The 102,455-nt window shown below is 51.6% G+C and overlaps 7 protein-coding genes across 33 annotated transcripts; 3 read left to right on the forward strand and 4 right to left on the reverse strand.

Moving 5' to 3' along the window:
• The first annotated feature begins 5,004 nt into the window (after positions 1-5,004).
• Positions 5,005-10,334, forward strand: ERFL (ETS repressor factor like). The gene is made up of 5 exons (XM_070222979.1): positions 5,005-5,078; positions 7,927-8,161; positions 8,526-8,721; positions 8,841-8,958; positions 9,351-10,334. Exons 1-5 carry the CDS (start codon positions 5,012-5,014, stop codon positions 9,797-9,799), a joined length of 1,065 nt encoding a protein of 354 aa, XP_070079080.1. The 5' UTR covers positions 5,005-5,011; the 3' UTR covers positions 9,800-10,334.
• A 246-nt stretch (positions 10,335-10,580) lies between these two features.
• ARHGEF1 (Rho guanine nucleotide exchange factor 1) lies at positions 10,581-29,706 on the reverse strand. 23 transcript variants are annotated; one of them, XM_023651391.2, is made up of 31 exons: positions 25,679-25,827; positions 24,949-24,991; positions 24,779-24,862; positions 24,169-24,282; positions 22,136-22,234; positions 21,854-21,896; positions 21,411-21,657; positions 20,964-20,993; positions 20,564-20,663; positions 20,320-20,416; positions 20,199-20,234; positions 19,821-19,958; positions 18,895-19,000; positions 18,341-18,352; positions 17,610-17,777; positions 17,160-17,305; positions 15,538-15,684; positions 15,136-15,218; positions 14,801-14,926; positions 14,579-14,693; positions 14,367-14,467; positions 14,052-14,129; positions 13,734-13,809; positions 13,478-13,645; positions 12,782-12,869; positions 12,558-12,644; positions 12,151-12,218; positions 11,977-12,063; positions 11,398-11,561; positions 11,217-11,319; positions 10,581-11,066 (listed from the first exon to the last, which is right to left on the reverse strand). In XM_023651391.2, the coding sequence occupies exons 1-30, from the start codon at positions 25,714-25,716 to the stop codon at positions 11,236-11,238; spliced, it is 2,973 nt and encodes a 990-aa protein (XP_023507159.2). In that variant the 5' UTR covers positions 25,717-25,827; the 3' UTR covers positions 10,581-11,066; positions 11,217-11,235. The 23 variants fall into 23 exon arrangements, with proteins under 23 accessions (XP_023507159.2, XP_023507158.2, XP_070079069.1 ...); XM_023651390.2 differs by having other exon boundaries at positions 10,581-10,929; positions 25,679-25,826; XM_070222968.1 differs by lacking the exons at positions 18,341-18,352; positions 25,679-25,827 and adding an exon at positions 29,606-29,706 and having other exon boundaries at positions 10,581-10,929.
• On the forward strand, positions 28,587-30,694 carry LOC111775429 (uncharacterized). 3 transcript variants are annotated; one of them, XR_011421863.1, is made up of 4 exons: positions 28,587-28,875; positions 28,975-29,076; positions 29,188-29,334; positions 29,451-30,694. XR_011421863.1 is itself a non-coding variant. In XM_070222978.1 (2 exons), the coding sequence occupies exon 2, from the start codon at positions 29,451-29,453 to the stop codon at positions 30,666-30,668; it is 1,218 nt and encodes a 405-aa protein (XP_070079079.1). In that variant the 5' UTR covers positions 29,204-29,334; the 3' UTR covers positions 30,669-30,694. The 3 variants fall into 3 exon arrangements, 1 of the variants encoding a protein (XP_070079079.1); XR_011421864.1 differs by having other exon boundaries at positions 29,903-30,694; XM_070222978.1 differs by lacking the exons at positions 28,587-28,875; positions 28,975-29,076 and having other exon boundaries at positions 29,204-29,334.
• Positions 30,695-30,926: 232 nt separating this feature from the next.
• On the reverse strand, positions 30,927-34,684 carry CD79A (CD79a molecule). Its single transcript, XM_001916779.5, has 5 exons — positions 34,356-34,684; positions 32,447-32,752; positions 32,076-32,194; positions 31,510-31,578; positions 30,927-31,378 (listed from the first exon to the last, which is right to left on the reverse strand). The coding sequence occupies exons 1-5, from the start codon at positions 34,432-34,434 to the stop codon at positions 31,265-31,267; spliced, it is 687 nt and encodes a 228-aa protein (XP_001916814.2). The 5' UTR covers positions 34,435-34,684; the 3' UTR covers positions 30,927-31,264.
• A 3,353-nt stretch (positions 34,685-38,037) lies between these two features.
• On the reverse strand, positions 38,038-46,772 carry RPS19 (ribosomal protein S19). Its single transcript, XM_001501566.6, has 6 exons — positions 46,193-46,772; positions 45,667-45,737; positions 45,278-45,378; positions 39,529-39,712; positions 38,954-39,008; positions 38,038-38,102 (listed from the first exon to the last, which is right to left on the reverse strand). The coding sequence occupies exons 2-6, from the start codon at positions 45,735-45,737 to the stop codon at positions 38,076-38,078; spliced, it is 438 nt and encodes a 145-aa protein (XP_001501616.1). The 5' UTR covers positions 46,193-46,772; the 3' UTR covers positions 38,038-38,075.
• Positions 46,773-51,914: 5,142 nt separating this feature from the next.
• DMRTC2 (DMRT like family C2) lies at positions 51,915-57,387 on the reverse strand. Of its 2 annotated transcripts, none has more exons than XM_001499585.6 (9): positions 57,207-57,387; positions 55,935-56,162; positions 55,695-55,852; positions 55,336-55,412; positions 54,884-55,064; positions 54,602-54,728; positions 53,772-53,832; positions 53,441-53,615; positions 51,915-52,486 (listed from the first exon to the last, which is right to left on the reverse strand). In XM_001499585.6, the coding sequence occupies exons 2-9, from the start codon at positions 56,156-56,158 to the stop codon at positions 52,374-52,376; spliced, it is 1,116 nt and encodes a 371-aa protein (XP_001499635.3). In that variant the 5' UTR covers positions 56,159-56,162; positions 57,207-57,387; the 3' UTR covers positions 51,915-52,373. The 2 variants fall into 2 exon arrangements, with proteins under 2 accessions (XP_001499635.3, XP_005596351.2); XM_005596294.4 differs by having other exon boundaries at positions 56,679-57,305.
• Positions 57,388-57,443: 56 nt separating this feature from the next.
• Positions 57,444-62,776, forward strand: LYPD4 (LY6/PLAUR domain containing 4). Of its 2 annotated transcripts, none has more exons than XM_005596296.4 (6): positions 57,444-58,474; positions 58,565-58,699; positions 60,937-61,123; positions 61,318-61,461; positions 61,909-62,235; positions 62,506-62,776. In XM_005596296.4, exons 3-6 carry the CDS (start codon positions 61,057-61,059, stop codon positions 62,706-62,708), a joined length of 741 nt encoding a protein of 246 aa, XP_005596353.1. In that variant the 5' UTR covers positions 57,444-58,474; positions 58,565-58,699; positions 60,937-61,056; the 3' UTR covers positions 62,709-62,776. The 2 variants fall into 2 exon arrangements, with proteins under 2 accessions (XP_005596353.1, XP_005596352.1); XM_005596295.4 differs by having other exon boundaries at positions 57,470-58,474; positions 58,603-58,699.
• The last annotated feature ends 39,679 nt before the right edge of the window (positions 62,777-102,455 follow it).

The raw sequence follows: 102,455 nt of genomic DNA on the forward strand, positions 1-102,455 counted from the left end.
GTGCACCCAGATGGGACAGGGTGTGTGTGGTGTGTGAAGTGTGTCCACTGGTGGGTGTCCAGAGAGAGAGTGTACATGGGGGTCCACTGTGTGTCTCTGCTGTGTGCAGATGTGTCCCTACACGGGTGTGTGGCATAGGGAGGGGTGTATCCCTAGGTTGTGTCTGAATGTGTGGGCACAAGTGGTGCTGACAGTGTCAGGTTGGACGTGTGTGTGTCTGGTTGTGATGTGTGTGCATGTTGGTGTGTGTGTGAGTGTGGGGGCGGTGGCGGGAGAAGGGTCTTGGACCGCGTCTCTCTCCTCTTTAGACAGAGCCCTGGAGAAGATATGAAATTTAAAAAAAAAATCAATTTTCATTCCACTTGTGCAGATTGTGTTAAGGGGAGGTGGGGGGCTGGGTGAGGGATGAAGGGGCTGGGGGGGGGGGTGGTGTGAGGCCTGAGGCGGCTCCCGAGGCGGCCGGCGCAGCTTAGAGAAATCAAAACAACTGGTTAAACCCCAGCCCAGGGAGCCAGGGTGATGGGGGGTGAGGAGACAGGTGGAGAGACTTGGAGAGACAGAGAGGGACAGAGACAGAGAGAGACAGATGCCAGAGACACAGACAAGAAACAGAGACCCTCAGAGATGGAGATATTTGGAGATAGAGGCAGACAGGGAGATGGAGCAATGAAGATCCTGAGTGAGGGAGAGAGACAGTGACAGCCAGAGGGCCCGAGAGAGGCCGGGACCCATCTGTAATGAGACAGCAGCCGGAGTGGCCTGAGACATGCGTACACACGCACGCAGAGACAAGCTCGAGAAGCCCACTGAGGGGTGGATGGACAGCCAGACAGCTGTACAGATGGTGGCAGGAGCTGTGGGGCCCTGGAGTGGGGTTACCTCTGAGTGCCCACTCCTACCTGGACCCAGCCCCTCACCCAGCTGGCCTATGAGTCTGAGTGTGCCGCTGTGTGGGCTGGTCCGTGTGTGTGTGTGTGTGGCCATGTGCGTTTGCGGTCTGGCGGTGGCTGTCTGTGTTGGTGTGGTGTGTGTATCTCTGTCTCCAGGCATGATGGAGCACGTGTGCACACAGGGTCTCTGGTGCTTGTCTGTGTGACTGTGTGCTTTTGTGCCACTTGTGTATGACTAGCTTGACTGTGTTGGTGTGTGTGTCTGGGTGCCTGGGTGTGTCTCTGTTTCTGTGTGGCATTGTGTCACTGTGTGCTTGTAGTTATGTGTGTCTGTACTTGGTTGTAAGCCTCAGTGTGTGATTATGTGTCTGTGTGAGTGTGTGTCTGTCTATAATCTGTGATGGTGTGTCTTTGTGTGGGGGACTGAACTGGTGCGTGTTGTGTGTGTGTATCTGTGTACAATTGTATGTTTATGTTTCTGTGTGATGATGTGTGGGTGACAAAGTGTGACTATTTTGACATGTGTGTCTGTGTGTTGTGTGTGACCTGGTAGTATGTGTGCCTGGGTTGCTGTGTAGGTCTATGTGATGCACGTTGTATGTGACAGTGTGGTGTGTGTCCCTTTGTTGACGTGTGTCTGTGTGATGTGTTGTGTGTGACAGTGTGGTGTATGTCCCTTTGCTGATGTGTGTCTGTGTGATGTGTTGTGTGTGACTGTGTGGTGTGTGTCCCTATGTTGATGTGTGTCTGTGTGATGTACTGTGTGTGACAGTGTGGTGTATGTCCCTTTGCTGATGTGTGTCTGTGTGATGTATTGTGTGTGACAGTGTGGTGTGTGTCCCTTTGCTGATGTGTGTCTGTGTGATGTATTGTGTGTGACAGTGTGGTGTATGTCCCTTTGCTGATGTGTGTCTGTGTGATGTGTTGTGTGTGACAGTGTGGTGTGTGTGCCTGGGTTGGTGTGTGGGTCTGTGTAACTGCTTAGCAAGGAGAGGAAGGAGGCAGCCTCTCGCCTGCCCAGCCTCTCTCCACACTGCTGCGCGCACATGCACACACGCACACACATTCTGTGCCATGGCTGCGGGCGGTGGAGATGGGGGGCGGGGGGGGGGGTGGAGGAAGCAAAATAAAATTAAAAATTAAAGCTTGCCTGGAGTCCCCATCCGCACCGCATGGGCCAGCAGGGAGGGGTGGGGGTTGCGGCAGCTCCCCCTCTGCAGCCACTGGGGCTGGGGCCGGCTGTCTGTCTGTCCAGCCGACCTACCAGGCCCCTGCCCGGCCCTGCAGCCCCAGCCCCCGCAGGCCCCGCTCCCTCCTTCTGGTCGATCAGCGATCAATGGGGCCAGGGGGGCGCCAGGGGCAGGGCAAGATCAAAGGGGCCCCAAGAGGCGGACACTGGGACGGAAACAGAGACTTGGAGACGGAGATGTGGAGACAGAGACAGAGATGAGGAGACAGAGACAGACGTGGAGAGAGGGATGTGGGGAGACACGGAGATCCAGAGACATAAAAACAGAGCAATGTGGAGACACGGAGACGTGGGGACCCAGAGACAGAGAGACATGGGGACCCAGAGATGCGGCGCAGTGGACCCGGACAGTCAAGGCAGGAATGCAGGGAAGGGGACCAAACAGGAGGGGCGGGGACCCAGTCCCTGGAGGCCTGCCAGGACAGAGGCAGGGGACAGAGACAGTAGAAGTGGCAGGCAGAGACTGCGAGATGGCAGAGACATGTGAGAGATGGCGGGGGGAGCGTGGGAGCAGGGCCCGGAGCGCCGATCCCACGGCTCCTCGTTATAACGTGTCCGGAGGAGGCGGCGGGGAGTTGAAAGCGTCGGGAAGAGAAATCAAAACCAACACGGAAATGAGAGGGGCCAAGGCGGGGGGGTGAGGGGAGGAGGGAGGGGGAACCCAGAGAGGCAGAGAGAGCCGGGGAGGTGGGAGAGGTGTGGGGAGAGGTGTGCGGAGAGGGGGTGATAGAGGGCTGGGGAGAGAGATGGGGAGACAGGAGGGAGATGAAGAGAGAGACTGAGACGGGGCGGGCTTGGGGCAGAGAGACAGAGATGGGAGAGAGAGAGACCCAGAGAGGAGGAAAAGAGACAGATGGTGGAGAGACAGAGCGAGAGACTGAGAGATGGAAGAACTGGGGAGATAGGGAGAGAGAGGAGAAGGGATGGGGGTACAGGGAGAGACAGGATAAAAGATGGGGGCGGCTGTGGATGACAAACAGGAAAAGAGACTGAGTGATGGAGGGAGAGACACAGAGAGAGAGCTGGGGAGAGAGCCGGGTGGGGACAGATCGGGAGAGAGACTGCCTAGGTTGAGGAGAGACAAGGAAAGAAAAGAGAGAAAAATGGAAAAAAGATAGTGGGAGGAGACCGAGAAGAGAAAAGAGAGACCGAGTGAGGAGAGAGACAGAGATAAAGAGGGAGAGAGCCGGGGAGGGAGATAGAGAAAGTTGGGGAGATGGGGTGAGAGAGACGGAGATGGAGCCGGGTGTGGGAATAAGGTGACCCCGGATAGGGGAGACCCTGGGGGCAGCTGAGGTGGTGGAGGGGCCCAGGTGCTGGAGGGGAGCATGTGGGAGAGACTAGACACTCGTGGTAGGGGTTGGGGTGGGGGTGTGTGTGTGTGGGAGACTGGACAAGTCTGAGGGGAAATGGGCTATCTGACAAGTCTTGTCTGGTGTCCAAGGGGTGAGCTGGGGTTTGTGGGGGCACAGAGTGGGTTTCTGAGGCGTGTGGGATGTTTGGGGAGCAGGGGGGTGGGTGTCGGAGAGGAATGGTGGTGTGTTTAAGAGTATGTGAGGGGGTGGGGTATCTGAGGGTGGTGTGTCTAAAGGAGGGAGTCTGAGGAGAGTGCTCTCTCAGAGAGGTTGGGTCTGAAGGCATGGAGTGGTGGGGGGCTGAGGTATCGAGGGGAGGGGTGTCCGAGGGTGGGGTGTCAGGGTGCGTGTCTGAGAGGAGCAGATGTTGGAGGGCGGTATCTGGGGTGGTGGGCTATCTGACGGGGAGGGGCTGTCAGAAAGGGGAATGGTTCTGAGAGACGGGGATGAGGAGGGGATGGGGTATCTTAGGGGGATGAGGTATCTGAGGGAGAAGAGGGGTGTCTGAGGGAGTGGGGGTCTGAAAGGGAGGACCTGTCTGAGAGGGGAGGCAATCCAAGGGGGAAGAGGTGTCTGAGGGGGCCTCTCTGAAGGCGGAGGCGTATCTAAGGGGGAAGGGTGTCTGAGGGGGGCTGTATGAGAGGGGAGGCAGATTTAAGGGGGAAGGGGTGACTGAGGGGGGCTGTCTGAGAGGGGAGGCAAATCTAAGGGAGCAGGGGTGTCTGAGGGGTGAGGCATCTCCAAGGGGGAAGGGGTGTCTAAGGGGGCTACCTGGGGAGGGGAGGCAGATCTAAGAGGGAAGGGGGGTCTGCGGGGTGAGCAGCAGGCTTAGGAGGGGGCGTCTGGGAGCACTCATGCAGGGCGCTGGGGGCTGCTCGGCAGGGTGAGGGGGGAGGGCAGGGGCTGGGTGTGGGGCGGGCGCCCAGTTCTGGCTCACTCCGGGCCCACAGATGCAAGTAGGGGGCTGCGCGGGAGCTGGACGAGCCAGCGGGGGTCAGCTGGGCAGACCGGTGGTGCGGGCGAGGTTCAGAGTGAGATATACCCGGGGCAGCCAGAGAGAGAGTCAGGAGACCCAGAGAGGCAGAGACGGACTGAGAGGTCAGGCGTGAGCTGAGGGACGAGGGACGGAGAGACAGCAGTGCGGGGCAGAGAGAGCCGGCAAGCGTGAGTGAGTGAGTGAGTGAGTGGCGAGGAGCGAGGCAGGAGGCTGGGAGTGCCTGGTAGTGATCGAGGCACAGAGTAAGGGGGAGGCTTCGGGAGGAGAGGCTGGGAGGGAAGATGGGGGCACAGGGCTGGGAGTGGGACGGGAAAGATGGGGACTAATGGGCAGAGGGGTGCCTGTGGGAGGAGGCGGGGTGTGGGGGGAGAGGGTGGCGGGCATCAGGCCTGGCGGGGCCTGGGCAGAGTGGGGAGGCCCCAGGCAGCGCCCAACCTGGCTGACCCCTGTCTGTCTCTCCCGCCTGCCCCATCCTGTCCCCGTGTGTCTGTCCCGGCCTCTCTGCAGGGCTGGCTCCACCATGGACTGTAGCTGCGTCTCCGACCTTCTCTTCGCCCCGCCCGCCCTGCCGGCTCTCTGGACCCCTGGTAACTGGCCTGACCTCCCCCTACCCCAGCCCTCGGGCCTCCCCAGGGAGCCGGCCCCTCCTCTGCAGCTCTCACTTTCCCCCTTCCATCTCCCTGGCTCTGCCAGAGTCCCCCCGAATACAACCCCTTAGTGAAAAACTTGGCTAAGAACTTCATAGCCAGACGTCCCTGCCACGTGCCTGCTGGGACAGGGGGTCTTTTGGGGATGGTGGTGAGGTATTGAGGTCGGAGAGGGACAAGGATCCAGGGCCTGAGGTCCTGGGGTCTCTGCCGCCTACATCTCAGCCTGCTCCCACCCAGGACCTGCAGGCAGAGAAGCAGGGGGACTGGAGACAGACACGCACTAATGGAGCAGGGATGGGGACCGAGGGGGCACTAGGCCAGGGGCTGGTGGACAGATGGACAGAAGGGACTACCCAGGCAGGGAGATGTGGAGACATAGCCCAGCCAGCTGGAGCCCTTGGAGAGAGGACGGCTTGCTTGGAAGTGGATGCTCAGAGCTGGGGATGTGGACAGTAAGAATGGCTTGGACGTGCATTTGACACACACACATGGGCTGTGTGTGTGTGCATGTACTGAGACTCTATGCCTGGTTATTTGGGGTCTTGGAGTGTGTCCCTGTGTCACACTTCAGTGTTTCTGCAAGAAAGGGTCACATTGGGAGAGTGTGTCTGTGCAGCATCTGTCTGTCCTTCTGTGAGCCGGTGTGCCTGCTTGGACACGCACAGCTAAGGCAACCTTAGTGTCTCTGGGCTGGCGTGTTGTGTTTCTCTGGGATGTCGTGCATGTCTACATGTTAGGACTGGGGGGGTGTCTGCCAGCTCATGGAGTATGCGCCTGCCTCAGTAGGGTGAAGAGCCTTCACCTGTTCCTTACGGGTCTGTTGTGTGGTGTGGCATTCCGGATGGCTGTCTTGGTGCATTTCGGGCTGTGTGGGTGGGTGTCCCCCACGTCTCTGTGTTGGGGGCTGTCTGTATTGGTGTGTGTATGTGGTGGGGGAGTTCTCGCATCTGTGTGGCACTGAGAGTGACTGAGTGTTGGGGGCTGTCATGACGTGTCTGCGTGCTGAGCTTGCGGACCCTCTCTCTAGTGTGTGTGTCTCAGCAGGTACAACACATGTGAGGACATGCATGTGAGGACAGGTGGTGTTTCTGGTTTGGGTTCTGTTTGCATATGTGTGCCCAGTTGCACACTGTCATGTTTGGGGTTGTGTGGATGTGTCTGTGATACAGTTGCTTCCCCACTAGGACGTGTTCTGGGTGTGGAATGGGCCAGAGCCCGCGTGTTGATGGAGTCCTGTCATCCGAGGGAGAATCGAGTTAAGAGAAAAATTCTCCCTTCAAGGAAGAAACTGCCAGGCCTTCTCCACCCTGCAGGAAGGGAGGCATTAGCAGCCACTTTTATACACCAGACAGCCTGGACGGCACCCTGCTCCTCCTTGCCTCCGACCCCTGAAATTCTAAGAAGCCAGAGAGGGCAAGGAACTGCCCTGGGACCACACAGCAAGTGGATATGGGGACCCGATCTCCCAGCTCAGCACTGTCCCCCTCTCCAACCTCCTTCCCTTTCTTGTAGGCTAATTCTCCTTCTGTTTCAAGCCTGGGTCTGGGGTCTCTGAGGAGGGGGAAGGGCATACAGGAGTGAGCACAGAAGTGGGACCCTGGGCCTGGGGCCTTCTGGATGGGAGGCGAGGTTGAGGGGTGGGCAAGACCCTCCCATTTCCACCCAGCTCCTGGGCACATTTGGACAGTGGGGCGCAGGATGCCCATGAGTGTGCCATGTGTAATGCGGAGTCAGCTGCAAGTGTTACAGAGTGTGGCTGCCTGTGTGTGGGGGTTTGGGAGGCTGTCCTACTGTCACGGTGTCACTCTGTGTGTACCTGTCAGGTTGACAAGTGTGTCTTGATGCTGCACTCATTGTCTCCACCACACTGTTATTTGGGCCTTTGGGGTCCTGTGTGTCTCTTGTCATGATTGTGTTGTTAGTGGGTCCCAGTTCCGAGGGGCCTGAGATGTGTAATTTTGTGTGTTGGATGGGTGTGCAATGCTGGGTGTCTGGCATGTCCGCCTTGGTGGCACAGTGTGTGGTGTGTTGTGTCCCAGCAGGAGTGTGCACTCTGGTGCATCTGTGTTCCATGGTGTAGCTGGGTGTCCCTCCAGGGTGAGTGGACGTCTGTGTGACATGTGTGCTGTGGGCATCTGCAGACACACACTGCTCTCGGACCGACATAGCATGGATGCAGGGAGGGGACATGGGGACGTGAAAGGCGTATACATAGACAGGTGCAGAGACACAGGCGCACACAAGCCATCTGGATGTACCAGGGTGGGTCATCTGGGGGCTTCGGGGAGAGATGGAGCAGGGGGCCGGAGACAGCAGGAGACAAGGGCATTGCAGAGTGTGGGAGAGACGAAAGACCTTCCAGAGCAGGGCTGGGGTTGGGGCACAGTGGGGAGGGCTAATGCTCTGCAGGGGGTACCCTTCCCTGCAGGCTGCCTGCTCCCAGCTCCTCCCCACGGGTCAAGGATGCAGGAAACTGGTCCCTCCCACGCTCTACCCCAGGACGCTGAACCTGGGAGAGTTAGTAGGGGATCAGGGTGGAAGGGCCAAAGCAGGGTCCCCGGATGACTGAGTTCTCTCTCACTATTTGGACAATTTGGGGACTAGAAACCTAGTGGGGTACAAATAGTGGGAATAGGGTCCCTAAAGATGCCTGAGGCTGGGCGGCTGCTCATCAGAGACCAGGAGTTGGGGGAGGGCTGGATGCCTCCTGGTTCGAGTCCAAGCAGGACCAAAGCCCTGGACTTGGCGTCCTGACCTGTGGCCACTCCCCTGCTCCTGTCCCCAGGGTTTGCCTTCCCAGATTGGGCCTACAAGCCGGAGTCGTCCCCTGGCTCAAGGCAGATCCAGCTGTGGCACTTTATCCTGGAGCTGCTGCAGAAGGAAGAGTACCAGGGTGTCATCGCCTGGCAGGGGGACTACGGGGAATTTGTCATCAAGGACCCCGACGAGGTGGCTCGGCTCTGGGGCATCCGCAAATGCAAGCCTCACATGAATTATGACAAGCTGAGCCGGGCCCTGCGGTGAGGACCTGGGGGCCTAGACTCCCACTTCGCCCCTTCTCCCCTCACTGTCCCTCTGGGCCCCACTCCCTGGGGGCTCCCCCTCAACTCCCTGGGGCAGGATCCCATTGGATCCCAACACACAGGGCAGGGGTAGCCCTGTAATTACTTGAGGGTGGAAAGAAGGCAAGGAGGAAGGATGGGAGGCAGGGCTTTGGGGCCACACAGGCTAGGATCCCAACCCTGGCCTCCCCTGAGACCTTGGGCAAGGGACTTCTTTGAGCCTCGGTTTCCCCAAATTGTTGTGCTCTGTGCACTGTGCCTGGCACAGAGCATGTGTTAGGGGCCCTCCCCACCATCGCCCCCCATTGTCCTCTCCCCGCAGCTACTACTACAACAAGCGGATTCTCCACAAGACGAAAGGGAAGAGGTTCACCTACAAGTTCAACTTCAGCAAAGTCGTGCTTGTCAATTACCCACTGTTGGACGTGGCGGCAGCCACCACGGGCTCCCCACTCTTGCTGACCCCTGGTCCTTTTGGGGGAGGCCCTGGGCCAGATGCTCCTCCCCTCACCCCTGAGGTGAGTTAGGACAGAGGTCCCAGAACGGAGGTGTTTGGTGCCCCCCCCCGCAAGCCGTGAGCCCCTGGGGAGGGGGCAGCCAGTCTGAGCGGCGCTGCCTCCCTCACCTCCTTCTCCAGACCCTGCAGACCCTGTTCTCTGCCCCACGCCTGGGAGAGCCGGGGGCCCGGGCGCCCCTGTTCACCCCTGAGACAGACAAGCTGCGTCTGGACAGCCCTTTCCCGTTCCTGGGCTCTGGTAAGGGCCTGGGGTCCAGGGGTGCCAGCGGGGGGATGCTGCAGGTGTTTGAGGAAAGAGGATGAGCAAAGACAGGGAGGAGAGACAGGATGCAGGAAGGAGGGTGCTCATGTGTGTATGTGTGTGTGTGTACACACATGTATGTATGTGTTTAAAAGCCAGAGAAAGCAGGGAGGAGGGAACTGGAAAGGGGGACAGGCTGGGAGAAGGGCTCTCAGGGGCGCTAAAGGAAAGGGGAGATGAGTGGGGGAGGTGGAAGAGATGGGGGAAGCCACGTGTGGCAGAGAATGGGGTGGAACATGGCAGGGAGGTGGCACCCTTTACTAATGCCCAGGCAGGCCCCCGACGGTGGAGGGGTGGCACAGCCTGACCCACCCCCTGTGCCCCCCCAGGTGCCACCGGCTACTCCAAGCCCCCTGGCCTGCTGGGGCCTTATGGCCGCGCCTTCCCAGAGTACCCCTGGAACTTTAACCCATACCTCACAGGCCCCTTCCCCAAGCTGCCCCCCTCTCTCTACCCGCCGCACTTCTATCCCAACCCTCTGGCCAGTTCCTTGGGCCACCTGCCCTCAGCAGGGGCAGCGGGAGGTCCCACAGCCCAGCCCCTACTGGCTGCGACAGGGGAAGGCCTGGGCCCTGAGCGCCCCTCGGGCCTGGCAGCAGCCCCCCGCCTGGCACTGCCAGGGGCTGGGGGTCCAGAGGCCACGCTGGGTGGGAAGGAGGACAGCGACTCGGAGCTGGAGATCACCGACGTCAGTGGCTGCAGCTCTGACAGCGAGGGCGATGAGGGCCCCCCTGTCCCCACCAAGGCCAAGGTGGGCAAAGGTGGGGTCGGCAGCTGAGCTGGCATGGGGTGATGGATTCTGCCGAGGTGGGGACCAGGGCGGCTGCCTGTGCAGCCTCTTCCATCTTCTGGTCTGCCCTCTGTGTCCGGCCCAAGGCCAGGGACCAGCCCTCAGCCCCTCCCAGGGCTGGGCACATCACTGCCCGTCTCCTTCTTCCCCAACCCAAAAATGAGGGTCTCACCTCCCTCTCCGGAGGCAGGAGGGAACGTGATGGCCTCCAGCCTCCTCCCCAGGCTCCAGTTTGAGGGGGGTCCCTGCCTGGCCCCACTCCTGAAGTGCAATACGGCGCCCAGCCTCCCCTGCCCACCTGCCCCCTGTGCTGTGACCTGCGTGTTTGTGCAGCCGTGACCCCCCTGTGCCGGTCCCAGTCCTGACACCCTCCCCACACAGGCCCCCTGGGGACAGGGAGCTCAGAGCAATAACCCCGCCCCCAGCCCCCACCCAGGAGGGCCCCCCCTCCCCACAAGCTCCCCATGACCCCCAACAGCCACTTCCAGAGAGTTTACTACAAAAATAAAAGAATGGAAAGGAGCGTGAGACGTGGGGCGCCCAGCGTCGTGGGTGATCCTGGGGCTTGGGGGTGGGAGCTGGGGGGGAGGGCGGGCAGTGTGTGCTGGGTGCCTGGGAAGTAACTGTTAAAACACAGGAATGAATGAACAGACAAAGAGACGCAAGAGGCAACGTGGTGGGACAGACCCAGGAAGGTGATGCCAGACAGTCACGAAGGGTTCCAGACGCCACTCTAAGGCCCCACTCTGCCCTCACAAACACAGACGTCTTCTTAGATAATATATATTAAAAAATAAACCTCCAATTCAGGGTATAAAAACAGAGCAAAGGCACTTGGGGGTGGGGGGTGGCCCCCCCAGGCAATACTGAGATGGCCCGGGAAATGGGGGTCACCGTGGTGCCCCCTTGGAATGAAGCCCTGAGTCCCCCAAGTAGAAGGCAGGAGGGAGAGAAGGCCGAGGCCAACGCGAGGTTGGGGGGGCGCTGATCCCAGTGGGGGCCCCCCAGGCGTGGCCCCGGACGCCCGGCTCCCTCTCCTCAGGCCCTTGGGGTTGGAGATGCTGCGGCAGCTGTGCGGTAGGGGGTGGCCCTCCCGTCCTCTCCTTCTTGCAAAAGGCCTGGGGGGACATAGGAGAAGAAGGGAGACAAGGAGAGAGAGATGGGGAGAGGGAGGTGGAGATGGAGAGAAACGGAAAGAGGGGCGAGAAAGGGAAGCTGTGAAAGAGAGAGCACAAAAGAGCCAGGGAAATAGGAACTGAGAGACAGGAGGTGGAGTGGGGAGATTCAGAATGACAAAGATGGAGGAAGAAAAATGGATAGGGCTGTGGAGAGGGGAGCCCCTGAGGTGCCCATTCTGGTCCCTCCTCTCTAGGCAGTGCTCAAGGGCCCCTCGGTTCCCACTCACCTGCCTGAGGCAGGGATCCTCAGGTACAGCCAGGCTGGGGGACAGTGTTCTCCCCGAGCTGAGACAGGAGGACTCGTAGGCGACAAAATTCCTCCTCCACCTCCTGGTTGGGGGTCATCAATGAGAGGGGTCCCTCCACTGAGTCGGCCCCTTCCTTCCCTCACCCTGCCCAGGGCACCACCTCCAGCTGTTTAATGGTCTCCTCCAGGCTGAGTAGCTCCTCCCGAATTTCCTGGGTCTGCGCTGGGCTCAGGGGGCCACCCCCTGGGACCCCATCCCCTGCACGGGGAGGCCCCGCCCCGCTGTCTTCCTCCATGGGAAACAGGAGCTGCTTCAGGGACAGCACTGGCCAGGGGCAAGGGGACAGAGTCAGAAGTGGGGCCCAGGCTGGGATGGGAGATTCAGAGGGGGACAGGTGAGGGCTGCGAAAGAGGCCAGGGGCCTGCGGGTGGGAGGGGAGGGTGGGTACCGGGCGAGGCTGGGTTAGCCAGGCCTGCAAATGGGTCTGGGGGATGCACAAGGGGATGCAGAGGTGAGGTTGGGTCTAGGGTTGGGGAGGGGTGGGAGTGCACTGAGGATGGAGATGGGTCCAGGGAGAGGCTGAACTGAAGGTCAAGGAAGGGACAGAGGCTGCAGAAGGAAGAGAGACTTGGGGCCACCGGGGACGGTGGTGCATTTGTTTCTGGTGGCAGAGCGTGAGGCAAACTGGAAAGCAACATTTGGGCAGGTGGTGGCCCTGGAGGGGGCAGGGCTGGGCTACCTTTCCCAAGGGCCTTGGCAGCGAGCTGGCCCTCAGGGCCGAGTCTGCTGAAGGGCAGCAGGGCGCTGAGGAGTCTCTCCATTCGGCCTGGGTGGGGGAGCAGGGAGGGTGCTCAGATCCTGCTGGGCTTCCTGGGGACACCTCCGCCCCCACTGGGCACCCCTCCAGGCTCACCATCAGCCGGGGGCATCTCACGGCCACAGTTGCCGTTCTCGGAGCTGCTGAGCAGGGGTTCACGGGTGCTGGGGAGAGGAAGAGCTGGGTGACATCACAGCCTTGGCCCCAGCGGGCAGCAGGGGCAAGGAGACAGAGAGCTGGAGGTGTGGAGGCAGAGAGGTCCGGAGACAGAGACAGAGGTTGAGGCTGGGAGAGAGGCAGACAGACAGGCCTGGACAGGAGCCAGATGGGCAGTGGTGGGACAACACGTGTGCGCCCATACATGACCGAGCGTGCATGCGTGCGCACGCAGACACACACACACACACACACACACACGGAGACAGGGCTAGAACTCGGGTTCTGGGGATACACATGCTTCCCCCGGCCCCTCAGCCGTCCAGTTCCCTCCCTGGCCCCCTCACCTGATTGGGCTGGGCCGGGGTTTGTGACGGGAAGCAGGGGCAGGGACCTTGAGGGATCCGGCGGTTTCAGTGATAAGGTTACACCAGCTGGGGAGACAGGGCAGCCCCTGGGCAGTCAGAGCCCCCAGACCCTGTGCCCGGGCCTCCCACCTCCACCCTGTCCCCACAGACTCAGGGGCCTGGGCTGCTTCCTCTACCCGCGTTCCAAACCCTGAACCCCTCACTTCTTCCGTTCCGACACCGTCTGCGCCACCAGCTCATATATCTGAGCCTCCTGGTCCCAGGTAAAGATGACATAGAAGGCTTTGTGATCTGCAGTGGGAGAGAGAGGTGGGGCTCAGAGCCAGGGTCTCCCCACTGGGCACCCTCCCTGAGCACTGGCTGGAGGCTGGGGAAGCCCCAGTAATGGTGGTGCCCTCAGGGCTCCCATGACTCAATTCGCCCCTCCTGTGCCCTCCTCCCGAGCCTCTCTGTCTCATGCGACAAGTTCCCCAGCTGGCTCTACCCACAAAACCCCTCGAGCCACTCCCACCACCATGGCCGTGGTGCAGCTTCTTGGCAGCATGCTTGCAAATCCCTCCTTACTGGGCTCCCAGCTTCCACTCCTCCTCCCCAACCATCCCCAAGCATCAGCCAGGGTGTCTTTTCAAAGGACTGATTAGAGCTGGCTGCTCCTCTGTGCAAAAACCTGGGGCAGTTTCCCATTGCACTTAATAAAACCGACAACCCAGCCCGGCCCCCCGGCCCTACCCGGCTCTGGGGCCTTGCTCTCACAGCCTCGGCCTCAGCCCTGCCAAGCTTTCCCGCTCCTCAACCTCTGCAGCGGCCTCCCCTGTGCCAGAACGTGCGTTCCCGGCTCTTAGAAGGTCCTGCTCCCCACTCCCCAGGCAGCTCTCACTGGGGCCAGGGCCAGGCCTCACCAGTGGCCACCTCACGGGTCATGGCGGAGGTGAGCCGCAGCACCGGCCGCAGCATGGTCTTGCCGTCGGGTGTGGGCGTCAGCGTCCGGCTGTGCGACTTGAGCAGCAGCCGCTCGTCCTGGCGCTGGAGCAGCAGCAGCAGGTCATCCAGCAGCAGCACATGGACCTCTGTAGGGGGCAAGGCCCGTGCTCAGCACTCCCCACCTGAGCCCCCTGCCCCCTGCTTTGGCCCCCACTCAACCGCCCTGATGCTCACCCACGGCCTTGTCCTTTGTCACCCGCCACGTCAGTGGGCCCTCATGGATCAACCTCTTCTTGGTGATGTCCAGGTTCTGGAGGCAAGAAGGAGTGATGGCAGGTGCAGGCAAGGGCGGGGCAGGGCAGGGTGGGGATGACTGTGGGGCCAGGTACTGCAGTCAGGGGTCAGGATGGGCGCCTCACTGGGAATGGGGAGGGGGTCAGAGCTGAGGGGACACTCTCCTTCCCTGGGCATGTTATCAGAGAATCCCCTGGGAAAGCAGGGCCAGAGCGGGTGAGGGGAGAGGAGAGGTTCGGAGAGGAGAAGGGGGGCCACCTTGAACTCGCTCAGCATGGGGTCGCTGCTCTGCCGCAGGTGGGACAAGTCCAGGCGCCGCTGATAATCCTTGAGCCGCTGGAACAGGAAGAGAGTGTCAGGGGACAAGCCAAGGGCTGGGGCTGACCTACAGTGACACTGCAGGTGACAAGCTAAGGGCCGGGTCAGACCTCCGATGACTCTGAGAGGGAGGAGCTGAGGGCCAGGCCACTCCCTGGACGGGCAGTGACACTGAGGCGGACAAGCTCAGGGCCAGGCTGACCCCTGCACACACATGCCCCACTGCCCTGGGCCCCAGGCCACACCCAGGCTCACCAGCAGGTCCTCCATGTCGCGCACAGCTTGGTTGACATGGTGCAGAATTTCCCGGCAGCACTCAGCTGCCAGCTCCACTTTCTCCCGTTCCGCGGGCTCTTCTGCGGGGGAGACCAGCCCTGGTGAACCCCAACCCTGGAAGCTCCTGGTCCTGCGGCCACGGTTAGAGCAGGAGAGCTGGGCCCAGCAGGGTGACCCGGGCCCAGCAGTACCTGTGTTCTGCCCGATGCTCTGCAGGAGCAGGGGATACTTGGTCAGACGCTGCATCTCCGTGGGGATCATGTCCTTCAGCTGCAGGCGGCGGCACCGTGGGCGGCTCTCGGCCTCCTGAGGGGACAGTGGTGCTGAGGTGGCCCAGGCTTGGGCTTGCCTTGGGGATCGGGACACCAGCCCCCTCCCCCCTGGGACCCCGGGGCCCAGACCCCCCGCCTCACCTGCACGAAGGCAGAGAACCGAGGCTCCTTGCGCTGTTTAGCTTTGAGCTGCTCTAAGGCAAACGACTGGCGGCTGCAGAAGCGGGAGGAGATTTTCTGGAACCAGGAGCCCTCAGCACCATCAAACTACAGCGAGATGCAGGCCAGGGAGGGTGTCTCAGGTGGGATTGGGAAGAGTGGGGCTTTGGGGATGGCAGCCTAGACGGGAGGACAGGGCTAGGGACCCAGACCCCTGGGTGTTGAGCGGGGAAAGGCCTGAGACCTGGCCTCCTGGGGTCTGGATTCCGGCTCCCTGGCTGGGAGGAGGGGATGAGGACAGGGCTGGGCACCCTCACCCGGGCCAGCAGTACGTCTCCGATCTCCTCAATGACGGGGCCACTGTCCTGCCTCCGCTTCATCAGGCAATCGAGGAACAGGGCTGTGGGAGCGGTGAGGAAAGGGGAGATCTGTCAGGGCAGGGAAGACTGCAGAACTGATGAGGAGCTGGCGGGGGTCGGGCTGCAGGGGTGTCTGAGTCTGATCCTTGGGGCCAGTGGACCCCAAGTTCCCCCGCCATGTGCTTGCTGAGGTGCCCGAAAGAATATGCGCTCTGGGGGCCCAAGGTGGGGTTGTCCTCAGTGTGAGAACAGAGGCTGCCCGTGCTAGGTGCTCAAGGAGAACGTGCTAAGCTCCAGGTCTAGTCGCGGAGGCTGCGAAGGAGGGAGCTGGCAGTGGGGTGTGCTCGGCCCTGCACTCACAATGCACCTCGATGAGCTCGTCCAGGCTGGGGAAGATGTTCTGTAGCTCCTCCACGGGGAAGAAGCCCCCGTCCACCATGGGCTGGTAGAAGAGGTCATGCAGCACCCGGAGCATGCGCACATGGGCTGCCTCTGTCACCAGCAGCTCTGCGGGGCCACCAAGTGGGAAGCATGGTTGGGGAGGGTGCAAACGGTATGCGGGGGCAGTCTCAGAGGCAGGCTGGGGAACGAGGAAGGGGATGACTCTCTGGGTGGAGTCATTTGCCCTCAAATAGCCACTGAGGATTCCTTGACCCACTGCCTTTCCCTTTGAGCTGTGGCAGCCAGCCAGGGTGACCGATGATCCCAGCTTGCCCAGCGCTGGCACTGATAGATTTCCCAGGACACGGGATTTGCAGTGCCAAAACTGGGAGAGTCCTGCGCAAACCAGGACGAGTTGGTTGCCCCACCACCAGCAGGCCTGTAGCTGTGGTTATGTCTTTATGTCTAACCTCCTGGCAAGTTTCTCAGCCTCGGTTTCTGGCACAATGATTCCCTCTACACACAAGCTGATACGCTCAGATCCAGGGGGCTCCAGAGGGTGCAGGCCTGAGTTCCATGGGCCCCAGAAGTCCCTGGAGACTAAATGCGTGATTTTGTGTGTTATGCCTATTTTTATGGTGAGAGAAATTGCTATGCTCTCCAGTGTGCTAGCCACTACCACACACGGCTCTTCAAATTTTACTCAGTTAAAATGAAATGAAATACAAAATTCATTCCTCAGTTCTACTCGCCACATTTCAAGTGCTCAACAGCTTTTATGTGGCTGGTGGTTACCATGATGGAGAACGCAGATACTGCACATTTCCATCATTCCAGAAAGTTCTCTCAGATAGCACTGCTTATATTTTGATCTTATCCATAGAAGGCCCCGTGACCCAAAACATATTCACCTACTGCCCTGAAAATTCAGAATGAGTATCCTTATTATTAAGTAATCTGTAAATAAACTTCCAAACAAGCTTCTAGAAAAGTGTTCTACTTTTGCCAAACCTCCTCTCCACACACACAATTCAAAATCACAGAAAAGAATCAAGATGGAAACGATACTCCCATCATCTCTCTGCCCAGAAGCAAGCACTGCTAATATATTGATTATCTTCCCAAACATTTCCCTGGGGAATCCATCTTTCCCCACAGCAGTGAAGATCATGGTAACAGCGGAGTTGCATTCGAATGCTCTTACTCGGTGCCCAACACTGTGCGAAACCCTTCACACCAATCATCTCCTCTTCATGACAGTCTTTTGCAGCGGGAACCATTATTGCCCACGTTTCACAGATAAAGAAACAAAAGCTGTGCTGGAAATGCAATGCTATATACCATTTCCGGTTCTCAACATCAGCACTGCCCTGTACTACTCAAAATTCTCTGGAAATGTCACTTTGTCGGCAGCATTCCCGTTCCATCCAGGGGCTGTTCTGCGATTTCATAACAAATGGCCCTCTATCCGAAACGGGCTGTCTGCAGGTTCTGCCTGTTGTAAATGACACCCAGACGGACATCTGCCTGCATGTGTCTCTGTCTTTGCCAGAGCTGGATGGGGTCCTTCGCCACAGTGGGCTGGAGGGGGTGGCACTCACCGCTGATGACCTCCTGCCGCTTCACCTGGCTCTTGGGCAGGCTGTGCAGGGTGTCTGGAAGGATGAGCTCCCGCCAGCCCGGGGGCTCTTCTGGTTCCAGCTCCAGTCCTGACCGCCCTGGCTCCCCCTCATCTCCCGGCTCAGGGCTGTGGGACAGAGGCCTTGTTAGGACCCCAGCTTGGGGAGTCCCAGGGAGGAGCCGTCAACTCCTTAGTGTCCAACCCCCTCTGTGGCCTTGGCATTCGATGACCCCAGGTGGTTCATGCTGCAGACCAGCCCCAAATTTCTAGAAAGAAGCATCCCATCCCTCTGCTGTGACCACGGTAGAACCTCAGTGACCTCAGCATCCGATCCCCAGTTCTCTGTGACTCTGGCAACAACCCCCACCCCACTGCCATCCTCCCTGACTCTCCAGGCTGCCTCAGCAGATAGGGGGGAGGAGTGACGTACGTGGCTCGTCGGGCAGGGCCAAGCACGGCCGTGGCAGAGCTGGGGTCCATGTCCACGTCACTCCGGGAGCGGCCCCCACCCCGGCCCTTAGCCCCGAGGCTGCCCCGGGAAGGCCGGCGGCGGTCACTCACCCGCAGGCTCTCCGAGCGCCCCAGACGCCCCGGTAGCCTGGACCCCGAGGCCAATGACAGAGTCAGGCAGAGACCAGGACAGAGACAGACAGAGACCAAGACAGGGACAGAGATGGGGAGAGACCAGGACAGAGACAGACAGGGAGAGACCAGGACAGGGACAGAGACAGGGAGAGACCAGGACAGGAAGAGACAGGGACAGACCAGGACAGGGACAGACCAGGGCAGGGATAGGGGAGACCAGGACAGGGATCAAACATGCAACAGAAGAGAGAGTGTCAGAAGGAGCAGTGGGATTTAGGGGTGCTAGGGCAGGGGGGGTGGTCAGGGGGGATATTGAAATTTGGTTGGGGAGGGGAGGGGAACCCAGTATGAGCACAGGACTGACCCCTCCCTTCCCTGAGGCAGGGGGATGAGGCAGAGCCAGGAGTTGAGGCGGGGGAAGGGGATTCAATACTTAGCTCTTCAGCTGGGAGGGTGACGTCCCCACCCACCCCTTGCAGGGGTGAAGGGGAGGGGGTGGCCCATGGGGAGAGGGGAGGGGCTGGGAGAAATGGGGGAGGGGCTAGCCCTCCCCCCACCCAGGGCCCAGGCACCCACCTCTTCCACTTTCTGGGGAGAGAGGGGCACAGGGTCAGAGGTGGACCCCGAGGGAACCCAACTCACCTCCCCCTCACCCGCCAAAGGGTCCCCAAAGCAGCGGCACAAGGACAGGCAGGGGGCAGAGCCTGCCCCCCAACTGTGAGGGGGACAGGGCCCCCGGGCATGGCACAGAGCACAGAGGGGTGGGGGATGGAGGGCAGGGGCACCAGGAGGCAGGAGCAAGGCAGCTGGGCTGGAGGCTTAAAAGAGAAGGGGGGAACGGACGCAAAAGTGAAGGGGTGCAGGGAGAGCGGCTGGGAGGAAGTGGGGGTGAAGACAGGTGAAGAGGATGGGAGAGGAGGAGAAAGGGAGGAAGAAGGAGTGAAAGGGAAGGAGATGAGAAAAAAAGTGGAAGAAGGAAAAAGAAAGGAGAGAAGAAGGAGGAGCAGGGCAGAGTGGAGATGGCTCAGAGGCAGGCAGGAGCAAATGGCAGCGCGACCCCCAACAACCATCCCCCACCCAGGAAGCCCGTTCTCACGCCCAGCTCCCCCGCTGCACCCGGCCCCGGGTACCTCTCTGTATCAGCACCCTCCTCGGTGCTCTCTGGGGGCGCTGGGAGCTCCAGGCTGGCGGGGCCCTGAGAGGGTGGGTCCCCCAGCTCCAGTGGGCCATCAACACCTATGGGGACAGCAGAGAAGAGCTAGGCTGGCTGACGGCCCCTCCGGCGCCAAGACCCACACTCTGGGGGCCTCGGTTTCCTCCACAGTGGAATGGGGTTTGGGTGGCTAAATTCATCCTGTGCCTGGCAGACACGAAATGGCTGCTCTGTCCTTCAGTGGAGGACGGACAAGACGGAAAGGCCTCTGAGGACATGGCTGCAGGGGGCTGGGGCCAGGTGGGTGCAGATGTCCCAGAGTAGGGGAGGAGACTGGATGCTCTGCTCGACACCCCCACATCCATTTATTCTCCAGACCCTCAAGTGGGACTTCTGGCAAGAGGATATACCTCATTTAGAGATGAGGAGACTGAGGCTCAGAGAGCAGAGTGACTTCCAAGATATTACACAAGTAAGCCGCCAAGCCAGGCTTTGAATCCAGGCCTGGCCAAGTAGTTGTCTGAGATCCAAGGTGCTGAGGCCACAAGGAGTGTGAGAAATGAAGTTAACGGGGCTGGTGGGTTCACTATCTAAAGGGGCTGATTGGCAATGGACTCAGAGAGGGTTCTGGGAAATGAAGCTGTGGGGGCTGATGGGAAATGCAGTCTAAGAAGGTGAGACACACATCACCAGAACAGAGGTCAGAGCCTGAGAGGGAAGCCAAGGAAAGGGTAAACTGAGGGAAGGGGGTGGTTACTAACACCACTGGTGATCAGGAGCAGGGAGGGGTAGATTTGGAGAACCAAGGGGCCATTCACTGGCACCCGGTCGATATCTGAGGGGCTGGCAGCACCAGTGCCCTGCGCCAGGTCTTCATGGAGGCCTGGCTCAGAAAACTCTCACCTGATTCCCGGTTGGGGCTATCCCCGGACAGAGGGTGCACAGAAACTCCAGGGGTATCTTGCCCAGGAGCCCCGACATTCCGGTCCCGGGAGGGCGCCCCCAGGCCTCCCTTCCGCTCTGTAAGGCCTAGCTTCTCAACTGGGGAGACAGCGAGAAAGAAAGCAGGAAATGAGACTCCAGCGACTCTAATACACAAGGGCCTAGGGGATCAAGATGCTGTACTCCAGCCCTGTCCGCCCATTACCCAGGAGACCCCCTGCCCCCAAGACCCAGAAGTGCCAGCCCCCAGCCCAGCCTCCTCCTCCCTCAGACCCAGGAGGTCCCCTTCCCTTCCCACTCCGGTTGCCAGCATGGAAGCTCTGGCTTCAGGATCATTACCGTTAGTCTCGTTTTTGAGGTGTCGCATGTCTGGGACTGAAATGAGAGATGTGACTGTGAGCTGGGGGTGGTGGGGGGTGACATGGGGAAGCTGGGGTATGGCCAAGGCCAGGCACCTCACCCTGGGGCTCAACTCGGTTCCAGCGGGCGGCATCTAGGAAGCTGCTCAGTCCTTTCTTGGTCTTGGTAGGCTCGTCTGACCGCTTGTTCCCCATCACCTGCAGGAGGTGGGGGGAGAGAAGGGGGGGCTGGGCATTTCTGAGATGCCAACAAAGTAGAATCCGACCCCAGGGGCACAGAGTCCCGAGACTCCCCAGGGGGTCTCTGGGGAAGAAAGGGCCAGGTTTGGGCGCTCAGGTAAGCACCTTTTTTCGGAAGAAATTCCTCCCTGACTTCTTGTCCCCGCTCTTGGTCCGCACTCCAAGGTGGCGCATGTATAGGCTGATGGCGCTGACGACAGCGGCACTGTGGGGAGGGAACGGTGAGGGCCCCAACACACACACAGACATGCACACTCCCACGGATGCACACACTGCTGCCCCCACAGCCTTCCCCTCCGGCCTTGTTTCCCACCCCAACCCTACAACCACTTCCTGCTGAGTGTCTGAGCACAGGGGAGAGGGTTCCAGAGGACAGGGCCAGGGCTGTTGCTCAATGCCCAGGCCCCCAGGCCCCAAGGCCCCCAGCCCCCCAACCCCCCAGCCTCTCCGCCCTTAAGCCTAGGAGACTAAACACCTCTCCCACTGGCCTCTCTGCTTCCATCACCTCTTTTCCTCATCCGTAGAGATGGTGTGTCTGTAAAGAGATGAAAGAAGTTTGTGACAACTTTGCTAAGCCTGGGGTCGCTGTCCCCCCAGCACAAATGTCTAGCTTGCTGTCCCCTTTGAAACTGGGACAGGGAGAGAGAAGAGGCAGAGCGGGGACAGCCGAAACAACGGGGAATGAGGATCACGGAAGGGAGGAGACCCTCTCAGCGAGGCTGACGGGGCCTAAGTGCCAGGCTTGAACACAAGACCACAGACAAGACCAGGAAACTGGGAGGGAACCCCAAAGCTGGGAAGGAAAGATGCAAACCAGATGAACTAAAATGCCAGGCAGACCCAGAAGTCAGAGGATGAGCCCAAAAGCTAGGAAATGAAGCCTGACGCTGCCGAGGGAGCCTAGAAATGGAATGGGGCAGCAGAGGGCGCCCCGGCGGCCCGCCCCACTCACTGTATCTCCTCCAGGTGGTTCAGCAGCTGCTCCGCCACATGCCGCTCCCGTGCCTCGAAGCTGGCACGGTCCCGCCCAACCCAGGCCTCCAGCTGGGACAGCTCCTGCTCGGAGGGCGTCATGCCCATGAGCCGCTTGGAGCGGAAGTCCTCCAGCTGACGGCTGACGGCCTCCTGCTGGCTCTGCACCACCTCCTGCACAAACTGCCGCTGGACGTCCTCAGACAAGAGGTCAGGCCTTGTGCGGTCTGCAGGGACAAGGTCAGAGGCTGGGGGTCAGTTCCCTGGAGGCTGGCTCCCCACCTACCCTTGGATTCCAACAGGAAGGAATCTCTGTTGTCCACGACAGCGTGGGAGTGTGGCCTCCCTCCCGGGGGCTCCTGGGAGGCCTGGCTCCTGCTAGAGACCTTTCCCTCATCCTAATGTCCCATCTCCTCTCCTTACCAAGTTCAAAGGAGACGGTGGGAGGGACGACCACCCGCAGAACCTGCTCAGGAGAGAGAATGGAGTGAAGGAGGGGACTCCGGAGTGGTGGGATCCAGCCTGGTGGGAATGATGGTCTGAGGGGAGGGTGCGGTGGAGGCATGGCCAGGCTGGCTGAGCACAGGGTCTCCCCAGGCCAGCGCCCTTCACGCTGCGCTCAGTGGCGCAGGGGTTGGGAGGCTCAGGGTGGCTCTCCAGAGCCAAGGGGAGGGGGGACTGGGACTCCTCGAAGGTGTCTCTCACCGCGGTCTTGTCCAGGAAGCTGTGGTAGAAGTCGATGAAGGCCTTCTTGGCCTCCTTGGGGCCCAGCGAGCCCAGCATGTCCGCGTGCAGGCAGCAGAGCTGGGGAGACAGAGCGTGACCTGTCTCCCTCCCACCCCACTCCCCCTTGGAAAGCGCCAGGGCTCAAATGCCACCTTCCCTGGGAAATGCTCCCTGATCTCCATCATCCCCTGCCCAGGGCCACCATGAGCATTTGCTAGTTTTCTATCCTGTGAAATGGTTCTCTGTGGTTCTCTCTCCTCCCTTCTGCTCCTACTCCCACCACCACTGCCAGCTACACTAAGACGGCTAGGCGTATACTAGACCCTGTTCTAAACCCCTTACACGCATTACCCTGCTCAATCACAGAGACTGTGATTAAACACAGACCCATTTTACAGATGAGAAAACTGAGCTCAAGAAGCTTGCTCAAGGTCACACAGCTAGTAACTGACAAAGTTGGGATTGGCATCCAGGCAACCTGTCTCCACTATACTCCATTGCCTAGAAATACCGTGTACAACTTGAGGGTTCACGTGTGTGTGTGAAGTTGATTCATCTGAGTTGCAGACAGGGCCCAGGGCACAGTGGGGGCTGGGGAAATAAACAGGTGGGTAAGTGGGGCTCACTCATTCACTCATCAAGTATTCCCTGAGGTTGCCTGCATGTCAGCCCTGTGCTGGCTGATGCTGGCAATGCAGTGGGAACCCCAACCTGTCCTGGCTCCTGGGGCGCTCTTGTCAGGTAAGGTCTTGGTGTGCTAAGGTCTCGCTTCAGTGAGGGTTGGACTCCTTCTCCACTCTAAACACTTTCAACAAATCTATGTCTGCCCTACCCCGTAAAGGAAAACTCCATGAGGCCAACAGGATGTAGCCCAGGGGACCACAGCTATCTCTTGGCCACCCCCCAGCCGATGAGGTGAGGGAGCAGCATGAGGACAAATCTCAAAAGGCCAGAGGTTATCTGAGTCACCGCAGCCAAGCCCCTGGCCCTCAGTTTCCACATCTGTAAAAGGACATGGCAGTCAGCACCATGGCTGAGTTCCAGGAGCTCTGAGTTCTAGAAACTCCCAGGCTCAGGAGGGGGACCCCCCCCCCCCGCCAGAGGGCCAAAGCATCAACGCACCACGTGAGGGGCAGCCTCTTTTCTGGAGAGAGGGCAATTTCCTGATTTCCTGCCAGTTTCTCTGAAGCTTTGGTGTCAATGTGCCCTTCTTTCTGCATCCCCTAGGCGTCCCTCCCTGGCATTTCCATCGGTCTCCTTGTCTTCCAGAGGGCTCTGCTACGCATTTCCAGTATAGTGCCGTGCCCTCAGCTAACCCCAACTTGTGGCGTGTGCTGGGCTGTACTGAGTCTTCTTGGTACAGGACCCTTGTCCACAGAGCCCTCTCCAGCCAGCGCTGTGGCTTCTTCCTTCCTAAAACACCTGCTGGATTCTCTAGACTCGGCAGGTGTGTCCAATGGCACAGCTCCGCATCGACACACCCCAGGGATTTTCTGCCTGATACGAGTTTTCTGGATCATCGATTACATTTTCTCTGCCTTGTGGGCTGCTTGTGACGGTTTCTTGTTTCTGGACCAGGGCCTGCCATGCCACCTAGACCCAGGAAGGCTAGTGGCTTTCTCCCAAGCACCAGCCCTAAATGAGTAACTGGGAGCACCTCACAAGACCGCGTAAAGGAGGATTCGATTTCCAAAGTCCATGGGAAAGGGTGCTGTCATTGATGGGTGACACTGCCACAGGCACGGAAAGGGGGTGGGGTCATGGTTTCTGTCAGGCTGCTGGATTTTCTGTTGCTCTCTGCATGACCCTGACATGTGTACTCTCCCTCACTGCTGAGATTTATATGGGGCACCTGCAATCTTGTCTAGACCACATGGCAGGCTTTCGGGTTATTTCCAGATCTTGCACTGTGCATTCTGACCTCCCGGCTCATCTTCAGTGGTCTCACTCACTGAACACTGTGGACTGTCCCAGCCCCAGCCCTCCCTGTGCCTACCCAGCCCTGCCCTCACCAGGGGTCCCGGGTCGAACTGCAGGGCCACGTGCTGCAGGAGGGCCATGAGGTGGACTGGGCGCCGCTTCACCTGCTCCAGGCTCTGGAACTGGCTGTTTTGTTCCTCTGTGTTCTGGGGGTGAGGACGGGGGTGGGGGGTGAGACAGTGGGGAACAGAGGAAGGGCCTTGGGCTTGACCTTCCCCATCCAAGCTGGGAGGAGGGGGAGATGATGGTGTCTATGCTGTAATGGTGGCGGTCTGGGCAGATGTTGGGGACAGTGGATGAGATTTAATGTTATAATGCTAGGTGATGAGAACAGACATTAGAAGAGAGGGAATGGGGGTCTGTGCTGTAATTTGGGGGGCAGCGATAAAAATGGGGGTTCTAGTAAAAATGGTGGGAGTCTGCTGTAATGGTGGGCAGCAAGAATGGGGTGGGGGAATGAGGAAGGAGGTTGCAGGAAGATGAGAGAGAGAAAGAGATGGGCAGGGAGAGGAGGCAGGGGGACAGCACCTGAGGATGGAGATCTGGACCTAAGGCAGGAAAGGACACTGAGGAGGGGACTTAAGGGGCTGGGGCCCCAGGAGCCTGGGACAGAAGCTCTCCTACCCGCCCCATCCCCCTCACCGTCTCCAGCTCATTCTCAAAATCCTCATCCTCAGCCCCGATGATGCTGACGGGCACTGGGCCAGGCCGGGGGGGCCCTGGGGCCTGTGGGAGGGATGGATGGCTTCAGTCCCCAGAGCTCCCCACCTCACAGTCCACCAGTCCCCTCACCCCTCGGCCTCTCCACTCACCGCCCCTCGGGCGACGTCCTCGGCCTCCATGGGCTCTGCAGGGCTGGGGGAAGAGGAGGGGCTGCGGTTAGGGGAGTGGGAGGAGGAGGCAGAGGGCGGTTACTCACAGATTCCTGGCCCAGGTGTGAAGGTGAGTAAACAGCCTCCCCCACCCAGGCCTCCACAGCTCAATGGGGCCTCTGTGCGGCGACAAAGAGCCCTTCAGAGGCCAGCCAGGGCGGGAACCCAAGGACAGGGAGCCGTGTTGGGGGGGAGCTGGAGGCCCAGGAGCCTGGGTCCACAAGAGAGCTGTGGCCATGAAAGCCTGCAATTTTGGGTCTCTAAGCAGGAGAGGGCTGGGGGCTCAGACTTTTGGGTCTGAGGGAGGAGGGGGCTGTGGGTGGGGTCGTGGGGAGACAGGGCCTGGAGGCAAGCAGAGTTGGGAATGTTACAGGGGATGTAGGAGCGAGATAAGTGGGGTGTAGGGGGCTCTCCTCTGATCTGTGACAGGCTTGGGGCAGGATGTTGCTTCTGAACCCACCAGCCCCACTTCCTGTGACAGGAAATCACAATGGCAAATCCCCCACCCCCCCAACTCTCTCCACATAAGAAAACAAAACTCCGAACCCTCCTCCCTCAGGGACCAAGAGTCGGAGAACCCAGAAGTTCTTTCCCTCAGAGACCCGGTATCTTTCCTGGCTTCCAGGCCCGGAAAACAAGGGATGGTCCTCACCCTACATCTGGTCCTCACCGTCTGTCCGTCTGTCCTTTCAGTGCTCCTCTCCTCATCTGGCTGTCCTGGGCTGTCTCGCCACTGAATCTGTTTTATGTCTTTGCCTCTTTTCTCCCTGTTTCCTCATTTTTCTCTCTCCCTTCCTTCAGACCTGTCTCATTCTCCCCACCGTCTCTGCTTCCCCTCCCCCCCCCTCAGCTGCTACACTCCAGCTCTGCTTCTCTTGCTCCGTCCTTCCCCTCTGTCTCTCTTCTGTCTTTGCCTCTGTCTGCCCACATCTGATTTCTGTGGCGCTGTCCTGCACCTCTCTAAGTCGCTATCTCATGTGCTGTCTCTCATTTCTCTCTCTCTCCCATTTCTTGCTGTCTCTCCCATCTTCTCTCCTTTAGGGTCTCACTTCTCCCCGTATCTTCCCACTGTCATCTTCTGTGTTCTGACTAATGCCACAAGAGCCCGTATCAGGCAGAAGGGAACTGTAGAAAGAGGGGTGGAGGGCCGGCCCAGTGGCGTGGTGGTTAAGTTTGTGCACTCTGCTTCGGTGGCCCAGGGTTCACCAGTTCAGATCCTGGGTGAGGACCTACACACAGCTTATCAAGCCATGCTGTGGCAGTGTCCGACATACAAAATAGAGGAAGATTGGTAAAGATATTAGCTCAGGGACAATCTTCCTCAAGCAAAAAGAGGAAGATAGGCAATAGATATTAGCTCAGGGACAATCTTTCTCAAGCAAAAAGAGGAAGATGAGCAACAGATGTTAGCTTAGGGACACTCTTCCTCACCAAAAAAAAAAAAAAAAGAAGAAGAAGAAACCGGTGGGATAGATTAGCCAGGGGAGAGGGGGCTGTCCCCATAGCTCAAAGCTATTTATAACCCTAGTCGCCTGAGACCCACCCTTCCCTCTTCCACAGGCCTCTCTCTTCCACAGGCCTCCTCCCTAGCACTCAATAAATGGTTGCTATGATTTTAATTGTGATCATTAAATAACGATGCTGTCTAGAGTGTCCAAATGTCATCCTCTGGGTTCACCTGAGCAGGCATCATTTTTATTCTTTTCCATACAGTGTATTTGTCCAACAGCCAAGCTTGGGTAACTTAAGATTTGAGCATTGTGAAATGTTCACATAAATAAATTTGCAAACCAAGGCAGAAAAAGAATAGTAATTATTTATTATGAGAGCCAGACTTACATAGCACTTGCAGTGTGCTGGGCATTGCTCTAAGTGCTTCTCACACAGTAATTCACTTAACTCTCACAACCCACAAGCACCCCATGCTATTATCATTCCCATCAGAGATGGAAAACCTTCACCAGGCCACCAGCTGCAACTTTGGGGCTGGAAAACATGACCACAGACATGGAGGGTGCAAGCTCATCCCACTCAGGGGTGGAAAGGTTTGACAGATTCCAAAAGGGCCAAGGAGAGAACACGTTATCTGAGTGAATGCTCAGTGCCAGGCAGGCCCCAAATAATGCACTTGACACTATCATCTCCTTTATTCCTTATCACAATAATATGAAATCCTAGCAAACACTTAATGTGCCCTAAGTGCCACTAAGTATGTGCCAGGCACAGCAGTACTGCTTCATAGGTATTAACTCAATCCTCTCAGTGACCGTGTGAAGTCAGTATTATTATTATCATCCCCAGTTTACAGAGGAGGAAACTGAGGCACAGATCATAAGGGATAGAGCCAAGATTCAGACCCAGGCAGTCTGGCTCCAGAGTTTATGCATTTAACTACCAGAATGTTATGCTTCAGAGCAGGGGGAACCCTCACCCCAACATTAAAAAACTAAAATCTGAACCAAAGCTGAGACACATCAGGTCTCCTTATGGGGTCTGGGAAGTCAGGGATATGTGGATACTGTGGTCTTGGCAGGAGGGCAGTTAGACTCGGGGACTCCACAGAGGCCTGGGGCTCAGAGAGGATTTGGAGGGGGAAGGGTGGCTGCTTAGAAGATGAGGGATGGGGGGGGGGTCCCACAAAGGCTGGAGAATTATAGGTTGAAGTTGTACGATGGATCTATAGGCAACTGACAAGGCCTGGGGTCCAGCAGAGGGGGTGCTATGTGCATGGGGCTGTAGGGGTGTCAGGGCAGATTTAGAAGCTTGTTAGGGGTAGGGGGTCCTGAAGCAAAGCAGGCACATGGGTGGCTGGGTTCCATGCAGGACTCAGGGTCTATAAGATACTGGGAGAATGACTCTGGTCTCCAAGAATCTCTGGAAGCCTTAACCTAAAATACAGAGTAGTCAAAGTGAGTCCATGGGGGGGGCCCTTGGAATGTATAAAGCCCCAGATTCTATTTGATACACGCTAGGTCTCGGAGGATCCGGGGATCACACAGGATCACGACTCCACAGGGAAAGCAGCCCGTCTGTAGGACCGCTGGAGACTTAAGAGGATAGAAGAATTCTGTATGAGCTTGTGGTGGTCCCCGAGACCCAGGATCTACAGGGCCTCAGATTCTAGGGATGCTCTTGATCTATGGGGACCCAACGTCTGTAAGGAGCCGGGTCTCCATGGGGGGGGGGGGGGGGCCGCTAGCAGGAACCTGGAGGGGCTGGAGGACCTTGTAATCTACATGGAACGCGGCGGGTCTACACGAGCCCCAAATGACACATGGGACATGGCGGGTCTACACGGGCCCCAAATCCTCCAGGGGACGTGGCGGTGTGCACGGCTAGTGAGGCTGGGGCAGACGTGCAGAGTCAGGGTCTGACGCCCGCCGGGGTCCGCGTCCCTCACCTGCTCCGGGTCGGAGGAGAAGCCACTGCAATCGCCAGAACCGAAGCCTCCGCGCGCCGGCTCCGGCCTCCCCCACCCCGGCCTCCGAGTCGCTCTAGCCGCCCCAGAGTCAACCTTTGCTTCCAGCTCCACTCCTCCCGCCAGCCGCTCTAGCCCGGCTCCTGCCCAGCTCCTGCCCAGGCGATTCTACTCCTCCTGCCGGCCGCTCTAGCTCTCCACGGCGCCACGCTGGCCCAATAGGGTCGCTCTGGCCTGCCTTGGAGGGCTGGCGTTTCCGTATCTCGACTGCCCCCGTCATTCTCCTGGGCCCCGCGCCCCGCCCCCCGCCCGGGGATGGGGATGGTTTCAGCCCCTCTGCCAGGGCTCCGTCCGAGATCTCCGAGGCGCTCTGGCCCTTAGCTCCCGGACTGGGCTCCCTGCCCTATCTTGCTTCCCTAACTCCGGGACCAGCTGAGTTCCCAACGCTGGTACATTAATTCTCCCCGCACCCCTCCCCCGCACACTTTCCGCTGCGGCTGGAAAGCAAAAAGCCTGGGTTCAAGCGTACCTTTCCCTCTGATATGCAGAGTAACCTGGAAAAAGTGATTACTTCTCTCCCGGCCTCAGTCTTCCCATCTGTACAATGGAGGAAGATCTCCAGCTCTGTCTCCTACAACCCACCTCCCAAGGTATAATTAATGGTCCCGAAAAAGAGCTCTCCAAAAACGCGTTCAAAGGCGCTCTGCAGCTTTCAGCTTCACCACGCCTTACGGCATTGTTATGGTCGTTTTTCTTTTTAGGTGGCTCTAAAGCATGCGGGGTTGGAGGGCGGCGCTTAGCGGAAAGCACCTGCGAGTTCAAATCCCAGTTCCACTCGGCCTCACGATGTGTGTGCCCCGTGTGAGTCGGTTCTGCTCCCTGGGCCTCAGTTTCCCCACCCGTATAACGTGAGTGATCATCCGTCCTCTGCTGGACAGTTGGGAGGCCTTGGTCCGGGCCTCGCACCCCTCATCCGCCCTGGGCACTCAGCAAGTATTACTTCTGTCTTTGCCCCCTTTGACAGATGGGAAAACTGAGGCCCAGGAAGGGGTGGCCGCGGCTCAGTGGTGCCGCGAGGAGGCCCCTCCACCGCCGGCAGCGCCCCAGCCCCTCCCTCCCCCCCCCACTTCCCCTGGCCGCCGAAGGGAGGGACGCCGGGCGGGGCCGGGGCGGGTGTACCTGGTGTCCGCGCGGGGAGGTGACCGGCGGGGCGCCCGAGGTCGGGCTCGGCGATCCCGGGCCCTGGCTCCCGGCTCCCGCTTCCTGGCTCTGGCGGGGCAGGAAGTTGGGGCGTTTTTCCGGAGGCCCCCGCCCCGCGCCCCTCCCCGCTTCCTGCCCGCGCCCCGCGCCCCGCCGGCACCTCCGCTTCCTTCCCCTTCTCGTCGCCCGCCCGCCCCCCTCTCCGCGCTCCGCCCGGGACCCGCGGGTACCGGCCCCGCCCGACCTCTGCCGGCGTGTCTGTCTGTTGGTCCGCAGGGCGCGGCTCGACGCTTCTCACATCTGCCTGGCGTCCGCCATCGCCTCCCTGCCGGGGCTGGGGGCGAGGCTCACCCTGCCTGCGCCTCACTCTGCGCCGCAGCCTCCCCTGCTTGCCGTCTCTCTGTGTCTCTTGGTCTTCCTTTCCTTCTTTGCCTCTCTGTGTGTGTTTCTGTCTGTGTCCGTCTCTCCGTCCCTGTCCCTGTCTCTCTCTCTCCCCTTTTCTCCGTTGGGGTCTTTCCCTTCCGCTCTCCGTTATCTCTCCTCCTCTCTGTCACTTTCTCCCTCAGAACCATTCTCTTCCCTTCTCTGGGTCCTTCTGCATCTTTCTCCATCTCAGTCTTTTCCCAGCTGTTGCTTTCAGGGGTCAGTCTCTCCATGTCCATTTTTCTACGGACCCTTCTTTTCTTTCTATCTCTTCCTGCTATCTCTTTCTCAGTATCGCTGTCTCTCTCTGATTCCCCTTCCCCTCATTGTCTTTCTCTTCTCTTGCTCTGTCTCTTTGTCACTAGATCTCTGTTGCAGTCCCTCCACTCTGTATCTCAGAAACTCTGCATCTCAGAAACTCTGCATCTCTGTGCCTCTCTTGTCATTGCCCCTGGGTCTCCCCACCATCCCCAAGTTAGGGCCACAGACTCTCCAAATCCATCTGTTAAAGGCCACCCCCCAGAGGACAGATGTGGCCTGGCCAGAGCCACAGTTCCATACTGGCCCCACCAGACAGTCCCCTGTGTTTGTACCTGTGTCTGTAGGACTCAAATACTAGTAAATAAATATGGTCACCGCCCTCCATCCTGTGTGCCCCCTGCCCTTTGCTCAGGGACATGGCCTAGGCTGGGGCCCTTCTCAAGACACTCCTGTTTCTCTCAGAGGGCAGCCAAGACTGGCTACCTGGTCCCAGATGTGGGGAGTGGGAAGGGGCTGGGGGTCCAGAACTCTGGGGCTGAGGGGGCTGGGGGCCTGGACTCGTGGGTCCCAGAGGAGGGGGGTGATCTCTGTGAGATCCATGACTACTGCCAAGGTCTGCAGTTGGGAAGGATTTATTATCACTAAGTGGCCATGACAGAGCAGGGAGGGGGAGGTGGCACTAACGAGGCTGCTACAATCAGCTCCCCTAGAGGCAGCGATTAAGGGCTCATTACCCGCTGGGGGTGGGGGGGGAGGCTGGGAAAGGCGCAGGGGGAGGATTGAGTTCGGGTGTGGGGCAGAGATGAGGACAGTCTAGAGGGAAGAAGAGTGGACACTCCTCAGCGGGAAGTTGAGTCAGGACACTCCCAGGAAAGATTGTGAAAAGACCGCGTTCCAGGGAAGTGGGGAGAGACACAAATTGGAAGCACAGCAGATGGGGGCAGCCCGGCCGGGTCACGGCTTCTCCAGCTGGACGTCTCCGATGTGGAGGCTGCCCACGTCCTGGTAGGTGCCCTGGAGGCCCCGGGAGATGTCCTCGTACATGGAACAGTCATCGAGGTTCAGGCCCTGGGGTGGAAATGTGGTGATGGGTCTCAGTGTCCTGATGCCCAGGTCCTTGCCCCTAGCCACACCAGGGGGAACCCTGTGTGAACCCCCCCAATGCACCTATCCCTAACCTGTCCCCACCCTCCACTCACCTCATAAAGATTCTCATCTTCGTAGTCATCCTGGATGTCTGGCCCGAACTTCAAGTTCTGCCATCGTTTCTGTCGGGGGATTGGGAACCTCAGTGAGGACGGGGCAGCATATGTTTTCAGACCCTCCTGGATGCCAGGAGGGGCTTTACCAGTGAGGGTAAGGGACATGCCCAAAGCCACATATCCAGTGAGTGGCAGGTCTCTCTGGGTCCAAGCCATTGTCCTTCTTGCTGTCTCCACTGCCTTACTGTTCTCCATGGATAACAACAACGATAATAGTAAATAGCAATAGTTGCCCTGTGGCCTAAAGGGAGGCTGGTTCAGGTCAGAGACTCTGGGGGGACACCCAGCCCTCATCTTCCCTGGCCTGGGTTATATCTGGAGGGCTACAGCACTCCTGGAGGTGGGGCGAGTGAGGCAACCCTGGAGGAAGACTGAGCACCCTGTAAAATCCGTTATATTAATTCATTTAGTCCCCACAGCCCCTGTGAGGTGGGTGCTGTCACTCCCTCAAGTTTTAAGTGGGGACCCTCAGACTCGGAGGGGCCTGGTCCCCGGTGGCTTACCCTGAACAGCAGCAGCGTCCCAGGCACCACTGCGCAGAACAGCAGGATGATCCCCTCGGCTGTGATGATGTTGTTCTTGGTGCCCTCCCCCATGTCCAGGAAGGGTCTGGGGAGCGGCTCTGTGAGGGGGGTGCTGCTCAGAACCCTGGCACCTCCAGCCCTCCCTGGCCTCCCGGCCCCGCCCCACCCCGCCCAACCAGGCCCAGGACCACTGAAGCCCCCACTGGGCAGATGAGAAAATTGGCCAGTGTGTGCGAGCCAGGGAGTGAGTATGCCCACTGCGGGCACTGGTCCCATCCCCATGTCCCAGATGAGGAAGCTGAGCATCCCCAGCTGTGGAGGGACCTCGGGGCCAGGGCCCAGGCACTCACCACGCACGCGGAGGTAGGTGCCACAGGACTGCTTGGTCTCGTTGCCTTCCTTAGCTTGGCACCTGTACATGCCCCCATGGCTCTTATTCACCTGCTGGATGGTCAGCTCGCCCATGGGCCCCTTGCCGTACTCCAGGAACATGGGAGGCCATGTGAAGTTGCTTTGGAGGATGCGCCACCAGGTGATGTTGATGTGGCTCCCTGGGCTGCTGCCATTGTGTTTGCACTGGAGGCGGGCCTCATCCCCCACGCTCACTGTCACTGATGGCGGGCCCCCATCCACCCACAGGGCCTGGCACCCAGGGCCTGTGGAGAGGCAGATGGGTGAGGGGCTGCAGGTGAGCACTAGGCCCAGCGCTGGGCTCTGCAGCTGCAGCACTCCTGGGTGTGTGGGTGCAGGGAGTATGAGGACACTCTTGGGGGAGGTGGGCGAGGGGAAGAGAGGGTGGTGTTGGGAGCAAGGAGTGAGGTTGCCTCTGGGGGAGGGAGTTGGGATAACGGACAGTCGACGAGGGGGTGAGGAGGAACCTAGAGGAGGAGAGTGAGACACCCTGGGAGGCTGAACACACCTTGGGGGTGGGGGTGGTGGTGTGAGGACATCCTGGGGAGGAGAGTGAGGCACCCAGGGGTGGTGCCACACCCCTGGGGGTCCCCACTTACCAACAACCCCACGCCCACTCTGTGCTTTGGCCCCACTGGACTCACTGGCATCTGGATATTTGGTTCCCTCATACTAGAAGTACCTTGCCTGGGCAGCTCCTTCCAGTATCAGTTTGGGCATCACCTCCTCCTGAAGGCCCTCCTGGTGCACTTTCCTACCGCAGCCCCAGCCCGGCCCTGTGTCTGGCACTATATCTTGCGTAATTGTCACAAGACCCTCAGAAGTAGGTTCTCTCATTGTCCTCACTTTACAGGTGGGATGGCTAAGGCCCAGGGAGGGCAAGTTGGCTGCCCAGCCTCACCAGGGCAGCAGGAATGGCTGGGGGTTTAAACCCCGGGCCCCCTGGGCCTCTTCCTGCCAATCTTTGGCCTGCCCTGTGACCCCAGGCCAGCCCCTCATTCTCTGAAACTTGCATGTGTCAACCTGGGGGTCAAAGGTGAGTCCATTCGTGGGCTGGGCAGGGGGTTGGGGGAGGGCTTCAGCAGGGTGGTTGATGAGAGGGAGGGAGCCAGGGGCGGCCCAGGCTGGCTGCTCTGGGAAGCCCCAGCTCTCTGCCTTCCCAGGTCTGTCCACATGGCTGGCTGTACCTCTTCTAAAGGGAGGAGGAGGGAGGTGAGGAAGAGAGGAGGAGGAAGAGGTTGGGGAAGAGGCAGCAACCTCAGGGTCATGGGCTCCAATCCCGGCTCCTAGTCTAACCTTGAGTGACCGGCCCTCTCTGTGAACTTCTGGGCCAAACAGGGTGGTCACAGCCCCACCAGCTGGTATTGCACAGGGGAGGTGGGGGGCGATGTCGATGAGGCGCCGCCTCCCCCAGAACCCAGAAGGGGCTCCCTACGCAACGGGGACTGAGATTTAAGTCAGAGAAGGAGACAGCTTTTTTGTCCTCTGAAGCCGAGTGCTACCCCCAGGTCCTCTTCCTACCCCCAGCTCTGGAGCTCAGTCAAGGGTGACCTTAGTTCCTTATTTTGACCTGTGCAGATGAGGGGGTGGGGAAAGCGTCACTCTTTTGCCTGTGCCTTCCTCCATGGGGCTGTGGATGCCCCTTAAATGTCGCTGAGGCTCCTCCAGCCTCCCCTCGGTGGCTGGCTTGGGACAATCAAGCAGACAGATGCTGCTTCTACAGGGCCTTTCCCAGCTCCCCTTCCTGATGCCCCCCCAGCGCCCTTCCCTCTGCCTGCGCCCACGCCCTCTCCAGCCTCCCCAGTCTCCCTACCACCTCCCCCCAGCACCTGCCTGTTAGCCACATACCCACGCCAGCAGCAGAGATCAAGAAGAGGAGGAAGAGGGTGGCAGGCCGGGCTTGGAGGACTCCAGGAGCCCCAGGCATCTTCTCCCAGTGTGTTGGTTGGTCTGGGTTGCAGCAGTCCTGGGGTACCAGATCCCACTTCGGCCGGGCCCCAAACCCCGCCCCACTTCCTGCCCAGCCCTCCCGGAGATGGGCTCCACTGGCCCCACGGCTGGGCCCTTTGGCTGCTGGGCCGGGGGCAGCCCCTGCCAGTACGCTGCTTCAAGAGTGCCACTTCGGGCCCAGAGTGGAGAGGAACCGCTCCCTGCACCTGTGTGGCCACAACTCCCCTGAGGGCAGGCTGCTCGGGTGGGAGGAAGAGGCTGGTTCAAGGCCTGGCTTGGCTCTGGCTCGTCACTGGCCGAGCCCTGGGAAGGAAGCCTAAGGGAGCCAGAGTTCGGGGTGTCTGCTGTGCACAGGTGGTCAGGGTGCTGCTTCTGAGCTTGGTTTCTGCCCCTCACTGGCCTTGGGCAAAACTTGACCTGTCTCTGAGCCTCCGTGTCCTCACTTCTTGGGGTTGGAAGTGAGAATTTAAAGGAGCTGTGCATGCACAGCACTGAATGTAGTGCCCAGCACACAGCAGGTGCTCCGGAAACGTTGGTTACTACTGATGATACTGAGGAATAAATGAGGCAGGCCGGCCAGCTCTGTGATGAGATGGTGGCTTCCCTTTGAGAGCCTCAGCATTTTTAATCCAAGAGATGAGGATAAGAATATCTCCCTGGTCTTATGACATGACCGAAGGAGTTGGAGCCACGATGGGCTCTTTCTTGGTGTTCTTTCACTTCAGCCTCCCCACGAGTGGGCAAGATAGGCTAGCCCCCATCTTACAGAGGAGGAAACTGAAGCCCAGAGAGGGGACACCGTCACTGTCACTTGCCTGGTGTTATATAAGTGGAGCAGAGATTCAAAGTCACTTACATGTGCCCAGGTTCTTTTGAACATCATTTCAGGTCAAGTGGGAGAGAAATGGGGTCCACACGATGCGGGTGGGGAATGACATGAGGTTGTTGAGGTGTTTGCGAGCAGTTAGGGGACCACCACACACACTCAAGAAAACACATAGGAAAAAAATTTATCGCGGGGAGAGTTTTGGTAGCAAAAACTGGGAAACAAACGAAAAGCCCATTTGCAGGAGATTGGATGCATAAATTGTGGTACAGTCAGCCAATAGAGTAATACACAGCAGGAGAACAGGCAAAGCTTCACGTGTCAACAAGGCTGCATCTCAGGAATAACATGAAAATGAGAAAAAATATATTTTCATGATACAGTTGGCTTGTTTTCAAAAGGCAAAAAACACCGTGTGCTGTTAGGGACACATGCGATTGTAGTAAAGGTGTAAACCTGTGCAGGGGAGGGACACCCAATTCCTGAGAGGGGTTATCTCTAGGGAGGCCAGGGGTGTAACTGGGACGGTACACAGAGGGCTCTGTCTTAGTTTTGTGTCTTGTTTTGCTTCTTAAGCTGGGTGGTGACTTCACAGGTCTTTGTTACACTACTATGTATTCTGTTTTGCATGCTTGACATGTTTCATAATTTTTTAAAAATGCAACTGTCACCCACACAGAAGAGCATAGGCCTCAACAGTTCAAGATTGCTGGGTTTGAATCTCAGCTCTGCCAACTGACTGGTCGTCTGAGCCTCAGTTTCTCCTCTTGTAATCTGGGCACAATCCCCCCATCTTATGAAGCTGTAAGAATGTTTATGAAACAGTGCTTAGCACAGTTCCTAGGACACAGTTCCCCTTCTCTGGCCCCAGGGCCCCCCTCCTTTCCCTCCAGGGAGGCAGGTGTTCTGTTGGGCCCCTCGAAGGTCATTAGTCCCTCTGTGCTTCAGTTATGACCCCTACCTAGGAAGACTTGTTCCAGAGGCTGCAGCCCAGGAATTGACCTCCTTCAGCATCCTTCAGCGGCCGAGCCAGTTTCCAGGCCCTCGACTGCCCCCCAGTGGCTGGAGAGGCGCTGCCAGGAATGCGGACCCTTTCAGATGGGGTTGGCATGTTGGGTACCTCCACCTCCCACTTAGCCAGCACCTCTGATGTCTGGCTTTCCACGTGGAAACCAGATGCTTCGTGTTGTTTTCTCATGACAACTCTGGGAAATGTCTTCATCCTCAATGGGCAAAAGAGGAAACTGGGGCCCAGAATGGGGAGTGACTGGCTCAAGGCTGTTCCCAGGAGAGTAACCCTTTAGGCCTCATTTTCCCATCTCCCTCACTTCCAAGAGACAGTGCACCCTAGTGGCTGAAGCCCGGGGCTGGAGCCAGGTTGCCTGGGTTCAAACGCTGGCTTTGCCACCCCCTAGCTGTGGGACATCAGGCAAATTACTCAACGCATGACTTACTTTCCCCATCTCCAAAATACGGGTGCTCTTTGGCACCTACTTCACAGGGTTGTCGGGTGTACTACATGATGTAATATTTATAAAGCACCTTGCACGTGGTAAGCTCTCGGTGTGTATTCAGTACAAATCTTCTAGCACTGACAACTTCCACGCTGGAAGGATGACGGCTTCATTCCTCACCGGGTGTACAGCACTCTTTGGTTTGATAGTCTTTCCATTTTGAACATCTTGCTCTTAAATTTCGGTAATACCAGCTGGTTGTCTGCCAGATGTGCTGCTCTGAGCCAAGGTACTCTCTCCATGGTCTCTCCCGAATCTCTCAGCAGTAAGCAGCGGTAGACGAGTGGAAGGCTCAGCGAGGAAGTAAGTTGTTCACGGTCACAAAGAATTAGGGGCAGAGTTAGAATTCGAAGCCCATCGTTTGGAGTTCAAAGTCCAGGCTTGGCACTGGGAGGAAATGGGTCCGATCTGAGCACTAACTGGGGTCGGAGGGCCTTAGCCAACTCAGGTGCAGCATCTTAGTTTTCCCCGACCGAGAGGTGGGTCCTTTCCAGGCTGTCCCTTGCCCATTGGGCGCTCTTCGGAACTCCCGCCGCGACCAGGGGGGTCCAATCACAGGCAGGGCTCCCGCCCCATTCCCGCCAAGAGCCAATCGCCATGCAGGGCCGTGGAGGCGGCGCCGGGGAACTCGGCCTCTGCGCAGGCACCTCGCTCGCCCCTCCTCCGGGACGTAGGTGGCTGCCCGGCGCCAGCCTGCTCCACCCAAACTCTGGGGCCTTGCGACAGGCTCCATTTCTCAGTAGGGCCCAAGGCCACCGATCCATTAAGTGCAGGCCAGCGAAAGGAGATGCACCTTGGCTGGCAGCACTCACCTGGAGTGAGGGTTGTCTGCCCTTGCCCATCTCCTTCCAGGGAAGAATCTGAGCCCTAAGACCCTCCTCCTTTGTTCCAGCAGGGGGCAGTGCCACCTGGCAGCCCAGGCCCCAGGTGGGGCCACTGCTTGAACAGGCATTCCTTTCAGTTTCTCATTTTCTGAAAATTGCAAAGACAGGATGTGGGGGAGGTGCAGGCCTCCGGGCCTGGGCCACCCCCCAACCAGCCCAGCCCGGGCATCCTGCCTACTTGGGGAGGAACTGCTTGAACAGGAAAGGCTGGGCCTCAGGCTTTGGAGGCTACTGGGTGCCACCACCACCCAGGGACCCCTAGCCCTTCTCTTTCACAAAGGACCGGAAGTGCAGTGCTCCTTCCTCATGCCCCCAAAGAGAAGAGGAGCAGCCAATCAAGAGAGACCCAGACCAGATTACGAACGAGGCAATTTATTAACCAGCATCATTTGTTCTAATGCTTCTTGTTGGCAGCAGCCACCTGTGGGACAAGATGGCAGAATAATTAAGATCAGTCATGGGGCCTGTGTTTGGGCACTTTGTAATAGCTACCCTCGGGACACCAGGCATCCTGATTCGTGGTTTCACATGTATTCATCTCATCTAATCCTCACAACCCCTAGGTATTTGCCCATTTTACAGAAGCCTACATAAACGGGGACTCAAGGAAAGGGGGTCTTGGAGTGACATTCCAACCTCTGCCCACTGCCTTTTGTCACCCACTTATGTTTGTGCTAGGCCCTGCTCTGCCATGGAAGAGCTCACCTTCTTCCAGACCACCCGCTCCTAGACACATTCCATAGTCTTTCCTGACACTTGCCTAAACACTCTAAGGCTTCTAGGAGGCCTGAGGCCATACAGAAAGAAGAAAACCAACAACGGGTTCATGCCAGGCTCTGGGAGCTCTTGCTGCTGTAGCTCACTGACTCCTCACCCTCGTCTTGTGCAGATCATTCTACAGACAGGGAGACTGGCTCCAGGTGACTTGACTCTGCCCCAAGATGTCCAGCCAGGCTGCCTCCCCCATCTGATGCTCACTAAGCGTGAAGAATAAGGAAACTGCAGCCAGAATCTCTAAGGCGGCTGACCTGGGAAGATGGAGTCGTGTGTGCGGGAACATGCTATATGAGAAGCAAGCTCAGCTACCTCCTGGGCCTGGGTTCCCTTTCCCTGAGAGGCATTTCCAACCAGCCCAGCAGGAAGTCAGTCAGGTATGTTCTTTCTCTCCGCCCCCCAGCCCGAGGCAGCCCTCCTCGAGCCCCACCAGCCTGGGCTCTGGAAGTGCCAGGCAGTGACTGAAGAACCCAGCCCTGGCTCGCACCCAAGCCTCACCTGTCCAGCGATTCTGTCTAGATCTCTCTGTCCCTGAGGTGTCAGTTTGCGGCCTCTGTGGGAGAGAAGGGTCAGGCAATCCCGGGTGAGTGCAGGCTCTCAACCCCATCCCTGCCAGGCCTCTCCTGGATGTGAGCCAGGCTTCCCAAAAAGGCACCTGGCCCCAAGACCACATGACACCAGCCAAGTCCCACTGAGGGCCCCAGTCGGCTGCATTCTAACGAGCTAGGGGCAGGAGTGGAAGCCCCCCTGGGAGCTGACGGGGTGTCGTTTGTGCAAGCATTAGATCAAAAGCCCCGAAAAATCAATTGGGAAAAGTTAACGAGCAGGCTAATGAAAGTGGACAGTCGCTAAATTACCTTCCTGGAGCCCGGGGTAGTCAGCCACAGAGGTCGGGGTGAGGGCCCTTGCTGTCCGCTTTTTGGCAGAATCCTCTGCCTGCCTGAGGGGCAGGTACAGACCATGCGGGACGGACCTGGCACCTCTTTGTGCGTGGGGAGTGGGATGGCCCTCGATAACTCCATTATAGGTGTTCTGGCCCCAAGGCTCCTCCATTACCCCCTGCCCTTGCTTACCCATCTTGGTCCTTTTCCACCATTTTCAGCCCCTCCAGGGCTTGGAGGACCCTGCGGGCCACGCTCTTGGAGCCTCTGCTAAAATGGCTGGGCATGACACCGTTTCTCTGACGTCCCCCATAGATCTTGGTCATGGAGCCGACTCCAGCACCACCCCGGAGGTACAGGTGCCGCGCTGTAGAAGCTGGGTTGGGTGCAAGGGAGACTTGAGGAACCTTCTCAGGCAGAGAAGTCTCCTCCCCCCAGCTGAGGCAGGCTGAGAGAAGGGCCTCGCTCAAGGTCACACATATACAATTCTCGGTGTGGCAGCTATTTCTCCCCATTTTAGAGCAGAGGAACTGAGCATACACACACAACCTGACCTCTACCTCCAGCTCTCCCACAGCCAAGCTGCCCTGCACCCCAGGCCCAGCCTAGGAGACCAGGACACACAGGCAAAGAAGGAACTGCCACATCATGTGACTGGGCAGGGAACCCACCTCCCCAGGGCCACTTTCTTAGCTGTCACTGCATAGCCACGCTGCTGTGAGGTGGACCTGAGGTTCTGTGGGTAAAGGCCAGCAGGTGTTTAAGCCATGACTGTCCGTCTCCATGTGCCCGGGCCTGAGAGGCATGAGTGAGAAGGGACCCACTGCCGCCCAAGTGCAGCTCGCTGAGCCCCCTCAGCCCTGGAGAGCTTGGGCTAACAGTGGGGGCAGGGCTGACACTATACAGTGGATGTTTCCAGCCTGGATTGTGCATCACCCTCTGGGATCACTGGGATTCTTGTCCCTAGACTGGCTTGGGCAAGTTCCTGGTCCACTCCCGCCAGCATCCGTGGAAATGAGCTCACATTTCTGTTCACCTAGAGCCCCATCTGCCAGACCCTATGTCATCTACTTTTCACATTTTCTCCTATGAGGTAATGAGACGGCCTTAGGAGCTGGCTTGATGGTGTGGCCTTGGCAAGTCACCTACATTCATCTGAGAACCAGGAGTAACAGTCCCTAAGATAAGGGTTATTGAGGATTCCACCGGTATCTGTCAAGGGCTAGTCTCCCTTACAGAAAAGGAAACAGGCTCTAGAGGGCACTCACTGGCCTCATGTCACACAGCTCTGGACAGACAGCCCCTCCAGACTATTCTGGTTTTCTGTCTTAGGGGGCCACTGAGGTTTGAAGCAACAGGAGCCCAAGGTACAGGAAGTACCCCAGACTTCAGAAATCACAGGCCCTGCCTGGCTGGGAGCTCAAGGGCAGAGACCCCAGGTCACCCCAGGACCATCAGAGACCAACAGTTACGTTCGCCCAAGTGACTACTCTTAGTCCGGAAGTCCAGCAGAGGAATTAAGGATTCATTCCTTCAATAACTACTTATTGCTAACAGCCGACCACTGGGCCATGTCCGTGACCCTTCCGTGTTGTGAGCTGAGGGTGCAGGGTGGGACTGACAGGTGAGGAGGTGAGGTGGGCTCCTGCCGCCTCCAGATGACCCTCCCAGACCTCTTGCTCCCAGCCTGCTCCTGCCCTCTAAGATTGTCTCCAGATACAGCAATAGGCTTCTGGGGGCCAACAGCGCAGCCCAAACCCTCACCACCTCTCCAGGACCACTGTGCGGCCTCTCCCTGGTCTCATTGCCTCTGGCCTCTACTCATTTTAAAACCACTCTCCTTAGTTTTTATCCTTACCCTATCTTTTATGCCATTGTGCTGCTCCTCTTCCAGGCATCAAGCTGCTCACACTGTCAGAAGCCACCGCCCACAATCTTTCTGCCAGTAGAGTGACATCACTGGAAAACTCCACCCTTTAAGACCAGCTCAAATGCCCAACAGTGACTGCCATCTCTCCCGTGCTTGTACCTGGCCATGCCCTGGCTCTGGGTGGAGATGTGCTCTCCCACTTGGGCTGGGAAGCAAGACGGCCTCAGGAAGGGGGTAGGATGAACACCCCTAAGCACACAGACCCCCAGGAGTGCTTCGCACCACAAACAGGATGCCTAGCCTGGGTCTTACCAAGTCAGGACCAGTGCTCAGCCCAGTCCACCTGGGCTTGGTATGGAAAGGGGTGGCCAAGTCCTGAGCTGTCCTGCAGATGGGGTATGAATCCCAACACTGTTCCTCACCAGCTGTGACCAAGTCTACTCCCATTTTAGGTGGTCTGTGTGGCGGCACTAAAGGGGATGGCTTACTTAAATATGGAGCAGGGACCGACAGTTCTGCTCAGATAAGCCCAACTATTAGTTTCTTCAAGGCGGGTGGGGGGGTTATGGTTTAAATTTTTAACACTGTACAAAACTATGTGGTGTGGTGCCAGATATTACAAGACCCTCCCCCACCACCCTTGTTTGTGATAATTATTTTCCTGACCCTTTAGAAGGAAGAAGAGTACTAACTTGACAAATTTGGAAGCTCTAACAGTTGAAATATTGAGTTCTACAAAATACTGATCTCTGTTTCACCCCCCTCTTCTCAGCCGTGAAGACCCAGGCCCCAGCCCCACCTTTTGAAGTGGAGTTGTAACCACGTAAATCCATGTCATCCTAGCTGGAGTTTATGAGGGCCATGGTGAGCCAGGTGCTGTCACAAATGGCTTCTCCTGCACCCTTGAGGTGGCAACCTGCTTCTCTTGGGAACCCTGGCAAGGAGTAACTCCCCACCTTGAACTGTAAAGGAGGGACCATGTAGCCCCCGCCCCCATTGTGAGAGCAGCTGTGTGTCCTGCTGGGCCACTAGGTGGATGAGGGGAGGGTCACCTGTACTTGAGCACATGGCACACCAAGCAAGGCTTCTCAAGTGTCTTCGCAACTCAGCATCTCAAAAGCTGGTCTGTGGCCCCATCCTGACCTACAGAGTCGTAAGTGGGGGAAGGAAGTTTCCCAGATACACTTTGCCCTTCACCCTTCTCTGACAAACTTCTAAAGAAAAAATAGCTTCCCTGACCTGGACCCACCCCTTAACTGCCCCTGTAATGTCTCCCAGGCCTCATTCCTTCCACTAACACAGCATGAGAGCGTGCCCAGTCCTGATACGGACCAGCCACCATCCTACAGTACAATGCATTCAGGTGTCCCAATTCAGTGGCTGTTTGCTGGATGCCTAGCAAGACAACTGGGTTCTCACCCCCCTCCCTCCCAAGCAGAACTTTCTGAGAATTGGAGTTCAAGGGGTCTGTGCAGGGCCACAATGCACCACCCCCTTCACAAAGCCAGAGTGGTCTCCCCTTGAACCACACGTCCCCTCCCCTTAGAGCAGGTCCCCACTCACCTGACACATTCTTTCTAGCCCCACCTCCCTCTATTCCTTATGCCGCTACCTTGAGACTTCTGACTCCTACAGCTCTGCCCCTCTTCCAGACCACCCTCAGGAGGGCCCTGTCCTCTGCCTTGACCCTCTTTATCCCCCACCCCTGAAATCAAGACCTGTCTACCTCACGCAGGCTCCTCAATGCCTCCAGAATTTGCCCCCTAGCCTCCACTGCCCTCCTGTGCCTTAGGCCCAACCTCCCTGAGGGGGCTAAACACACCAAGCCCCATGATCCAGAGAAGGAAAAAAGCAAATATGGCACAGACCCTGGTTTTAGAGTCAGTCTGCCACTCTCCCAGGGTGACTTCACCTGTCTGTACTTCAGTTTCCTCTTTGGTAAACAACTACCTCCTATGACTCCAACTCGTCCAGAGTAGGAGCTGACCACCAAACTAGGCGGGAGCACTCTAGAATGGAAGCTGTGAAACTTCCCCTGTAAACAGCTAGATAGTAAATATTCTAGGCTCTGTAAGCCACGTGTCTTGTCACATCTGCAATTCCACCTCTACCACAAATGTACACATATGGGCGTGGCTGTTTCCCAACAAAAAAGTACACAACAGCAGGTGTAGATCTTGCTCCAGCACCACCACCTTATGCCACTATGGCAGCTAGGAAAGTGAGGTAAAAAGGGAGCTTTAGAAACTCTGAGTAAGGCAGACCAGCAGGGCAGGCAGAGGACGCACAGCCAATCTGAGATGTTGGGGAATGGCCACGGCAACAGAAAGGGCCACAGCAGACTCATCTGAGTGCAGTACCGAGGACCTCAAGCCCATTTCCCATTAATCTCTCCCCACCTAGAAAGACAAAGTATGAAACGCTGCCAAGGGAAGACAGCTGGAACCCTTTACCTCCAAGTGATGACAAGGGTGTGGTGGACTGTGGCATCACCTGCTGGCGGACTCCGAGCAGGTGGTCAGCTTACTTAAACTCCCTGACATCAACTATGAAAGAGAAACCACCAGTCCTTTTGGAGAAGTTCTTGATAAGTGCAGATAAAGCAAAATATTTATGTTCACCTGACCAAATGGGAAAAGCTATCAGGTCCTTTCTCCTAATCTGAGATGCAAAGCTGCCTTGACCTACTGACTCTCTGGGCATTGCCAAAGAACACTCCTGACCAGGCAGCCTTGCTTCCCAGGATGGGAGAACAGGGCGGTGGGGGTTCCTCCAGTCCCCATCACTGTTGTGTGCCCAAGGAAACCAAGCAGGCTTCCCTTCACCATCCTCATTCTCCTTCTAAAAGCAGAATGGTGGGTGGGTGGATGTAACCCCCACCCTACCCACCTCCTCAGAGAGTTGACCTTTTAGTCCTCAGGGGTCAGAGGTGTGGCTGACTTGTGCTGGCTCCTTTGCCCAGGCCAGGGACTGAAGCAGAGTGGAGCCCAGGGGCACCACCAATCTACAAAATACCTTGTGCTCTCAAGTGCTGGGCAACTTGTACCAAAGCCAACTCTTTTCACGGTCATTCTGGAGTTCTGTCAATTTGCAAACTCTGCTTCCCACCTACTTCCCATCTGGAGACAAGCTTTGGCCAGGATGGAGGCCTCACTTCACGAAAGGAAGAAGGCTAAAGGCCTGTGCAGAGGCTGCCACCTTGGCACAACACAGCATTGATGCCCTCATCCCCAACGTAGGCCTTAAGGGGGGGTGACAACTTACAGAAACTTGAAATGTCAAGAACAAGGAAGAACCAGCACTGTGCAATCAGGGGCTATACCTAACTCTTCCAAGTTGTTACTACTGCAAGATTAATAAGAAGATAAAAGAGGAAACTGGCAAATGTCACAAGGTGACCATAGGTTTTCTTCTGGGCACTTGGGACTTCTCAAGATTTAGAGCAAGGAGTGACCTGGCCAGATCCCCAAGCACTTAATTAGGAACAATATGTTAGAGACAGGGAGAAAGCTAGCGTGATCACCTCAGCAATCAAAATAAGACAGCTGACTTTTCTTGAACAGTTACTCTGCAATAGGCATGTTTTAAAGCACTCTGACTGTATTAAGCTTATTTGATCCTTACCATAAACAAACGCACAGTGGTATACTCATTAGCCCCAGTTTAGGAGATGCAGAAACAAGAGGCACAGGCAGATGAAGATCATACAGTTGAGTGATAGAGGATTCGATCTCGAGGACTCTAAACTCCACTGATATAGAAAATAATGCCTCGCTCTAAGACAAACCACCTCTAAACAAAATATGAACGCTCATTTGTCCCAGGGTTTCCCTTGAGGCTCAGAAGAAGCCACAGATCCTTACACAAACCTTTTACAAATAAAAAAACAGGTTCAGGGTATAAACTTACTGAATGTCACACAACATGCAGCAACAGAGTGAAAGATAGTTCTCTTCTCTTGCAATCTTGGGGAGGGAGTAAGACAGACCTCACAGAGGAAACAGGCAGGTATGGTCTGTGCCAGGGGTCACCCAGCTCCCCACGACCCACCCAAAGGTCCCAATTCCTCACCAGCTCGCGTGTAGAACCAGTTCTCATCGTAGGGAGCAAGCTCTTTATGTTTGGCCAGCTTGACAGTGTCCACCCATTCAGGGACTTTCAGCTTCCCGGACCTGAGACCAAGACAGTGAGAAAAGCACAATTTAGAGATCTCCACAAACTCCTTCATCCTCCAAATCACCTTCCCTCAACACAACTGTAGGTTAACAGGGGCCCGATGTGTCCCCGAACACATAGAGGCTGAAACTCAAACACAACCCAGGCCTCATCTAAAAAAGACAGACTCCACACTGAGACCTCAAACCAGTCTCCCCGACCCGAGAAGAGAAACACTGCAGGCCCTGAGGGGCCAGGCAAAGACGACAGCCCCATGCACTCTGAACCCCAGTGCCCACACTCACTTTTTGAGGAAGGCTGCCAGGGCTCGGACGAACTCCTGCTGGTTCACGTCTTTTACAGTAACTCCAGGCATCTGCGGGAAGGACCACGCACGTGAACCCGGGACTGGCGGAGAGACTGACAGGAGCCGAGGCCGGCCCCACGCGACCTACCCCGCCGCGCTCTGTCCCTTCCCAAGGCCTCGCTTCAACTCCGCGCCCTGCAGGCCCCGGGACCTACGGGTCCTCAGGGTGCACTGCGCCCACGGCCCCCATGGGGCGCACGAACACAGCCGCCCCGCGGGCGGAGCCGCTGCACGCCCCTGGCCCCTGCTTCGGGGGCCCCGCTTTCCCCGCGGCCCGCCAGGCCCACTCAGGCCCCCGACCGCGCCAACCGGGTATGCCCGGGCCTGCCGTTCGCACGTGGCCACGGCTCCGGGGGGCGGGGCAGCTCCGTGCAGCCGCCCAGGGGTCCCCAGGCGCGCGCTCCGGGCCTAAGAGTTGGGCCCGGACGCCCCGCGCGGACCCCGGCACAGAGAGCCCGCCTTACCGTGCGGCCTCCGCGCTGCCAGCCAGGGGAAAGGGAGCAACGGGGTTTCCCCGGCGCCCAAGTCGGGATTCGGGTCTCGCGATAGTTGCAAGCGCTCGCGAGAACAGTGTTAGACAAGACGGCTCCGCCCTTCTGAGGGCGAATGTGGCTTCGCCTCCGCCAAGGTGGGAGGCTGTGTAATGAGGGAGCGGGAAGGCAAAGGGAAATGCCGGGGGAACGGGCGTGGAGGCCTGTTTCCTCCCGCCCTTCCTTCTCCCGGAGCGTAATAGAGGAGGAGAGAGCTCCCGTCCTGAGCTGAGGGGATCTGGCTTTGTTAGCGTCGGTCGCGGCTCGAAGGAACAGCGGCGGAGGAGACTATGATGGCGGAAGTTATGGGCAAGGTGGGCGGGCAGGGAAGACAGACCTTCCCGCTGCCGGCGCCCCCAGTGCGACAACCCCTTTCCAGGGGGAAGTGGCTTTTCTGGCCGGAAGTGGGGTTAGTAAGGGCGGAACTGTGACAGGGGACTCAGAGGAGCGCTAGGAGGAAATGTGGCCGCTATCATCCGTCCGTCGACCACCAGTGCTCGCGAGGGCGGAAGCTGGAAGCCCCACCCTTGTTCGGGCGGAAATTGCTTCATCACAGCACAGGCCACCCTCCGGTGGCAATGAGGCACTAGGGGCGAGGAGGAGATAAGGGCAGGGACAGAGACGGAGGCGGGACCTTCGGAGAATTTAGTTCAGCTCTGCCCCCTAGTGCCTAACTGTTCGCTCTGCACTTAGGCTTATCTGGCCCACTTAAATTTATCGGCCTTGCTTGACCTGTGCAGCTTTAGGCTGTCCACTTCCCTTCTTAAGGCTTCAGTCTCTCCATCAAAAAAAAAAAAAAAGAAAAATTAAATTGAGACACCAAGATCCCAATTATTTGCCCCTTTTAAACGACTGCTCTGGTACATGATGCATCAGATATTACTTCTATCAGCAAAAATTTTTTGTGTGCCTACTGTGTGCCAGGCACAGGTAAACGTTATGTAGTACAGTTGGCCTCCGTATTCTCCGCATCCGCATCCGCGGATTCAACCAACCTCGGATCGGAAGGCTTACCATGGTTGCGTCTATTGAACATGTACAGACTTCTTTTCTTGTCATTGTTCCCTAAGCAATACAGTATAACATCTATTTACATAGCGTTTACATTGTTTTAAGTATTATAAGTAATCTAGAAATGGTTTAAAGTATATGGGAGGATATGTGTCGATTTTATGTATATACTATGCCATTTTACATAAGGGACTTGAGCATCTATGGATTTTTGTATCCGCGGGGTTCCTGGAACCAATTTCCCGCAGAGACTGAGAGATGACTATATTACCTGCATGATCTAGTTTAATCCTTGTAAGGTCCAACAACCAAGAACACTAGGGACACACCTATGGTCCAATAAAATTGTTAACCTGCTGCAAAAATGAAACATTTAAATGTGTGTAGCTACTTTCTTATGTTGAAATGACCTTGAGAATTTAAAACAGAGAATATTTATTTTTTCCACAGTGAGATATTGTGTGTGCAAAATGCCTTAATTATTAATAAGCTGGTATGTTATACCAATATCTGTTTAAAAAATTAAAATGAACTGTCTGAATTGGTTCTGGCTGCTCTAACAAAATATCATAAACTGAGTGGCTTGTAAACAGCAGAAATTTACTTCTCACAGTTCTAGAGGCTGGAAATCCAAAATCAAGGTGCCAGCAAATTTGGTGTCTGGTGAGGGCCCACTTCCTGGTTCATAGACAGCCATCTTTTTGCTGAGTCCTCACATGGTGGAAAGGGGGCAAGGGAACTCTTGGGGTGTCTTTTATAAGGGCAATAATCCCATTCATAAAGGCTCCACCCTCATGACCTAATCAATTCCCAAAGGCACCACTGCCAAATACCATCACATTGGGGATTAAGGTTCAAAATATGAATTTTGGGGGTACACAAACATTCAGTCTATAACACCAACCATGTTTCTAGCGTGATAATATCATGTATTTAAATTGGGGACTTTACATTCATGTAGAATGTTGTTGAAACCTATTTTACACTCTTTTTAAAACTTGTGAATAGTTTTAGTATCTCATTTTTTTCCTCCAGAATCAACATATGTGTGTTTGAATATGTATTTGTATGCATGTGTAACTGTAAATGTCCATATACTTTGGTAACTAATAGTCACCTTTTATACATTTCTGATGTACATTTCTAATATCAGTGCTGAATCATTTAAGCTTAATTCACTTCAGTCAATTAACTAAATATTTAAAAAGAAAAAGCTCTCCAGAGGAACTGCATAGTGCCTCACCAAACAGGAAGAGACAGGATTAATATAGGATGTGGGGAAGGATGAAGCTTAGGTAAGGTTTATAGTAAGCAAAGTTTTGATGGGCTCAAGGCAAAGCAGACCCTATGTAATGGAGTCAACATCATGCCCGGGCTGAGAAGCAGACCCAGGGTCCTGTGTCCTTGGAAATTACAGGGTTAAGATAAATGTGCAATGTTATCTCCAGAAAGCCCTCTTCTAAAGCTCTGCACTTGGATTGGAAATCATGACTGCCTGGGTCAAAGTAACTCAGAGCAAGAGTGAGATGTCCCCTTCTCGCTATTGCTATCATTTCAAAGAACAACGCTTCTGACAGTATATGATTTTAGATAACATGGTTTCTCAGCACTGGGTCCTTGCTGTTAATTTCTCTAGGTGTCAGTTTTTACAGGTGCATAATCTTAAGAACTCTGTGGGGTGGTTTCCGACCAGGCAACTGAGGCTTAGAGAGTCAAGTTACTTGACCAAGGTCAGGTAAGGTTAAAGCCTGAGCTGGGATTTGAATCCACAACTAATGACTGCTCAACCTTTTTCAATAACTTTATCAACAGAAACTTTAAAAATGGTTTGAGACTATGGTACATCCAGACAATGGAATGCTATTCAGTGCTAAAAAGAAAGGAGTTATCAGGCCGTGAAAAGACATGGAGGAAACCTAGATGCATATTACTAAGTGAAAGAAGCCAAACTGAAAAGGCATACTGTATAATTCCAACTATATGACAGTCTGGAAAAAAGCAAAACTATGGAAACAATGAAAAGATCGGTGGTTGCCAGGTGTTGGGGAGGGGAGAAGAGATGAAAAAGTGGAACACAAGAGAAATTTTAGGGCAGTGAAACTATTCTTTGTGATACTATAATGGTGAATACATGTCATTATACATTTGTCCAAACCCATAAAATGTACAATACCAAGCGTGAATGTAATGTAAATTATGCAAACTATGTAAACTATGGACTTTGAGTGATAAGGATGTGTCAATGTAGGTTCATCAACTGTCGCAAATGCACATTTAGGTGGGTGATGTTGATAGTGGGGGGGGGGCTGTGTTTGTGTGGGGGTAGGGAAACTATGGGAACTCTTGCTTTCCACTCAATTTTGCTGTGAACCTAAAACTCTGTTAAAAAAACCCAAACGGTTTGAGGGCAGGAAGTTGTTCATGTTGTGATGAGGAGAGAGGCAGCATTAGAATGCATTCACTTTGTAGGCAAAAAACAATTGCTAAGGAATCAGACAGGACGTGTTTACTTAGTCATTTACTCTGAATCCCCAGAGAGGAATTGAATGCAGTCCTTGACCCCTGAGAGTACTTATTCTTAGAGGGGGAGACACAGCTGGACAGAGATAGGCACAGCTCAGGGTGACCAGGCCTGTGAAATAGAGGCCAAGGGCCCCTAAGGAGTGTAGGAAACTGCCTAAGGGGCTTATCAGAGACGTTATTTTAAGTCAGATTAAAAGGATGAATCTTGCTTTTGGGAAGAGCTCAGGATCTCATGAGGGTCTATGCAGGGCGTGGGTTATAGGACTGTGTCTATGCGAACATACGTTGGGGGCTGCAGAGCCAGTTACACAATGGGGCAGGTGTGCAGAATGGGGCCCACAAGGGTGAGGCAATGAGGGCCTGAGTAGAAACTGGATGGGGATGGGGAGTATGTTGTCAGTTCTACTTTGGACGAGGAGTGTGGTCAGGAGTGGACCAGGTTCACATAGGGCTGAAGTGAAAGGAGCTTGGATTCCCAAAGAGTAGAATGTGCTTCTGAAGTAAAACCTGGGTGGCTGTTGGGGAGGAGTCTTGTTTAGAGAGAAAGGATCAGGGATGGTGCTTCAAATTTGGAACCTCATTGGTTATTTCTGCAGAACATCAGGATGGTACATGCAGGAAGCTTAGAAGGGGGATGATTTACTCAATACCCTATTGGACCCGGGCGACACCTTTCCTTGCACTGCAATGGGAAATAGGAAAGTGGGTGGCCTATGAAACAGTGCTCATAGTCCACTGGCGTGTAATCTTCAAGGGCCGGTCAGAGGCCAGGGGCACACTGGCTTCCCACAACCACAGGTAAAGGTTTCTGCACTCAAAGGGGCAGCGACATAGGAGCATGAACAATGCTTAAATCTACCCTTTTCCCCAAGACTGACCTCTGCAGAGCTTCTGCCCCTCTCCCTCAGGCACCAGTGGGGCAGCCCTAATATTTGATAGGCAAAGTAGGCCTAGCCAGTGGTGTGAAAAGCCCTGCTAGGTCTGGCAAGGAGGAGAGGTGGGCTGCAGAGAAATGAGAAGGGCCTGTAAAGATGGGTCTGCTCCCAGCTCCTTTTCTCAGTCTCCATCACCTTATTTCTCTATTCCTCCCCTTTCTCATGCCATCCTTTTTTTTTTTTTTTTGAGGAAGCTTAGCCCTGAGCTAACATCTGTTGCCAATCCTCCTTTTTTTGCTGAGGAAGACTGGCCCTGAGCTAACATCCATGCCCATCTTCCTCTACTTTTTTTTTTTTTTAAAGATTTTATTTTTCCTTTTTCTCCTCAAAGCCCCCCGGTTCACAGTTGTGTAGTTTTAGTTGTGGGCCCTTCTAGTTGTGGCATGTGGGCTGCCGCCTCAGCATGGCTTGATGAGTGGTGCCATGTCCGTGCCCAGGATTTGAACCGGCGAAACCCTGGGCCGCTGAAGCAGAGCGCACAAACTTAACCGCTCAGCCACGGGGCCGGCCCCCCATCTTCCTCTACTTTATATGTGGGACACCTGCCACAGCATGGCTTGCCAAGTGCTGCCATGTCTGCACCCGGGATCTGAACCTGCAAACCCCGGGCCACCGAAGCGGAACATGCGAACTTAACTGCTGTGCCACTGGGCAGGCCCCTCATGCCATCTTTAACACCAAATTATACTTTCTCTTTTACTCTTCCCCGCTGTATGGCCTTGGTGTACTGGGGACCTTTGGTCAGCCCTGAGTAGAAGAGTCTTAGCCATGTTGCATGTAGCAATACTGAGCCCACATTCCTGCCTGGCAACAACATGCTATGGCCAAAGGGAGGCTGCCCCTTAGTTAGGGCACACATTCTTAGTTTTCCAGGGCTCATCTGCCCTTTCTTTACTCATTTGTATGATCTGCTTGGCCGTGTAGGCATTTCAATTTGTGGCCCTCTGGACAGCTGGAAACTGTCTATGCCTGGCACAGAATAGGCACTTAATTATTTAATCAGTGAATTGCCAACTATCTTCTTCCACTACTCTTTCTTATCTGGCCATAATAAGAAATCGAGGTTTGTGGTTTTTTGGTGGTAGTTATTAAATAACTGATTTTCACTTTGAGAAGTGAATTGAACAAGTCCTTTTTGTCAGTCAGGATAGACGAGGTTTAGGCTGAAGTAACAAACAATCCCCAAATCTCAGTGGCTTAAAACAACAAAGGTTTATTTCTTGCTTACTCACATAAACCTAGACACAAAATGAAAATGTTCTCCTGTTTTCGCCTGCATAGAGACAGACATGAGTGCACAGGTATGTACAGAATCACATGCCAAATAAATACCGGGAATATGAATTCATGCAAAAACCTATTTAGATATTGGTTAGCTTAAACTGCACAACTTTCTCTTTGCTAGGGATTTAAAAAGGTCCCAGGGTGCAAGGTGGGGTAAGAGAATATCCACCTTTGGCCAAGGAAATGCCCATGCTACAAAAGGAACCAAAAGCTAACACCTACCTAAGCACCTGAAAGCTTAAAAAAAGCCTAAAGCATGTACTATATTAAATTTGATGCATAAATCCATAAACAAAATACCAAATATTCAGTGCCTGCAGGCTGTTGCCCCCTGCCCCAGCGAGGCCTCTACCTCTGGGCTTCTAGCTTAGGAGGGAGATGGACCCCAGACGCCCAATATGCAGAGCCACGGAGGGGGCTGGGCTGGGTCGGAGAGAGGCGCCAACAGGCTGGAATCCTCTTCCTCCAGCAGGAGCTATAGGCAGGAAGGAAGGGGGCAGGACCAGGTCACATCCATTTCCCCTCCGAGCAGCCCCCTCTTTTTACCCCATCCAATCCAGGTGTTATCCTTGTTCACCTGGATTATACCAAACAAGTCCTCCTTGTTGATTCTCCCACTTTCACTCTTTCCTCCTCCAATCCCTCCATCACAGCCACCATACTTGTCTTTCTAAAGCTCAGGGTCTCTGAATATGTCCCTGCCCAGCTCAGAGCCATTCCCTAGCTCCCTTCATGCACAGTTGCTGGTCTGGACCCCTAAGCCTGGCATGCCAGACCTCCACGATCAGAAGCCTCTGCAGCCTCAGCTCCTGTTCCAGCAGTTCCTCCAGGCCGGCACCCTCACTCGCACACCATGCCCAATCCACCATTTTGGAAAGGAGAATTCTCAGCCTTCCCTCTCTGTCCCTATAGGTGTTTTGCATTCCTCAAGATTCCTCTAGTTCTCTCCAGGTTTGTCACTGAGCTTAGTGAAGGCATCCAGGTTCCCCAAGTAGAATGGAAGCTCCTTGAAGGCAGTTTCAGATCTCCTTCCAGGCCAGCCCCTTGTTACCTCTTCAGCCTCTCTCCAGACTTCAGCAGGCAGAGATGCTGCTTGGGTCCAGAGAGAGAGCCTTGGGCTGGAGTCAGGAGACCAGGCTCTGCCACTGCCTTGCTATATGTCCTTGGGCAAGTCCCCACCTATCTCCGGGCCAGCTTTCCTTGACATGAGGGCACTGGACATTTGCTTTTGAGCACAAAACTGATAAAACTGACCCACTGAACAACTCTCAACTGCAATCCCAGGGGCTAGGTTGAGAAGCTTGGGGCCTGGGCCGGAGGGTGTTCAACCTGCTGGCCCCCTGATCTCCTTAGTTAGTCCCTGCTTACTCCACTATCTCCATTTCCCAACCATCCCTACCCCATCCTCTCCTTTCAGGGAACAGGTTACCTGGTGGGCCACAAGGGTGGAGCAGGGAGATCCAGGCAGGGTTGGGGGAGACAGAAGGGGTCAGGCGGGGAGCCTGGGACGAATCTTTCAGCCCCACAAGAGCCTCAGCTGCCTCCCGCTGCAGCTGCCGCTCTGAGGGGGCAGAGGTCCATGTCAGGCGAGAGGCTCCGGGGGCCTGCAGAGGAAAGGGAGAGAAGTAGACTGGGAACCCCCACTTCTGCCCACCCTTCAAGTGCTCCCTCAGCTCCTGGTTCCTTCACTATCCCCTACCCTTCCCTTCCCTGGGCTCAACTTCCTCCCAGGGCCCCGGATCCCACTTTTTTCCCAGGACCTGTGGTTGCAGCAGAAGAGGGTCTAGGGTGCCACAGGGCTGGAGTATCAGAGTTGAGCATCTGGAAATAAGGAGACAAGATGTCAGGGAGATTAAACACATGGACAGACACGTACACGTGGAAGGAGGGGTAAGATTTTGCTATATTCTGATCTGGGAATCTGAGTGCCTGCTGGGTCATTAGGCTGTGTGGCCTTGGGCAAGTCCTTCCCCTGTCTTGGCATCCTTTGTTTTCTGTAAAATGAAAATCCCTGCCAGCTTCTTCCTCCTAGGGCCACTGTGAGGATGATGGGAAATCATTGGTGTCAGTTTTTTAAAACTGATAAAACATCTAGGGGGGATGGGATGACTGTTCCTGTCCTACCAGAGTCTGGTTTCCCTTCCCCCAGCTCCCCAATCCCCATGGAACTTGAGGAGCAGCTTGGCCCACCTTTAGAAAGCTTTCTGTAATGGCCTCTAGCCGCTCTCCTTGGCCTCTGAGGCTGCCACCCTCATACACCCAATTTTACAGGCAATTTGACCCCATCTTTAAGTGGATTTAATAGCCACTACCTGTTCAAGGCCAGGGCCTGTGCTAGGTGTACTCCATACATTATTGCTAATTCTTGTGACAACCTGAGAGGTAGGTAATACTGTCTCTAATTTTCTGATAGAAAATCAGGCTCAAAGAGGTAAAGATAGTTGTACAAAAGTTCATAGCTAGGCAATGGCAGAGCTAGGAGAGCTCTGCCTGACCTATTAGTCTGAGATTTTCCTTCTTTATCCTCTAGTATGGTGTCCAGCACAAGACTAGGCACATGATAAACACATATCCTTCTCTCCCTACTCACGTGTGGGGCAGGGCAGAGGGCCCTTGGGATTCTCCAGAAAGATGAGCCATCAGTATTGGGCGAGATTCTGGGCAGGTTGGGAGGGGTCCAAGAGTGGGTAGCCGGATGGAGGTGCCAGGGTCAAAGCCTAATGAGGGTAAGAGAATGCAGAGTGTATAGGGGTCAGAGGTCATGGCTTCCGTTGTCCATCTTCCTACCCTGTATCTTCTTCCTCTTCTCTTTCTGTTACAATGATACACAGGCATTGAAATATCTGTTGAATGAATGTTGAATTCATCTTACCAGGGAAGGGATGCAGAGGGACTGCAGGTTCTTGGCATAGCAAGCGACACACCATTGGGGGTGGCATGGAAAGGCCTGGAGGCAGCCAGTGTCCAGGGGCCCTAGGGCCTAGACGCACCGGAGTCCAGGGCAAAGGCAAGGCTTCTGGGGGACGGCTGAGCAGCAGAGGTCCCTGGGAATTCTGCAAAGGCAGAGAGCACAGGTTGGAGTCAGGTACAAGGCTGGTGAAGGAATGGGTGTGTTCTAGGATAGGGATAGGATCCCCAAAATTCAGAGCCTGGAAGGCCGTAACACCCCAACCCCTCATTTTGCTTATGGAAGAGAAGTGATTTGCCCAAGATGATATAGCAAGCAGGGCTGGACCTAGAATGCAGGTGTCGAGGGCATAGAGGAAGGGGTCTGGGTGGGAGCTAGGATACGAGTCACTATATCAGGGCCCAGGCTCTCCTTACCTTCCCAGGAGGTGTCAGTGCCTGTGGGACTGCCCCATGGGGGCTCTCAGGCTGGGGTGCTATGTTCTCCTTTCCAGCTGTGAGGGACCAGGGAGAGCTTTCATGAGCCCTTTCTCGACCCCCATCCCACTCCAACCCCAAACTGAGTTCTTATCTCCCCCTGGCCCCTTGCTACCCACAGATCTCACTGCATCCTCCCAATACTTGATCACATTCTAAAGTTGAGGAGGCTGAGGCCCAGAGAGTAGAACACCTTGCCCAAGGTCACACAGCAATTCAGTAGCAGGACTGGGACTCTTTTCCTTACTTATCCTTTCTCTACCTAAATCCCTGCCCCATCGCTGGCGAGAGACACTCACGGGAGACCCCTGGTCGAGTGGCTCCCTTCTTGACATGGCTGGGAGCTTTGGGAGGGGCTGCCCCTCTCCCCATCAGTCCTTGAGCCAGGTGCCTCTTTAGCTGTGCCTCCTGCTGCCTACGCAAGGCCACCTGGGCAGCCATGACCCTTCGGCGCTCCCTGCAACGGGGGTTATGAGTCAAAAGTCAGCCACCCTTTAGGTGAGGCCCATCCTTCTCCCTCCCCTGAATCTCATACTCACAAGATGAGGACACATTTGTGACACTCGCAAGCCTGAAAGAGGCAGAGGCGCTTGTGGCCTTTCAGGTGGGCAGTGACACCATGGTTGCGGCAGCGGGCACAGGTTGGAGAGCGACTGATAGCTCTCCTGGGGATAAGCTCTGTGCCCTGGGGGGCTCCGGTCTCACCCCCTGTGGCAGAGTCTGAGGGGCAATGGTGGACAGCAGGCATTTTATTGGGTTCCATGGATCTAGGGGCAGGAATGGAGGGTCAGGATGGCCGTGTGGCCCTCTGCTGACCAGCCCTCCTGCCTCTGGGAGGCCACGTGGGAGGTGGTCCTCCATCCCGCCCACCTCTGGGCTCAGCTCTCAGCCTCCCTTCTCCCCTGGCTTTCTCCCTTCTTCACCCCACTGCCTTCCTCAGGCATCCTCCTTCCCAGGTGCACCCGCGTCTCAAGAAGCCCTCTCCTCTTTCCCTTCTTATGCATTCCTTCAATCCAAACATTGCTCTCTGGCTCACCTGCATCCCCTGCACAAATCCCAGTTTCAGGCACACCCGTGCACTCTCACGTCCCCTTCAACCATTCCTACACCCCCTTTCCACAAACACCCCATCCCAACAGTTTTTCCTGGCATCCTCCTCAACAATTATCATCCTTCCCTCCCGCATCTGTCCGACTCCTACGAGTATTTTTATGCTTCCCTTTCAATTCTGACCCTCCGGGATGCCCTACAATTCAATTTCCCTCTTGTCCCCCAATAATTACATTATTCTCATGGCTTTCTCGTCCCACATTCAATAATGATTTCCATCACTCAACAAATGTTTACTGAGCCGCTGCCGTGTGCCACGCCGTGCGTGATCTAGGCCAGAAGCCCTCTCCTCACGGCACGGACTCCTCTTGCACCCACATGCCCTCCGCACTTGGAGGCAGACCCGTGCAGATGCTGCGCCCAGAGTTCAGGCGCTTTGCCCTCTCCCAACCATTGCTCTCCACAGCTGCCATCCCACCTCCCTGCAGGGCACCACCTCCTCCCCATGCGGCTGTTCCTCCTGTGCACCCCTCTCAGCAGGTGGCCCCCCACACACTGGGCTGCTGGCCCGGGAGGGGGCAGGGCCCAAGGAGCGCGCGGAGGGCCCGGCAGGGTGGGGGAGGGGAGAGGAGGGGCGCGAAGAGCGTGACGGGTAGGCTGGGGAGGGGTGGGGTGGGATCCCTGGGGGCGGGGGTCGGTCCAGCGCAAGAGCAAAGGAGAAGAAGGGACAGGGAGGGGCGGGGTCGTCAGCCAGCGGTTACCACAGCCTCGAGGAGACAGACTAAGTCGGATGGAGCCGAAAGGACCGGCGGAGCAGTGGTGTGAGGAACGGTCGCGCTCACGCCGGTTTTCCCGCCCCTTCTCACAAGGACCAATGAGCTTCAAGCACCACCTCCTACCGCGGAGGCAAGCGACCAATGTGCTTCAAGATCCTGCACTGATGGCCCGCCCCTTGCCCTTGGCCTGCTTCTTCTCGCGCTGGACTATCAAGCCAGCCAATAGCGCCTCGAATTGAGTCTCGCGCTCCTTCGTCCTCTCCCTGTGGCTTGCCTTTCCAGATAGTTCTTCCCTTTCTGGGGGAGGTGGCCAATGGGGCGTCGAGTACTGCTTCCAGGACGAGGCTGGCCCTGCCTATCAGCCCGGTCCCGCCCCCAGGCGTTGACCTGGACCTGCTTGCGCACGCGCAGTCTCGCTCTCTGGCCTGCGCTGCGCGGGTGTGCGTTTTGCGCTCTTGGCGTGGACTTTGCTCGGGGCTCATCTTTGCTGTGTGGACGCTGGTGTTTTCTCTCACTTGTCTCCCAGTGCCCCAACTCCCGATCTACCCTTCTCCTTTTATGCGTTCCCCACCCTGTGATTTTCCTGTTTCCTTCCTGAGTCTCACCTTCTCAGGTTGTGCCTGTTTCCTGTGTCTCTCTCCTCCGTGTCTGTGCCAATTTTCCCAACCTCTATTTTCCGGTTCTGCCCGAGTCTCTCTGCTTGTCCATCCTGCTGATTTTTGGACCCCCTTTCTCCCGGTGCCTCATTCCCTTATAGCCTAATCCCATTCCCGCCTTTCTTTGCTTGCTGAGACGCCTCTAGTTTTTCTGTCTTTTCACCCTCTGTGTTCATCTCTCAGGATTTTCCCCAATTCTCGGGCTCCTTGCTGTAATTATCGCCTTCTCTGTGTATCCCTATTGGACCATCTCAGGGTTTTCCTCCCCATCCATCCAGTCTGTGTTGTTCCCCTTTCTCTCTTTCACCCTCTGAGATCTTCTCCTCTTTCAAACCGTGGGAGCCCCGTCTTTGTGCCCCGCTCCTCATTTTTCTGTCGCTCTGATTGTGCTCTCTCGGCTAGTCGTCTGTCTCCCTGCAAGTTTCCATTCCGTCAGTTTGCTCCTCCTTCTCTGTATGGTTTCTTTTTTGTAGGGATAGCGTTCCCTCCAACCCCAACTCCATCCTTTCCCCCTTGAGAATTTCATTGCAGCCTTTTCTGGTTGCGTCCTCGCTTCTGCTCGGATTGTTGGGTCCTGTTGTTTTGCATTACAGGCTGGTATGTGCTATCTCCCCTGATTGGCTCAACCCCTTTGTAGGATCTTTGTTAGCCTTCCTTTCCCCTCCCTCTGTGCCATCTTTTCTGTAGGTCTTGGCACCTGTTTGTCACAGATTTCTGGGTTACAGAGCCTGTGTGTCCAGCATTCTGAACTGAAACAGGTGGCAGAAGTGACCTCTAGCTGGACTGCTGTGCAGGGAAGCAGTACTAGACCAAGCTGGAAAGGTTGGTTGGGACCAGTGTAGGGGGCTTGGGGTGTGTGTGTGGGGGGGCTTGAATGCCTACTAAAGAGGTTGAACTTGATTCTTACTAGAGTGGAGAGACAGACACAGGGAAACCAATGTCTATGGAGAGCTTAGCATTTGCCTGGCACTTTATATTGATAGTCTTATTAGTTTTCAACAATCTTCCTAGGAAATGTATCATTAATCCACTTTGTAAACGAATTCAACAAATTGCACGAGATCACACAGCTAGTAAGTGGAGGGGTAAAGATTCCAAAGCCTATAAACTTTGTACTACCTACATTGTTTTAGTTATTTCCAGGAACCCCCATTCCCCACTTGCGTTCCTTAACCATCCTGTAGGCATTCATTTCAGGTGGCTAATGCGCATCTTTCGATTTGTGTATGTTCTTGCAAGATGTGCAGTGTTTTACGTGCATGAGGTTTTAGTTTATGCAAGTGATATTGTGTTACTATTAAAATGATCAGCACTGTGCTTTTACAATCCATCCGTGTACACGTTGTGTGTACATCTAATTAATTGCTTCTGACTGCCACGTGATATTCAGTGGTGTGCATCCCTGGTGTTTCATGTTCTTTAAGTCTCAGGGAGGGACACTCACATTGCCTTCAGCTCTACATCAGCACGATAATGCTGCGTCCTTGTACATATTCCCCTGTAGATGAAGGTGAAAATCCCTGTAATATGTACTAGGATATACCAGAAGTGGGTATCTGTAAACCTAATTTGACTAAGTATTGCAAGACTCTTTCCTGCAACACTGCTGTGGGCCTGAGACACTCATCAGAACTCTCAACTCCTCTGTTCCTCAGGGTCCAGAAGAGGACCCTGTTTCCCCACCCTCACCTCTACCACCACCAACCACCCCATGAGCAGCATTGCACAAGGGTCCCTGTATCCCCGCGTTTCTGCCAATGCTTGTCTTTTTCCAGCTTTCTGATATTTTGCCAGTCTGATAGATGTACAGTTTGGTAGATTGCATTTCTCTGATTATTGTTGAGCTTGAGCGTCTCTTCACATGTTTGTTAGCCTTTCTGGTTTGCTCTTCTGAGAATTGCCTCTTCATGTGGCTGGTCCATTTTCCCGCTGGGGTTGCTCTCTTTTTCTTGTCCATTTGCCAGAGATCCTTGGCCCTTCTCGTTGGTTTAAGGCATTGTGTGTACTCTTTTTATGACAATTTTGGCATTTCATGTTTTTCTAGAAATTTATCCATTTCATCTGAGTTTTCAAATTTGTAAATGTAGAATTGTTAATGATGCTTTTATTATTTTAAAAATATCGGATGTGTCTGTTACTTTCTGTTTTTCATTCTGTATTTTATTTGCATCTTCTCTTTTTTCTCTTCATTATATTTGCTAGAGAGTTATCTTGTTAATCTTGTCAAAGAATGAATGTTAGTTTTTTGTAATAATTTTTCGTTGTTGTTTTCTATTTTATTGATTTCTGCCATCGTCTTTCTTCCTATCCTTTTTTTTTGGGGGGGGGGGAGGAAATGCTTTGCTGCTCTTTATACAACTTCTTGAGTTAATTCATGAACATATTTTTTAATGCTTCTTGTTTCATTGTACACTGATAAGTGTATTTAAAGTATAAATTTACTTTTAAATATTGCTTTAGTTGTGTCCCAAATTTTGATGTGTAGCTTTAAAAAAACTTTTGATTTTGAAATGATTATTGGCCCACAGGAAGTTGCAAAAATTGTATAGAGTCCCTTAAAACCTTCCTCCAGCTTCCCCATGAGGCCGTCTTATATAACTGGAGCATATAAGCAGGAAATTGACATTGGTATAATACTCTTAACTACACTGCAGACCTTATTTGGTTTTCACCAGATTTTACACGCACTTGTGTGTGTGATGTAGTATGTTCATTGTTATTCAGTTCTAAGTACTTTTTAATTTCCTTTTTGAACCAAGGGTTATTATTTAGTAATATGTCAGTTAACTTCCACACACACGTGTGTTGTTCTCATCTCATTGTCTCTGGCTGGAAAACAGCCTGTGTAATAGTGATCCTTTGAATAAGCCACGATCCTCTGCTTAGCACCATGTCCAATGGGAGGACTTAAGCAGGGGAGTGAGAGTCATGAGCTGAGAAGCTAATGTGGTGGGTTCAAGTGAGGTTGGAGAAGAGACTATGGAGATGGAAAGATGTGTGTCCCTGAAGGTCTCAGAGGGCCTTTGTTGCAGAAACTGATAATCAATTTTCTCCTCCAGAAACAGTGACCCAGAGGCAGGTGGACAGAGAATTCAGGGACTGACGAGAAGCACGCTTGAGACCTAGATTGAAATTGGTTCCAGACTGACCTCTAGCATCCAGGATCCAGACACAGGACCATGGGACCCCAGCATTTGAGCCCTGTGCAACTGCTCTGCGTCCTGGGGGCCATCTCCACTCTTCCTCGTATGTCCTGTAGGGCTGGATGCTTTGGGACCCCTGGAGGGTGGGGGATGGGATTCACATAACTGGGAGAAGGAGGGCTGGATGTCTGGGTTCCTCAGGGGACAGGATCTGTGGAGGCTGAGCCCTTGGTTGGCAGTACAGGGGCTGAGAAAGCAATGTGAGGGCAGATGGCTGGAAGAGCGTTCTCTTTTTAGGGGCTGGGGCTCTTTTGTGCTATGAAGCAACATCTTCACTCTTCAGAGCTGTTAATTTCAATCACTGGAAATGGCTTCTGTTGAGGAGTGCAGTGTGTAAACTGGCCGAGGGCTGCGAGGAGACACTGGTGCTCATCGAGACAGGTGAAGGAGAATGACTGATCCATTTCTTTTTGTTTGCTCTTCTGACCCCCAGCTCCATTCCCAGCACCCAGGGACTCTGGACTTGAGTTCCAGATATTTATCCCATTATGTCTTTGGGAATAATGTCAAGGCCTTGGCAGGAGAGGGGCAGGACCCAGCTGTTTGTGGTGTGGGCTGAGTAAGAGAGCAGAATGGAAGTGGGCAGATCCCAGGAGGAGGGGGGAAATCTGGGAGAGAAGAAAAGGGTGGGACACAAGGGAGAGAGGAGTGAGGAGAGACATATGGAGACCTGGGGATGTGAACCCTGTGCAGCTGCAGTGAGTGAACACGGGAGAGGCAAAATTGGTGATGGGGCAAAGCCAGCAGGAAGCGCAGGGCGGAGGGTGGGAGGGTGGACTCTGGGTGTGGCCAGCGATACTGATCAGAGCTCTCTAATCTGCTCTTCAGGGAACAGAAGGGGAGTTGTGGGCTTTAAAGGCTGCAGCCCAGCCTCATCTTACCCCAAGCAAGTCTCCTACCTCGTTTCACCACCTGGATTGTCCATTGCCTCCTACAGCCGCGTCTGCCGGACGTATCTCTGCAATAACCTCACCAACTTGAATCCTTTGTTGAAGCTCAAGGCCAAAGCTCCTAAGACTACAGCATTTGCTTCCCATAGTTGCCCAACTTGTGTGGGCGAGCACTCTCAGGATTGCCTCCCAAATTTTGTCACCACTGATTCTTGCCCCTACAATGCCCCTAAGTGTTACAGTTCCACCTTAAGCTTTCGGGCAGGTGAGAGGAGAGAAACTTTATCAAATACCTACTCTATGCCAGGTACTGCCTGGTGCCTTCTCATCTCTGAGAGAGGCTGGTGGGATCAGGAGAGGGGACTGGGATTGTGGGGACCAGGCAAGTGAATTCTCAGGAGGAAGGAGGAAGGTGCCTGGTGCCCAAGACTTTGGTGGGAGAGCAGGTGACCTGTTTTGTGAGGGGTGTCTGGAAGGAGAGGCAGGGCCCTTGAGTCTTGAAAGTGTCCCTGACTACTCTTTCTCTTCCTTACAGGGTTTCTCAATACCACATTCCTCCTCATGGGCTGTGCTCGTGAACATGCCAAACTTTTAGAAAATTTTAACCAGATTGGGAGCATCAGTGTGAGTGAGGTCCTCAACATTGTAGACAAGGCCCAGATTGCTGGTGCAGAGCCCTCCAGTCGGGGTCCTGCCTGGGGCATCCTCTTAGGCCTCCTGCTTGCTTTCAGGAAGTGACGATCTAGCTGGACCGAGCAAACATCCAGACCCCTTCACATAACCAAATAAAGTGAGAGTTGCCTTTCTGTTTTGTCCTGTGGTCCATGAGGGTGGTGGAGGTGTGGAAAGAATGGGGAGGACCAAACATGTCTGGGGTGGGGGTGAGGGGAGGGGAGGGGCATGCAATGGACAGTGTACCTGGTAAAGTGACCAGGGGGTTGGGGAGGAGGGTCTCTGGCAAAGTGACAATGTCGTGCCCAGCAACTAGGAGGAACCCGAATATTCTTTTTCTCCTCCCCCTTTCTCTGGAGACCTGGGCTCCAGCCTGGGTTCAGCCAGTGATTTAGAGATCCTGACCAAATCGCTCCCCTTTTCTGGGCCTCAATTTCCTCCCCTTTAAAATGAAGGGCCTTACAAATTAGAGCTTACTAAGTAGCTTGAGCTTCTTTTCTTATGTGTATTGGCTGTGCTTCTTTTGTAAAATGTCTATGGGTTTTCTTGGGTCTCTTTTTCTTCTTGATGTGTAGGGGTTCCTTAGGGTTGATTCTTCTTGTGCCTTGCTTAAGAGATCCTTCTCTACCCCCAAGTCCAAAAGATGCTCTCCTTTATTCCCTCCAAGAAATTAAGTTTGGCCCTTCACATTTAAGTTCTTAATTTATTTCGAATTGATTTTTCTGCATCTTTGAGGTAGGGATCTATTTTCATATGGATAACTAATTGCCCAGCCCCCTTTATTGAATAATTCTTTCTTTCCCTGTTTATCTGCAATGGCATCTTGGTCGTATATCAAAGTTCCATATTTGGATAAGTCTGTTTCTGGGCTCCCTATTTTTTCCATTGATTAATTTATCTATTCCTTTGCCAACACTATACCGTCTTAATTTTTATAGCTTTATAATAAACCTTTCTGTCTGAAAAAGCAACTCCTCCCCCTCCTCACTTGTTCTTCATCTTCAGAAGAATCTTGGCCATTCTTGGACTTTGCACTTCCTTATAAATTTAGGATCTTTTTTTCGGTGAGGAAGACCAGCCCTGAGCTAACATCTGTTGCCAATCTTCCTTTTTTTTTTCCTTGAGGAAGATTAGCTCTGAGCTAACATCTGTGCCAATCTTCCTCCACTTTTGTGTATTGGATGCCTCCACAACATAGCTGATGGGTAGAATAGGTAGGTCTGTGCCCGGGATCCGAACTGTGAACCTGGGCCGCCAAGGCGGAATGCAAGGAACTTTAACCACTCTGACACAGGGCTGGCCCCCAAATTTAGGATCTTTTTGATCAATATCTCACCATTTCCTCCAACCCCCAGCCCTTGGTAACCACCACTCTACTCTCTGTTTCTATGGGTTTGGCTTTTTTAGACTCCACATATAAATGATATCATGCAGTATTTGTCTTTCTCTGTCTGACTAATTTCACTTAGCATAATGCCCTCAAGGTCCATCCATGTTGTCACAAATGGCAGAATTTTCTTCTTTCTCATGGCTGATATTGCATTGTGTGTATACACTATGTCTTTATTCATTCATCCATTGATGGACACTTAGGTTGTTTCCATATCTTGGCCATTGTGAATAATGCTACAATGAACAAGGGAATGCAGACATTGGTAGGTGTTCTTTAGCAGATTAAAGAAGTTCTCTTCTATCCCTAGTGTAATAATTTGAAAAATATAAACTGATGCAAATATTATCATATGATTTTTATGCATCTATTGATATGGTCATGAGTTTGTCCTTTAATTTGTTAATGTGGCAAATGATGTGCTTTTTTAAAACTTTAAAAATTGATATATTACTTATATATAGAAAAATGCACAAATCATAAGTGTATTGCCTGATGACTTTTCAAAAATTGAACACACATGTATCTAGCAACTAGATCAGGAAACAAAACATTGTTAGCACCCTAGAAGCTCCTATCCGCTTCCATTGATAGATTCCTAATGTTAAATCACCTTTGCTTTCCTGGAACAAACAAAACTTAGTCATGGTGTATCATCTTTTTTAATATACTGCTGGATTTGCTTTGCTAATACCTTGTTTGGGATTTTCGCATCTCTGTTCATGAGTGTGATTTGCCTGATATTTTCCTCTTTTCTACCTTTTTTTTGGTTCTGGTTTCAATGTCAAGGTTATACTAACCTCAGAATGAGTTGGGGAATATTCCCTCTTTTTCTATTCTATGGAAGAATTTGTATAAGATTGAGATGATCTGTCTTGAAAGTTCTGTAGAACTCACTGATAAAACTTCTGGGCTGAGTATCTTTTCTCTTTCCTTTAAAAACTTTTCATATGCAAAGTTTCAAATGTATACAAAGAGAGTTTGTATACAAACATATACAAATGAACTCCAGTTCATTCTACTAAAGAGAGTGGTATGGTGAATCCCTGTGTACCCACCTACAGCTTCAAAAATAGCAGCTCGTGCCAAACCTTCTTGTACCTATCCACCTTCTGCTCAACCACCACTGGATTAAATATCAGAAATCATATAATACTGTTTTTAGATAATTCTGTATGTACCTCTAAAATGTAGGGCCCCATCGCCCCAATTAAAAAAGGTCAAACTAAGAGAAAAGTTGCGAGAATATTATAGGGAACTCTCATATATCTTTTATGTTGATTTACCAATGCCACATTTGCACTCTGTATGCATAGATGTAAATACATGCACGTGCATACAGACATTTAAAAATCATTATATATGTATATATGATTTTTTTTAATGAATCATTTGAAAGTTGCAGATGCCATAGTACTTCACTCTACTTCAGCATGTATCTCCTCAGCACCAGGACTTTCTCCTATATATCCACAATACTATTATCAAACCCAAGAAATTTAGTATGAATACAAGAATATCATCTGATATAAAGTCTATATTAGTTTCCTGTTCCTGCTGTAACAAATTACCACAAACATAGTGGCTTGTAACCACAGAAATTTATTATCTTACAGTTCTGGAGGTCAGAAGTCTGACATGGGTTTCACTGGGCTAAAATCAAGGTGCTGGCAGGACTGCATTCCTTTCTGGAGGCTCTAGGGGTGGGTCCATTTTCTTGCCTTTTCTGAGTTCTAGAGGCTGCCTACGTTCCCTGACTTGCATTCTCCCTCAATCTTCAAAGCCAGCAACAATGGGTGAAGTTTTTCTTACATTGACTCACTCTGACTTTGACTCTTCTGCCTCTTTCTTCCACATTTAAGGCCTCATGATAACACTGGGCCCACCCGGATAATCCAGAACAGTCTCCCTTTTTCAAGGTCAGTTGATTAGCAACCTTAATTCCATCAGTTACCTTAATTCTCCTTCGCCATGTAATGTGGTATATTCACAGGTTCCAGGAATTAGGATGTGGACATTTTTGGGAGGACGTTATTCTGCCTACCGTAGTCTATCCTCTAACCCGTAAAGATCCATGGCTGTCCCACATGTGAAAGGCACTCACCCTATCTCCACATCCCCCCAAGTCTCAACCCATTACAGCGTCAATTCAAAGTTCAAAATCTCCTCTGAATCTTATCTGCTCAAAAATTCAAAAATCTCATCATTTAAATCAGGTGTGGGTGAGACTCTGGTTATAACACAGCCACAGCCCTGGTTCATTTCCCAGTCATGGAACCACAGCACCCATCTGTCACTTGTCATAGTGTGGTGGCAGCTCACATGGAGAACAGAAACTAACAACTAGGATGCACAACCACGTACTGCAGCTTAAAAAACAAAAGAATTTTCCTCTACATACATTGAGCACCACATTAGATGGTATTATAATTCTTGTTTCAATGATAAAATGTGGTTAAAGAAACTCATGAGATCAAGGATAGTATATTATGTTTACCTCTATTTTTACCCATTGTGTTGTTCTCCTTTCCCTTCTGGAGGCCCCAGCCTTCTGTTATCATTTTCTTTCTGTTGGTGGGCTTCCTCTACCCGTTCTTTTTTAAGGGTAGCAATAAATTCCCTTAGTTTTCCTTCATTTGAGAATGTCTTTATTTCCCCTTTATTCCTGGAGGATGGTTCTGCCAGATATAGGATTCATGATTAGCAGTTCTTTTCTTTCAACACTTGAAAAATGTTGTGCCACTTCCTTCTGGCCTCCGTGCTTTCACCTATAAAATCTACTCTCATTCAAATTAGTGTTCCTTGTTTCTCCAGCTGTTTTTTAAAGATTTGTTTTCCTTGTGTTTAATTTTCAGAAGTTTGCTTCAGTTTTTAGAAGTCTTAGTGTGGATTTGTTTGGGTTTATTGTGTTCTCGATTCGCTCAGCTTCTTGAGCCATTATTTCTTCAAATATTTTTTCAGTCCATGTTCTTTCTTCCTTTACTTCCAATACGGCAATGATATTAACATTAGATTTTTTGTTATTGTCCCACAGATCCCTGTGGCTCTCCTTATTTTCTTTCAGTCTAGTTTCTCTCTGTTGTTCAGGCTGAGTTAAATTTATTGAGCTGTCTTCAAGTTCACTGATTCCACCCTGTCATTTCGATCTTTCTATTGAGTCCATCAGTGAGTTTTTGTAATGGTTACTGTATTTTTCAGTTCTATAATTTCCATTGGATTCTTCTTTATAACTTCTATTTTTTTGCTGAGATATTCTGTTTTTTTACTTGTTTCAAAATAATTCATAATTAGTTATTGAAGCATTTTTATGACAATGGCTTAAAAATCCTTGTTAGATAATTCCAACATCTAATTTATCTTGGAATTAAAGTTGGTTGATGTTTTTCTCATTTAAATTGTAATTTTCCTGTTTCTTGGTATGATTAGTGACTTTTTAAATTGCATCCTGGACATTTTGGTTATTATGTAAGTAGACTTGATCATATTTAAGTTCTGTTTTAGGAGATAATTGCCCTGCTTCTATTTAGCATGTAGATTGATGTCTGTTCTTTGTCATCTCTTTTCTTTTGTCTCTGGGTTTATTCTGTTCTTCTTTAGGTTTTTAAACTTCTTTATTTGGACACTTAAATCATTGTTTTCCTGCCTTTCTTCTTTCCTAATATAAGCTTTTATAGCTATAACTTTCCCTCTAAGTGTTGTTTTGCCATGTCTTACAAGTTTTCATATGTAAAATTCTATTTGTTTTTCAATTTAATTTTTTTTTCTTTTGGTGAGGAAGATTCGCCCTGAGCTAACGTCCATCGGCAATCTTCCTCTTTTTCTTTTTTGGCTTGAGGAAGACTAGCCCTGAGCTAACACCTGTGCCAATATTCCTCTATTTTGTATGTGGGATGCCTCCACGGCATGGCTAATGAGTAGAGTATGTCCATGCCCGGGATCCGTCGGTGAAGCCAGGCTGCCGAAGCGAGTGCGCGGAACTTTAACCACTCAGTCACGGGACCGGCCCACTCAATTTAAATTGTTTGATCTGAAGTGCACTATAAAATTTCCAAGTCTATGGGGATTTAAAACGTCTTTTTGTTATAGATTTTAAATTTATTTGCCTTATGGTCACTGAATGTGGACTGTGTGATACTGTTTGAAATTTAATGAAACTTGCCTTAGGACCTAGTTCACGATCAATTTTTGTGAATGTTCTATATGTGCTTAGGAAGAACCTTCATTTTCTATTTGTTGAGTGTAGATTTTCATATATGCCCATTAGATCAAGTTCATTAATTGTGCTGTTCAAGTATTTTAGACTTTTAATTATTTTTGCATTTGTTTACTTGACCTCAGTAATTAAGAGATGTGAGGGAGATAGGACTTTTTCAAACAACTCTGGACAGAAGAAAATGATAGCACGTTTTAAGGAACTGAAGGAAAATCACTTTGAACCTAGGCTTTTTTTATTATTTATTTATTTATTTTAAGATTTAATTTTTTTCCTTTTTCTCTCCAAAGCCCCCCGGTACATAGTTGTATATTCTTAGTTGTGGGTCCTTCTAGTTGTGGCATGTGGGACGCTGCCTCAGCGTGGTTTGATGAGCAGTGCCATGTCCGCGCCCAGGATTTGAACTGACGAAACACTGGGCCGCCTGCAGCGGAGCACGCGAACTTAACCACTCGGCCATGGGGCCAGCCCCTAGGCTTTTTTATATTTAGCCAAATTGTTATCATAAGATGAGGGCCTTATAAAAATATTCTCACACAAAGACCCTTATTGAAACCCTTGGAAGAAACGTTCAAATAAAAGAGACAAACAGAGAACATGCTAAAGTAGAGATATGTAAAATAAGAGTGATCAAATGCCTTAAGTTTGTTGTCATCTTAAAAAATCTAAGAGGAAAGAGGGGCTGGCCCTGTGGCCCAGTGGTTAAGTTCACGTGTTCTGCTTTGGCGGCCTGGGGTTTCTCTGGTTTGAATCCTGGCTGCAGACATGGCACCACTCGTCAGGCCACGTTGAGGCAGCGTCCCACATAGCACAACCAGCAGGACCACAACTACAATATACAACTATGTACTGAGGGGCTTTGGGGAGAAAAAGAAGAAGGAAAAAAAAAAAAGATTGGAAACAGATGTTAGCTCAGGTGCCAATCTTAAAAAAAACCCAAAAAACTCCAAACAGTTAAACCTTTAAAAAAAAAAAAACCCGAGACAAAAGAAAGAGAAAGTATATTCGCAACAACTCAGAATTAAGGTCAACAAAATGGAAGTGTGTGTGTGAGACCAAGTTAAGATGCCACTACCTCCCGTGACAACTCCTAAATCTCAGTGGCTTAACTCAATGCAAGTTTATTTCTCGCTCACATACAGTTGAAAATGATGTTCCTGACGAGTGTCTATCTAGTGATGACTCAGGGACTCAGCTCCTTTAGTCTCGTAGCTGCTCCATCTTTAACCTGTGGGTCCCAAAGCCATCACAGCAGAGAAAAGGGAGCATGGAGGACCATGTGTGACCAGCTTTTGTGGGCCAGCTATGTGGCTTCTGTTCTCACGTGAGTTAAGAGTAACTTCGGTTTTTATTAGCATAATTTTCCATGCACACAGCTTTGATTGTGTTCAGATGCTCCATCGCATCAGCCACCCCATCTCCTACTCTATCTTTTCTCCTGCAGGCCTCCCCCCTGGAGCCCTTCATCATTTTTCGGTCTGGATTCATTGTTCCCTAGGTCTTCAGTGCAGCAGTCTTTCTGGAACACTCTTTACCACTTTTCTGATTTGGATCTCCTGTTTTCAGCATCATATCTTTCCCTTCGTAGATTTACCTGCTTGTTTTGCTATCGGAGCACATCCTCCAGTGAATTCTTGGGAGGGTGCATGAGAAAGAGGTTTTCGGAGGGCTGTGTGTCTCCAATGTCTTCACTCCCCCCTCACATCTGGCTGATAGTTTGGCTGGGTATAGATTTCTAGGTTATTTTCTTTCAGAATTTTGACCTTATTGCTCTATTGTTTTCTGAGCTCTACGGTTGTTTTGAGAAATCTAGTGCTGTTCTGACTTTTCCCTGTCAGTGTGATGTCCTTCTTCCCCTTGGGACTTTTGCAATCTTTTCTTTATCTCTGGGATACTGGAAGTCATCATGACGTGGCTTGGTGTATGTCTTTTTTACGCCTTTCAATTCTGGGAGCTTTTTTGGTACTATTTTTAAATTAATTCTGTCCCCTCCATTTTCTCATTTTTTTCTTTCTAGAACTACCCTTATTCAGATGTTGGGCTTCACGTCTTGTACACTTCCTTTACTTTTCTTTGTATTTATGACTATTTATTTTCCGTTAGGGGAAGGCACTGCCTGTCATCATTTGGTGAAAGGGAATGTAAGATGGGGCCTGCCTCTGTAGAGACTTTTTCCCTGCCTCTCTATTTTCCCCTCCATCACCCTTTTTCCTACTTGGGGCTTTCAAATCCTGAGTCTCTCTGGGTTTGGGGCCAAGTGGTCGTTTCTCTCTGATATTCCCCTCTGACTGCATCCTAAGTCATAGTTTCCTCTACAGGTGAGTTACCACTCCACCTCTTTCTGTTTTCTCAAAGTATGTTGACCTCTTTTCCACTGATGTCACCTCTTTTGTCCTTCTTGTTTTTTTATTCCTTTGTTATCATTTTCATGGGGTCATGGATAGGGTATATAAAGTTATGCGATCAATTTACTATCTTTAACTATCTTTTTTTCTTTTTTCTTTTTGAGGAAGATTAGCCCTTAGCTAACATCTTCCACCAATCCTCCTCCTTTTGGCTGGGGAAGACTGGCCCTCAGCTAACATCCGTGCCCATCTTCCTCTACTTTATATGTGGGATGCTGCCACAACATGGCTTGACAAGTGGTGTGTAGGTCCACACCCAGGATCTGAACCTGGCAAACCCTGGGCCACCAAAGTGGAATGTACAAACTTAACCTCTGTGCCACTGGGCTGGCCCCAAGAACTATCTTATTTTTTTTTTAAATAGCTACATGGTATTCCATTCTTTGGATATCACATTTATTTATCCATTTTCTTCTTCATGACCACAGCAGATGTTTGTTCTCACCTTCTTCCTTAGTAAATGAACACCCTAATTCTGGTTATGCGGCTGTCTAGGATTGGACCTGCATTTCCTAGCCTCTTTTAGGCGTAGCTTTACAGCTAAGTTTTGACCACTGGGATGTAAGTGGGAATGTAATATGTGACTCCCAAATTATGTCCTTAAAAGGCAGAATGTGCCTTCTTCTCTTCTTCAATTCCTCCATCCTGCTGGCTAGAATGTGGATGTGATGGCTGGAGCTCAAGCAGTCATCTTGGGTTGTGAGATCTTAACCATGTGTTGATAATGACAGAGCAGCCACATGGAAGGTGCCTGGGTCTCTGACACCATGAGCCACCCTAACCTCTATTACTTTGCTAGGGCTGCTATAGTAAAATACCAAAGACTGGGTAGATTAAACAACAGAAACTTATTTTTATTTTCCTACAATTCTGGAGGCTGGAAGTCCAAAATCAAGGTGTCAGCATGGTTGGTTTCTCCTGAGGGCTCTCTCCTTGACTTGCTGATGACCATTTTCTCCCTGTATCCCCACATGGCCTTTTCTCTGTGTGTACACATTCCTGGTGTCTCTCTGTATGTCCTAACTTCCTCTTCTTATAAGGACACCACTGGATAGGATTAAAGCCCACCCTAACGGCTTCATTTTAACTTATTTACCTCTCTAAGCCTCTATCTCCAGGGTCCAGCCCAGTGGCACAGTGATTAAGTTCGCACGTTCTACTTTGGCAGCTTGGGGTTCACTGGTTTGGATCCTGGGTGTGGACATGGCACCACTTGGTACACCATGCTGTGGTAGGCATCCCACATATAAAGTAGAGGAAGATGGGCACGGATGTTAGCTCAGGGACAGTCTTCCTCAGCAAAAAGAGGGGAATATTGGCAGCAGATGTTAGCCCAGGGTTAATCTTCCTCAAAACAAAAAAAAAGGAGAAGAGCCTCTATTTCCAGATACAGTTGCATTTTGAGGTATAAAACTCAACATCTGAATTTTTTGGGGGGACATAATCAGCCCATAAAAAACCCCCTTATATTTATGTTTGTGTGAGAAAAAAGCAAACTTCTAACTTGTTCAAGCCCCAGTTATTGTTATTTTTGTTATTATTATTTGTTATATGTATTGAGTAATCCTAATCAATACAATGATCACATAGGTTCTGTTTGGGGAGGCCTCTGAAACTACAAGAGCATGGAAACGAAAGCCCACAAAAGTAGGCCAGAATCCACCTACATGCTAAACCAAAACAGGGCAACTCATTGCCAAAACTGAAGATTTAGTATGAGAAAGTCTACTAACACAATAACAACAATGTCCAGGATACAACAAAAAATCACTCATCAGACCAAGAACCAGGAAAACCGCAATTCGAATGAGAAATGACAATCAACTGACTCCAATTCCAAGATGAGTCATCATAAAAAATACCTCAATAGTCAATTATGAATTCTTTCAAAAAAATAGAAAACCTCAGCAAAAAATAAGAGTCATGAAGAAGAACCAAATGGAAATTACAGAACTGAAAAAATGCAGTAACATGCGAAAACAACTCACAGATGGACTCAATAGTGAAAGGGAGGTGGTAAAAGACAGAATCAATGAACTTGAACAGATCAATAGAATCTACTCCTTCTGAAGAATAGACAGAAAGCAGACTGAAAGAAAATGAACAGAGTCCCAGTGATCTGTGGGACAATAACAAAAGAATCTAACATTTGTAGCATGGGAGTACTGGAAGTAGACAGAAAAAACCCTATAGACTGAAAAAGTATTGAAGAAATAATGGCTCAAGAAGCTGAGTGAACCCCAAAAAGGATAAACCTAAGCAAATTCACACTAAGACACGTGCAAACTTCTGAAAACAGAAGACAAGTGAAACAAATCTTAAAAACAGCCAGAGAAACAACCTGCTGTCTATTAAGGACCACTAATTTAAATGACAGCAGATTTTGTATCTGAAAACACAGGGGCCAGAAGGAAGTGGCACATTTTTCAAGTGCTGAAAGAAAAGAACTGTCAACTATGAATTCTATATCTGGCGAAATTATCCTTCAGGATTGAAGGGGAATAAGGACATTCTCTGATGAAAGAAGACTATGATAGTTTGTTGCTAGTTGACCTACCCTTAGAAATGGCCAAAGGGAGGAATGTCCAATTAATCTTTTTTGTTGTTGTTGCTTATGCTTGGTGGCATGTCTAAAATCTAAACAGACTTAAAATAATTTAAATCAAACAGAGAATGTTCTCTGACAATAATAGAATCAAACTAGAAATTGGTAACAGAAAGATGACAGGAAAAATCTCCAAAATGATTGGAAAATAAACAACATATTTCTAAATAATCTACAGGTCAAAGAGGAAGTCTCAAAGGAAAGTGAAAAACACACAGAACTAAATTCATGGAATAAAAATGACCCCCCCCCCCCACCAACTGTAGGCTGCAGCTTATGCAGTATTTAGTGGGAATTTATGGCACTAAATGCTTACATTAGAAAAGAGGAAATATCTCAAGTCAATAATCCAAGTTCATCCCACAAGAAACTAGAAAAATTCATTCTAGTTTCATTTTGCTCAAATGAAGTCAAAATGAACCGAATTCAAAGCAGAAGGAAAGAAATAATAAAGATAAGAGCACCCATGTGGCCATTATACCGGGCACCCTGAGTGGGCAGACTGGACCTGAGCCCCTGGGAAGGACAGGGCTGAGTCCATAGAGTCAGACTTGGTTCTGTGGGTGGGACATGGATGAGAAAGAGAAAGATGGGGGTGACTCTGAGGTCCTGGTCTTTTCTCTTCCCCTGCAGGTCACAGACAGATCGGGGAGCCCTAGGTGTCTGTTCTACCCTGAGAGATGGATCCTCATGCCCCACGTGTCCCTCGGGAGGAATGTTTGCTCTGCTGGGAAAGAAGGCAGATGGCAAAGTCCTCTGACACAGGCACAGGGCTCAGCCTGGAGGAGCTGGGAGAGTAGCCCAGGGGTGTGGCTCAGTCCTGCTGCCCAGGGGGTTCAGCTGGGGATTGGGGAACAGGATGCTGTGCTCAGGAGGTGCTCCAGGCTTTATGATGGGTATGTTTCCAAGATCGGGCACCGAGGGTCAGAAGTTAATCATGAAACTGTTCCTCTATACTCCTAGGCAAGACAGTGGCCTGACTCTCAGGGACAGGGAGATTCCCTGAGAGCCCAGAGCAGGCTCTCAGTCTCCTCAGGCCACCCTCTGGATGTAGAATCCGCCATGTGGGGAGTTGTCATGGATGTGCCAACAACTAAAGTCCAGACACACGCAAAAGTTTTGTGATTTATAAATTAGAGCAGAATTAGGTTATCCTGTAATAAGCAACAAAACTCTCCCTTATTGCATCTCTCTCATGCAGAATAGACATGGGTAGTATTTCTTTCCCACAGTCCCTTCTCATTGCATCCTCCCTGCTGCAGCCCCTGGGCTGAGCATCGCTGTGACACTGTCCGTGGTGCTGACCACCACAAACTATCCAAGGGCTTGGGAGTGTGATCTTTGAGTTGTGTCTGCTTTATTTTCATTCTTAACAACTGAGCATGACTAACAAGGGAGAGGTGGAGAGGGCTTCAGGGAGTTTGGACTGGCCTCCATTTCCATGGCTCGGGAGTAGTGAGGGTGCTATGAACTTCATTGTGGAAACTGACCTCACAGTCAGGATGACCAAGTCCAGAGTGCCCAAGGGCCGTTTGTAATGAAAGATAATGAACATGGCCTTGAGAGGTGTGGTAGGCAGAACAAAGGTCCCTCAAAGGTGTCCACATCTTCATCTCCAGAATCTGTGGATAAGTTACATGAAAAGGGAATTTTCAGATTAAATTAAGGATCATGTGATTGAGAGATTATGGTGGTTTATCTGGATGGGTTCAGTATAATCCAGGTTTCTTTCTTATAAGTGAAAGAAGGAGGCAGCAGAGGCAGAAGCAGAGAAGGAGATGTGATGATGGACACAGAGCACACAGAGACTTCGATGCTGTGCTGCTGGCTTTGAAGATGGAGGAAGGGTCCATAAGCCAAGGAATGCAGGCAGCCTCTAACAGCCTGAAAAGGCAAGGAAACGGACTGTCCCTTAGAGCCTCCAGAAAGGGCAGAGCCATGTTGACACCATGGCTTGTCTTGTTTTACACTGATAAGTTTGTGGTAATTTGTTACAGCAGCAATAGAAAATGAGCAAGAGGCATCACCTTGTCTAACCCAATGCTGTGTGCCGATGGGATAAGGAGTAACTTAGAGCTAAGTAACTTAGATGTGAAACTTTGCAGGTTTTGTAACTCTTTCCTATCTTGCCAGAGCTTGGGCAATGGCAGAACATCCTTGTGAACTGTGGGCTCTGTGCCTTGGTGATGGAGCACCTTGGTTTGTGTGAGTGTGGGTGCACCCATCCGAGTGAACCTAAATGGGAACATCACCCTTCCCAAGTGATGTCAGTTCTTCAGGGAGGGACTGAGAACTGCTGGCCCAGGTGTGTGTGTGTGTGTGTGGGGGGGGGGGGGCTGCAGGTCAGGCACAGGTGGGAGGAGGCCCATGGATCAGGTCAAGGAGGAGACACTTTGTCCTGTTGCCATGGGAGCCTGGTGAGTTTTAGGTGGGAGGAGCCCATGGGCAGAAAAATGGCAAATGAGGGGAAAGTCCTTTTTATTCAGATGTCTCAGGTGGTCAACAGTGGGTTACAGGCCAAGCCACTTTCCCTAGGAGCCCCCCACTTCCTTTGGGGGGATGGGAGACTTTGTTCTCTTCCATCCAGGGCTCAGGGAAGCCTGTCTGGGTCTCCAGACATCCTGGAGGGTCCCCAATCCCTAGGCTCAGGTCCCTGAATATCTTCAGAGCTCAGAGCTGATTCTCTGGCTCAGGCTGCAGCTCTTGATCCCACAAGGGACTTGCTGGGTTGTGGGGGGGGTTGTCTCAGGAGGGCCTCTCCCCACAGCCCTTAAGGGGAAGTTCCTGAAGGAAACTAAGAAGCCACATCTGCTTTGTGGTCAATCTGACAGTAAGTGTTTGCATGAGGATGTAGTAATTCCTGTAAAAGAGAGAAGAGGCCTCTGAGTCGCTATAACATTCTCAGAACGTGTCCCAGCCTCTCCCAGGCCCAGGGCCCACCCAAGATGCTCTGTGGGGGGCCTGGCTGGGCTGGGGGTTTTCTGCCCTCAGTCCCTTCCCTCCTTTTACCAGCCTCTATTCCACTTTTTACTGCTGTTCCCTGAACCTTGCAGAACAGCCAGGGGTGGACTGAGGTTAGATCCTGGGCCCCCTTGGGCCTGTAGCACCTGAACGTTCATTGCCCACACTCACCTGGTAGATGGGAATGACTGTCCTGGAGCCAGGTAGAGGGGCCTGGGAAGGGGAGAGAGCAGGCATCAGGGGACAGGGGGGGAGAGTCATTTCTCCTCAGGAGTGACCGGCACTGCCTCCTGAACAGCAATCTCCAAGCCTGTGGCCCTGCACCCCAATCCTGGTTCATGCTGCCCCCTGACCTTCGTTAGCCCAGGACCGCTGACTGATGCTCCAGACACCCAATGTACTCCTGGCTGGTCTCCAGGATTCTCCTCAGGTTGACTGAGGGGACCAGGGATGTGGGGTGGTAATGCTCCGGAAGTAGGGCCCACTCCTGGCCAGGGTGGCGCTTGCTTGTCTTGGATGTTCTGGGGAGTAGGGGTCTGTATTGAGCTTCAGGGTTGAATGGTCCTTCTGCTGTGAGCCTACGCAGCTGGGACCCCCCCCCCCCCCACCAGGGCAAAGGGACAGGGACAGGATGGGCTTACCGGGGAGGCAGAGCTACTGGAGGAACCACGGCCTGGGAGCAGAGACAGGAGTTAGCGCCGAGGGATGAGGAAGCTCAGACCCATCCCCCCAAGGGTGATGGGGACCTCAGCTCCCAGAGAACAAGGTGAGAGACCCTCTTGTCATTTTAGTGTCCATTTAGGGCGAGGTGGTGCCCCTGATCAGATCCCACAGGTCAGGGCTGACTAACCAGTTGAGATCCCCTATGCTGAAGCTCCAGGGGAAAGATCAGAGGGCCAGAGATGACTGGCAGGAGTGGATACTGGGCAGGACCAGGGGCTCCCAGCCGCTCCTGGGCTGAATGTACACTCACCTGGGGAGGATGCTGGAGGCCGGTGCTCTGTGAGGTCAGGCTGGCCTCTGGTCCTAGTAAAGGTCAGGCTTGTTTGTGAGGGGTGCCAGGAGAGGTCACAGCTTTGGTGTCAGAAGAGGGGACAAAGGGAGTCTTCACTTCCAAGGAGGGGGTGGAGACCTCCTTTCTCCACCAATGCTGTTTAGGAGGGGAGGGCCCAGGAGAGGGGATCTGAGGAAAGGCCTTAAGAAGCCACATCTGTCCTGGGCCCCGAGGGGGAGGACCCGCAGGCAGATGGGGGTCCAGGAGAAAGTTGTCAAGAAGGGACAAAGGACCCAGGAAAGGAATCAAACCCCCAGGGTCTGATTGAGTGGAAGTGCCGAGACCCTCAGAAGGAAAGCAGGCCAGCGTGTGTAGGACACTTGGGGGGCCTGAGGAGCTTGGAGCTTGCTGAATGTGGAGACCCTGCTGTTACTACACCCGCCCCTCAGGCCAGGAGATGCTGAGATGTGACAGTGGCCTTGTCCTTTATCTCCATCTGCCTGGACATGGGGCGTAAAGGACATTCTGGCATCTGCTGTCCTGGCCAGGCCCAGGTTCTCCGTCTCACATGTCAGGGGCTGTGGTTACCGCATCTGCCACATGCGGGGCATTTGACTCCACCCAGCCTGTCCAGGTTTTTCCACTCTCTGCTGTGTGGTCTTGGCCAGGACGACCCTCAGATGCAAGCTGTAAATTCCCCTCACCGGATGGGCAGAAAGAAATAAAGAACAGGAGGTACCATTCACTGAGCTCTTACTATCTGCCAGCACCACTGTGCGTCCGCTGAGTGAACTAGGACAACATTAAAGGGTTGGTTCCTTACTTGTGCCTAATCTATAAATAAGGAAGGTTGAGGAAGCGGCCCCAGGTCAGTGGCTGGTGAGGGAGGAGCTGGATGGAAGGAGAGGGGACAATCCACCAGGGAAGTTGGGGGGCTGTGGAGAGCCAGGCTCAGAATCTGAGGAAGGGGTCTCCTTCCTCCTGCCCTGGGGTCAGCCTGGGGGACAGGAGCAGCGTGTGAGAGATACCATCGTACCTGCTAGTCCTTGTAAGGAACAGGAAATACCCCAGGGCAGCCACTAGCACCACCCCGACCAGGACCCCAATCACGATGCACGCAATGGCCCTCACAGGGAGGCCTGTGGTGTTTTTTTCTGCTGAAAGGAGAAGAGAAAGGGGGAGGAGATGAAGGCCTAAGTCCATTCCAGGGGAAACCACAAGGGGCCTTGCAGGGGAAGGGCCTGGTGGGAAGAGGGAAATGTCCCCCAGGTCTGTGTGTGGTCTCTGTGAGTATGGTCATCAGTGTTTGTTTCACATTTGAAACCTTGGACTTGCTCTAACTCCTCACATCCTCCCAGAGGTAGCCAGTCCCATGTCCTGTTCATTTTCTTTTTAAGGCCTCCTTTCCTCTCACATTACGTCTCTTCCCTCTGCTTCTTTCCATCATTATTGATGGTCTTAGAGGGCAGGCTCTACCAGTCAGCCCAACGCTTGTTAGTAATGATAATGTGAGCTGACTGTTTTCAGGTGCCTCCTGTGTGCCAGCAAAAGTGGAAAATACTTTATGTCCATCTCATCTGATCCTTCCACCCCAGGAGAGAGAGGGTGTGTCATCCCCATTGTGCGTAAATAGAATCTGAGACCCATAAAATACCTAAATGGTCTATAGAAGTCACAGAACTGGGAAGTGATATAACTAGTTCTTGATTTTACAGTTAATAACATTAATAAAATAATAGCTGCTAGTTTTGATTGAGCCCTGACTCTGTGAATGACCCTGTCTAAGGGCAATAATCTCATTAACCTCCTAATAAACATCCTTACACCCATCCCCCCCAAGATCCAGCTGTTCTAGTCTAGTTTTATAGGTAAGGAAATTGAGGCTCAGGTGGTTGAGTGTCTTCCCTAAGGTCAAACATCTGATGCATATCAGAACCAAGACAACAAGATTAGTCTAATTCTGGGGTTCTTATCCATGCTGTTCTACAGGCTCTGGAGGAAGCTCCCACTTTCTCATCCATTTCTCACCCTGTGCCAGTGGAATATACAAGAGAGGAACTGGCAGAGGTCGAAGGTCACTCACAGCTCACAGCCAGGGTGATGAAGTCACTTTTGATGGAATTGACTGGGTTGGAGACCTCACACTGATAATCCCCGGCATCCTCCCTTGTGATTGGGTCTATGGTGAGGGTGTGGTTCTCGTGGGACAGCTTCATCCTCTCTGTCAGCCGCAGACTCTGGTTATAGAAGAACCACTGGATGGAGATCCCAGTGTCATTGGTGAGGCAGGTCAGGACCACGACGTCCTTCTGTTCTGTGACTGTGATGTTGCTGGCTTGGATGGAGGGCTGTGCCACTGGCTCTGTGGAGAAAAAGAGGAGGTGACTGATGGAGAAGGGGCCTGGGGCTTGGGGCCAGGCTCCTTCCTCAGAGATCTCAGCCAGTTCCCAGCTCCCACGGTGAACTGTGTGAAGGTGACCCAGAAGATGGCCCTGGCCCTGTGCACAGCGTTGTGAGTATTTATTCAGGTGACAATTTGTGAGGAGAGGGTGGCCCCTCCTCTCTGACCCCCAGATCACCCCAGGGTGACCCCTGATCAGTTCCCCTGGACATCTCTGTATTTCCAGCACCAGGAAACTCTTCTCAGCCTACACGTCCTATAACCTCATCATCGAGTGGATTTTTTTCCCTGTGGACTCTTGTGTGACTCTTTTCTAGAACTTTTGTGACTTTAAAAGGTCAGGCCCTGATCCTCATGTAAACTTCTGTGTCTATTGGGGAAGGCAGGCTTGCCATCCCAGCCCATCTCTGGGGCCCAGGGAACTTCCTGTAAAGTACAGAAGGCATTTACTTCTTGTTAAATAATTTATTAGGGAATGAGGATGGCCCCACCCACTGTCCACAACCCAAGGACCTGGAGAGCTTCTAATCTAAAGGATTTCTCATGCTGAAGAGGACTTACTTCCAAGTCTGTGGATTGAATATCACGGTGAAGGAAATCTCTAAAGAATCGGTTACTGATTTAACAAAATACTGGCACTCTTAGGAATAGAAGGGAACTACTACAAGATACTGAAGGCCTTACATGGAAGGCCCACAGCTAGCATCATACTCAATGGTGAAACACTGAAATATTTTCCTCTAAGATCAGGAAGAAGACAAGGATGCTACTTTCACCACCCCTATTCAACATAGTCCAGAAATCCAGTCCAGAACAAGTAGGCAAGAAAAAAAAATAGAATGCATCCAGATTGAAAAGGAAGAAGTTCATTACGTCTGTTTGCAGATGGCATGAACTTATGTGTAGAAAACCATAAAGATTCTAAAAAAACTGGTAGAACTGATAAACGAATTCAGCAAAGTTGCAGGATACAAAATCAGCATACAAAAATCATGTTTTTATACACTAATAATGAACATCTGAAAAGAAAATTAAGAAAACAATTTCATTTACAATAATATCAAAAAGAAAAAAAGTACTTCAGAATTAACCAATGAGGCAATAGACTCGTACATGGAAATCTATAAAATGTTGCTAAAAGAAATGAAAGAAGACACAAATAAATAGAAAGACGTCCATGTTCATGGATGGACAGACTTAATATTGTTAAGATGACAATACTACCCAAAGAGATCCACAGATTCAATGCACTCCCTATCAAAATCCCAACAAAGTATTTCGTAGAAATCGAAACTCCCAAATATTCATGTGGAATCTCAAGGGACCCCAAATGGCCAAAATAATCTCAAAAAAGAACAAAGTTGGAAGACTCTCACTTCCTGATTTCAAAATTGACTGCAAGGCTACAGTAACCAACATTGTGTAGGTCTGGCATAAAGACAGACATATATCCCAATGGAATAGATAGAAACTCCAGAAATAAACCTTGGCATATATGGTCAAATGATTTTTGGCAAGATTGCCAAGACCATTCAATGGGGGAGGAAATCAATTCAAGAAATGGTAAAGGGAAAGCTGGATATCCACATGCAAAGGAAAGATGCTGGACCCTTACCTCACACCATGTGGAAAAATTAACATAAAATGGGTCAAAAATATAAACATAAGAGTCAAAACCATAAAAGTCTTAGAAGAAAACAGAGGAAGCTCTTCTTGAAATTGGATTTACCAATGATTTCATAGATATGACACCAAAAGCACAAACAATAAAAGAAAAAATAGGTAAGTTCAATTACATCAAAACAGAAAACTTTCATGCATCAAAGGATACAATCAAGAGAGTGATGGCAACCTACAGATTGGGAGAAAACATTTGCAAATCATGTCTGGTAAGAGATTAATATCCAGAATAAATAAAGAACTTCTGCAATTCAACAACAACAAAAAGGAAGTTGATCCTAAGGATCCTCCTTTCTTCTCCCTCTGTGAAGCCCCCTCCACTGTATGGGGCTTTCTGGGGCTGAGAGAACCCCCTCCCCACGTTCTAGCTGGACCCACATCTGCCCTGGGAAATCAGAGAGCAAGAGGAGGAAGCGTCTGCAGAGATGTAGTGGGAGGGTCCAGGGACAGATATGGGATTTGCTTGTGTCCTTGGAAAGAGGCTGGGAAGTAACTTCTTTCAGATTCTTTTCTAAAAACCAGCAGGCTCCACCCCAGAGCCTGGTGCTGATGGTCCAGGAAGCTGACTCTGATTGCTGATGCAGGTAGTTTTGTTCTAGAGTGAACACGGATGAATTCTCTATCTACTCTCACTCCCCAGACCAGGATCTCTCCCCCACCTAAGAAGAAAGGATCTGTCCCAGTGGCTGGTCTCAGGGGCCATAGATGCCTAATAAGGCCCCCGGGTGGAGGAGGGGATGGGGCTGTGGCTGCAGACAGACCCCTAGTGACTCTCATCTGTTGCTCATGGTCTGTGTGACCCTAATCCAGAGACCGCATCTCCCTGTGCCCCAGGTTCCCCTAGATACAATACAGTAAATGATAAGAAGTCTCTTTAAGCCATATTGTCTGTGAATTAAGGTTAAAACATCCCTAAATACCTGATGTAAATCTTGGTAATGTGCAGATGCCCAAATAAACGTCATCCGTTATTGTGTGCCTCCACGAGAGCGGGCTCCTGTGCTGATCCCTGGTGGAAGAGGAGCTGTCAGGAGCATCCTCTCTCCTTTGTTCCTCCCTCAGGACACTGACCTTCCTCTGGAGCCTCTGAAGTCCCCCAGGGCAGTTGACTAATGGCCTGGGGACCTTATCCACCTGTGCTCTCCACGCTGAGTCTCAGGTGAAGGACCAGGCTCTGTCCCTGCCCAGATGTGGCTCTTGGGGCTGAGCCCTGGCTGGTGACCAGCTCCGGAGCCTCGACTTGGGCAGCCAGGAAATCATTGCTCCCAGTCATCCCTGCCCAGGACACCAAAACCCAACCCTGGCACAGGGTCCTCAGGGTCACTGGAGTCAGGAGCCTTGGGACAGGGGTCTGGGCAGGGGCTTCCCAAGGCTGAGCTTCTCTGTGAGAATCCCAAGGGGTGCCTCTTCCAGGCCCTGACTGAGTCCTGCAGGGTCTTACTCAGGGTCTTGGTCCTGGGGAGGGCCCCAAGGTCCTGGACTGAGACTGACCTCCCCCTGCTGAGTTACTCCCATCAGACTGGTCTTTCTCTCTGCAGGGAATGTCTGCAGGATCTGGATTCTGGGAAAGGAATTCCAATCTTTTGAAGTTTGTCTCTACTGTGTGTGACCTGCACTAAATGCCTAAACCCCAACACGAGACATAAAGCAGAGGGGAATGTAGGCACAGTCCAGGCCTGTCAATCCTGTCTGTGTGAAGTAGAATTCGCCCCACCCAACACCCAGAGGTCAGAGAGGAAGAGGATCTACTCACTGTATATGCAGAGTTGTCCAGTTCCTACTTCACTGTGAAAATTTTTATTTATGACTTGTAGGGTATAGTATCCTGTGTCCTCCTGGGTGACCTTCTGTAACAGCAGGGATCCATTGGGGTACATTCTCTCCCGACCACTGTATAGAGGCCCTGGGATAATTTCTAGTCGCTCTATCACATGCAATGCAATTTGTTGATCGGGATCTACTCTGTCCCCTTTGTACCAGCCATAGGCGGCAAGATTCCCAGGCAGATTGTGGACAAGCAGAAGAACATCCTTTCCTTCAGCAGCATTGGTCGGCACTGATTCAATAGTGAGTTGGGCAGTGGTGAGTGTGTTCCAAAAGGTTGAGAGTGAGACTAGGAGGGAAGAGAGAGAGATCAATCAATATTTGGACCTATGTATTGGGATGGAAAGATGAGGCCTAGGGTCCTGAGGCGGTCTCTTCCTCTCTTAGACTTGGAGTGTGAGTCTGTGTGTGTGTGTCTACTGGTCAAAGCCAGCAGCATGACCACCATTACTTCAGCCCCTCTGAACTTATTTCCTCTGTTCCCATTACTCTTCCCCAGGTGTCTGCCCAGCTCACTCCCTCACTGCCCTCAGCGCCCTGCTTACTCTCAGGGGCATCCTTGGGAGATGCCTTCCCTACCACCTACTGAAAGACCCTCTGTCTTCACTTTCTGACCTTTCCCTGCTCGTTCCCTTCATGACATTGTCAGTCCCCGACATCACATTCTAGATCTCTTGCTTATCTCTCCTCATCCCCACAGAGTGTGTGCTCCTGAGGACTTGTCTGATCTTGTTGTTCTCCCAGTGTCTGGAACAGGCTGCAAACACCTGTGGATGAATGAATGAGTGTTCTCAGGGCCCTCCATGTCCTGGTGTTTATTTGCCAGTTTCTGAGGTTGGGGTAAGGACAATGTTTCGTGCCCTTAGCCAAGTTTTTCTTTAGGTGTCACCTTGCATATTATTATTATTATCATCAGTTTTCAAAGTTCAAAACTCAGTGATAAATAACTTGTTATATGAACAGTAATTTAGGTTTTTCTGCCCCTCACCACTTCCAGATTGTGAAATTTTCCTGTTGCTGAGCTCCCTCCACCTATCCTACTCTGGTCCCCTGTCCTCTCCCATCAGGTCCAAACAGAAGTCCTCTGGCCCCTCTTAGAGCCCTTTCGCCCCTAGGAGACCTCTGTTCTCCCATCTCCTTCCCACCTACAGGGAATGTCCCCTCTCACCTGCCAGCAGAAGCCCCTGACAGGGGATGTGCCCTCTGTGGGGAGGGGCTGAGGGGGGCTCCATGGTGTCTGCTGCCTGCTCTGTCCCTCCCTCTGTGAGAAGAGCCTGGGCTCCAGAAATGCTTACAAGCACTGCTCTCCAGATGCTTCAGCTCTGCTTCCTCTGTGCTGAGCTTCCTCCCAGGAGAGGAGAGCTTCCTGGGCCACGTGGGCTGGGGGCGGGGTCTCTGCCCAGGACCCTCCTCCTCCCTCCCCTATTCCAGCCCCCCTTGTGCCCTTCTTTGTCTGTCCTTTCTAACTATGTTTCTGTTCCCTGGGAACTGCTGAGTCCTCTGCCTTCTTCAGCAGTGATTCCCCACCACACACACACACACACACACACACACACACGCACACACATATCCTTGTTTGGACAAGAACTAGCCTGGGGCATCCTGTCCTGGGCAGTCCTCACAGCTCTGGGTCCCAGTGCACAGTCACTCTCCCCTCTCTCATACCCTTCTATCTTTCCCTTCAGAGCAGAGGCTGGGGGCTACACCTGGAACTCTTGTCACAGAGATGCCACCTCTGCTGTGCATTGGAATCACCTGTGGAACTTTATAAAGATTGTGAATGTCCAGGTGACACCTTAGAAATGATGCTTTAGCAGCTGCCTTGGTAACATGAGATCCCAAGATATGAGGGCTGGGACAGCCTCTCCCCATTTCCTGTGCACAAGGAGGGCCTGCAGATCCTGTTAAAATGCAGATTGTGACCTGGCAGGTGTCGGGTGGACCCGAGAGTCTGCATCTAACAAGCTAACAAGATCAGGTGATGCTGATCACACTGGCCTGTGGAGTACACTTTCAATAGCAAGGCTGGCGGGGACCCCTGTGCCCAGAGAGGACAGCCTGCCCACCCCAGCATTGGCCTCTGCTGTGTCTTGTCCTTGGATCTGTCAGCACCCCACAGAGACCCAGGAGTCTCCAAATCCGGGGGGATTATTTTTGTGACACAGAAACCCAGCTGGCCACCAGGGTCTTCCCAGTGTCCTCAGATGCTCTGGGAAGGTTGGATTTACTTTCAGCAGGAAGGTCACAGAGATGACGCTGGGGGTGAGAAAGGGGCAAGCAGAGTGATGGCTGGTGAGGGGACTCACTCTCCATCTCCAGTGTCACCAGCCTGGCCTCTGCTTCCAGGGATAGAGACCGAGTACCCATGTCTCAGCAGGAGCTGAAGTTCCTGGGTGTGAAGGGGGAGGCTTCCTGTGTGTCCTGGGTGAGAGGATGGTGGGGGTGGGAGGTCAGGTGGCTGTGGGCTCCTTGTTCTTCAGGGGAAGGTTTCAGGGAGACCCTCCCTCTTCATGTCTGTTGGCTGCTCTGTGGCTCTGAGCCTGTCCATGTGCTCCCTCACCATCCTGGGGGCCTCTGTCCTCTGCCTGGCTTTCTTGTGGACACCCTGCCTTCCCCATGGGTGGTGCCAGGCAGGGAGTGGGGAGCTGCACAGGGACCCCTGACAGAGCAGGGTGCTCTGAGGCCCTTAGAAGTAGCAGGCAAGACAAAGCAGGCAAGTAGGAGGGACCCAGAGGGTCTTTTGGACCCACCAGTGGAAATCAGGCTTCTTCTCCACCCTCTTAGCCAAAGCCACATTCCTGTGTTAATTTCCTGTGTGTTGTCTGTGTGTCCCAATGTCGCCCCCTGGAGGGCATGAGGAGACCTGCAGCCAATGTCAGGGGCTGCACCCGGGATACTGACCAGGCTCCAGAGGGTGTGAGCTGACCCTGAGCCCTGAACAGAGGTGGGCTGTGACCTCCATGCTGCAGGGATCTGTCAGCTCAGGTCCTGTCACTGGGGATCTCAGACTGCCTGACTCCATCTCATTGCAGGATGAGCCCAGGGAGAAGTCAGACGATGTCCAGTGGACTCCTGATCCAGTGTCCCGTGCTGCCTGGCGAATGTGCTCCCTCGGGAGGAGCTTTCTAAGGAAGGGCCCAATGAGTGGTCTCTTGAGGTCTCAAAGCACCCTGGGAGCTCTCTAGTCCTGGCGTCTGGTCCCCAGAATGCGTAGTGTTTCTCCCAGCACTAGGGTGTTGCATCCAAGTCATCTGTGTCCCTGTCTGTCATCTGCTCTAGGTATCCCCACAGGGCCCAGGAGCTGGAGCAGCTCCACGTGGAGAGTCAGACAGAGGAAGGTGGGTTCCTGTATTAGGAGAGGGGTGGCCCCATGGGACCCTCAGCCCCTCTGAGATGGAAATAGCCACAGATCCTTGCTTGTCCTGTCCCATCCTGGATGGGAAATTCCCCTTATAGCCCTGACTCCATGGGCTGTCTTCAGGGACCACAGCCAGGTGCACCCACAAAACAGGGGCCCTGGGGATGGGAAGTTGCCCCCTGATATTTCTGTGATCAGGGTAGGGGTCCAACCTCCACTGGTGGTAAGTCCACTTGGGTCAAGAATCCAGCATTTGTGTCGGGTCCGGTCTCTGTGAGAAGAGGAAGGACACAGGCTCCAGCCCAGGCCCTCCAGGGAGAGAAGTCACTCGCAAGGTAGAGATGGGGAGGGGGTGTGATTTTTCTGGGACAAACGGGGATCCGACCCCTCACTGTTAGGAGGCCCCATCCTCTCTCCTGACTCTGCAAGGGGTAAAGGGCTGTCCCTGGGACAGCCGCAGGTACTTGCTGGTTTCCTCCCATGCAGATGCCAGTGTCCTTGTGTCTACACAGCAAGTGCCCTGACCCCCAAGTGTCAAAAGAGGGTGCAGACTTTGATTGTATGGTTTCCCTCATCCCATTTAACAGTGTTTATTAAGTAATTGTTACTGGATGCAGACAGGGATGGCTGGATATCTGGCCCGACTTGTTTCTCATCCTTGCAGACATTGTGGCTGGAGTGGAGGCTTTTGTTCTGAGTCCCCGGCTGGGCACAAGGAAGGGACCTGATGTCCTCATCTCCCATCAGGGATTGATCATAGTGGCCTGTGTCCTGTCTCTGACTCCTGCTCGCACTGCAGATTCCTTGTCAAACCTCTGTCTCCCATACTTGCACCTCCTAAGGCTACAGCACTGCCTCCCTGGCACAGGGGTCTGCATGCTCTTTGTGCTGAGCCAACCAGACCCTCCACCCCACACGATGCTCCCGGCTTTGGAGAGAAGGGCCAGGTGATGAGATCGAGGTGTCTTGTGGGAAAGTACCTCCAGCCTTGGGGACCCACCTGAGGAGACTGGCTGTCCATCTGGTTGCATCTTGGCAGGAGGTTACAGGGTCAAGGAGGGCCCAGGAGCTGCCCTGTGAGAGCTGCACACAGGTTCAGTGCTTTCCAGTAGGTATTTGGCTTCCAGAACTCTGTGATGTGGACCGGATCGGAGGTGAAAAGCACAGGGCTCTGGTGATGGTTGGGACAGAGCCACGAAGATAGCATGGGACTGTCTGGTTGCGGGCCCTGCACCTGCCCATCAGTGCCCGGGGACTCGGTGCTATCAGGGCGCAGGGACAGCCCAGGGCACCCTCGCTGTCCTGAGGACCGGGGGAGCTCCAGCCTTGGTTCCTCTTGCTGCTGGTCACAGGTGATGGGTTCTGGGAGAGGGCCCAGGGGCCACCTCTAGTTTTGTATTTGAGATTTAAAGGGAAAAGGGGAGTCATTTCTACCAGGTCACAAAATTATAGAAAGCCTCTTTCTACAGAAGGGCCCTCTTATCATTGTGAAAATGAACATAATGCAGTGGATGCTCTTTTAAGGAAAAACAAATAACTATTTTAGTTTTATCAGTAACTGTGATGCATGCTTTATTCTCTAGTTCATTGTTAATGTAACTTTTGTATTTTGTCTCTTAAACAAATGTTGAAAGACTACAGGATCCATGTTTCAGCATAGGAATGTGAATTTTATGGACTCTCCTAGGATTTTAAGCTTTCACGTGTTCGTATAGATCTTCTGAGAACACTAATATGATTTCTCTTTGTCCATTTCTACCAGACATCTCTGTGGAGAGCATCACACTTCCCCATAAGAGTTGGAAAGCATCTGATACCAAAAAAAAGTGTCCAAATCCTCTTGGGTGATGCTGATGACACTCAAGTGGAGGTCTGGTCAAGGTGGGTGAAGGCGACTGTTTTTGAAAACTCTTCGCCGAAAATCAAGACCAGAAGGCACCTCTTGGACCTGTCACAACATTGTATGGATGAAGGACAGAAGCAGAGATGGGTAATTTAAGTATCAAATCCAATGGTGGACAAGAGATTCTGCCCAGAGTGTGAGAGCGGACAGGTGAATGGTGAGGACACTAAACAGACGCTCCTCCCTCTAATGAGGGAGCATCAAAGGCTCCTGTGCTTCAGAGGGGGGCCCTGAGTTGGAGGAAGGGTGCTGTCAGCCCACGGGTCCTGGGAACGAGACCCCAACACTGGACAGTCTCTGACAAAGTCCATTTTTGGGGTGTAGATTCACACTTAAGGAATGATGCCAAGGTATATGATTCCGAAAATAAAGAGAAAGTCCTGTGACATAATTTTCTTCTTAATAAGATATTTTTTCCTAATCATAGACTGATTGCTAAGATGCCTCTTAAGATGGTAAGAACTCCAGAGTAGACCGTCTAATGACATTGTAGGTAGATTTATTATCAAGTATTTTTTTCATCTCAATGTCTGTACTATTTCCCTCATCTCACTTTCTTGTATAACCCAGTGATGTCATTCTGACTTGTGGTTACACCCTTTGAAAAACGAGAGACTTCCAGCTGGTTAGCTACAGGCAGCCATAAGTTAATCACCCCTAAATATGCCTCCTTCTGAACCTAAATGTGCCCTTAGTCCAAGGTCGGTCCTAATCTCTGAGCTCTCCTGGCCCCTTTTGCTCTTCGTCGAGCAGGAACCATCCACTAGAGGGCATTCCTTCTTCTGAGCTCCTGGGGAAGTTTTCTACCACCTGAGACAAACGTTGTGTTCTTACTGCCACAACCCCCAGCCTTTAAATACTCTTTAGATTTGCTCTGGGTGAAGCCCTGGGACAGACATTGGGGACCCCAGGGAGGAACCTCCCATTGGAGGAGGTGGCAGCCTGGACTCATGACCTGGACCCAACCCCAGGGCCCAAGTCATTGGGGAGAGGGGTGATTCCAAGCACAGTGGGCAGCGAAGGCTGGACACTCAGGCTCTAGGTGCCCCTGCCCAGGTGTGGACACTTGGGGAAATGGCTGTGAGTCTGTGGCCCTGGAGGCCCTGTCACTTAGGATCTGTGCTCATGGGCCTTGGCTGGGCTTCTGTGGACTATTCCAGACTAGGCCTTCCACAGTAGATGACTGGTCCTCCCAGGTATTTCAAGAACCTCCCCACTGAGAAGAATCAGGAGAGATGTCATTCGCTGTGGCACAGCTTCTCTCAGGGCCTGAGGGAGCAGCTGGTGTCTGGGCTTCACTAGCAACCCCAGATCAGGACCGAGGATGTGGGGAATGTGAGGTCCTGCCTGATCCCTCCTCTCAGGACACCATTGCTGGGCGGTCTGTGGAAAGTCAGCCTCCCTTCCCCCTCCCTGTAATGCAGGAAAGGGACCCCAGGGTCCCTTCATGTAGAGTTGGATGGTAAAGGGGCACAGGTGAGTTTAGGGAGGTGGAAGTGAGGAGAGGCTGTTAATCCTGGAGGTCGGAGCGGTAGATGGTGGGCAGACAGGAGTGCCCAGCCCACTGAGCTGCTGCAGCTGAGTCACTGCCTCTCAGAATCCAGCCTTTTCCCTGAAAACATTTAAGAACTTCCCAGTTCAGTGCTTCTTGCTGAGGCCTCAGTTCTGTTCCTCAACCCAGTCCTCCATCAACTCTCTGTCCCCATCACGCATGGGCAGCTATGTTTGACTGCCCAACTTTCCTGATACCCCAGGTATTCAAAATGGTTAATGCCCCCCTGTCCCCACCAGTCTGGAGGCCAAGTCCTTCCTTCCTGGTCAGCTGTGGACCAGTCTCTCAGTCTCTGATTATCAATCATCTGCCAGTAGGTGGCAGCAGTTGAACAAAGGAGAGATGCAGGGACGATTGTGAGCCACGCTGTGCGTCTGCAAGTGAACCTGTGGAGGAAGAACCCAGGAAATGACTGAGCTTCCTGCTAATTTAGATGTAGGCTGTATGTGCCCTGGGAACTTGGTGGAGAATGCATGGGTATTTTCTTACTTTGTAGGACAGCCTTTTGAATTTGGAATTACAGGATTCTCTTGATGTCACCGTCAACCTCAATCCCAGGCAGTTGGGGCACAGACTGCAAATTCCACACCCTAGAGCAGGATTGGTGTTGGGACCCAGGCACCATCAGCCTGGCCGGGGACCCTCTGTATCACAGCTATTACAGACAGGTGTTCTCTCTTGCGAATAGAGTGCCTTCCTCCTGGTGTCCTCCCTGCTCCCTGCAGCCCTCCACCCCTCTGAGACATATTCCCCCCACCCTCAGCCTCATTTCAGCCCTCATGGCAATCTCTGGGCTGACTGCCCCAGGGACATAATGGGGGTCATTTCCTCTCTTAGTTCTGCTCCTCATGCCTGCCTGGTGCAGTCCGGGATCCTGCAGGTTCCCTGAGGGGTGTGTGTGTGTGTGTGTGTGTGTGTGTGATGGGCCCCTGCACACACAGGAATCTCCAAATGAGGGAATTTGAGAGTAATTTAACAAATCTTTATTTTAAATGCAACGATTCATGGTTAGGACTTCTACATCTAATAAACGAGGGTTCATGTCATAGACTGGATCACTCTTCTTAATCTTCCTGTCTTCCAGATGTTAGAATGACACATCCATGCCCTTTGTCTGCATTTTGCAGCTCCACCCACTAGAAGAAGAGCATATCCCCACCTCAGCTCCATTTTTCTCAGCCTTGGCCATAAGAACATGGAATCCAGAGATCTCCATTTGCAAAAAGCACCCCAGGTAATGCTCAAGAACACTGAGAAAAGGAGAAACATTTCCCTAAATACTATAATTTGAGACATTCCACCAGTAGGACAGATCATTGCCATATTGTAGGTTACAGAGGTTTGCAAATTGGATCTCCTTATCCTAATCTGTAAAGCTAAACCAAAATACTCAAGCAATTGTGTGATCAATTGTGTAGAAGTACCTGGAAGCTTAGGAGATAACAATATTACCTGTGACTCCGAACCCCCTCAAAAAATAGCAGAAAAGGATCATAGTTAAGTTATTGTTCTCCATCTTCCCACACTGGGGGCTTGAGACAAGCAAGTATCACAGATTTCGTCACTGTTCAAGGGCTGATGGATCAACAGCTCATGTGTTTGTGGGACTAAAGTTAGGACCCAGTCCTTAAAGCTGTTGGAACAGGTAGTGCAAATGAGCCTAGCAGGGCAGGCTTGTATAAATAATTACACCAAAGGGAGTCTTCCTGGGGAAAAGGCTCAGGTGATTTTTAGTCTTCATGGCCTTACAACAAAATTAAGAAATGGGGATCTAGTCCAAGGAATGAAAGGACCTGGAGATCCACCCTCCCTGCTCACAGCCACGCCCACATCCTCTCATAACTGGGAGTGGCCAATGTGCATGACAAGTGGGGGACAGATCGTGCAGGGTCTTGGGGGCCAGATGAAGGAGTCTGTGCTTTAGTCTTAATGTGGTAGGAAGTCACGGAGGGGTTTGTTTATCTGTTGTTTGACTGTTGCTTTCTAGGAGTGATGGATGAGTCCTCACAGCCCTCAGAAGGAACCAACCCTGTGGACACCCCGATCTCAGACTTCAGCCTCCAGGACTATAAGACAATATATTTCTGTTTGTTCTTAGCCACCTGGTTTGCGGGTCTTGGTTATGGCAGCCATAGCAAGCTAATGCGCTACACTGCAAAAGTAAAATAAACAGATGAATTTAATGTAATTTTACCCAAAACATGATAATTTCAATAGATAATCAATATAAAATTAATAAGGAGATATTTTACAGGTTTTTTTTCATTCTAAGTCTTTGAAATCCAGTGTGAGTTTTGCACTCATGGCACATGTCAACTTGGACTCACCCCTTTTCAAGTGCTCCATAGTCACATCTCCCGCCTTGAAGAGTGATGAACTGAGGGATTGCCCGTCAGGACTCTCAGCTTCACGTTCTCACCTAGACATGCACCTTGGGAGGATTCTCTCCATCATGCGGAGCTGTTCTGGCTCCAGCTGGAATACAGTGTCTGCTTTATAGAGTCAATGCCCGAGAATGGGAAAGCCATACGGGCTTGGAAAAACATGCAGGAGACAAAATGACTCCCAAACTTAGTACTAGCCACATATGATCTTTGAAATCTTTCAAAGACAGATAAGATAAGGCTTCAGAAGGAATCCAGTGAAACTACCCCTTTACAACTTTAAAAATCAAAGTGTCTTAGCCAAGTGTGAGAAAGAATATCTCTTTCTCTATGCGGCAGGGTCTCAGACACTCAGGTTCCTGCGCTTTAGACCCAAACTTTATGAGCTTGGGTCTTTGTGAGCTTTATGGGACTTCCAGAACCCCACAGCCTCTGACACCTGAAAGTGGTCGTGAAGACCAAGCACAATAGTCTGCCTGAGAATTTGGAACATTGCCCTGAGCTACTGAGAGGAGGTTCTTGTGCTTCTCCAGCATCATGTCTCTATGGGTTTCTCTAAGAGGGTCCAGGAGTCATGTCAATGGCCAAGTCCTCGAAGGCCACTGGACCCTAAAATTGTAAGCACATTCCTCAGTCATCCATCATCCACACCTCTGTCTCCAGGATGAAGTGCATGAGCACTGAGAAGAGACAGAAGAGGGACCCAAAACAAAATGAGGCAGGGTTTGGAGAGTCCAGAGTCAAAATTTACTACATCTTTCTCTTCTCCCTCCACATTGCCAATTCCCAGCATTGATTTTCTTTCTAAACTGGGAACCATCGCTTCCCCTACCGTCAGGAGATCCATTGAGGTTGTTGGAGCCTTGCACCAAGTCATGCCCAAGCCCAATTGTAGCTGGACGTCCAGTTACATGAGCTAAAACAGCCCCCTTTTCACCTCAAGTCAGTTTGTGCTGGGTTTTGCAATCAAATATAGATGCTAACCAACCCAGAAACTAGACAGCAGGACAAAACCCTGAAATGTGCAGAGGCTTGAGTGTGGGGTTAGGAGCAACACCTCCATCGCAGGCTGGACAGTGGGAGACCCTTGTCATGCAGCAGCAAAATTGCTAAGTTGTTGTTCACTGTATCTTGGGACTCAAATGCCATTGATTTTTTGTGGTCATTCTAATGAGGCTGCAACGAACCCCCATGGATATTTAACTTGGTGCACTTGTGTATTTCTGTAAGTTATTGTCTAGAAGTGTATTTGCACAAGCACAGGACATTCATGTGTTATAACTGACAGCTATTGAACTGCCCCAAACGCCTCAGTCAATTTGGACTTAATAGTGTTGACCAGCGCCTCTTCCCAACCCCTCTACCGCAAGCCTGGATACTGTCACTTTTCTTAATATTCTCTAAATTCTTGGACCTTTCCAAAGGCCTAAGATGCAATTAATTGAGTCCTTTGTAGTCCCATAGCACCTTTTTCTTTTTTTTAAAGATTTTGTTTTTTTCCGTCTTCTCCCCAAAGCCCCCCAGTACATAGTTGTATATTCTTCGTTGTGGGGCCTTCTAGTTGTGGCATGTGGGATGCCGCCTCAGCGTGGCTTGATGAGCAGTGCCATGTCCGTGCTCAGGATTCGAACCAACGAAACCCTGGGCCGCCTGCAGCGGAGCGCGTGAACTTAACCACTTGGCCACGGGGCCAGCCCCCCATAGCACCTTTTATGTACTTTCTTATAGCACGCATCAACCATATTGTAATTATTTGTTTGCATGTGTTAAAGAAAAAATTATTCTGACATCTGTTGAAGACAGCAAGGCACACTTTATTCAGTGGAACTACTACCGTGGGATTTTTCAGTAGGGGAGAGAGATTGGGCTTAATTCCAAGTCAACAAAGAAAAGTGAGGATTTATAGCCAGGGAGCAGGGTGGGGCAGTGGATGGAAAATTGCCAAGAGGGTAAAATAATTCTTGCTTAACGGACCTAACAGGATTCTTACTGAAGGCGGGCCAGTGTGCTCAGACATTACCTGGGGGATGGGGAGGGGTGAGGAATTTGGTCAGAAATGGAGGGTGATCAGATATGGATGGCGGAAGATCCTGGCTACACTGACTTAGCAGGATTCTTGTTACAACTAGACTCTGCAAGGACGGAGATGGAAGCCCAAGGTCAGGCCTGGTAGACAGAGGGCTCGGACGAGGCTCGCTAAAGTCTAGTCAATGAGAGAATCTTTGTTAGGGGTTTCCCTCCACTCTGTACCCTTCACCTCTAAACCAGGGTGTTGAGAGAGAAAGGGATCCATTGATATGTTGATAAAAATGTAAAGAGGACATATGAGGAGATACAAGGAGATGCTACAATTCATGAGAGATACCTTGGAAGCTGTGTCAATCTATTTGGAAACTGTGAATAAATGGACAATTATCTAGATAAGTGTAAATCACCAAAACTTCCTTAAGAGAAGTAGATAATAAGAAGATAGCAATAATCATTAAAGAAATTACAGTGAGAGCCACTAATTCCCTCTGCCAACAAAACAGTGCCAGGCCCTGATTCCTTTATGGGTGAGTTTTAACAAATCTTCAAGTTAAAGATAATCCTCAACAAACTTTCTCAGAGAATTAAAAAAATTTAAAAGGAGAACATTTCCTAACTCCTTTTACAGTGTTAGTATATCTTGAAACCAAAACCAGACTAGAAAATTACGGACCAATTTCACTTACAAATATACATGCAAAATCAAATTAAATATTAGTGGGCCAAATCTCAGAATTAATAATAACAAACAATTAAACAAAAAAGTTATCTTGACCAACAAGGGTTTGTATTGGGAACGCAAGTATGTTTTAATATCTTAATGTAATTCTCCATGTCAGCAGACCAAAGGAGAAAAATACTTATTATGTCAATAGGCTTAGTAAAATTATTTGATTGAATGCAGGCCTAATTCGTGAAAAAATCCTTTGAATCTCCTAAAAAACTGGGAAGTGGAAACATACACTTCCTCATTGAGCTGTCTGGAGACTGGATTAGTTCCTGCAAGCGATGTTCTTGGAACAGAGCCTGGGACCCACTCAGCCCTGAACACTTGTGCACACATCCCAACACTGCTTCTCACTCACAGGTCCCACCGTTGTCTTTTCCTTCATGTCGTGGTTGGATTCCTCAGTTGCATCTTCCAGATCGTTTGGTTAATCTTTCAGCAATTACATTCCAGTTACTCAGCAATTACACTGAATTTTTTTTTACTGTTTACGATTTTAGTTTTGGGAACTCTTTCTTGTTCTGCCTGCACACTTTTCATGGGATTTCATCCGGCAATCTTCCTGAATCCCTAAAAAAGTCATCAGGATATTGAAATACTTTTTTCTGAACTTGTCAATGAAGTTTCTTCCAGCCACGGGTTCCATTAGTTCATCATCCATTTGCCACACATTCTGCCTACACTTGATATCGTCAGAATGTTAGGGTGTTGGGCACCTACTTTTCTCCTCCATTGCCCCATTTTCCTATTTTGTTACTGATTGTTCTCAAATGCGTCATGATTCTTGGTTGTAAAGTACATATTTATTAAGGACTCAGTTGATTAACAAAGGTGTTTGGTACAGGTTTGCTCTGTACTGCGTCAGTCTAGACCAGAGCTTTTTTTCCTCTAAAAGGGAGACTGACACAAATACTTAAAACTTCTTTTGTTTTCATATTTCACATTGAATATATGCTAAAGAATTATTTATAACATCCGTGCAGGGTATGGAGAGCAACAATTTTAAAAAAAACCTCACTATGCGCCTTCACCCATCTCACGGAAGAAGGGACCCAATTCCCAAAGGTCCTGAGTCCTCCACCGCCCAGCTCCCCAGCCCACCTGCCCCCAGGAGTGATGTGCAAAATATTCTCCTACCCTGACTTTTATTATTTGTAAGTTTAGATTTCATTTAGAGTGTTTTTGAACTTCGTAAAAGTGAAATTACTCTGAATTTTTTGCTACTTGCTTTGTTCTGTCAAACTTATCTTCTCAAGATTCATTCATGGAGATGTGCATGGCTGGATATGGTTTTTGTATTTTCTTTGCCTCATAGTCTCCCATTGTATTAATTTACCACTTTATTTATCTCATATTCGTTACTGGTGGACATTTGGAGTGATTTCTGCTTTTGGTTTTTTGCTATACTAACGCTACCATGATGGATGTTCCTCTTTACACAGGTCTGCTGTTCCACACACGCAGATTTCTAGGGTGTGATGTCTTCAGCTTTTTTATTGGGCTGTCTCTTCCTTATTGCTTTTTAAAAAATAGTTTAAGGCCATCTTTTTTAGGTTATCAGTATTCTTTTCTTTTTTTGTGTGTTTGGTGAGGAAGATTGGCCCTGAGCTAACATCTGCTGCCAATCTTCCTCATTTTGTTTTTCCTCCCCAAAGCCCCAGTACATAGTTGTATATCCTAATTGTAGATCATTCTGGTTCTTCTATGTGGGATGCTGCCTCAGCATGGGTTGATGGACAGTGTGTAGTTCCATGCCCAAGGTCTGAACTGGCAAACCCCAGGCCGCTGAAGCAGAGCATGAAGACTTAACCACCCAGCCAGGAGCCGGCCCCCTTCTTTATTGCTTGGTGGAGTCCTTTATATATTCTGGACCCAATTCTTTGTAAACTCTATGTTCTGCACATCTCCTCTCCCAGTTTGTGGCTTGTTCTTCTACTTTCTCTATAGCATCCTTTCATAAACACTGTGGATGTTAATTTTAATATGGTAGAATTTAGGTTTTTTGCCTTTTTATTAGCACTTTTTCTACCTAATTTAGAACACCTTCCCAAGGCCATGTGCATATGTGTGTGAGACCAATCTTTCCAGAATCATTTATGAAAAGTGCTTCCTTTCCCCAACTTATCTGTAATGCCACCTCTATTCTTGAGTTCCTATGTGTGTGTAGGATAGTTCTAGATTTTCTATGAGTTCCCAGCGGACCAATAGCACACTCTCTTAAACAGTGCAGCCTGACAATACATCCTGATGTCTAGTGGGGCAGCTGGCCTTGGAACTCTTCCTCAGGACCCTTTGTTACACTATTTAGTTTTAGAATTGGCTTGTCAAGTTAGAAGAAAACTACTAGGATTTGATCTGGAAGCTCCTAATTCTGTAGACAATTTGGGGGGGAACAGATATTTTCGTCATGCTGAGTCTTCCTTTTAATGAACCCCTTATCTCTCTCTCTCTCCATCTGTTGAGTTACTTTATATCTGTTAGTCTTTCATCCAACTTTCATGTTTTTCTGCATAGGGCCTTGCACATAAAGGTCTTTGTTTATTCCTAGATTGCTGTTACAAATATTAGCTTTCAAAAAATTACATTAGCTATTATAAAGCAATGCCATTGAGTTTCATATATGGATCTTATGTCTGGTAACCTTGGGAAACTACGGTATTGATTCTGATCATTTATCAGAGTCTTTTGTATTCTCTAGCTGGGTGACCATCTCACCTGTAAATTATAACATGATTTCTTCCTTTTTGGTTCTCAGACCTTGTAATTTACCATTTGGTCTTGCTGTGTGGCAAGCACCCCCTCTATGCCATTGAAAGTTATGACGGTGGCCCCCGGGGCCCTGTTCTCTGAAATTAAAAGTATGTTTACGGGGGCTGACCTGGTGGCGCAGCAGTTAAGTGTGCACGTTCCGCTTTGGTGGCCCGGGGTTCGCTGGTTTGGATCCCGGGTGCGGACATGGCACCACTTGACAAGCCATGCTGTGGTAGGTGTCCCACATATAAAGTAGAGGAAGATGGGCACGGATGTTAGCTCAGTGCCAGTCTTCCTCAGCAAAAAGAGGAGGATTGGCAGCAGATGTTAGCTCAGAGCTAATCTTCCTCAAAAAATAAAATAAAATAAAATAAAATAAAAAAACAGCGTCCTCAAAATCAAATAAACTCATTAAAAAAAAGTGTGATTGCTGTAGCATTTGTAGACACTCATCAGATTAAGGAAGTTCCTTTTCATTTCTGGTTTAATGAGTTTTTAACATAAATTGAGGCTGAATTTTAGGTAGAGTTTTTTTTTAAAGCAGCTTTTGGAAAATTCATATGGTTTTCCTCCTTTAGACCATTAGTACTGTGAATTACATTCATTTTCTATTGTTAAACTCACTATATTCCTGAAATAAACCCCACAATTCACGCACATCATCTTTTTCGTTTGTTGCTGGATCACGTTTCCTATTCTCGCAGGATGTGTGCACATGCTGATAGTGGCCTGTTATTTTCCTTTCTGTGTTATTTCTGAGTTGGGGTCAAGGTTACACTAGTCTCACAATAAGAGCTGGGGATGTGTTCTCTCTTTTCTGTTTTCTGTAAGAGTAAGTGTGAGATTAGAATTGTTATGTGAATATTTGGAAACTCCCTTGTCAAATAATCTAATTTTGTGCATCCTTTATTGGAAGGTTTAAAAATACTAACTCAGTTTCTTTATTGGTTAATAAGGCAACTCATGCTTTTCTTCCTTCTTGACTCAGTTCTGGTTTCATTTTTTTTTTACTAAGTATTCATTCATTTTATCTAATTTTTCAAATATTTGCAGTAAGGATGTTCATAATGTCCTCCTGTTATCTGTTGTCCTTCCTTGTTTCCTTTTTCACTCCTAATATTTGTCTGCTCTCATTTTTCTTAATCATCTGCCAGAAGTTTGCTTTTTAAAGACCCACCTCAGACTTTGTTGATTCTTTCTAATACATATTAACTATCTCCTGAGCTCTTTGCTTTTATCTTTATTTTCTTTCTCCTTTAAATATTTGTTCTTTTGCTCACTTCTAAAAGTGGATAATTAGCTCATTAACAACCACCCTTTTCTGCTTTTCCACTTTAAGCATTTTTATACTTTAAATTTGCCCACAAGTCCCACTTCAGCTGCATCCTGTTTGCTTTACATAAAGTATTTTTACTGCTACTTACACATATTTTCAAATTTCCATGATCATTTCTTCTTCAAAGCATGAGTTTTCTAAAATAAGGTCGTTTCCAAGAATATGGTGGTTTTCTGGTTTTCCTTCCACTTCATTTTCTAACTTAACAGCACAGTGTTCACAGAACGCTCAGTCTGAATATTTGCTGAAATTTGCACTTTGGCATTGTATGTGGCAAATATTCATAAATGTGCCATGTGTGTTTGAAAAAAATGTTTTATAATATTATATATATATATATGTCTGTCAATCAAGCTTCTTGCGTTGTTCAAACGTTCTGTGTCCTCACTGATTACTTGGCCTGCTTCATCTAACAATTACTGAGACATATGCTCCAATCTCCCATCAAGAGAGTGAATTGCAAGTAGCTTTTTAAAGAGAGGTGTTGGGCCGGCCCTGTGGCCAAGTGGTTAAGTTGGCACGCTCCGCTTCAGTGGCCCCGGGTTTTGCCAGTTCGGATCCTGGGCGTGGACCTAGCCCCGCTCATCAGGCCATGCTGAGGCGGCGTCCCATGTAGCACAGCCAGAAGGCCCTAGAACTAGAATATACAACTATGTACAGGGGGATTTTGGGGAAAACAAGACGGAAAAAAAAAAAGAGGAAGATCAGCAACAGATGTTCGCTCAGGTGCCAATCTTTAAAAGAAAAACAAAATAATATATAGAGAGGTGTCAACCTACCACATGTTTGACCAGAAAGCCTGCAAAAATTCTCCAATAAGATTAAACCATCCAGAGTTGTTTAGTTACTGTTACTACAGCAGCGTATTGTTTTTGGCATCCATTCATGCCGGGGCCAATTATATTAACTATGTTTTCCTACTTTCTGTATTCTTGGAGCTGTGACGTTTAGGGACCTTAGAGACCCCGGGAGAGACCGTGCCCCCCCGGGATGAGTCAATTCCTAAAGACAGTGAACAGCTTATTGGGGGGTAGGCCTCTCAGATGCTAGACAACTCGCTCCTTACCTTTTTTAATCTTTACAAAGCATTATTATCTCAATTGCCTAAAATTAACATCAATTTATTTTACAACTAAAAAAAATCAAATATTATTTTTCCAGCTTTATCGTGATACAACTACCTCCTTATCTAACTCCTACAGACCAAACTAATATTTTCCCTGCCCTTAAGTGTCCCAGGGCCGGGTCCCAGGCAACCAGAGACCACCACCCCTATAGCTCCAAGCCTCCAGGGTGATTCATTTAGACAATGTTAAACTGTTTGCTCTGCCCCCCAATGGAGCTTTTACTGGAAACTACAACAAGGGCTCTGGCTTAGCCCTTCCCTCTCAATGATCTTCCACAACCTTCTCCAAACCTGGTGTGTCTCCTGGGTCCCTGCGTGGTGTGCAGTGCCTCTCCTGTCTAGGAGAATGGTGAGTAAGTTTAAACTTTTTAAAATAGCATTGGCCTCCTTATATTTTCCAAGGATTCGATAATTTCGCGTATAAAAAGCACACTTATGTGATTTCTAAAACATATCACGGTGACATTTGTCCTCGATAAGATGATGAGATTTTTACCAGAGAAATTAATTTATCTGAAGAATGAGTTAACGATATTCATAAAACCGATGAGCATGTCTGCAGTTGAGAATATTCTTATCTTTGTAATGAAAAAGACCGCCGCTGTTATTGAAAATCTGTTTGTGGTTAACCCTGTAAAAAATACCACATTTTTTTTTTTTAAGAAGCAGCAGCTTCATGAACCAATATGTACAAACATGGCTTAAGAAAAAATATTAAACACGGTTTAAGAAAAAATGTTAAACGCATATGGAAAATTTGTACAATGCATAAACGTACCATGTTTCGCCTTCCTTGGTGAATGACAATTGAAATTATCAATTGAATTATCAGCACAAATGGAAAATATCTGTTATTGGAAATATTTCTGCAAGAAGTTGTTTTTTTATCTACCAGAAGTTTCTTTTTAAATTAGTGATCTGCTTTTATCATTTTTTTTAAATCTACTTTTTTGAGAAAACAGATTTGAACAACTGACAAAATAAGATCTTATTAAACAGAATGCAGTCTATGACCTCTTTCCGTGGTGAGGCCTGTCTGGGGTTCACTCCAGGGTCTGTGCCCTGGACCCTCAAGGGTGGTGGGACAACAGGACTGAGCCCTGGGTGGGTGTTAGGAGCTCTCTCTGGGGCCTAGGGCGGCCTGCCCAGGGGCTTGAGCCTGGATCTGGTTCAGAGAATGGAGGAGGGGAGGCCCAAAGGCTAAAACTGTGGAGTTCAGAGTCCTGAGTGACTTTGAGAATCTCCTGTCTCACTGGGGGAATCTCCTATCTCAGGGGGAACCTCTCCAGGGAGGCTGAGTCCACACTGTGGGTGGTCTGAGGGCAATTCCTGACCTGAAGGGAGCTGTAGGAATTGGAACAGAGTAGAAATGGCAGTCTGGAGGATAAAGTGGGGGAGTGAAAGCTCACAGGAAACCCTTCCAGAGGCTTCCTGATGTCATCTCTTTGGTCACTCGGACCCGGGAGCCCCAGATCCACCCCTTCTTAAAATATTGTGTGCACCTTCTCTGGTGGCTAGAAGAGCCCTGTGTTTCAAGCCTCTGCCGGTTAAAAGTCTTGAAAACTGGACTGATCTGTGCGTCTTCCTTTGGACGCAGAAGTTTTAAATCCTAATTGGTTTAACATCAAATCAAGCCTTTTGGGAAAACAATGTAATAAACAGGCATGTTTATTGGACAATTTAAATAGCTCATTATACTGTAGAGGTCCTTTGATGCGAAAAAATAAAACTGCAAATATGTCTGACCCCTGAAGAGGTACCCCTCCCCCAAAGTCTGCCCCCTGTCATCTAGGGTCCCACGTCCCCACCCTCACCCCTTTCCTCACTCTCTTGGGCTGAGCACGCTCCAAGGACATCTTGCCCTCTACCCCTTCCTTCTGGTACCCCAACACCCCACAGCCTTTCCTTCCCTCCTGCCAGGCTGCTCCTCAGCCTCTACTTGGTGCCTCCTTCTTGTGCATTTGCACCCAATTCCCTGGGGAGCTTACTTCCTTGCAGGCTCAGGAGAAGAGTTCTTGGGGGAAGAGGGAGGTGACATTTTCTTTTTTACGACACTCCCTGATGATGCTGAAACTGCCCGACCCAGCCCCTACTTGGGCAACAAGCTGCACTGTCTCACCCTGATTAGAGCTGACACTGGAAAACCTTGGTCCTCACTCTGGAAACTGGGATCCC

Source organism: Equus caballus, chromosome 10, assembly GCF_041296265.1.
Source record: "Equus caballus isolate H_3958 breed thoroughbred chromosome 10, TB-T2T, whole genome shotgun sequence".
Taxonomy (NCBI): Eukaryota; Metazoa; Chordata; class Mammalia; order Perissodactyla; family Equidae; genus Equus; species Equus caballus.

Excerpts from the sequence above, each read along its gene's own strand:
- ERFL (XM_070222979.1), top strand. The coding sequence starts at position 5,012 with ATGGACTGTAGCTGCGTCTCCGACCTTCTCTTCGCCCCGCCCGCCCTG. Across the intron at positions 8,162-8,525 it reads AAGCTGAGCCGGGCCCTGCG|CTACTACTACAACAAGCGGA; the intron begins GTGAGGACCTGG and ends CTCTCCCCGCAG. Across the intron at positions 8,722-8,840 it reads CTCCTCCCCTCACCCCTGAG|ACCCTGCAGACCCTGTTCTC; the intron begins GTGAGTTAGGAC and ends CTCCTTCTCCAG.
- ARHGEF1 (XM_023651386.2), bottom strand. The coding sequence starts at position 25,716 with ATGAGGAGAGGAGCACTGAAAGGACAGACGGACAGACG. Across the intron at positions 22,235-24,168 it reads AGTTCGACCCGGGACCCCTG|CTCTGCTGCCTGCACGCGGA; the intron begins GTGAGGGCAGGG and ends CTGTCTCCCCAG. Across the intron at positions 14,468-14,578 it reads GAGCATCGGGCAGAACACAG|AAGAGCCCGCGGAACGGGAG; the intron begins GTACTGCTGGGC and ends TCTCCCCCGCAG.
- LOC111775429 (XM_070222978.1), top strand. The coding sequence starts at position 29,451 with ATGGGAAAACTGAGGCCCAGGAAGGGGTGGCCGCGGCTCAGTGGTGCC.
- CD79A (XM_001916779.5), bottom strand. The coding sequence starts at position 34,434 with ATGCCTGGGGCTCCTGGAGTCCTCCAAGCCCGGCCTGCCACCCTCTTC. Across the intron at positions 32,753-34,355 it reads GATCTCTGCTGCTGGCGTGG|GCCCTGGGTGCCAGGCCCTG; the intron begins GTATGTGGCTAA and ends GCCTCTCCACAG. Across the intron at positions 31,579-32,075 it reads GGACGCTGCTGCTGTTCAGG|AAACGATGGCAGAACTTGAA; the intron begins GTAAGCCACCGG and ends ATCCCCCGACAG.
- RPS19 (XM_001501566.6), bottom strand. The coding sequence starts at position 45,737 with ATGCCTGGAGTTACTGTAAAAGACGTGAACCAGCAGGAGTTCGTCCGA. Across the intron at positions 39,713-45,277 it reads CTGGTTCTACACGCGAGCTG|CTTCTACAGCGCGGCACCTG; the intron begins GTGAGGAATTGG and ends CACCCAACCCAG. Across the intron at positions 39,009-39,528 it reads GTGGAAAAGGACCAAGATGG|AGGCCGCAAACTGACACCTC; the intron begins GTAAGCAAGGGC and ends TCTCTCCCACAG.
- DMRTC2 (XM_005596294.4), bottom strand. The coding sequence starts at position 56,707 with ATGTGGGACGAGAAAGCCATGAGAATAAT. Across the intron at positions 55,065-55,335 it reads CACTGACACCTCCTGGGAAG|AATTCCCAGGGACCTCTGCT; the intron begins GTAAGGAGAGCC and ends CTGCCTTTGCAG. Across the intron at positions 53,616-53,771 it reads CTCTTCTGCTGCAACCACAG|GCCCCCGGAGCCTCTCGCCT; the intron begins GTCCTGGGAAAA and ends TTTCCTCTGCAG.
- LYPD4 (XM_005596296.4), top strand. The coding sequence starts at position 61,057 with ATGGGACCCCAGCATTTGAGCCCTGTGCAACTGCTCTGCGTCCTGGGG. Across the intron at positions 61,124-61,317 it reads GGCCATCTCCACTCTTCCTC|GGGCTGGGGCTCTTTTGTGC; the intron begins GTATGTCCTGTA and ends TTCTCTTTTTAG. Across the intron at positions 62,236-62,505 it reads CACCTTAAGCTTTCGGGCAG|GGTTTCTCAATACCACATTC; the intron begins GTGAGAGGAGAG and ends TCTTCCTTACAG.